This window comes from Pristis pectinata, chromosome 20, assembly GCF_009764475.1.
Source record: "Pristis pectinata isolate sPriPec2 chromosome 20, sPriPec2.1.pri, whole genome shotgun sequence".
Lineage (NCBI taxonomy): Eukaryota > Metazoa > Chordata > Chondrichthyes > Rhinopristiformes > Pristidae > Pristis > Pristis pectinata.
Genome location: NC_067424.1, coordinates 17,314,229 through 17,430,304, shown reverse-complemented (window position 1 = coordinate 17,430,304; position 116,076 = coordinate 17,314,229). Strand labels below are relative to the sequence as shown.

The 116,076-nt window shown below is 39.6% G+C and overlaps 2 protein-coding genes across 2 annotated transcripts; one reads left to right on the top strand and one right to left on the bottom strand.

Moving 5' to 3' along the window:
• Positions 1-2,404: 2,404 nt before the first annotated feature.
• elapor1 (endosome-lysosome associated apoptosis and autophagy regulator 1) lies at positions 2,405-91,935 on the bottom strand. Its single transcript, XM_052034974.1, is given in 23 exon segments — positions 2,405-7,007; positions 12,025-12,190; positions 13,940-14,118; positions 15,790-15,916; positions 18,878-18,979; positions 20,133-20,232; positions 21,365-21,542; positions 21,647-21,820; positions 23,832-24,095; positions 25,741-25,878; positions 27,765-27,870; positions 31,449-31,539; positions 32,843-32,971; positions 41,664-41,753; positions 41,756-41,843; positions 44,350-44,438; positions 45,144-45,293; positions 50,454-50,559; positions 57,598-57,681; positions 58,388-58,535; positions 67,348-67,534; positions 70,581-70,701; positions 91,659-91,935. Coding segments are annotated over 23 exon segments (2,994 nt in total). The 5' UTR covers positions 91,767-91,935; the 3' UTR covers positions 2,405-6,938.
• Positions 91,936-96,681: 4,746 nt separating this feature from the next.
• On the top strand, positions 96,682-114,933 carry cfap276 (cilia and flagella associated protein 276). Its single transcript, XM_052035094.1, has 6 exons — positions 96,682-96,816; positions 101,902-102,048; positions 107,423-107,539; positions 110,198-110,310; positions 110,935-111,137; positions 113,418-114,933. The coding sequence occupies exons 1-6, from the start codon at positions 96,682-96,684 to the stop codon at positions 113,486-113,488; spliced, it is 786 nt and encodes a 261-aa protein (XP_051891054.1). The 3' UTR covers positions 113,489-114,933.
• The last annotated feature ends 1,143 nt before the right edge of the window (positions 114,934-116,076 follow it).

Below are 116,076 nucleotides of genomic sequence, written 5' to 3'. Positions count from 1 at the left end.
CCAATGACTTGGAGTAGAACTTTCCCAATGAACTCATCCAGTTCAAATTCTTTTTACAGAACAAACCAGAATTATAGTTCTGCTGGAAAGTGGCCTTCAGTCAATGTTCTCCAGTGTATCCATTATTCTTAGACCTTTTCTAACCCTGTCAGTTGCAGACTGTGACGGAAAACATACATTCTTGACAATAGCGAGGTTAAAGAGTAAACTGATATCTAAAATGCCTCAGGTGTCTGAATGGCAGTTGAATCAGAACTGATGCAACAATTTGACCCTGATGATATTGTACAAGATTTTTTTTCCTTTCTCAATGTTAGGAAGAAGGTGATTAATTAAATTGCAGGATATAACTATGTTATGAGATTTACATTTTGTAATTTTTCACATTTTGGTTACCTGGTTATATGATGGTTGTATAAAAAGCACAGGTATAATGGGAGAGAGATTTCCTGAATAAGAAGTTCAGCACATATTTGATGTTTCAGGAATGTTTAAGTAAAACATTCAGATGTACTTTATAGGACAAATGCTTTAACTTAACTGCAGGAATGCTAATTTTAGACATACTCAAGGCTATTGGTAAGGCCCCTCTTTTTCTTGTAATCATCTACCATGGTGTAGGCATAACGTAAAATATGCATTTAAAGAAAAAGTCATGCATCTGAGTCATTTTCCTAAGGCAGTTGTTTTGTTCAAATTTGCGCAGCAAACTTGAGAAGCTAGTTTTGAAATTGCATGTTGTGCCTTCTTTATTTATGCTCAGTGTAAAAAAAATTAAATGCTTTATTTATCATTACTTTTTGGTAGCTTTATGTTTTTAATTATGTTTGGGAGGGGATCTACAATTTTCTTTTTGCCCAGGGCCCCAATAAATACTAATCTATCTCAGACATTGATGGGCAAAAGCATGCACTATCAGCAGTGAAACTGATGAAAGGCAGATTCATTGGAAGAACTCGAACAGCTTGAATCCATCATCTAACCTGTATCTTTTTAATTTCTAACTATAGGCAAAATTTACTGGCTCTTTCTAATTATCCTTTAACTTGTTTTAAAAAAATAATGTGCCTTTTATTTTTTAGAAGGGATAATTAACCCACCGTGCTGAATTTACAGAAATGCCCTCAATGATTAGTTACAGAATGGAAGACAAACAATTACTGACACAAAGTCACTGAGAAAGGATAGTAGTGATTATAGTAACTATTTTATATGCCATAGAGTCCTACAGCCTGGAAACACACTTTTTGACCCAACTCGTCCACGCCAACTAGGATGTCTACCTGAGTTACTCCCATTTGCCTATGTTTGTTTCGCATCCCTCTAGGCTTTTTGTATTCATCAACTTGTCCAAATTTCTTTTAAACATTGTAATTGTACCCATCTCTGGCAGCTCATTCCATATACCAACTACCCTCTGTGTGAAAAGATCCCCCTTGGGTCCCTTTTAAATCTTTTCCCTCTCTCCTTAAATCTATGCCCTCTCGTTTTAGACTCCCCTATTCTGTGGAAAAAATGTGACCATCCACTATATCTACACCGATCATGATTTTATGTACCTCTATAAGGTCACCTCTCAATCTCCTATGCTCCAGGGAAGAAAGTCCCAGCCTATCCAGCCTCTCCTTATAACTCAAGCCTTCTAATCCCCGTGACATTCTCATGAATCTTTCCTGCAGTTTAATGACATCCGTCCTATAGCTGTACATAATCTTCCAAGTGTGGTCACACCAAAGACTTGTACATCATAACATATATTCATGAAGAGCATTGGCCTGAATCTCCTGTGATGTTTGTTCATAATATAGTAAATAATGTAAAATAAGCTTTAAGATCATAGAACAAAACCAGAGTATCTCAATTGTTTTTGAGTGCAGTATTGAGCAGAGTCTGTCTAGAGCACCAAAGGTTACAGCTAGGAAAAGGGGCTGTGAGGTTATTATAATATTGAGGCATTAGAAATGTCACAAAAAGGGTAAAAACAAGTAATATACACAACATTAGGAGTGCTGCTAGCAATCTCCAGGAATTCCAAGAATAGCTTCGACTCTTTAAAAGAAGCAGCCAATGACATCATCAAGAGTTTATGGGGATGAAAAGGGCAAGCATTTTTACTGAGTGTGAACAAATGGAGCTTTTATTCAAAAGGTTGGGAGCCACTAGTCCACAAAGTAATCATTTAATGGAAGTCTAAACACCTTTCTAGTCAAATTAGGGAGAAAGCAAACTGAAAAGAGTATCAAAGCCACATGTTCATTTCCTGTGTCTTATATTCTTTAAATTGGAATTTGAATGATTAAGGAAGTAACTGTTGGTAAAAAGCAGTAAAGACACCAAACTTTAATATTTACACAAGATTAAATAACAGAAGATACATTACGTGTTACAACAAATTAAACAGACATGTATGCCAAAATTGAAAACTTTTGAAGAGGTCAGACTATCTTTCTACTTGAAAGAGCATAGTTTTTATGATCTGAATTGCTTCAGGTAAACCCTCAGGGTACGAGCAATTCCAGTTCCCCTCCCCTCTCTCTAATCCTTCAAAAGAGATACTAAATCACAATGTATTTCTTTTCTTGAAACAAACCCATGTTTGGATTACAAACGTTTGGTGACTTTTCCCCCACTGTACTCTGCATTGCCCAGGAAATAGTCCTTATGGGACTGTGAACAGCACAAAAGACCGAAGGCTGATTTAAAACAGGAGGGTACCGAAGACAAAGCCCTCTTTTTCTGTATTTGTAAGTTAGAAATGGAATGATAAAAATAAAGCACTTTAGTTAAAATGAAGCACTTTATTTAAAATGAAGCACGACAAAGTTTTCTTCATTATTAGTTCAATTTCACAATATAATATAGAATAAAATGTAGACAATAAGACCATTTCAGAATATAGAAAGTTGGAAATTCTCTCTACAATTTTAGCAGATGAATGCTTAATATATTCAAATGACACTGACTTGCCTACAATTTTAGTCATTGAGTCATGCAGCATGGAACAAGATCCTTTGATCCACCGCATCCGCACCATCCATCAAGCACCCACTTACACTCATCCTATTTTATTCTCCTCACATGTCTGTCAGCTCCCCCCAGATTCTACCACTCACCTACACACTAGGGGCAAATTACAGTGGCCAATTAGCCTACCAACATGTATGTCCTTGGTATGTGGGAATCTTAGAATGATTATCCTAAGCAGATTTATGCCTCCATCTACATAGTGGGAAACATGTCATCAACTGAGTGCTCCTTGCTTAAGATTATTTCCAACCTAATCATATCTCTAGTTGACTGCAGACCAGGCATGTTGACACTAGCACGTTGAAAATATGTTAAAAATCTTCTGCAAATATCTCCAAGACGAAATAATGAATATATATTATTATGCTGACACATTTTAAGTGATCCCATAATAAAATTATATAATTAAATATCCATGAAAGGTTACATTGTTGTTTAAAGATAAATTTTAGTTTCACCATTTTTACATAATACTACTTGCGATCCAGTCATAACATATTGATGGTTTGTCCCTTGAGGAAAGCAATTCAGTTGGAAAAGTTTCAGAAGTGTACTTGAGCTAGCCAGAAAATTCACTATCTGTCTTTTGTTTTCCCTTTGGCCAAGGCCATTTTGAGGTATTCAGCCACCTTAAAAAAAAAATTTGCCTCCACTGCCAAATGTACACCCAGATTACCCTGCCAACACAGTTCTAGACTCATCTGAAACAAGTGATCTTTCTAATTACAGAAAACTAATAGAGTTGCTGACTTAATAAAATATAAAATTTTAAAAGATAAAAAAACTATCCAAAGCACTGATTGGGAAAAAAACAGAATGCTAGCTTCCATATTTGTCTTCAAGCTCATCAGAGATTAAGTTCCTAATTTCAGTTATGTCGTTGTGGGGCAAATAGTGTTCCACAGGAGAGAAAGAAAGTCTGAAGATAAGTTACCTTTATTGAACATTTCCAAATCTAGGCAGATATCTGTCATAAGACTAACTTCCTGTCCTCTTGAGCGTGGTATGTTGTAAGAGGACAATAACTAGCGGAGGGAAAACTATCCAAATAAGAGAAAGGAGGTCAGAAATAAAACACACATTGAGAAGTTAAGCAAGTGCAATTTGAACACTCTTTTTTGATATCACAAACTCTGACCTGAGGAATAATTTGGTGTTTATGATAGTGATGGAGATTGGTCCTCTGATAATAAAGCACTGGTTTTGGATAGTGATGGATTAGTCCTGCGATCCTTTCAACAGCATCGAGGTAAAGAGTTTAAACAAAGGGAAGATTCTTTGTGTAGATCACATAATTATAAATCTGCTGATTATGTTGATATTTCAAACTCAAGCAAAAGGGTGGATGTTTTCATGATTTATTCACAGGGAGTGGTTACTTTTCTCCCAAGGAGAGGTAATATTTCATCATAAAAGGTACACTGAGCATGGCGTGACTTGCTAATCTTTAGCATTTCTGCTGAAATAATTCAAATTAAAATTGATAGTTTGCACACACTTATAATTTTACAATACCAAGATCTGATTCAATTACACATTTTGAACTGGTTAAGGATTAGAGTAAGTGTGAATACAGTGACCTTATTTAGTAGTCAAAAAGTTTCCCCAGTTGAAGTTAAATAGGGTCTTTCTGGAGATTATCAAATAGAAGGCTTTACTATGCAATAGAAGTAGAATTATGCAAGGACTGGTTTAAGTCAACTGTTAATAGCATGGACAGCTACACTAATGGATATCCTTTTGGCTAAGAACAGGTATTCATCCCAGCAGGTGAAGATAAATTGATGTTGCCTCTGCCCTTGCACAACCCCTTCAATTGCAACCCCCAACATCCAAAACAAAATTTAGGCCTCTTCCAATCAAGAATAAGACAATACATCTGGGGTACAATAAAGAACTGGAGTGCAATGAAGAACTTTTAAAAACTATTCTTTTAAAAACTTCTTTTTACATGTTGCAGTAATGCTAAGGGTAGATTGAATTGCATCCAACATGTAGTAATCAACACAACCTCACCCTGATTACCATAATTGCCTTCAGGAGCAGAACGCTAATGCTGACCTACTTCAAGTGGGCTCAAAACTGGAGGCCCAAAGCATTACATCAGGTGATGAGCAAACTAATAACTTATAAATTTCCTTCCAGCAATTTTAGAAACTGATTAAAAACTCCTGGATTTAGGATAAATTTTGCTTTATAATCAACTCTCATGTGCAAAGCATTTCCATACAGAAAAATAGCACATGTATAGAACCAAAAAAAACTCTTTGAGATAAATATGCCTTTAAGTGAATCACCATCAAAGTAGGATCATCATGACTGCAGTTTAAGGCTTTTATAACAATCTGTTTTGCGTGCATTGTGCTCAAAAACATGAGTTATAGAGTCAAATATTATTGGAATGTGAAAGGAAAATATGGAAAGGAAAAGGATGTAGTGCAATGTTAATGTCCTAAACAAAATTGTTTTAAATTGGGCAGCAAATCATGGACAATATCTCCCCAAATTTCATCTAAATACTTCTTGAGGGTGAGGCTAAAATTACTCCTTTCAGTGTACTAGAGCATGTTGAATGAAGCTGTTACATGGAACTATTGTTCAGTGCAGCCTTCATTCAGATAGTGCATCCTAATTGGGTTCCTTTATTTAAATAAAAGCAATTCATTTATTTGTATGCAAATAGTGGAATGGGGAGAACTGCACTGCTGAGTGGCAAGATTTTTGCTCTGTTATAAGTTGCAACCCTGCTTCCTGCAAGTACATCATAAAGCTACTTCAGATTTTGTTTTGGAAGGTTTCTGTTTGGTGGCTATGCTTTCAATCATCTCAGCCCTAAGCCCCAAATATTGCTGCTTCTCCTTTAAGGAGACACTCCTTAAAAATTACCTCATTGATAAAGCTTTTGGCCACATGTAGTTCAGTCAAATTTTGTCTGAATCACTCCTGTGAAGAACCTTGAGGCTATTTCATTATGCTAAAGGTGCTATATAAATTTGTAGCCATTATATTAATGTTGCTAAGATTTGCTCTGTACCACTGCATTCCTGCAGAATGTTTAGCAGTGATGCAGAGTATATGGAAAGAATTTAAATTGGCTTCCTTTATGAAATAGCACCATTTTCCTGACAGCAAGAAGATTGTCCGAGAACTAGAAGTCTTTTATCTTATGATTAAATATGAACTATTCAGCAGTAAACATTAACTTAATATTAGTTAAACAGCCAGTTGCTTCATCAAAATGATTACTGCTGATATTCATGTGAAATATATTAGGAGAAAAGCAACTAGTCTGCTTGGATATTGTTGGTTTTAAGTCAGAGTACAGCTTCCATGGTGATTTTCAGGCTTCGTTTCAAATGAAATGTGGTTTGGTAATTGACACAGAAGACATGCAATTTAGAAGCGATGCATTGGCTTATGTAGGTGGCTCTCTTAAGAAGATGGGCTAAGGACTAAGAAAGAGAAATAACTCCCAGCAACTACCCAATTGGTATTTGACCCATGTGTTGTTTCCATTTCAAAGCTGTATTTTTAACATGAGCTGGTGATGTCTTGAAGTATTTGACAAGTCTTTTAGTTTCATTATTTAACAACTTAATTCACAATTCTGGGGTATACAAAAATTGATAAGTTGTCCCAGAATGAGTAATTTTGATTGTCATTAATCTCCAGTCACTTTAAAGATTTGAACATAAATTAATCTTTTTAAAATTTTTGTAGTACATAAATGATACAGTAGTAAGGCCATCATGAATCAATGTTTATACCATTTATACAAAAGGATCTTCATTTATATTTAACTTTCTAATGATAACTTTTTTTTAAACAAAGTATTCTTAGTTCAAACGTATCTCAATGAAGGCCACTTTAGTGTGTATGTGTCAACAAAGCAGAGCATGTGAGAGCTCATGTTACATTTCCATGACTGCTGATCCTGAGGAAGATTTCAGTGGAACACAATCAAAACCATCTGGTGTTCTCTGAAATTACAAAAAGAGAAATGTAAAATTAGAAATCGAGACGAATGCCCTGGAATTTAGGATATCATACGAGATTTGATTATTACCCATCTGCGACGCCAATTCACAAAGGCAATGAACTTATAAAGCAAGTCTTTTTGCCATTTGTCTGTAAATAGTTACTGTATTTCAATTGATAAAAGTAAAACTCTATGGAACTACTAAGTAAAAAAATGTAGCTACATATAAACCACGTTTGGACTACATTATATACATGCTGTTATACGAGTTTCTTCTATCATGAACACAAATACAAATACTCACCTAATTCATTGGATGAGAAAACAAACCTCACAGGAACCTGACACACTTTTCAACAGATGTTTCCAGTGAGTGAGTTACTTAGTTGCGAAAGAGAGTTTAAATAATCTTAAAACCATCTTAACCAATGCAAACATTTTTTACTTAAAATTGGTTTTATATACGAATGTTTGGATTAAGATAATCAAGACATGTTTACTATGGAAGGAGGAAAGACCAGCTTGCTCAACTGAACATAATTAAAAATAACCTTTGAGAACATTCATAAAAATAGCCTAATACAAGTTGCTTCAGAGAACTTGTATTCATTGACATATTCCAAAATATGTCTGTTATTTTAATTATATCACTGAGTGCTTCAGTGTATTGAATCCTAATGCCAATGAAAAACACTATGATGCTGGAGGAACTCAGCAGGTCAGGCAGCATCCGTGGAGAAAAGCAGGCGTTCAACAAGTCCTAATGTCATTGTGTTAAATAAATAAAATTATTCACTATTTTGTACATCTTTTTCTGATTTTTAACTCATCTTCCCAGTTTTATGCTTCTCTTCTACTTCCCCTTTTAATGGGATTCTTCGCCTGTCACTTTGTATATTTCTACTTCCAGAGAAAAGAAAGGGGAAATGGAAAAAGGGAGGGAAAAATGATGTAAAATTAATAAAAAATAAAATAAAATCATACGAAGGAAAGGCAAAGGTTCCATAAACAGCACCAAGCTAAAGACCAGATATTTATTATTTCACAATGTTGCTTGAGGGAAAAGTACTGGCCATACCTCTGCTCTTCTCCAAATTGTGTAAATTAAGACAGATAGGGTCTTGGTTTAGCACCTCATTTGAAGAAGATGGAAAATGCAGCACTTCCTCAATAATATACCCAAATATCAGCACAGGTTACATACCTACGGCCACATTAAGTTATTTGGTCTTGCCCTATCAGAGATATTCTGCCTTTCTACCTGTCCCTTCCCTCACCTTCTCTGCTACTGAAAACTTACTTATTTTTCACTTTCCCAGTTTTGACAAAGAGTTAGATGTTAGTTAACTGTTTCTCTTTCCACAGATGCTGCCTTGCCTGAGTATTTTCAGCATTTTCTGTTTTTATTATTACATGCTTAGGACTCTGGAATGGCACTAGAAATCACTACCTTATAACTCAGATGCAAGGCCACTGCTACTGATCCAAGGCTGATATTAAATCTATATTATTTTTTAATGAAAGCTCTCTGTTATTACATTACTTCTCATTTAATAGCAAGGTTCAAGCAGACATTGTATGAGTGAACAATGCAAAAAAATGTTTACATGTTGCCTGCATTACTGGACAATTTTGAGTTTGCTTAGGTTGTATTCTTTCATCTATTAGTGATATCTGCCAGTGTTCAACATTATCTGCTGGTAATAAAAAAATTCCCATGCATGGTGGTGGGGTGGGGAGTAAAACAGAAGAAACTGTGTATGAATGAAAAGCAAGAGATAATCTACAAAAAGAAATAAAGCAAGAGCCAAAAGTGAACAAATAATTCAGACAGTGGAACTTTTCTAGTATGTCAGAACCAGGCAGAATGTAATCTTTTATTTTCAAGTTTAGGTGGTAGATACATTTATTTGAACAGGAACTGTGAAATTATTCAGAACAACTTAAGAAACAACAGTAGGAATGCTCATTATAACCTGTCGAGGCTGCTACACCATTCATTCCGAATGGTCATTTTAATTTTCAAACCTTAATTAGTCTGTTAAAGGTTGTTATTGACTTCACATCACCCAGTGGAGATAGCATAAAGTCTTGGTTCTTGTTGACAAAATTCCCCTGTGGACCATGTGCATGCTGATTTTTGTGAATCTCATCATCTCCTTGGTCCTCTGATTCTGGGATCCTGAGAATCTTGTTCTCCCACTTCGTCTTGGTGGTGAACACCTTCAGACACCATTACATTACTCTCTAGAAATCCTGCTCCAAAACCCCTTGACTCAGAACCTCATTCACTATCTTTAAAAACATGCCCGAATCATTTCAACAATACTGTTGTTATCCCTCTGACACACCAATAAACATTTTTACACAACTTCTGTACCTTACTTATTTCGGTCTTTTTGTGACTCGAGACCCTGTCTCTTAATTGTACTCTGTATTGGCCCAGCAAGGCATTCAGCTGCAACAGCTACAGAGGTTCAAGAAATTAACTCACCACACCGTCTCAGTTAGGATTCAGCAGTGAATGCTGGCCAAAAATTGTATGGAAAAAAGCTTCTCTCCTTGAGAAATTGCAACATTTGTCAAGGTGAAAACTATTCATGTAACTATGAATTTAAAACCAGCATACCCACGGGAGAGAAAACTAATAAAATAATATTTTTGTTCAAATTTATTATTGCTCTATGTATCATGATAATACATATACTGATGTAACCTAAGAAAATGTCTTGTTTTACCTTTCCCTGTTATTTGTGCATACAAACAATTTCCATAAATTATTAGCTAGGTTTTACTGTCTGATTTATTTTCTTATTTCTTCAATTATTGCTCACCATTTCTATCTAAGTGGAGGACACTGAGCTTCAGTCAAAGACTCTGTTTCCTAGGACAAAACATTCTTCTATGCCAGGATCAAGTGCATATGAAGGCTAAAAACAGAAGTGCAGACAGTCCAGATGTAAAAATGTGTATGTGTATCAACAATCTGCAATAGGAGCAGGCAAACTACTACCTGGCATCACATTATTAAGGGTTTGCAATATTGTTTCATTGTATGGTCCAAAGATAATTGTTTAGATATTTAACACAAGGGGAAGGTACCTATACATTATAAGGTACTTATATTTTATCTTATACCTTGTACCCAACTGTATCAATAAATGAACTTCTATGGTTCCACAGTGTTTTAAAATTCATTTAAAGCAAACCACATCATTAACAATGAGAAAAATGAAGGTCTTACCAATTGTTTCAATGCACCTTTAGGTCTTGCCTCTGAAAATTTACCAACTGTCTAGTAATTGTATGAGGATAAAGCCCCCATCGATTCAACTGCTGCTTGGTGCACATGTGAGCTGCACTTGTGAAAGGTTCTACATTCAGTTCCTGTTCACATTGAATTAACCGACCTCAGCTAGCAGAGTACCAGGGATATTACCAACCCCCCAGTACTCCTAAGCTAAGGAGGAAACAACATTGGGCAGTATGCCTGCTGATTGTTGCTGTACATGTGGGCAGCAAGTATGATTGACCTCAGCATGATCTTCATAATTAAGTGGCTTGCTGACATTCTATTTCCAGATCTCATGAGAAACAAACAACATGGCAACTTACTGGAAAAATAGTTAGTACCCAGGCAGCTGCATCCCAAGTGAGAAACAAAAATTGCAACATAACGAAAATGAAACACACTGTATATATTACGCGGCAGATACTTGCAGCTGCAGTGAGAACATTGACCCAGCTTCAGGGTTCTGACATCTGAACTTCTAAACTGAATTACTTTTGTTTATGTGTTGTCATTTGGGTTCTGAAAGCCCACTCTTTTCCCATGTCATAAATATATACAGGGATATTACTTTGATTCAGAACACCCTCAAATGTTGGCTTAGACCTATTCAATGAGAGGGAATTTCAATGAAACAAACAAACAAAGAACATATTAATCAAAGGATTAAGAGCTGTTTGCTTACATTGGCCAAGAAATTACAATGCATCTAGAAACAGGCAATAAAATGGTGATGTGTGAGGGCTTGGGCTGGTTATGTGTGTAAGAGCCTATGCTTTGGATATTCTATAATAACAAGCCCTAAGCTGCTGCAAGTAATATAGGCTTTGCATGACTAAACTTCCAAAGGATCTTTCCTCCATGATAATAACCAGACTGGAATTAGGGTGAAGTGGGTGGAGGTAGGGGAGGGGAGGTAGGTTGCAGGAGATGATCAGAAGGAAGGTGGTGGTTTTGGAAAGGTTGGAGTGAGGATTATTGGGGAAAGAGGGTGGAGGGAAAGGACCCAGCAGTAGAAATGATCTGGGTGTGTATTCAGCTGTAGAGATGGTTGGAGTGGAGGAGTTGGGGGTGGGGGTGAAGGAGTGGAGACCTGAAAGCATCAACAGGTTATGGTTGCTGGGGGCTATCACCAATAATGAAAGCTTAAAAATGACACCTATTAGGAAGACGACAGACTCCTCAGCAGAGACCAAGGAGTATTGCTGAAGCAGACCTCATCTCTTCGGTTAAGACCAACTTGGTGCACTACATCTGTGTAATACAACTTTATACAAGTGACATCAAAAAAGCATTACACTCTGCTTGATGTCACTGCACCTGACCAGCAGCCTCCATGCAGTGCACGTCACATACCTGCAGGAGCCAGATCCACATTCTGTAAATATCGGCATACAATGTACTCTGATGGATTTAGTGATTGAGCTTTGTCAAAAATTCCATCATCTAGCACACAGAACATTCCAGAATGTGAAAGATTTTTAAGCTAATTATCCTGCCACTTATTTTGCATTTAAGTTCAATAAATGAATAAAGTTTATGGCAACTAGTACAAGTAACCACATACTTTGTAGAATGATTATTGGTATTGGTTTATTATTGTCACTTGTACCGAGGTACAGTGAAAAACTTGTCTTGCATACTGATCGTACAGGTCAATTCATTACACAGTGCAGTTACATTGAGTTAGTACAGAGTGCATTGAGGTAGTACATGTACAGTAACATACCTTAACAGCAATTGACTTTATCTTCCCAAACAGAGATTTCTTGTTCATGAAAATCAGATCATCTTCCATGTCTTCACCTTCCATTATGGCACAGCTATCGACTGCTGGCAATTCACCATCCTTAGCGTTGGCATTCATCATCAGTTTGGAATATTTGTACTCTAACCTAAAAACAGTTCAATTATAAGCATGACTTTAACCAGCATTTAAAACTTGTACCACAATGAATGTCTGAAGGCATGTCATGTTGGAATTTGAAAAATTTCTTGAGTGCTTCCTGTAAAGTACTGTAAACAAATATTAATATAAATGCTACCTTTCTGGTATTCTTTCTTAGAATTTGTTCACTGTGTAATGTTTATTCATTGAAGTCTAAATCTACAATGCTAAAAAAGGTGTTTTCAGATATTAAATATACAAGAAAAGCTGACTCAAGATACTTTTAATTGTCCAAATCATTTAATATGGTGTATTTGACATCCACAGCCCATACATTGTTCAGTACTGTATATCATTTCAATGAATATTTATTCAATTAGCATTATTCACCTTTGGTTTATTTCAGTACCTCCTTGTAACTTTACTGTTCTACACATTACCCTTGCAAAAATCAGGGCAATTTCTAGTTATTAAAATTTAATATTTTATAATACCTTATGGCATTTGGGTTTTTGGTATCTTTACACTATGAATTAAGAACTAATTCAAGAAAACATTCCCAAGTGGAAGCGTACAAGGAGGGTCCTTGGGACATTGGATATGTATAGTTATTTGCCGGAGGAATCAAAAGCTAACTTGACATCATGCATTTCCCCCAGCCTTGTAAAATGCTTGCTTTAACTATTTATTGAATTTCCCTTTAAAAAAATGCCATGGCCTTTGCTGTAGCCATTCCCTGGGGAACATATTTTCTGCTTCAACAAACGACAGTATTAAGGAATTTCTCAGTGATATTTTATATAGTTGAACTTTTGACGCTTGTTCATCAGTGAGAGGAAATACTTTCCCTATTCACAATAAACCCTTAATAGTTTAAAAAACTTTCAATTACATGAACATTTATTTTCCATTGGATCATGTACCTCTTCTTATTCATAGTTCCTCATACCCTGCTATTATCCTTCTATGGTTTTGTATAATGGGGGAATCAAAACAGTACCAAATGCTGCTACCTAACCATAGCCTTGACATATACTCCATTATCTTATTGGTCTTTCACTTTTTGTACTCGTGTATAAACCACAAAATAATAGGGAACCATTTGTAGTTTTATCTGTTTGTCCTCACATTTTTGAAGTAGTACATATTTGCACTAATCATTCCTTTTATTCCTATGCATTTTTCACCATCTTTCAACGAGGCATTTAATCCTAACTTTTGTTGCTTTTTTGAAATTCCATACTTTAACCCTTGTTTATTTGTCCTTGAAGAAATAGAGCTATTTTTAAAATGTCATTCATTCCAGAGCCTACACTGTCAATATGTCATCTTGTTTAGAAGTGTTGGACCACCAATGCAATTAATTTGCTCCTTTTTTAATTTTAATATCTCTTTCCAGTCTTGCACCTTTAGAACAGACATTCCATTATCCATTTCTGAACCTAGTAATGCTGTAATCATCATCACTTCTCAATTGTTCCCTATATTTATATCTGTTATTTTCCCCACATTATGGCCTTTTTTTTTTACCATATTACCTTTGTTAAAGCCTACCTTGGGATAGTCAAAACAATCCAACTGTATTTCCCAGTTGTTCTCACATAGTGCTCTAAACTACATACGAATCTCCCTCACTCTCTCTTCATCCTGTTAACACATTGAGAAGCCCCCTTTCTATTCTCATTTCTTGACTCCAATCTTATTTATCTTAAATTCTTAACAGAAGATTCCTGTAAAGTGATAGTTATTTACTCACTTCCGATTTTTCTTGTAGAAATAACATGTTGTAGCAATTAATAAGCAAGCAGTAATTGTCCCTGTGATTATTCCAATTTTCAAGAAGAAGTCTAATGACTTGCATGTTGTCACTATTTGCTCTGGCAATACAACATCTCCTTTGCACAGTTTTGGCTTCCTCCACACATAATCAATTTTCTGTAAACCAATGTAATAAACTGAGTTTGAATCATCTTTGCAACCATGATAATTTACCAATTTGTTTTTTTTTCCGAACACCAAGCCCCATTACCCTGTCTGAACCCGAATATGCTACTGCACTTCCCATTTCACACATAATGGGTGGGGGGGGGGGTGCAGGGGAGGAGTTTATTGATGAAACTGGTGATTGTGTCTGTACTTTTGAAATCAGAATTTTTGCATCTGCCATCTGGAAGCTGGACTGAAGTTCCCAAGCTCTACTCACGTGATCTTTCTTCAACCTACGTGTTTTCATCAAACCAGTCAATACATGAATTGAACCCAAGTCCCAGAGACGAAACTGTACTGAATTTGGTTATCTGTCTACCCAGAGCCAGTGCAACATGTTCCACAAACTACTGAGAGGTAAGCACATACTTGCCTACAAGTACATTGTTCCTTGAAACTGGCATCACAGGTAGACAGGGTGGGAAAGAAGGCTCTTGGCACGCTGGCCTTCATCAGTCAGGGCATTGAGTATAGAAGTTGGCATGTTATGTTACAGTTGTACTAGATGTTGGCGAGGCCACATTGGAATATTGTGTTCCATTCTGGTCACCTTGCTATAGCCAGTAAGTTGGAAAGAGTGCAGAAAGATTTACGAGGATGTTGCCAGGATTCAAGGGAGTTATGGAGAGAGGTTGGGACTTTTTTCATTGAAGTATAGGAAAATGAGGGGTCATCTTGCAGAGGTGTATAAAATTATGAAGGACATAGATAGGGTGAATATGCACAGTCTTTTTCCCAAGGTTGGGGAATCAAGAGGCATAGGTTTAAGGTGAGAGGGGAGAGATTTAATAGGAACCTGAGGATCAACTTTTTCACCCAGAGAGTGGTCAGTATATGGAATGAGCTGCCAGAGGAAGTGGTTGAGGCAGGTACATTACCAACATTTGAAAGATACTTAAACAGGTACATGGATAAAAAAGGTTTAGAGGGATATGGGCCAAACACAGGCAATTGGCTTAGCTTGGAATCTTGGTCGGCATGGACCATTTGGGCAGAAGGGCCTGTTTCCATGCTGTATGATTCTACAAGTGTAAGTGAGAATGAACTGGCAGGTGGGTGCAGCCTGAATTGCCTCCTCCTCTTGTTCCTCTAGCGAGGAAATATTTCTTTTAGCAAATTCACTGTCCTGCTACTTTGGCTTCTTTAAAAATATGGGTGTGTCAAACATATAGTACTTCGGCATCTAAACCAACTAAACTGAACCAGGAAAAATAAGACAAAAATTCATTCAAAATATTTGGAAAATGCAGATCCAAATGTTACTCTAGTACACTTTAAATGCACCTTCATGAACTGTATTTTGCCCATTGTACATGGGAGACAGGATGTAGATAAATTAATCCTTAGTGCAGAGAAAATGTGGAGATGTCACTGGCCTCACTATGATGTTGTGAACTGCAAATGTGAAGATACTTTTTTTTAAGATCAATCCAAGTTCCCATGTAGCTTTAATGAAGGATTGGTAGAAGGAAACATAGTAAGATGGATCCCTGCCCAATTTTCCCTCTGGCTTACACCATTTAATTAAGCATATCTATTTACACAAGGAATTCACTTTTGACTGTTTAGTGTTTCACATTACAATTCATTCACATTCACAGAGTGGCTCCACATTGATACCTGAATTCCATTAATGCATGCTCCCACTATCTCGTGATAATCACTCTTTGAACAAAGAGGACAGGCCTCTGCTGTTTCCCACAGGAAGTGAAAGGTACAACCATCACACGTTCCTTCTTGGCACTTTCTGTCAACACAGCAAAAGGCAATAAGCTTTAGAAAAGTGAACTATGATCATTTTCACCCATGCCAAGCTAATATATTTGCTTTCTCCACCAGAGGTGATGATACTGAACCAGTTGGAAGAATGGAGCAGATATCTCCAAATTGCTGAGTGGATATGAACTGGAAAAGCAGACCACCCAGTTTCCATTTCAATTACAAATCTACCCATCTCACAATTTGTTTTAAAAATTCTACCTCATCCCAATAAAAATTAGGCTCCAAATATTATTGATGTATCTCATTTTTATTCATATGTTTCATTGGATGACAAGAGAGGTTGTAAATTTAGTCAAAAAGAAAAAGGAAGCCTATGTAAGATGTAGGAAGCTGAAATTGGACAGGGCTTTTTACAAATATATAGTAAGCCAGATGGAACTCAAGCAAGGAGTTAGGAGGGTCGAAAGGGGACACAAGATGTCCTTGGCAAGTAAGATTAAAGAGAATCCCAAGGCATTTTTTACGTACATTAAAAACAAAAGGGTATTTAGGGAGAGGGTAGAACTGCTCAAGGATAAAGGAGGAAATTTATGTTTGGAGTCAGAAGATGTCGGCAAGTACTAAACAAGTACTTTGCATCATTATTCACTAAGGATAAGGACATGGAGGATAATGAGATCAGTGTGGGGTATTCTAATATATTGAGATCAAGAAGGAGATGGTGTTGGGACTCTTGAAGAGCATTAAGGTGGAAAAATCCCCAGGGCCTCATGGGATCTATCCCAAGTTGTTAAGAGAGGCAAGCAAGGGCTTTGGTGAAGATTCTCTTTAGCTGTAGGTGAGGTCCTAGAGAAGTGAAGAGTAGCCAATGTTATTCCTTTGCTTAAGAGGGGAAATAGCGATAATCCAGGAAATTATAGGCCAGTGAGCCTCACGTCAGTGGCATGGAAGCTATTGGAGAGGATTCTTAAGGATTAGATTTACTCCCATTTGGAAAAACATGGGCTAATTAGGGACAGTCAGCATGGTTTTGTGCAGATTAGGTCATGTGTTACAAACTTGACTGAGTTTCTTCAGGAGGTGACCAAGGTGATTGATGAGGGTACAGCATGGACTTTAATAAGGTGTTTGACAAGGTCCCTCATGGTAAGTTGATCAGGAAGATTAAGATGCATGGGATCCACGGTGAGTTGATGGTTTGGTTACAGAATTGGCTTGCCCCCAGAAGGGTAGTGGTGAAAGAGTGTTATTTTGGCTGGAGGTCTATGACTAGTGGTATTCCGCAGGGATCAGTGCTGGGACCTCTGTTGTTTGTGAAACATATAAAGGACTTGGATGAAAATGTAATAGGGTTGGTTAGTAACTTTGCAGATGAAAAAAAAATTGCTGAAGTTGTGGACGATGAAGAAGGTCATCAAAGGATACAGCAGGATATCGATCAGTTACAGTTTTGGGCAGAGAAATGTTAGATGGAGTTTAATCCAGGCAACTGTGAAGTGTTGCACTTTGGGAGGTCCTCTTACAAGTGTACAGCTAATGGCAGGACCCTTAACAGCATTGATGTACAGTGGGATCTTGGGGTCCAAGTCCACACCTCTTTAAAAGTAGAGTTGTAAAGAAGGCATAATGCCATGCTTGCATTCATCGTTAGGGGCTTAGAGTATATAGTCAGGAAGTCATGTTGCAGTTGTATAGAACTTTACTTAGGCCACATTTGGAGTATGGTGTGAAGTTCTGGTTGCCCCATTTCAGGAAGGAAGTGGAGGCATTGGAGAGGGTTCAGATAAGGTTTGCCAGAATGCTGCCTGGATTAGAGGGTATTAGTTATAAGGAGAGGTTAGACAAACTTGATTGTTTTCTCTGAAGAGTCAGACACTGAGGGGAGACCTGATAGAAGTTTATAAAATTATGAGTGGCAAAGGCAGGGTAGACAGTCAGAATCTTTCTCCCAGAGTAGAAATGTTGAATACGAGAGGGCATAGCTTTAAGGTGAGAGGGAGAAAGTTAAAAGGGGGTGTGCGGGGCAAGTTTTACACAGAGCGCGGTAGGTGCCTGGGACGCACTGCCAAGGGTGGTAGTGAAAGCAGATACGATAGTGGCATTTCAAGAGGCTTTAAGATAGGCACATGAATATGCAGGGAATGGAGGGATGTGGATCATTTGCAGGCAGAAGGAATTAGCTTAATTTGGCATCATGTTTGGCACAGACATTGTGGGCTGAAGGACCCATTCCTGCGCTGTACTGTTCTAATGTTGCCTTGATGGTGGTAGGTTTGAATCAAAGAACCTGGATGGCTGGAACTTCAACCTGTAAAGACCGAACAGGAAATCTGCTAGGTCCTGTTGGGTTCTGAAATTGCCACTAGAGGTCACTTTGAGTTAAGCTTGCAACACAGGCTGCTGTTAGGTCTGCATTTTGAAGTTATATATTGGTAAATTATATTTTATTGCTATTAATTATCACTAGTATTGGTGATTCAAGCAGACGAGTAAAACATTAACTTTAAAATTAATGAAATAGATCTTTCACATTTCTTTGTATTTTTCCTGGTCCGTATTTAATGTACAACTCATCTTGTTAATCATTAAGGATTCAAAAGTAAGAGTGTGACGTGTCAGCTTTGCCTTTGATGAAACATTTCATCTGCACTGCACATTCACAGGTTTACCTTAAATGCTATTGGCTGACAGACCTATGACCATCACCTGGGTACAACCCCTATTTGAAATTAGCACCAGTTGCTATGATACCATGTTACAAATCATGCATTTTTTTACATTTGAATGTTTTTTCATGCACAGGATTCCCTTTTTACACATCAGTACCCATGCATCTCAGAGCTGCATCTGTTTATGTTTCTGAAATTTAAGTCTGATGTGATCAGAGAAGGAGATTTATAAATCTGCACCATATTGTAACAAACAACATGATCTACAAGGCAGGCAACACCCTTAATATTATTAGTTAAAGAATCTTAAGCATTACTTTGGCACAGAAATGGTTCCTGAACCGACACTTCCAGGGTTGCATCTCAGTCTTACTGTGGATGCTCTCCCATTTTTACAAGTCTGTGTTGATTCAGTAGATCTGTGAAATACAAAGAAAAAGTATCATTAATTAGACTCTTTACAAATGAATCCATCTTCTCTGTTAAGCAATCAAACATTATGACATACAGTTATCAGAGAATGACTATCTCAAAAGCACTCAGGTCACGATCTTTTGGTCTGACCCTGAGTCATGTCTTCAGCTCATGGACATCAATGACTGTTTCAGGCTGGCTTCAGGAGCTAGAATGAACTGAAGCAAGAGATAAGCTGTCTCCTTTGGAAGGAGGGGTAGCCCAATACTTGTTCCTTTCATCAACAAGTCCAACTATCTGAAAGTGCTGCATGTCTGGATCGTGGAGTGGGTGTGCCTCAGGACAAAAGCCAGGAGGAGGAGCTGGGTGGTGCAGTGGTGCATCTAGCAGAGATGCTGCCACACGGTGCCAGAGATGTGGGTTCAATCCTGACCTCAGGTGCTCTCCCTGTGGAGCTTAAATGTTCTCCCACTAAAAGCATGGATTTCCTCCTTGTGCTCCTGTTTCCTCCCACATCGCAAGGACACTGTTGGTTATATGACCACTGTAAATTGTCCCTAGTATGTAAATGACTGGTAGAATTCAAGGGGAGCTGATGAGAATGTGGGGAGATTATTAAATGGGATTTACAAAGGATGAGTTGAAATGGGTGGTTGATGGTCAGTATGGACTTGGTGGGCCGAATGGCCTGTTTCCATACTGCATGACTCCATGAGTCTAGAAGTCAAAAAGGTCAAGCAGATACTGATTCCATGATAATGTAACTTCTTTAAAAACTTACCTTTCTGGTGGTGGTCTCCAAAGGCCCCACAATAACAGTTAGCCAGGTTACACATAATTCAAATAAACCTGAATGCAACAAGAAAATGACTCCTGCATTCAGGTTTAGGTCAAAAAAAAAACAAACAGCCCAAGGCCCCTATTTAATATATTCAAGGGCCATGACTCCTATTTTAGTCAAGTGGCTGATTTTCCTCTGCTCTTCCTGAACCAATATGGCATTGAATTAAGATGTGGGGGATTGCCATCATTTCCCCATCCTAAATGGGCAATGTTAATGTATCTTCCATCTAGAAAGTAATTGCAAAGGGATCCAATTTTACCCTGGTTACTCTAGCATCAAGTCATGCTTTGAGCAAACAAATGCAAATCACTTACCTGTAAAAAAAGATAATATCAGGCAATGCTTCGTGTTTTTTCCTTGGAAAGAGATCAGCTGCAGCTGTAATATTATCAAACTCTGTTTGAGTAGTTACTCCTGAAAATATAAATTGAAGATTAGAAGATTAGGTGTAATTCACGTGTTACCAGTAGCTTCCATCAATGATGGAAGAAGATCATTGAATCTCACTGCACCAAATTGTCGCGCACTATGTGATGTCATTTCAATGAATAGAATAGTAAAGGAAAATTGTAAATTTACTGCAAGTACATGAAGTCTAGGAGCTTCCTTTTGGATTCTCTGTACGTCCTCAAAGTGTGTGCCCTTACTTGGTCCATTTCCAGTATTTGGAATGCACCAGCCACACACTTTGAAGAAGGATTTTACAACAATGGTAAGGCCTACTTCATCATTACCTGAAGGGAACCTGACTCAAGCAGATTTTCTTTAAGGAGAATACTTATTTATCAAATGCAGTCATTGTTGGGTCTTCCAATCCATCCACCGCCAGTGGTTTTGAACCCACACATCCCCTCCACTGATTGCCCAGATAATCTATGATCAGCGTTAGCTGGATAGATGACTGGTGGACGGAGGGTGGTGGTAACTGTGATTAGAAGTCACCAGGGAGACAAGTGATTGAGATCATGAGGCATCACGTGGCCAGATGATCAGGGGTGGTAGGGTTCAAGCAGTCAAGTGATCAGGGTCCCCACAGAGTACAACATGGTGATAGAGGAACAAAGAGATGGGAGTGAACATTAAGAAAATCATATAAAAGTGGATCCACATGGAAACTAAAAGAGTGAGGATTTCCTGGCAGTGTACCAAGTAACATGAGGCCCCTTTAGCACCAATGGCATCACAATGCTCCATGTTACAATGCATGCCTTTTAACACTTTAGTGCATGCCTGGCAGCGTCAGGTGTCTGGGCATCACACCCACAGAGAACAAAATAGTTTGTAGTTCTACCTGCTAAATAATGAGCCCTCTATTCAACTTAAAGAGAAACCCCAAGATTCCCATCTTTGTTCTTGCCTACATATGGCTGCTGCTTAGAACAGGAAAACATAAATATCTTGCGATTGCTATCTTTGGCTTACGCTACAGGGATTTTCTATACTGCTATGTCCTCTCTGAAAAGTTTTTTAAAACCTATTCACATATCCATTTGGGCAGAGCAATGTGCATTTACAGTGTAGATATAGCTTTTTATAAAACACTTACCTATCAAATGATCAGCCAGATTGATGGGATGGGATGACATAATGGTTCTAAGTCCCATCAGATCAGATGGAACAAGTGTAGACTGGCAGATATAAGATGTGACAGATTTGGCAATGCCTTCATCCTCAAAGATGTCATCGACTGTTACATTATCCACACAAGAGGCCAATTTCCTTCCCTTAAGTAAAACAGTGGAAGTATTTAACTAGTGTCATGAGGGTACATGTATAGAAAACATGAGAAAGCAGAGTCACTGATGGCATGGAAAGGTTTGCTCCTTACCTGATTCCCACACAAGCTAATATTGAAATGGTGAAAGAACCGTGCTCCTTTTGGAGTAAAGTGGGGTTCACTTGTAAAGCTGGTGGTGTGGCTGAGTTTGTTGAAGTCGTACTCCCAAGACTTACGCCCTTCTCGATACACAAATCTGCAGTCATTGTAACACAGAGTGTGGTTCTGAAAAAGGAAGATATACAAAACAACAGCATGGAGATATTACAATCAGGTCATTTTTAATTCAACATGTTAGACCACACTTCAAATAAATTGTCCCAGCTGACCAATGACTTGTAAAGTGGTTGCAAATATTCTCTGGCTATGTGTTATTGATTGGAAGGGAACCAGGTTAGAGTGGTCCTTTCCCATTGGAAGATGGTGGAGCGACGTTAGATTGTGGCTAAGTTACAGGTGAATTGAAGAAGACGAGAAGGCGGAGCTTCCTCCACTATAGTTACATACACTGCAGATGGGGACTTTCAGTGGTGCGGCAGGGGAGGAAATCTTTTTACAGAATGAAATAACACAAGAAAGATTTACGATTTATTTAGGTGGCATTTGCACCTTCAGAGACTTTGGAGAGGAAACAGAGGATGGAGATGGAGGTGAGGTGTGGAGGTACTCACAAAGTTAGAGGAGGCCAAGGTGGCTTTTTTATGACTAAGAGATAATGGCAGATTTGATGAGGAGGGGGGACAGGGCACCAGGAAGCACTAACAACTGTATCATCAAACAAGGTAGCACTTCAACAGCAATTCATTTACTAAGAAAAATTCAAAATAACTTTAGGCATGATTAAATGCAAATTTGTTATTTCCTCTGAGATATTTCCCCTTATTTTTCTTCAAAGCTTTGTCAAAATCGTACTGCTTTTCCTCCTGCCTATATCTGCATAGTGCTGTCATCTTGACTGCAGATGCCCATCTCAATGCTTCAAAACTACAGTTTATGTCATTTCTCTCAGTCTTTCCCTACCTCTTCAAATCTTCAAGCTTTTTAAAACCAAAGGTGATATTAACAGTATCTCCTAATTTACCCTATTTGTCCTTTCAGCCCCTATAACCTGCAGGTTTTTCCCTTTGGTTTAATTCTTCTGAACATATTGAATTTCTAAATTCCTGAAACAGCAATCCCAGTACAGCTGGACCATTTTTGCAAGTATTCCATAATATGACACACAAATTAAACCTCTTAACTGATATTAAATGTTGAATATTTAAAATTTTTAAGAACTGCCTGATTAGTAAAATGTTAGATGACAGTAGTAATCTATTATAGTTGCCATCCTGTATATTTATTTCTCTGCATCACTTTCAATTTTATATTCCCCTCAATCCACAAAAAGCCCTTATTCCCATTCTCCAACTGTGAAGGAGGGTATCTCTTGACAAAATATAAATGAACATTCAATTTTCTAATCTCCCTCAGGGAACATTTCCATTCACTCACTGACTCCCAAGGAGTTCCAGCCAACTGTGATAGGAATAAAGGTGGAGAATCCATATATTAAGATTCCATTTTACAGTAGTTCAGCACAAAAATGCATCTTAAGCTTACTGCACTCCATATACCACCCAGCAGGTGAAAGATTTTGATGTCTTCACTGACAAATCAAGAGCTTGACATAAAAATAAAGGTTGTGCATGAGAATGAATGATCAGCCAAGACTGATAATCGATTCCTTTAAATTTCTTTCTCATCAACTCAAAAATCGTAGCCGATTGTAGGTTGTTGCCTAAAGCATCACAACTGTGTAGAGGTTCTTCGTCAATGGACTTTCTGTGCTGTTTGGGTAAGCACTGGGTAAGGAGGTTGCATGTTAAACCTCAAGTCTCTACAGCTGATAATAAGGGGCACATACAACTAAAGCAGGGTGCCAAGTATCCACACTGAATGGTACACATTTTTAATGCTTTCTCCTTTCTACTTTCGATATGCTACACATATGCTTATTTAGAATGAACAACACAATTCCTAAAACAAAAGAACCTCAAGCATAAAATTGTCTTATTTTTCCTCTTATTTAAGGTTAGGCATATATATTAGAGATTCCAGAACAAATAATAAGATTTACTCTGCAGCTGTTTTTTGTCATTCTTGACCTGAAAAGCTTAATGCCAATGCTATGTATTATTTTGCTTATCAGCAAGGATATTAGGTTCATCTAAAAACATGAGTAGCAACTCTTTACCAAATTACTTTGAGTACCAGGTCCACATGGGATACAAGACTCCTTTCCAACGTAATGATGGGCTTTGAGGTGTGTGTTTGGTGGGCATGCCAGACATTTGTTGATTTCCTTGTCAATATACTGTCCTGAAGTGCACGTCACACATAAAGATCCTGAGGCGGTTGACTCAAGGGCGCATGGTCCACAGTATGATGCAACACCTCCAATTACATTGGTCACATTGATGGAGTAGATTTTGGCCACATCAGATGAATATTTTCGGCTCTGAAACATTAAACACTATAATAAATACCTCAAAAGGTATTTTTACAAACACGAAGCAAAAGAAATTTTAAAAAAGACTGAATTTATACAATTCCTTTCTCATCTCTTTTGAAACATTCAAATGACAGCAAATTAAATTACTGTTATAACACAGGGAAAACAGAGCAGCCATAAATTTTGGATAAAAATGTGAAAGCAAAGAGAAAGGCAATAAAACAAATTGCCATTGACAGAAAGGGAAGTAGTAAGAACTCCAATTTTCTGCTTGTTGAGGCTCAAAGGCACCTTCTGGTCTGACTACAGACACTCAATCTGTTCTCTGTTCATGTCTCTAGAAAACAAGCCTTTATAAAATTTTGAATATTCTACTCAATTAAATGGAGCTATGGAAACATGGCCGGTGACAATATGTGTGACCAAACCTCAAACTAGTTAAACTGAATTGTTTAGGACTTTGGTGCCCAGCTTTACTTGCATGAAGCAAGTAGTGCCAAGATCAAAGAATATGTCATCAATTCCAATTACATTTACCATAAATAAAGGGAAAACTCATTCACACTAAGGGGGAAAATAACTTATAATGGACTATATTAGATAATGAAGTTTAATCCAACACTGCTTGCCTCATAATCCAATTTTAACCTCAATCTCCACTTTCCTTTTGATTCTTTTCTCCAAGCTATCCTGACTTTTATCATTCGTAGTGTGTTTCGGATAGTACTGCCACTTAGAAGAGGACAGCTGTTGAAATCATCACAAATCCATTACAGAGCACTTTGTCTCAGTCTTCTAAAAATCCATCTGAAGTACTTTGATGTGACTAGCTATGATATAAACAACAATCTTAACTGTAAGAATGAAAGAAAATCACAAATTTATTATTGCAACTGGGTCTTCCTATCGAACAGCATTATTGGAGTACCTTTATCAGAAGCACTGCAGCAGTTCAAGAAAGCAGATCGCCACTGTCTTCTTAAGAGCAATTAGGGATGTACAATAAATGGCTTGCCAGCAATGCCCAGATCCCAAAAATGAATTTTAAAAACCTACTAATTCATTTTTTTTCTTTAAAATAATAGTTTATTTTGGTAAAGAGATAAAATTGATTACTGCTTACACTTGAAAGAAAATAACAAAGAACATGATGAGAATCCTGGAAACTTAACACAAATGGAAACTATGGGTAATAATCCCCTAATTATAACATACACTGAAATTTTCACAGGTTTCCAAACCAACCTTTGCAATGGAAATTCATACCAAGATTTCCTCAGAATTTCATTGACTTACTCCAAGTTGAATAACTGGTGTGAAATAATTGAAAACTGAAGCAAGACAATTGATGCCTGAATGAAACATATAACATTTTGTAAGTGCATCCTTTCATTAACCTTTATCTTGATGATGTGAAAATTGAAGCCGTCAAACTGGTCATTTATCCCAGCTGAATGTAGCTTACATATAAAAATGCAATTGTTCCTGTACCAGATTCTAAAGCAACAAAAAACATACAAAGTTAGCAAAAATAAACTATTGCCTCCAGTGCTGGACTAGTATCCAGAGGTCTGGATTTTTGGTCTGGAGATAAAAGTTTAAGTTCCATCATGGCACAACCTATGAACAAATAAAAAGTTTAAGAATATACCTCTTCAAATGAAGTAGTGCGTTGGAATGTCCAGACAAAAGCAAGCGGCATGCTTCTTTCAATAATATATGTGTAGGACTGTTTTTCTCTTGAGCCGTTCCAGATTTCCACTGACCTTGTACTTTCTGCTGTGGACCCCTGAAATATTCACACATTATTTTAAGATTTATAACGAAAAAGTCCAAACAATCTACTGTATTTTACTGAAAAGCACTTTGATCCCAAGAATAATATGTTTATAACCATGGTCAGTTGTCTTTTTTGGTCTTCCTTTATGCTTTACAACTACTTGTCATTATATATATTATAAAAGCATCAATAATTTCAGGAAGCTTCATTTATTTTGAAAAATTGTTCAAATAGATTCCATCCTGGCTCCATGAAGAGCTTAACAAGTATTACAATTGGGCATAACATGACAGTTAATACTGTGTGTGGAATGTCTCCCTTCATGGGGAATCAAGAACCAGGGGAATAGTTTCAAAATAAGGGGTTAACCATTTAAGAACATCGAACACTACAGAACAGCACAGGCCCTTTGGCCCACAATGTTGTGCCGACATTTTATCCTGCTCTAAGATCTATCTAACCCTTCCCTCCCATATAGCCCTCCATTTCTCTATCATTCATGTGTTTATCTAAGAGTCTCTTAAATGTCCCTAATGTACCTGCCCCACAACCTCTGCAGGCAGTGCATTCTACGCACCCACCATTCTCTGTGTTAAAGACTTACCCCTGACATCTCCCTTATACCTTCCTCCAATCACCTTAAAATTATGTCCCCTCGTGTTAGCCATTTTTGCTCTGGGAAAAAGTCTCTGACTGTCCACTCGGTCTATGCCTCTTATCATCTGTACACCTCTATCAAGTCACCTCTATCAAGTCACCTCTCATCCTCCTTCTCTCCAAAGAGAAAAGACCCAGCTCGCTGTAAGAGGAGGAATTCTTCTTTCAGAAAGTCATGAATCTGTGGAATTCTGTAACCTAGAGTGGAGTGGAAGCTTGAAGCACTGAACAAATTCTTCAAGGCTGAGTTGTGGTTATATTAGTGGTGCACTGGTTAAGTTACTAGACTAATACTCCAGGTGTCTGGACAGAAATTCTAGAGACCAAAGTTCAAATCCCAACAAGGCAGTGAGGAATTTAAACTCAGTTAATAATCTGGAATTTCAGTGGCATTACCATTGTCAAGTCCCCCACCGCATCCTGGATCTCACCATTTACTAGAAACTCAACTAGACCAGCACAAGAATAGAGTGGCTACAACAGCAAGTCAGAGGCTTGGTATTCTGCGGTGAGTAACTCATCTCCTGACACTGCAGAACCTTTCTACCATCCACAAGGCACAAGAAAGGAGTGTAATGGAATATCCTTCAGTTGCCTGAATGAGTGCAGCTCCTGCAACTTTCAGAAAGCTCAACGCCATCCAGGAGAAAGCAGCCCATCAACCACCCTGAACATTCATCCCACCACCAGTTTACAGTGGCTGCAGTGTGTACCATCCACAAAATGCACTGAAGTTACTCACCCAAGCTACTGACAGCACTTCTCAAACCTGGAATCTCTATCCCAAAGAAGGGCAAGTGCAGTAGGTGAAATGAGAACACCATCACCTGCAGGTTGCCTCCATGTCACACACTACCCTGACTTGGAAATATATCACTAGTCTTCCATTATCACCTTATTTCTAAATTCTGGAACTTCCTACCCAGCAGCTCTGAGGGAGTAGTCAACTTCCCCTAGTTCAAGCCCTGATCCAGTATTGTTAATGGCATCTGGTTAAAGAATAGTTAAAGATGGCAGACAAATGAAATGCTCCAAGTCCTGCAGAACGAAGCTGCCTCCATCCATTGTGGGACCATGTACTGATACCCACAATGTTGAGGGAGCTTCACTCTGTGTCTAACCCTGATATCTACCAACACACCAGCAGAGTACTGGATTAACCACGATCTTCATCCCTCACCACACATTACACGAGGCTCTACCCATATTAGCACAGAAATAAATGCAGCAAAGCTTACCACCAGGAAATGTAATTCGCAGTCTGCACTGCACACTGTCTCAAAGATGAATGTGATGCGAGCAACTTCTGGGTTGTCTTCATTCACTACGACTGACTGCAGTGGCCTGGGCAAACACAATACAAAGAAAAAGATAAAATGATGCATAATTTTTAAAAAAAATATCAAGTTAAATGCTGTCTTAATTTTAAAAGAGGTAATTATTTCAAAGTACAAAAGCAAAATACTATGGGTGGTGGAAACCTGAAATAAAATCAAAAATCCAAGAAAAGTCCTATAAGAGCAGGTAAGTCCTTCCGAACCTGTTCAAAACACTGATTAGCCATGCTGAGTGTTGCATCCAATCCTGGCCACAACTGAGTATTGCATCTAATGAAGGTTCCAGAGGCGCTGCAGAAAAGGTTTTCTGAAATGGTTCCAGGAAAGAGAGATTTCGGCTATAACATTAGCCTGCAGAAGCTGGAGTTATTCTCTACAGAGCAAAGGAGGTTGAGAGAAGTTTGGCTAGTGGTAAGCAAGATATATTTCTTTCAAAGGAAAGGAAGGAAGTTGTTTCCATTAGCTGATGATACAAGGACCTGAAAGCACAGAGAGCTCAGGGAGAAACATTTTTAAGAGCAGAGCTTAGTTACGACCTGGAACTCACTGCTTGAAGTCATAGAGATATCAAAATCATTAAAAGTTTTCGATGGGAATTGGATAGACAATTGAGAGAGAATAATCTGCACATCCTTGTGGAATGGGACTGACTGGATTGCTCTACCAGGAGCTGATGTAAAATTCATGGCTCAGTTGGCCTTCTTTGTTGTAACAGTTCTACAATTTCAGATACTGGATTTCACTGTTTTCTGGTGCACTTAACATGTGCTCCAAATAGTGCCAATGTCCAAACAGACTCCTGCAAAAATTAGCCAAGGATGTGGTAGAAATGGTGCCTTAGTGACTTGCAACCAGAACCATGAACTAAAACAAGTCTTGCATGGTTCCTGATAGGATCACACGTAACTTAGCATAGTGAGCTGCACCCTTATTACATAACCATAGCAAGCCATTTCAGTAACTCAGGGATTTGTTTTATGATCAGTGCCTCTGTACATTAGAGGTTGTTATATGTCTGGGCTCTTTCAACTGATTTCTGGTGAGCTGTGTCAGTGTTGAGTATGAAGAGGGCCACTTTGTTTGGATTTCACAGTCTTTATATGAAAAAAAACCCTATTAGGGAATCCCTAAGTGTCACTGCCTTCCTCCTCAGCTTTGCTGGGAGATGAGACTGGTAGTGTTTTGCTGGAACTTCCCCCAGTAGCTTTCCTCATCCTCCTGTTCTCCTCGATCCTGCTGTTCTTCAGCCTGCTCCTCATGAGCCTCAGACCCAGGTATGCATGCTGTTCTTTCTCTGGCATCAGCTGTGCCATCAGACAGTTAGATTGTTCAGTATGCAGCACATACAGTGATGAGGGCTCCACTCCTTCTGGCTGGCTGTAATGTAGAGCATACCCAACTGACGTAGGCCCTCGAATCTCACTTTTGGATCCAGGATCAAGGAGAGTTGCTTTTACACTGGATTAGTGGATTTTGAGGTGAAAGTCAAAGTGATGAGATAGTGTACTCCTTTCACCATTTACCCTGGACATCTTGTTAATCCTGAGACATGGACTCAAGGCCCCCCAAAGTCATCCTGAATCCTCATTCTCCACTTTGAACAGTCATGGGCCATGAATTTTCCCCATGCCTATGCATATTTTCAAGGAAGCTTTGGTAAATGGTAAATTATTGTCACATGTACTGAGATACAGTGAAAAGCTTTTGTTTGCACGTCATCCTGATAGATCATTCAGTGCATAAACACATCGAGGTAGTGCAGAAAGGGAAAAAAAAGAATGCAGAACATAGTGTTACACTTTCAGAGAAAGTGCATGCAGATGAACAAATAAAGTGCAAGGGCCATGACAAAATACATTGAGAGATCAAGACTTCATCTTAGCTGATAAGAGGTCCACTCAAGAGTCTTATAACAGCTGGATAGAAGCTGTCCTTGATCCTGGTGGTATGTGTTCTCAAGCTTTTGTATATTCTGCCTGATGGGAGGGAGGAGAAGAGAGAATGACTAGAGTTGGAAGGGTCCTTGATTATGTTGGCTGCTTTCCCAAGGCAGCAGGAAGCATAGCCAGAGTTAATAGAGGGGAGGCTGGTTTTCGTGATGGACTAGGCTGCATTCACAGCTCTGCAATTTCTTGTGGTCTTGGGCAGAGCAGTTGCCATACCAAGGTGCGTTGCCTCCGGATAGGATGCTTTCTATGGTGCATCTGTAAAAATTGGTGAGGGTCATCATCAGCAACATGAGAGTATCCTTGAATCTTTTCCTCTGTTCACAGTGATAATTGCCTTGGAAAACTGAAGCCTGTGAATACATTGCCAATTAGAGAGATTCAGGTAGGATGTGGGTCTCTGAAGCCTCATTGGGAATTGCCTCTTGCTTTGTGGTCCCTGTGTGGCCAGTCATTGCCCCAATAGCAGACTTTTGCCATTGGTGTTACCACTGAGCCACCCATTGAGTATTTCAGTTGCTAAGTGCTGTAAAAGGCAACACTCCCCACCCCGTTAGTTGAAGTTCACCCTGTTAACTTTGGAAAGAGTTCGGACAGCCTGCAATGAGCTGTGAAGCCCCCCTTTCAAGTTTCACCAAGGTACAAATGCAACAAAACACAGCGATGTACTCCTCCTTGTAACCCATCAAAGGTTATAGGTTGCAATCTAAAAGCTCCAACTTTTGCCAGCAAGGGAGAAAACTTGCAATGCAACATCAGTGATTTCATTAGGTGTGTGTCTGATACCAGATAAATGCACCAAAATGAATATTGCGCATATATGTGGTCTAATTTCTCAACAGGTGCAATTTCACCTGGAAATGACTGTGAGCACAATCTAACATGGGGAAAATTGCTTTTACGTCTATTGATCCAACTTCTAGGGTGACTGTATTCAAATTAATGCCTTCATTGCTACAGTAGTTCTTTAGCTAAGAATCCTGAGCCTGAACCTTGACCTGCTGTACCTACCACTAATGCTCTTTTATTAGACCTGAACAAGAAATCTGGTATGGAGTAGACACCAAGAGAGGATTCTTTGGGACAACATGAACACACCTTGTACATAAAGTAAGCAGCATGGCTTAGAGTCTGCTGGAAACATCTGCACCATATTTGGAAAATAGTATTTAATTAGAAATGCACATATCAGAAGGGGACACCATTGAATTGCACACATCTTTATAACATTAATTATGAGCTTTTATTAAAGGAATATTTCTTGTATTTTCATGACGTATAAGGAGGCCAATTGACCCATCAAGTCTATGGTGGCTTTCAGAGTGAGCTCATCTTTTGCATTCATTTCCTGGTCTAACATGCCCATCACTTCCACTTTGATTCCCTTACTAGGGGTAATTTATAGTAACCAATTAGCCTACCAACCAGGTCTTTGGGATGTAGGAGGAAACCAGAGCACCCTGGGAAACCTACACATCACAGGGAAAACGTGCAAACATCACATAGGCAATGCCGAATTTTAGGAACAAAAATAGGTCACTGGAGCTGTGAGACAGCAGTACTAACTGAAGCTGCTGCTTCATGGTCCATCTGCCATATATATATATATATATACATATGATAGAAAGATCTATCTTACCTAAATCCAAGAACAGTCATTGTCAGCACTAAGTAATTATTGTCAGCACCTGCCACTGTACTTTGTACATGGTCTCCAGCCACCTCCCATCCTGAAACAAAGGATATTTTTTTAAAGAACAAAACTGCAATTAATTCTCCCCAGAGCAAACAATCGACATACCAGTTTTTACATACCAATTTTTCTTCCATACCAGTGCCTTGCTGCATCATAATTTTGAGTTAACTCTCAAAAACGTATAATCATTATAGTATCACTGACGTCCCTCTCCTCAGTTTCAACGTGTAGAGCAAAGCAACAATGGCTCATTAAGTTCTATCAGTTTTTTTGTACACTGAGAGTGGTAGGTCCCTGGTACAGGCTGCCAGGGGTAGAGGTGGAAGCAGATACGATAATGGTGTTTAAGAGGCTGTTAGAGAGACACTTGAACATGCAGGGAATGGAGGGATATGGATCATACACAGGCAGAAGAGATTTAGCTTAATTCAGCATCATGTTCAGTGCAGACATCATTGGCTGAAGGGCCTGTTCCTGTGCTGCACTGTTCTCTGTTCTATGTTCTATTTATGCTAAGACCCTGCCCTTCCACTATTGTGAGCTGCTGAGAGATGGTGCAGTGTGACGGAGGGGGAATGGAACCACCTGAAACAGATGCAATCAAGAGGCAGCTGAGTAAATATAATGAAGGGTTCGTGGATGATGCCCCTGGATCAGAGTAAGATAACAAGGCCACAGGGGGCCAAGTGCTAAACTACCTTTCACTTGCTCGAATTGAATTTCAATCCTGGTAGAATATCTTGGAGGATAAATACATACTCTGTTGTATTTGCTAAATGCATGATGCAGTATGTATGCACATTGAACTTATGTTTTCAATCAAGCCTGTAGTCTACATGGAGAGAGAGCTGGGATAGAGGGGACAAAAACTGGGACAATGAACACTGGGGCATCATGTGCCAAGTGTGGCAGTGGAAGCAATAGTGAGGCATTGACAATGGGAGCCAGAGTTAAGCAGAAATTTTAAAAGGACACCTACGTGTAGGAGGATCCATGTATCTGACACTAAAGCCATGGACCTGGTCAGACAGTTCCCAGTTAAATTACAGAGAGGCAGATCTTAACTGTCACAGCCACTGTAGGCCAGATATGCAAGACCGGTTTGCACATAACATCAAAATGTGTTTTGCATGCCATGTGCTACCTTTGTGTTTGTCCAGTTAATACAGTGAATTAGTGCATCATGTGCAAGGAGAGCACAGAACATATGGGATCCATACAGTTAAGTACCAGATTGCTAAATACTACTAGGTTTTGGCTATATTCCTTCAAGCCCATTTGTTTATTGATTGTAAGTGCTAATTTATTATTTCATATACAATATTAATTATGCTTACCACTCATTCCTCCACAGTCTTGATCTATCCCACTGAAACAGGAACTGTTCATATTTTTTGGCAAAGAGTTCCACCACTTGTATTCAAAGCCCAGGACTGGTTCAGTTCCAACAGCACACTGAGTACACACTGAACAAAAACAAATGTAGGGACATTATCTAGACAGCCAAATATATCGGTTAGACTTTATTTCAGTTGTATCCTGCCAAGAGCTATTCAGTATACAATGACCTCTAATCATCTTCTTACCCTCCATTTCTGAGGAACAATCGGTTTATGTGGTTTCTAAGACTTGATACTAGCAATGACAGGAAAATTAACAGTATCATGAATGGAGTGTTCTGATGTCCATGCCCTGAAATTGAGTGGAATCTCCATGAATGTAGCCTTTCCTCACAATGTTACAAGTGCATAGGCATTTACAGTCTGCACTGAATGTGCCTTACCTATGTACATGCACAGATCTTTAAATGTGCTAGGTTTTGAAGGGCACACACATGAATCATTCATGTTATTGGATGAATATGCACACACATGTCAATAGCTCACCAGACTACTGTAAGGGTTGGGGGTTTCCCTTCTTGCCACCTCGCCTCGTGCACATCAGTAATGTGGGTAGGTAGGTGCTAACTCAAACCTTTGTCTATTAACAGTTGGTGTATCACAGGCCTCAACATCTGATTACATGGTGCCAGGAAGTACCCTTTAAATCCAAAGGAAGAGGTTGCTACTTGGAATTGCTGCCACGAAACCAAAAATTCTAGCTTGTTGTGCCATTTTCTGATCATTTGAAAATTACATAGACAAGTTACATCTTTCTTGAGCCTTCATTTCTTAATAGAATTTGGTAACATTTATTCAGAAGTGAATGTAGGTTAAGCAGAAATGAGCTCAGACTGGCATTTAAAAATTGCTAATACATTTTCATCAGCAACTATGTAAATCAGAGCCAGTCCAATCCTGTGGAGAAGCCAACCAAGCCCTTCAGCCCACTTCAAGACTCAACATCACTATCTGCTCTAACTTCTTATTTCCCCCCAGTAAAGATCTACTGACTGAACTTCCACAGGGTTAGGGACTTTCAAAATGAAAATCACAACCTTCTGAGTGAAACAATTCGCCCTCACCTTCGCCCTAGGTGGCCGATCACTTGCCATGACACTGTGCTCCCTAGTATCAGCTGCAATCGATTTTGTGGCCTGTGTCAGAACACGTGGGTTCAAATCATGCTCAAGACTTGGGTACATAAATCAAGGCTGGTACTTCAGGGTAGTCCGTAAGCAGTACTGGACTGTCAGAAAGGGCATATTTTGAATGAGATGTCAAGGTGAGATCCATCGAACCATAGAACCATACAGCACAAAACAGGCCCTTCGGCCCACCATGTTGTGCCGTCCATCAAACCACCCTCACACTACCTAACCCCTTCCTCCCGCATATCCCTCCATCTCACACTCCTCCATATGCCTATCCAACAAGCTCTTGAACCTGTCCAATGTATCTGCCTCCACCACCACCCCAGGCAGTGCATTCCATGCACCAACCACTCTCTGGGTGAAAAACCTCCCCCTGACATCTCCCCTGAACCTCCCACCCATAACCTTAAAGCCATGCCCTCTCATCTTGAGCATTGGTGCCCTGGGAAGGAGGCACTGACTGTCTACTCTATCTGTTCCTCTCAATATTTTATATACCTCTATCATGTCTCCTCTCATCCTCCTCCTTTCCAGTGAATAAAGCCCTAGCACCTTAAGCCTCTCCTCATATTCAATACTCTCTAATCCAGACAGCATCCTGGTAAATCTCCTCTGCACCCTCTCCAACGCCTCCACATCCTTTCTATAATGAGGCGACCAGAACTGAACACAGTACTCTAAGTGTGGCCTAACTAGAGTTTTGTAAAGCTGCATCATCACCTCGTGGCTCTTAAACTCAATCCCACGACTTATGAAAGCCAACATCCCATTGGCCTTCTTGACTGCTCTTTCCACCTGTGAGGCAACTTTCAATGAACTGTGAATATGAACCCCCAGATCCTTCTGCTCCTCCACACTGCCAAGTACCTTGCCATTTACCCTGTACTCTGCCCTGGAGTTTGTCCTTCCAAAGTGTACCACCTCACACTTCTCCGGATTGAACTCCATCTGCCACTTGTCAGACCCAGCTCTGCATCCTATCAATATCCCTCTGTAAGCTCCGACAGCCCTCCACACTATCCACAACACCGCCGATCTTAGTGTCATCCGCAAACTTACTAACCCAGCCCTCCACCCCCTCATCTAAGTCATCTATAAATATCACAAAAAGTAGATGTCCCAGAACCGATCCCTGCGGGACACCACTAGTCACTGCCCTCCAATCCGAGGGCACTCCTTCCACCACAGCCCTCTGCTTTCTACATGCAAGCCAATTCCTAATCCACACAGCCAAGCTTCCCTGGATCCCTTAGCCTCTGACCTTCTGAAGAAGCCTACCATGAGGAACCTTATCAAATGCCTTACTAAAATCCATGTAAACCACATCCACCGCACTGCCCTCATCAATCTTCCTGGTCACCTCCTCAAAGAACTCTATCAGGCTTGTGAGGCAAGATGTTCCCTTCACAAAGCCATGCTGGCTGTCCCTAATCAGTCCATGATTCTCTAGGTGTTCATAAATCCTATCCCTTAGAATCCTTTCTAACAGCTTACCCACCACAGACGTGAGACTCACTGGTCTATAATTCCCTGGCCTATCCCCATTACCTTTTTTGAACAAGGGGACAACATTCGCAACCCTCCAATCCTCTGGCACCATCCCCGTGGACAACGAGGACTCAAAGATCCTTACCAGCGGTTCAACAATCTCCTCCCTAGCCTCTCGAAGCAGCCTGGGGAAAATCCCGTCAGGCCCCAGAGATTTATCTGTCTTAATATTATTTAACAACTTCAACACATCCTCTCTCTTGATATCTACAACCTCGAGAACATTACCCCTACCAGAACTCCCTTCCGCGTCATCAAGACCCCTCTCCCTGGTGAATACCGAAGAGAAGTACTCATTGAAAACTTCTCCCACTTCCGCCGCCTCCAGGCAAATTCTCCCACCTTTGTCCTTAATCGGACCTACCTTTACCCTAGCCATCCTCCTACCCTTCACGTACTTGAAAAAGGCCTCGGGATTTTCTTTAACCCTACTAGCCAACGCCTTTTCATGTCCCCTTCTAGCTCTCCTCAGCCCTTTCTTAAGTTCCTTCCTCGCTACCCTATATTCCTCACGGGCCCTGTCTGAACCTTGCTGCTTATACCTCATGTACGCTACCTTCTTCTCCCTAGTACGCTACCTTCTTCTCCCTGCTTTCTCAAGTGAATGTAGAGGAACTGCAAGAGCAATTTCAAAGAAGGGCAAAGGTGTTTTTCTGGGTGTGCCGACTAATATTTATACATCAACCAACAGTTTATCTGGATGATCTGTGTCATGATGATTGCGTGTAAGTTAATTGCCACATTTCCCGCATTATAGTGTCTTCTAACCTTGAGGCAATAAAAGGCATTATATTAAATGCAAATCATTCCTTTTGTCATGAATTTTAGTTTTATTCATTATTTAGGATGGGTGTTGCTATCAAGGTCCAGCCCTAATTTTCTTTGATTATAGTTCTGATGAGCCACCTTATTCAACCACTGCAGTTTTACAGTTATTAATTCCATGTTCAATCATTCGGTTTCACAAGACCTCCACAGCAGCTGAGTGCAGGACTGGAAGTACCAGTTTTAAAGCTTGTTCCACACAAATAGATCTGCAAAGTAATTTGCATCTTAAAATGCTGCTCACAATGATATGCTTGAACAACCACCGTCTTATACTTCCATGCATCACTGAAAATTAAAACACCTACCACACTCCATCTAAATCCATTCCTAAGTTGTAATAAAATAGCTTATATTTTTCTCCTGTCACTGATCATGCAGGAAAAAAAAGTAAATTGTGTTTCTCATTATCTACACCCAATACTTACTAACTCCAAGGTGATTGACAAAATGCTACAACTAATGTAAGAAAAAAAATACTTTCAGGCGACTTTGCAGGGTAGTGGAAGCAAGACCAATCATTTAAAAAGTGAAATAGGTAAGTACTTGAAGGGAAAATACTGGAGAAAGAGACTAACAGAATTGGCCTATCAAAATACTAGCACAGGTTTGTCGCGTGTCGTAGCCTCCATCATGCTGTTGCGACGATAAGAAAGAAAATGCAGCCTCGGGTGGATACAGGATATGCAAATAGTTTCATCAATCAATCATGATTGCTCGCATAATTTTAGTATTGGTGTAATGCAAAAATAGTCAAATTTTGACAAGTGTTTTTGGCATCAAGGTATAATAAATGGCTGCCCACAGAAATTTGTTTTGACACGAGTTTATTTGCTCCATGATGACATGGAAGCCATGATATTAACCGATGGCCTAAAGCAGAAACATTCATTAGTGGTATCAAATAAGGCTGCATTGCTGCCCCAACACTTAATCTTTCTTGCTCCCAACAAACTTTAGAGTGCAGCTAATCTTCAGAACTCATTGGAAGCTCATCAACACAGTGAATGTTGACGAGCTTCCCATTCATTCCGAAAATTAGCTCCAGGATCAAGGTCACCCAAACCTCAGTAGTGCAGCTGCATTATGGAGACATCACTTGGACTTGTGCATGCTCAGAGGGTGAGCTCTAAGCCATCATCAATGCTTTCACTGAAGCATAGAAAAGGATGACCCTTCCACACAACATTCACAAGATGAAAGCCCTTGACCAACTTGTCCCTGCTGACCATACTACTTCCGATAATATAAGTTCACACTGAAATCCTGGAAAATGCAGATTACTTCCCTATCTTGAGAGCCATCTCTCAGCGAAGGCAGGTATCAATGATGAATTCACCATCACCTTCAATGCACCAGCATAGCCTTTGGTTGATTGAGGAAATGAGTGTTTGAAGGCCAAGTCTTTTGCCGGCATATTGGCTGCATGCACGACAAAAGACTCCATGACATATGCTTTAGTCAAAGCTCTGTCATGAGAAGAGATTACCAGGTGGAAAAGAGGAAAAGATACTCAAAGCCACCTTGAGGAAATGCAAAATCCCCACTCCGTATACTCCTGGGAATCTCAAAGTGGAGAAGGACCATTTGGCTGGTAATGAGGACCTTGTCCATGCATCAGGGGCACTCAGATCTAGTGCAAGCAGTGAAAGGAATGCACCGCCTCATAAACTACCCACCTATTTATCCTCACATTGGCATCTCCTCCTGCCTCATCTGTGGAAGAGTCTGCAGTTCCCACAATGGCCTTATTAGCCAGCTCAGAACCCACAGAATCAGAATAGAACCAAGTCATTGAGGAGGAGGAGGATGATGATGATGAGGGTGATGAGGATGAGAAGGTTCTTCTGGAAGTTTGCAGTGTAGAAACTGTCCAACACAGTTCTCACATTTTCACAATGATTACACCTCAAAATTACTTCACTGACTGTAAAACACTTAGACAGACCCTGAGGTGATGAAAGACGTGATTCATGTTTTTCTTTTATATCCGTTGATATCTTTACCCATCAAAAAGATTTGAATAGGAACTGCATCCACAATTCACAGTGCCCAGGTGATCCATTGAACCTTGTAGAAACTCCTTAAGTCTACTTTTGAGAGTGGTGGACTCTGCCCATTACATCACGGGCACATCCCTCCCCACCATTAATAGTATCTACAGGAGGCACTGTCTCAAGGAGGCAATATCCATCAAAGATCCCCACCATTCAGGCCATGCCATCTTCTCACAGCTACCATCAGGCAGGAGGTACAGAAGCCTCAAGTCTCACACCACCAGGTTCAAGAACAGCTACTTCCCTTCAACCATTCAGTTCTTGAACCAACCGGCACAACCCTGATCACTACAGTTTAGCAACACTGTGACCACTTTGATCACTTTGCACTATAATGGACTTTGTTTTTGTTCTAATTGTGTTCTTTCTTGTAAACATTGTGTATAATTTATGTTTATGTTTTCCTTGTGAATACTACTTACATGATGCTATGTGCCTGTGATGCTGCTGCAAAGTAAACTTTTTATTGCACCTGTGCATACATGTGCTCATGCATAAGACAATAAACTTTGACTTTTGACTCACTTTTAATTTGCAATGGAAGTGCTGCTTCCAATTGTTCTTTCTTTTTGGAAATGAGCTGCCTTAAGGAGAACCCTTATACATAGTCCCAAAAAAAGGGCACTGAGCTCAATGTGGGTGCAACCATAATTAACCAACTGCATGCAGGGTTGTATTATTACTATTGCATAAGTTCTTCCCTGGTAGAAAAATAGCAGAAGCTTCTGTCCAATCTTTCTGTTTCAGAATGATTTCCCCAGTGTGAAAACAAAAACTTCACAAATACCAATGGAAAATCCCAAACAATTTTGTCTCAGTTGAAGTTTTGAAGCATTGACTAAAAAAATATAATTGGCCTCAAATGAAATTTCCTTAACTATACCAGCATTGATATTTATGGCTTAAGAAAAACAGCCAAACTGCAATGCCAATCTAAAACAGTCCACAGGCTAAGGGATATTTGTTCCTTAATTAACTGCAGAAAATATAAGCTTGTAGCCTTTGTCACCAAATTGCTGTACTTTTGGAAAAGAGAGGAGGCACATTCCCACTATTTTAGACCTTCCCACAATGGAAGGATCTATTCCAAATGCTCTTTGTGTCATGTTGACCAATTCCTTTAACCTCCGCAAGGCTCTTCTATTGGTCATTAATATGCTGGCCATCTATGGAAGTGACTTCTGTTTGTAGATCTTCTTCCATACAGGATAAGCAACAGGGGCATTGGTGAAAAAAGCACAAATGCCACATTTCCATAGTGGGCAGGATCTCAACTCTGTCTCCTCTATCTGGTACAATCTTGCTCTTCACCAACTTCTATATTTAACATATCATCCCCTGCAGTTTCTGCCACTTTCAACAGGATTCCAATACCAGACATATATCATCCCCTCCCCCTTCCCTTCCAGTATTTTGAAGGGATCATTACCTCTGTAAATCCTTGGTTAGCTCTTCTATCTCAACTAAACACTCCCCTTTGCACGGCACTTTCCCATGTTTTAATGGGAGATATAACAGCTGTCCTTTTACCCTCCTCACTTCCTACCATCCTGGGACACAAAGAATGAAGCAGCAATTCACTTACAGTTCTTCCAATCTAGTGAACGACATTTGGTGTTCACAATATGGTCCCCTCTATGCTGAAGAAACCAAAGGGGGTGACTGGGTGATTGCTCGCAGCGCAATTCTGTCCAGTCCATGACCTTCCAGTCGCCCAACATTTTAATTCTCCAGACTACTCCCACTCTGACTTCTGCCTTCAGCCTGTGATATTGTTCCAATAATGCCCAACTTAAGCTTGAGGAACAGCATCTCATCTTCCATCTGGACCCCTGAAGCCTTAATATTGAATATGTTGAGTTCAAGTAACCAGCCTTTTTATCTCTCTGCAGATGTGGCTGTCCAATTGAGTTTCAATTTGTTCCTTTTGCTTTTTTTTCTCCTAACTCTACCTATTGGTATTTGATTGTTACCTTGACAAACTCTTGGCCTGCACCTTATCACAGACATTCTCTCTGTTCTCTCCATCCCACCTCCTCTGTATTAAAACACACTTGCTTCTCATTTTTTCAGTTCTAAGGATCCATGACCTGAAACTGCAACTCTGTTTCTGTTCCACAGACGCTGCTTGACTTTGCTGAGTGTTTCCAGCATTTTCTCCACTTGTTATAAATAAGAGAGCAGAATACATGGGTGTTGCAACATCTGATCAGTCAGCCTGGATGGCAGTACTTATGCAAGGAAGCAGTCGGCATTAGGTGGGTTGCAATGGCTTCAGCTGTTACTGCAACAGAAATTGCACAGCCATCCCTCCCTACAATCCAGCAAAGTGGAATATAGGAAGAGATCATGGATGAACTTGCAAGCTTAATCCATTTACCTGTATTTTCCTCTGATTCTCTTAGTGCTTTTGAATAATAAAAACTGACTTGTCTTCAACTTCCATTTGCTGTTCAGAATCTGCATTATCTTCTGCATGATGAAGTCATTCCTATCTCCAGTCCTGAATAGCCAGGATTGAATTTTTGGGTTCTGCTCCCTAGCCCACATACAAAAACCATGAATAACCATTTCAATCCATGAAACAAGTGGTTGCCAAGGGGAACCACTGACCCAAAACCACTGCACACTTACATGTAACAGTTTGGGGTATTAAAATACTCTGAAGGACTACTTCCATCTAAGTATACAGGAGGAACAAAAGCCTTTGCGTTTGTGTAGAATATCCTAAACTTGGGAGGAAAGATACAACTATAGTGGCATTGAAAGCCATAGGCAATAAAATTCCAATTCAAGAGGAACCTGAAGGAATTGCCAACAGTTTGGACACAGCGGTGAGTTTTGAGGAAGATCTTTATGGTGAGGGTCTAAGGGGGACAGGGATTCTTTTGAGATCTTCAGAGTCAGGCTGCTGGAGAGGCTGGAGGGTTTTTGAGAAAGAATTCTGCAGCAAGGAGCCCAGGCATAGACTCTCAAGGAGTATCAAATTCCCCTTCAGATATTAGTTATTAGTCATCATATGATATCTTACCCGGAACTCAGTTCAGGCCTTTATTTCAATCTAATAAAATGAAACCAGCTGCTTCACATTCTTAATAAGTTCCTGTAATGTCACAAATATCTTACACATGGTATCTTTCATGCAACCCTGGCTAATAAGCATTCTTAGAAAATAATGCACTGCAATAATTTTACCATCAGATCCATCCGAGTAAAAGCCAAATGGACAAGGCTGACAGCCAGTAGAATTAACTTGGACAAAACCCGGGTTACAAGGCTTGCATGGTTCTTGGCTCCCGAAGCAGGAAGTCTCACTGCTCCATTCATATTTTCACTGCACAGTTTGGGCTCAATCCATTTGTACATAATTTGAGTCTGGAAGATCAAGTAACAGAAGGAAGATTTAAAAAATGCCTTCAGATATCTCAGACAATAAAATATACAAATGAACCTTCTGGCTTTTGCCCCCAGATATTTGTTAATAAAGTTGTAAACTTTCAGTAATGTTGGATTTGAGAACAGAACATCATTTAACAGTGCACACTCTTGAACACTCCTAATCAATGTTTCCACATTCCAGATATAGAGCAAAGGTCCCTATATACCATCAGAGTGTAGTAATTGATCACCATTATCACTCCAGCTGTCCATCAAGCCCTCCTGACAGCAATGTTAATTTCTAGGTACTTTTATGCCGTGGGTTCCCCAGGCTTTTAGAAGATGAGGTAGAAATATCAGTGTTTCATTCATGCAAGATCTTTATATCAAGCACAGGAAAGAGATTCCATCCCATTTACTCTCTCTGAAATTGAATTTCTATTCAGAGTACACTAATTTCATCTCCATGGCAACCCTACCTTAAAGGAGAAATAAAGAGGGTGGGACTAATTTTGGAAAGACCCTGAAATCCAGAGGTTGATTTTCACCTGGCATTAACAGCCTCAAGATGGGGTCAGCAGGACTCCCTTCCATTGTCTCATGACACAGCCACCACTATTTTGCTTAGTGTCCAACCTTTTCCAATTGCAGAGCCCATACTGTGATGTAAAAACAGCTATGAATGGCACTTTAGGCTGGAATGGTCAATATACGTCTCATACGGTTGCTACAGTCAAAGAGAGCCAGCCTCCTCTGGGAGATCAAAAATTATTTGGCTTCTACCTCTATGATTGCTATCTCTTCGCTCCCACACTCACTAAATTTTTTTGATTATGGACAGGATGATCAAATATTGGTAGACCTTAGAACATTCTTATTTGGTCTCCTGTAGTTCATCAGCTTGATATAAACAAGGCTAGGGTCTCAGAATCACAACCAACACATCAGTTCAGGTACTGGTGAATGCTGGGATAATCTGTGGGCTAGTCATGTTATAGTCAAAATAAACCTCCTCTCTGGATAGCTTGAATGATAAACTTTGATTAATGCCCAAAAGAGGAGTCTACTTATTCCAGTGTTAAAAGGGCCTGCATGGTTTCTCCCTATCTTTGTCTCTTCCCATACCCACATTGAAGCAAGAGATAGACATTTTTTGTTCTGGTGAGGTTTGTTTCAGATTGGCCAAATTCTAGTGCATAACAATTGGTTTAATTTCTTAATCAGTTTGCACTGTCACCCTTCACCTTGTGTGGAGAGCTAGTCAAATGGAAGAGGTTGTGGGAGGTATCATGAAATTGTGGTGTCTGCCAAAGTTATAGGGATATGATCACTTAAAAGGAATGATAATGCACTGAGAGGCAAAACCTTTTAGCCTACTTTGAAAGTAAATAAGCAGAGAAAAAAAGTCAGATGAAAGTGAAGTAAGATGTGACCCTCATGGTGAATGGGGAAGGAACGTGAGGAGGGTTGATAAACAATATTAAAAATAGGAAATGTTACCAAACCATATGTCTGACTAAATTGATCTAATGGGGCACAAGGGGAAGGATCCCACTCTCAGTTATGGTACATAACTGCATACCTGGGAGGTTAAAGCCTTGTAGCCAGTTTTTCCATTAGTCTGGGAATGCTGGTAGTGAGGGGGATGACTACTGCTGGATGTAAAAGGTAAGTGCTTTTAAACATTGACTGTGTTGACAGGAGTGCTTTCCCCTGCTCCCTCCTCAAACTAACCTGATGGGAAATGCCTCCCTCCTTGTGATCAACAGGCCCCCACCCACCACTCCCAAACTCTGCTGACACCCTGCCCTCCCCTACCACTCCCAATGATCTGATGCCAGCATTCCACAAGTGGCCTGCCTTCTCACCATCTCTCTGCACTGCAGTGGTCTCTCCCTTTCTCCTCTCCAGTCCCTAGCAGCAAACACCACCCCCCACCTGCCCACACAGCCAGCAAACCTACAGTCTCCTTCCATGCCACATGGGAAACCAAGTAAAAAGGATTCAAATGGGAGACCCACTGTCAAATTTGACAGGACCTGCTTCTCCATTATTTCCACCAACAGTCACCCTTGCTCCCTCCCTGTAAACATCAGGGCCACTAAATCAGTTTCAGCTTGTGATTGCAGCCTTGGCTCTAATCCAGAAACTTAGAAGTTCAAGGACCAATCTAGGAATTGACGACGTAACCCAGATTTTCACTTCAGTTCAGGGCTAACCAATGCACTGTTATTAAGTCTACTTAGGGTTTGCAGACTGGAATGTCCATGCATTAGACATCAAGCTGGCTACATTGTTAAATAGAGAATCCCTGCTTCATACATATCAATAAACTGATATTATTACTTCATCAACGCAACACATCTCAAACAGTATCTTTTAATGCTTTTAAAGTTTAGAAGTTGAAGTATATGTGCAAGGATGCTTGATGTGTCCTGTTATGTAAACAGTCTGCAGGATCTATTTAAAATAAAATTAACACATTCCAACACAAGAGAATTACCTTTCCTTCAGCATCACATGGTGTATGTGTGAAACAATAGTCCTTCTCTGAGCACGGATGACGTTGCTTGCACGTTCCTGATCCAGGCTCTGATTCAAAAAGGCACAATAAGCAATCTAAGTTCTGTCCAAATTTGACAAGTTAGTCCAAACAGAACTCTTTGAGAAAGACAGAAAAGCTGACGCCGTCTCTTTATCAGCATTTGACAATCATTTAGATATTAAAGGGATAAACCTTGTCATATGTATGTAGTAACATCCTTCATTTCCATCGTTTTATCTCAAATTCCAAAGGAAACACCCTAAAAATAAGTTATATGCTATGTTTAACAAGTTTGCCTGAAATTGCCATTTTAGCAGAGGCATTAGCCAAGTCACGATGTGGTTCAACATTACTGTGTCTGCGATAAACATATGTGTTGTGACATTTTCCACTGTTGATGGTGGTGTAAGTGCAAACTGCCAAGGTGAATTAATGCATTTAATGTGTTTAGAATGTTTTTTTATTAAATATATTCAATCACAAGATGTGGGTGTTACTGGCAAGGCCCACTACTAATTACCATTGAAGGGCCTGCTAGACAGAATTTCAGAAGACATAAGACTCCACTGCATTGATGTAGATCTGTTCCTATATAAATCACTTCACAGATTTTCTTCCCCACACAGCATCAGCAAACTAATTGAGGTTTCACTAAATTCACATGGAAACTGTTTTTTTAAATCTAGATTATTTAAATAACCAAATTAAAATTCTTCAGCTACCATTCCTCTTAAAGCTGAGTGCCATGTTACCTGAATATTGATCTTCATGACAATTTAGGCATGAGGTTGCTCCCCTTGGAGAGTAAGTATTTCTTGGGCATGCGTTACAACGGGAGGATCCAACTTTTGCATTGAAGGTGCCGGGTTTACAAGGAAAACATTCCGAAGTATAGGCCACCCCTAAAAACAGGAAATAGGATCAGAGAATTATGAGAAAGGCAGCTAATGGGTTGATAGGTTTGATGTCAATCTTCACTGCAGCTCCTATTCTGTCTAATTTTTACTTCTGCAGAAACATACACCTGAACATTTATGGTACCCAATACACATTGGTGCAGAAATCCTCCAGCACATAGTTTCAGAATCAATTGATTACAGTGCATGAAATTCTACAGTGGATACGTCTTAGTATATGGTGTAGGCCTCAACCATAAGGCCAGATATTAACTGGGAGGGTTGAGGCTGGTTCCAGTGTTAGGCTCCAGACCGCGGTCGGTAAGTATGAGGCAGCCATCTAGCTTAAGCCAAGTTCCTGAGTTATCCATCTGGTCATCCACACACTGCTCTCCTCCCACCATAAGTCTTAATTCCATGGCTCTTCAAATCTCTCCCAAGCTCAATGCATAGATGAATTAAATTAATAAATATACCATATTGTTAAATACTAAATTATAAAGGTTGGAAATTTTCCAGCTTAATTCTCGGTCTCTGCTCTGTGGGCCATTCTCAGGCATTGATGTTGTTGGACAGCCACAATTTGTTTCAGTATCTGACGAAGAGCAATAGCTAGGCTTCCTGCTCCTTGTTGTTGGTCTTTGATTACATTCATAGTGGGAGAGTTAGGACAGGATCAGTTTCAGTTCTGATGGCACCGTTACTTAACAACCTGCCTACATATTCTACTTGCCCCTTGGGTGAAGAATGATTCTTCAGGTTATCTAGAATATGGGTGATAGTTGGCTTCTGGGACTTGACTACAAGGGCTTTTGTTCACCTGTAAAACAAGGAGGATTAACAACCAGCTTGTATCAATCAGGACACCATTATTTAAATGGGAAATGGGCTGAGTTATATACAGTGTTTTCTCTACAATTTTCTAGAGTTGGGCAGATGACCTAGAAAGAACAAGTTCTGGACTGGCCTCTTATCAAATGACACTAGAAGACTATTTGCCCTGAGTAACCCAACTGAAAAAAATAGCTCAAGATTTTGTGATGAACGCTGTCAGCTGATTCCTGACATCCAAGTTAATTTAAACTTAATTCTGAATTAGCCTTCACATGGAAAGTTTGGGAATGGGAGGGGGAGTTCGTCCTGGCTAGGCAAAACAAATGCTGCCCACAACAATACCCACCCACAACTTGTTCTTTATTTTTAAAAATACATTTGTCTAGAAATTCAATGGTTTCTCAGCATTATTCTGGAACTTAAACCAGGCATTTTTTGAGACTGAGACAATCATGTGGCTCAGTTGTGATTTCCACATCAGTTGTACACAGGATGATGTCATTCTTTGAGCTACATTCCATTTGGAGCATTGTGAAAGAACTAAGACTCAGTTGTGTTGGGAGTAATCATTGCTGATTTCCAGGACAAAAGTCCACACAACACAACTTTGACCCTGACCCATCTTTCACCTTTCTACCCACTCTTCCACAATCAATATTCCTCAGTCAGATCTTCACCTCTAGAGGCCCAGCCCTTAAGCCTCTAATTTTCAAAAAGTTTCAGGCCTCAAGGGTAAGTGAGATATACGATGGGGGGCCCCACAAGTGAAATGATGCCTGTCTAGTTTGGTGGACCAGGCCAATGTTGCAACTCTAATTATGGCACAGTTCAATGCCTTAAAGTTATTATGGCAAAAGGAGGGTTAATTATAAAAGGACACTGCAAGAAAATAAGGTAGTCAAAAAGCTTATGAAGCTATAGCTCTTTAAAACTCACTGATATGGTAACAATCAGGGCTGGACAACTCTCATGCGTAACTGAAAAATTATATATTTTTTTTTACTGATGCTGTGCAAAGGCCAATTTAAAGATTAGAGTAGATGGTAATGCTACAAAAAGCCTCCCAAGAACAGGAGGTAAATTCATCTTCCTTGCAATATTATTTTGTTTACTCTTTGTATATGTCCTACATTTAAAACCAGATGTGTGTAAAATATTTCAATAGTTCTCGATGAATAACTTTATTGTTCTACATGCTAAATAACTCTCATTTATCACTTTAAATTTACATTGCTTCATGAGTTCCAATCCTATCATGAATTAGAGTTGTAGACTTCATGTCATTCTGAATATTACAAGGTTGCATCAGAAAAAACTGTGCACAAAATAACCGGCACTTGATTGCTGGAAAATGCCACAGGCTGAAAATGCACAGCGCGACATCAATAACTTTCCCCCCATGATGGAATAGAAAGTGGCTATGCATATGCAGTACAATTTTCCAAATGTACAAAGATAGCCACCGGTAATAAAATGCTGGTTAAAAATAATACTCTGTGTTTCATTGTAATTTTACATGGCGAATGAGAAAGTTTAAAAGTTGCTGCAAGCAAACACCACATTTCAGTATTACAGCCTGAGATTTTAAAAAATCTTCTGTAAACAACATTTGAAACAAAACCCTGACAATTATCTAAAAGAGAGGAGTTTATGCCTCAAGAATATTTTCTATCATAGTCACTTAATTCTCTCCCATCATAGTTTCCAGGTCAGACACAAAACCTGTACATCCTGGTAACCTCTTATTCTACACAAGAACAGTGACCCAGTCACAGCAGAAATTATATTTACTAATGCCTTTCCTCTCGTCAAAAGATCTCATGTGTCCAGACACTTGGGATGCAGGTTTTTGCTGATGATTTAAGTCACACTCCCAATGATCATGTTGTTTATGGAATAAAATTTGGCACCATATTTGGACTTAAACACAATAATAAAAGCGACAAATGGAGATCAAAACATTCAATAAACCAATGCAGTATGACATGATCAGTACAAAATAATACCTTTTAAAAAAGACCATCAAGCAGATTATTAATTAGATAGTTAAACCTGCACACAGCACAGCTATTAGTTATCCTGTCGGTATTATCAATTAGACCTTGATTGCATTCACTAACAGAGCATTAGATGAACTCCAACAAGTATGAAATACATTGACCTCTCTGATCTGGAATCCAACCTAACATTTTTAACTTTTTATTCTTCTCCTTTTAAAATAAAATTATTATAGGATGTGGGAAATGTTAGTAAGGCCATGCTTATTTCCCCGAAAAGATAGAAGTGCCTGTTAAACTGGAAATGCTCATATAATGGAGATATTTACTTGTCTGCCTTAGAGCCAATAAAGAGGAACAATTGCTTGTCAGGCAAGTTGTACCAGATCAAGTAGTCCCTGTCCAATCAGTGAGTTCCTTTGTGGGCATGTACTGCAACCCACCCAAGTGTCTGATATTTGTTGTTACCAGATAATTCATCTAGTAATAATATTCCTTCTTTTGAATCAACTGCATGGGGCTTTTAAGAGGGGCTTGGATGGACACATGAATGAGAGGAAAGTAGGGGGATATGGGCATTCTGTAGGTAGGAGGGAATAATTATGTCGGCACAACATTGTGGGCCGAAGGGCCTGTTCTGTGCTGTACTGTTCTATGTTCTATGTATGGGAGGTCAAAGTCTGCTTCAAAGTGCGTGTAGAGCAGGCACTAACATCACCTTTGCACAAGCCACTTAATTTTCCTGTCAGTTTTAATTGACAGATAAATCAGACATGGTGTACCACTCATTCACACCCCTATCAATGCTAAATTTAACTCCTATAGTGTGTGATGGAAGATACATGAAAACAGACCAAGACAAAAGTGGCAAGTTCACTAATCTGAAGGATATTTGCGAGCCAGTCAGGTTTCAGAGTGATGTCCCCTCATATGGTCATTCTATTTTTCTGATGCCAAAAACAAATTACAAGATTGAGGGAATTCAATTCCAAATGCAAGGCAAGTATATTTCTAACCTGTTGTCATGGAGACTGCACTATCACATCCAGTTTTCATTAAATTATCAATAAACATCCAGGAGACAGAAAATCTGGAAAAAACAATCTAGGAGACCAAATATACTGCCTAGAGCTTTACTTCACAAAGCAGATGGATTGATCCACCACCACTCACATCTTCCCCTCCCCATCCCTTTCTGCAAGCACCTCTCTCTCTGTGATTCCCTGGTCGCTTATGCCTCACCACCCAACCCTCTCCCCCGACAGGCACTTTCTCCTGCAACCATATGAGGTATAACACCCGTCTCTGCACCTCCTCCCTCATCACCATCAGGGACCCAAGCACCCTTCCAGGTGAGGCAGAGATTTACATGCACCTCTTCCAACCTTGTCTATTGCGTTTGGTGCTCTCGATGTGGCCTCGGTGAGACCAAGTGCAAACTAGGTGACTACTTAACTAAGCACCTGCTGTCTGTCCACAATGGTCACCTGGAGCTCCTGGCTGCAAGATATTTTAATTCCCCCTTCCCATTCCCACACCGACCTGTCTGTCCTCAGCCTCCTCCACAGCCAGGGTGAGGTCACATGCAAACCAGAAGAACAGCACCTCATATTCCACCTTGGTAACCTACAACCCAATGGCATGAACGTTGAATTCTCCAATTTCAGGTAACCTGATCCCCCCGTCCTTTTCTCTCTCCTTCTAATCTACCCAGGTCCTCTCACACATACCCTTCCTTCCAAAACCACCACCACCCCCTATCACCCCGTTTCTTTCCTCCCCCACCTATTTCATGTGCCCATCACCCACACACTCTTCCCACTGGGTCCTCTCCCTCCTGGCTGTTCCCACCTAATAACCATATCTCCCTGATTTGGTTCCTCTTCACTTTCCTTTCTTATCAGATTCCGTAATCTGCAGCCCTTTGTTGCTTCAACGTATCACCTCCCTGCCTCTGCCGCTCTCTACCCTTCCCTCCCCCACTCGGCTCCATCTGCCAATCAACCCCCTCCTCGCCTGGATCCACCAATCGCTTGCCAGCTCTTGCATCACCCTTCCCCCTCACCTCTTTATACTGGCTATTTCCCCTCTACTCTTTCAGTCCAGACAAAGGGTCTTGATCTGAAATGTCAACTGTCCACTTCCCTCCATAGATGTTGCATGACCCACTGAGTTCCACCAGCAGCTTTTTTTTTGCTCTGGATTCCCCCTGCTCTGTTTCTAGCCATCTCTTCCAGTGACCATCATTTGGAAATAAGTTAGAGATCCACATAACAACCAAGCATTATCTGCTTCACTTATTTTAAAAATAGGCTCATTAATTGATTTGGTGTACCTGTGATAAGAATGTTTCTGATGAGAACTGGTTTTGGTACTTTCGTGCCCAGTGAAAACCTTGTTGTTTGCCAATAAAAGACATTATTACCACGATTCAAGTTTACCTTTTAAGAAAAAGACAGCACATTAACAAATATGAAATGAATAGCAGCACACAGCCCCGTAAATGTAAATGGTAAGATTGGCGCAAGTCCGATGATAATACCATTGATATTTTAACTGAGGAATACAGGGGAACGTTTTCAATGTGTTGCTAGCAAAATAGTGGGTTGATTTTCATCTCCACTGGTATCAGTTGATTGGCAAAGAAATTTCTGCACCCTAAGGCAAGTTGAAGATCTATGGCACAGAATCAGAAGAAGCAAATCCACTGCAAGTGTAGCACTGGGGTGAAGTGACTGCAAATTTTCAATGGAAGTCTAGTACTAAAGCCAACTTGATAGAGAGGCAAAGTGAAGCAGGGCTTCCTGTGGGAGGCTGTTATAGTGTCACGGGATCATGGAGTCATACAGCATGGCAACATGCCTTTTGGCTCACCGAATCCAGCCGAAACCATCAGGCACTGCTAATATTAATCCTACACTAATGTCATTTTATTCTCCCAACGTTCCCATCAACTCCTCACAGATTCTAATCACTTACCTACTCACCAGCACATTAGGGGCAATTTACAGTGGAGGAAACTGGAGAACCTGGAGGAAACCAATGCGGTCACAGGGAGAACATGCAAACTCCACACAGACAGCACCAGAGTTCGGGATTGAGACTGGGTCACTGGTGCTGTGAGGCAGTAGCTCGACTAACTGTGTCACTGTGCTGCTCCAGTTTCCTCAGAGCACTTCAGTGCTGTATTACATGGATTGCAAATCCAGAGATACTAAAGTTGGCTTCACAAAATACTTCGGTGGTCCTCTGACCTGTTTTTTTCTTGACTCACCTAAATTTTAGAGTAAATAGCTATGAAACAGAAATGCTTTCTTCCTCCTCTCATTCTCATGTCCTGCCCCGCACAAGGTTCTCTGAATAATTAAAGCTCAAGCCTCAGAGACTGCAACTTAGTTGATCACTATCTGGCCCACTGCATTTCTGGAAGCACCTGAACTGAAGTTACTTATCCAGACCCAAATCCCTTTCATTGTTTACAGTGCCAATTTTAATTTACCTAGCAATACATTTCAAGGTATTCACAAACAAAATTTGAAACCGAGCCACGTAAAGATTTTGGTCAAATTCCAAGAAGCATCTTAAAAGATATATAATTTGGAGGATCATAAGCGAGAATGCAGGGTAGGAGTGAGGCCACAGATTTGAAAGGATGGATGAGAATTCTAAAATTATGGTTTTACTTAACCGGAGTGGCCAGTGGCACAGCTCACAGATCTGCTGCCTCACATCACTGAAGATTAGGTTTAATCATGACCTTGGGTACTGTCTGTGTGGAGTTTGAATGTTCTCCCCGTGATTGCATGGGTTTCCTCCCACATACCAAGGACGTGCATGTTGGTAGGTTAATTAGCCACTGTAAAATTGTTCCTGGTGAATCGGCGAGTGGTAGAATCTGCATGGAGTTGATGAGAATGTGGGGAGAATAAAAAAGCGACTAACGTTGGATTAGCGTGGACTCAGTGGGCCGAAGGGCCTGTTTCTGCTCTGTATACCTCAATGACTATGGGAGGTGGTTATCACACTCTTGAATGGACCTCTCATATGCTAAAGATGAACTCTTGATCTCCCAATCAACCTTGCCGTGGCCCTTGCACTTTATTTGTTTACCTACACTGCACTTTTTCTGTCGCTGCTACACTATATTCTGCATTCTGTTTTAGTTTTACTACCTCGATGTACCTATGTATGGCATGATCTGCCTCGGTGGCACGCAAACAGAAGTTATTCACCATATCTCGATACACATGACATTACTAAACCGATACCAATAAGGTCAGTGAGGACAAAGTGAGAAGGAAAGATCAAGGTGAATAAAAGGTTAGAACATAGAACAATTACAGCATAATTCAGGCCCTTCGGCCCACAAAGCTGTGCCGAACATGTCCCTACCCTAGAAATTACTAGGCTTACCCATAGCCCTCTATTTCACTCAGCTCCATATACCTATCTAACAGTCTCTTGAAAGACCCTATCATATCAGCCTCCACCACCGTTTCCGGCAGCCCATTCCACGCACTCATCACTCTGAGTAAAAAAACTTACCCCTGACATCTCCTCTCTATCTATTCCCCAGCACCTTAAACCCATGTCCTCTTGTGGCCACCAATTCAGCCCTGGGGAAAAGCCTCTGACTATCTACCCTATCAATACCTCTCATCATCTTATACACCTCAATCATGTCCCCCCTCATCCTCAGTCTCTCCAAGGAGAAAAGGCCAAGTTTCCTCAACCTGCTTTCATAAGGCATGCTCCGCATTCCAGGCAACATCCTTGTAAATCTCCTCTGCACCCTCTCTATAGCTTCCACATCTTTCCTGTAGTGAGGCGACCAGAACTGAGCACAATACTCCAAGTGGGGTCTGACAAGGGACCTATGTAGCTGCAACAATACCTCACGGCTCCTAAATTCAATTCCCCGATTGATGAAGGACAATACACCATATGCCTTCTTAACCACAGAGTCAGCCTGCGCCGCCACTTTGAATGTTATCAAAGTCACTCATCTGCTAATTATACTGTTGAACAGAAGTTCCTTAACAATTACAGTCTTCAATATTAACACCAGCTATAAATAGTGCAATTGCTGGTGGATGTCAATCAGCATCTGTGGGGACAGATGTTGGGTGAAAATCCTTCTAATAAGGCTGTTCCCTTTATTTACATTTTTTCCTTCTGTCTCCAATTGTTAAAGTAATGGTTACCTTGCCAACTTTTATCTGCACACTATCACAAACATTCTCTTTGTTCTCCAACCCCCATCCTCCCGGCCTTCTGAATTATCCTTGTTTCCTCACTTTTCCGGTTCTGATGAACTCTCTGAACCTGTTGACACTGTTTCTTTTCCCACGGATGCTCACTAAGCGCATCTGGTATTTCCTGATTTTTATTACATATTTATTCCATTAATATTAAAAGTAATGGATTATCTCCCAGCCCCATTTCAGTTTCTGACTTGAGCCATGTCAGAATGTTTGCTGAGAAATGCCTGGTCTGTTCTCAGCCTCAGTCTTCATGAGTGGCTATTGAGGAGTACCAGTAATAGGCCAAACAGTCGGTTTCCAGTCTGTGCTCATGTGTTGCAAGATGGCCCATGAACTTTAAAAAATTGGAAAATGAAGAAAGAAATGGGGATAATGAAAATAATATGCCTTACATGATGACACTGATATGTTTTTTTATATTGCCAGCTTTGTCAAGAGTCATAAAAATATTTGCCTTTAGTAAAATTGACTGATGTTTAAGCTATGCTATTTAATACTCAATAAAGTTGATAGTTCCTCCTAATGGATATTAAACTTTCTCAGAGTAACTGAGTAGGGTAATAAAAAGTATTGGTAATAAGCTGTCAGTCAACATCAGCCTGATGGTTTAAAAAGTTAAAGAGCCACAGTGAGGAAGTAAAACAAATATGGGCAGAAGATGATGTTGTGAAGCTTTCTCATGTTTAAAACCTGTTTATCCGGACTGTTTTGGAGACATTGCCATTCATTTAAACTTCAAATCTTCCAACATGACAAGGAACTATTCAACGCTTGACAGTACCTTTTTGTGTCTGAGGCAGATAAGAGAAAGTGGCAACAATGCATATCAACATTGCTGTGCTGCACTTTCCCCACACAATTTAAAAAGCACTACACTTTCACAGCACAACACCCTGCTTCTTCATAAAATTACTACTAACAACAAACTTGCCTGCTAATAATGAAACACCTAAATCCTTTGAACCAACAGCATTAACTGAACATTTAAGGGGGAAATGTGGTAACAAGGGATGGACAGATGGTTTGGTTTTCATATGACTTGACAGCTGCATCCTTATACCAGTGAAGTTTATTTGCCGTGTTTTTACAGGATTATCAATGTTTCACTTATGTGGACTGCTCAGCAGAACAGGAAAGTGATGCTGCTCATATTTAAAGGGGAACTACAATTTAAAATTTGCAAAGCAGAAGATTGCTTGGTGGCCAATGCAGGGCAGGGACCATAGGATGTTGCATTTGATGATAATGCTGAAGGTGCAAAAGGAGGATTGCCATCTTATTTCTCTTCACATCCATCGAGGCCATTCCAGTTCTCAGAATAATCCCATCTACCCCACATTTTCCTGTAACCTATTCCTTCTCACCTTGCCATCAACTCCACCCACCTACTTGAGGGGTAAGTTACAGTAAGCAATTAATCTAAAAAACAGTGTTTCTTTGGGATGTGGGAGGAAACTGGAACAACCAGGGAAGCCTATGTGAACACAGGAAGAATGTGCAAACTCCACACAGACAGTACCCAAGGTCAGGATCGAACCCAGATCACTGGAGGTACGAGGCATTGGCACTACCTGTGGAACCACTGCGTTGCCCATGCTCAGTCCTCAAGGGGAGCTTCCTGAAAGGAGTGCTGAAAACCTCCCACGTACACAAGATAGACTCGTAAATAATAGACAGAATTTTTCCACACCTTAGCAAGTCTGACATGATAGGGTGAACCAGGATGTCTCTACGTAAATTAAATAGCCATAGCATGTGTGGCAGTAATGGGTGCCAGCTATATAAATCCAGTCTGCCAGCAAACAACCTCTCCCACAGCAACATTAATTAATTTTTTTTCTCTAATCGGGATGTTAATAGACTGTTGTGCCAGGATTGCTTAATTTAGCCCAATCACCAAAAACTCCATAGTGGAAGAAACACATCAAGAAGTTTCAGTTGTGTAGATAGAAGAGAGCTAACAACCTTATCTGTCGATTCCAGCCATGCATGCTTTCTTGGGAAATAATATCTACACAGAGGACAGCAAATCTCATAGTAACAGCTGGATCTGTAGAAGCTGCCAGCATGTGGAAGCCAGATGAGTGAGCACATTCTAGCATGGAGGCTGATCCTCTGCTCGTCGGGTTTGACTGCACATGTCCCTAGAACTGGCAGGCACAATATGGTGGCCTGTAGTTCATCAGTGCGGTTTTTCAAATCCGTACAGGTGCTTATTTCACAAGATATCACGATGGACGCCACTCCCACTGATTCTACCTTACCAATATGCACGTCAGAAGTTTTACTTTTGAACGTAAATACTTATCTGGGCCAGGAAGCAAGGTGGAACTTTGGAAAGCACAGAAATAGAGCATTGTGCCAGATGTACATTGGTGCCCTACTTAACTGAGGTTGTAGTGCTTAAACAACCGGAGCTGGAAATTTAACTGAGTTGAAAATCACGTGCTAGAACAGTGATGTTTCAAGGACCTGAGCCAATATGTCCTGATACTGCTCTGACTTGAAATTTATGCAGGCACATCTAGAAGTTATTGTTTTATTCAAATGACACCAATCACATTTCTTTTGTATTAGGCACAGTAACGTAATTTCAGAATGTCCCGCCCCACCTAAAATGAGAGACATTAATTGCTCATAACCATTGTTGAAAGTTATTCCAAAGTTGGAAGCATTCACAAATCAACTCTGGGGGTGGTGTACCAATTCTCCAATACAGCACTGGGCACATTTGTGCAAAAGCAGAGGGGTCCTGCACCCTCAGGAACACAGGAAAGCCAGGAGAGCGTAAGTAATGTACCAGTGGAAGAAGATTACCAAGGAGGCCAATACTAAGGGTGATGTCCCAAACTCAACGCAAGACCCACAGCTTGCACACACTTCGAGCTGTTCAGCCAGTGGGGTGGGCATGCCTTCAATCAGCCCAGATTTCTTTCAGATGGCTTGTAGGACTCCTGACTTTACTCACTGTCATTGTGCACAAATACAACAAATGGCACAACTGGCAGTTTATGCATGCATATTGTTGCGCTCACAAATTTCTCATTTTAATGCCACTGGCCAATTTTTGTGGTCAATTTTTTTCTCTCTCCTACATTCTAAAGCACTCTCATTAAACCCTTCGACATTATACCATTTCAAAGTTGTTGCACTACTTTCACTTAGCCTGCTACATTTTTTGTTTAATATCACATTTCAACAATTCAAGGTCAGAAAAGGTGGCCAAATATTAGATAAGTAGAATTTTAGCTGTCTTTTAAAGGAGGAAGTGGGAATACAAAAATTATTTGGGGAAGGATTTCCCCAAACTCAGAGCTAAGAAAGCTGAAGACAAAATATCAATGGTAGTGGAGAGAAAGAGGGGAATGCACAGAGGCTACGGTTGGACAAGCACATTTTCCCAAAAACAAAATGAATTTTTATTACAAGATTAATCATTAATTAATTAAGTCATGGGGACTGGCAAAGGGTGGGTGGAATATTATAAGCAGAAGTAGATGTATAGATCTCATTTACCTCAGGTAAAAATAACATCTCACACCCAAATTATTATTCAAATAGCATTGCCTGTGTTACTGCAAAACAGATAATCCAGTATGCTAAAAACATGTGGTCCAAAATTGGTAGATTTTCCAGACTATTGGATGTTATTCACATTGATTCCCTAATACACTTTCAATTCACGTTTTATAATATTATAATAAATTTCCCAGTGAACCCGTTAAGTTTAAAGGGAGTTCAGGAAGCAGGATCCTGCTCAATTTAAAGGGACCACAGGAACTAGGGCCATGGTGAATTGATTGGGAGCTTGGGAACCAGGGCCCAGGTAAGTCAGAAGGGTACACAGGAACTGGGACCCCGGAGAGTTGGAAGGGAGTGCAGGAACCAGGGGCCCAATGAGTAAGAAAGGAAGCATAGAAATGCAGCTGGTGAATGGACTGGGAATGCAGGAACCAGGGTCCCAGTGAGTCAAAAGTGAGCACAGGAAACAAGGGCCCTGGTGAGTTGAAAGGGAGCATGAGAAGCTGGGCCCCCAATAAATTGAAAGAGTGTGGCAAACATTACCTGGTGGGTCAGATGCCAAACTGTCAGGATTTACAAGTGGTTGGATAGTGGATTACCGTAATTTTATTGTACTAATAAATATTTCTGAGAATTAAAAAGCCACAGGGAAGAATGTAAAGACAGGTATTGAACTATATATAATACACATACTGTATGAAGATTCCACTGATTTCTTTCTGTTTTTCTCATCCATTTATCTTCATTGTCTGTTGGTTGACACTGATCATTCTGGACCTGTGGTAAACAAATTATTAAATTTATTTAGCAGCATTTAATAGAGAACCCGCACTGCTGTTCAAAGGAGTAAGATTGTGGAAGGAACTTCAGTGGAAGAACCAGAGGACATGATTGGCAGGAGAATCAAAAGTTGACCTGAGTCATTTGGATGATGGATACGCTACCAGGGTCTTTAGTGAAGGTAGATTCAATTGCAGCATTTAAAAGCAAAGTGGTTGAAAGAAAGAATTTGCAAAGGGAGAAAGTATAGAGCAAGACCAGCTGGGCTGCTCTTGCACAGAACCGGCATGGAGTTGATGGGCCAAATAGCCTCCTTCCATACTGTAAATTTTCTGTGAGTTTTCAAAACTTCAGCAATTCACAATTCTATTACTGCTCTTACAGAATTAATTTCACTACTGGGTTTTACAAGGACAACAGTGTCCTTTCCAATGGCACCAATTTCTTTTAAAATACAGAAAAAATTATAAATTAATTGCACTCTCTCTGTAATTTTATGGGATTCATATTTGCAAGCCAGGTTTGCTTCTTGCACTATTCTCTTACACCCCCTCTATTTTCATTTAATGAGCAATGAAAGTTGCTGCTGTGATCATTAACTGCATTTTCTGACCCAGAAGCAAGAGATTATCAGTGTTGCAAGCTGTGCATAGAAAATTACCATTATGTTGTTCAATAGTCACTTGTCACTTTAATTACTTACAAAGAATTCAAAGAATATTCCTGTGTCTGGGTACAGATATTCAAATGAAACCATGCCAGACTGCTTCAGGTTCACTGCGTACATCAGGACAGCTGTGCACTCATCATTGTTTGAAGCTATGAAGTCACCTTGAGGAGTCCACTTTGACCTACCAAAATTTCACAGAAAAGTAGATTTCAAATTTAACATAAATTTTAATGCTTTCAGTTGATCAAACTTGCCCAGTGTATTCCAACACCTCCCACAATCTTAACCACCGAGAAGGGCAGCAGGTGCATGGAAGCACATCATTGGCAGCTTCCCCTCCAAGTCACACACCATCCTAACTTGGAAATATAAAGCTGTTTCTTATCCTCACTGTGTCTAAATCCTGGAACCTACTTATGGGAGTTCCTTTACCAAAAGGACTGCAGAATAGCATCATCATCTTCTCAAAAGGCTAAAAGGCATGGACAATGAATGCTGGTCTTGCCAGCGACAGCCACGTCCCAGAAATGATAAAAAGAAACTGGACTTGACACTGTTAACATTGAAGTGATTGTCTTAAGTTGCAACCATAGTTAAGAGTAAATGAACAGGATCACTTACTCCTGAGGCCAATTACAACTTTATTCTCTATGTCTCTATGCACTGGCATGCAGGGCTCTTGTGCTGGATTTAATTTTGAATGCATGAACAAGCAATTTCTGTTGAAAATGTACTGATTCTTCTTACCTCACAAACTGTTTATCTTCCTTCCCAATCCAATGCCCCCTCATTATCACAACTACCTCCCACCCAGGTTTTCCTCCCACACCCCCCACCCCCGGCAGTGTTGACTACTTGTTTGGTTCTAATTGCAGTATTCATGGTCAATACCCAGTACCACTTTAATTGCAATAATTCACAGTATTCTGTAGCTTGATTCATCCAAATCTGATTGTTTCCTTGGTTAAAGCCCAAACACATGAATTCAGGCAGTTTTGAGCAGCCTAGATTACAATCCTCAGGATGATTTTCATTTTAGTAACCTGGGGCTTCCACTTGTAATGTCCACCACTGCTCTAGTTCAAGTAAACAGTGGGATTAAACATTTTTCTTATCTCTATGGCTCAGCCATTCATTGTTAGCTGTATACAGAATTGAGGACTGCCTGGTCAACAAAACATTCCCTGAAACTAAAGTATTCAGCACCCTTATAATGCCTTCTCATACAATGGAGTGAGATTAGTAACTCAGATATATGAGGGATGAGGCCCACCTCCTTCAATCAGTAACTCTTCTGATTTATCTTCTGCACCAACCCTACTCTTCAATGTTACTGCCCACTTGCATTGCGACAATTATTCAGTTGTATCATGCACAAAACCAATGCCTGTCCAAGAGCTAACCGCTTAGTCTTATTGAAAACTTTGGGGAAAAAAGCTGTAGATGCTGGACATCTGAAACAAAAACAGAAAATGCTGGAAACACTTGGTGGGTCTTTGAACGAAAAGGTTAACTTTGTTTCTCTTTCCACAGATGCTGCCTGACCTACTGAGTGTTTCCAGCAATTTTTGTGTTTATTTCATTCATGCTTACTCTCCTGTGATTTTCAGACTTTTGAAAATATTCTCTTTTCATATATTCAGCCACGACCATTTCAAAACCCATGTAGGTCCTGTATCCAGCAATACTCCTGGCAGGGCAGGTGTTAACAACATTCCGACTGGGCTCAATTTAATCTGATGTCTCCAACCTACAGGGTAACTTATATTAGAATAAATGAACATGCAGAATTAACCTGGAGCCATATGAAAAGCTTGCATTTCAGACATAAATTTGTAAATGGAAATGTGATAATTCTACCAGTTTCAGAATTTATGCTAATACATGGGTATGCACATGCTTGTGCAAAAAAAACTGGATCATTGTCAATAAATAATTTTGCATATGGTGAAAGTCAAGCTGTACAAGCTGGTGAAGAAATCCTTTGTGACATCCACTTAGCCATTTACTTGTCAAAGGAAACGTTGAAGACTCTTTCGGTTCTTTTCCTTAGGTTAGTAAATTATACCTTCTCCTATTATATTTTATGTCACCAGCTACATGGCCACCTCATCCCACATAATCTTCACACCCCTCCGATGAGAAGGATACACTGCTACCCCTACATTAGCTCCATCAGAACCCCCAAAGTTATATTTGTATGAGTCAGGCTCCCTCTGTTAGTTCACTTCAGCTGATTTCTCCTCGAAGAAATTTTGTTCATTAGATCAGGTAGACAACATTTCAGGTGCAATGCAGTAGAACAAGGTGTAAAACACTGTCAGCTTGATAGGTTGCAGCAGCCGGTTCCATACTGGATGGGAAATCAGAGGAAGGCGACAGTGAAACAAGCTCAGATGTAGTTTATGAGCATGGTGTGTTCAACTGGGGGTGAACATCCAAGTAGACGTGATAATCCTGTCATTAACAGCAGATTCATTGGTTCAATGTTCCCAAATCCAGTGACTGAACTAAATTGATTTCAACACATCACTCAAAGATGAGACTGAATAAACTCTGAAACACTACTTGCTCCTATATCCAGGTGAAAAACTAATACCAAAAATCTGGCTTTAACATTTGTTAACTTCACAGCTATTACTTAATCCTGAAATTATCCTCCATCTGTAATAATTTCGGACTCTGATACATGCTGGAACTGCTGATTTACACTGAATTATCTATGGTTCATTACGGCTGATTTACACTGAATTATCTATGGTTATTCATTCTGCTAAATTACACTGTCTGATTATAGTTTGGTATTTAGACCTGCACAATGAATCAATTCATAATTGAGTAGTGGCTTTAGAACTAATGAACAGATTTATGTGTTTACCTTTATGTCTGACACTTTATTTCATAATTCAGCAATTCATTCATTAAGGGATGAAATAAACTTAATTACAGGAGGTCCCTGACTTACGAACGCCCGACATATGAACGTCAGTACTTACGAACCGACCTCCATAAAACCTTTTTTTTTAAAAATTGAGTTACACACAATGTTTCATACTAACGAATGGGCGGACTACTTTGTGCGATGCTCAAAACACTGCGCGTTTTAAGTGGTTCATTGGCCCGTAATCATGGCTTCAAAGCGTAAATCTTGTGCAAGTGATGGTGATGCATCGAAGAAAAGGAAAACGACCACGATTGAAACGAAAGTAGAAATAATAAAGCGTTCAGAGAGAGGTGAAACGCCAACAAACGTTGAAAAAGCGTTAGGCTACAGTCGGTCAACGATGGGGACAATTATAAAAGACAAGGGGGGAGTATGTAAAAGGCTCTGTCCAAATAAAAGCAACAATAATCCTAAGCAACACAATCGTTTAATTATCAAAATGGAAAGGCTATTGGTAATTTGGTTAGAGGATCAAAATCAGCATAATATTCCTATTAGCCTTGGTTTAGTGCAAGAAAAGGCGCAAAGCCTTTTCAGTGATTAAAAGGCTGCACGTGCAGCAAGCGAAGGTGCTTGTGATGAAGGATATGTTGCGAGTAGGGGTTGGTTCAATCGTTTCAAAGAGAGGGTAAGTTTACACAATATCAAAGTGCAAGGTGAAGCAGTGAGTGCTGACGTAAGTGCTGCGAGAGAGTTTCCTGAAATGTTAAAAAAAATTATTGAGGAGGGAGGTTATGTGCCTGAGCAAATATTTAATGTAGACGAGAGTAGCGCTTTTTTTTGGAAAAAGATGCTTGAAAGGACATACATTTCAAAAGAGGAAAAAACTGCTCCAGGGCATAAGGCATCCAAGGATAGGCTAACGTTATTGCTTGGTGGTAACACATCTGGGGATTTCAAGCTTAAGCATATGCTTGTGTATCCCTCCCTAAATCCAAGGGCACTTGGACAAATCAAGGCATCTCTTCCCATTATTTGGAAGGCAAACACAAAGGTTTGGTTAACAAAAGCTCTCTTTGAAGATTGGTTCCTGAACTTTTTTCTTCCTGCTGCTGAATGTTATTGCTTGGCCAAGAAGATTCCTTTCAAAATTCTCCTTGTGCTTGACAACGCCCCCGGACATCCAAGCACTTTAGATGACCTTCACCCCAATGTAAAGGTCGTCTTTTTACCAGCCAACACCACATCACTACTTCGGCCAATGGATCAGGGAATCATAGCCTCCTTTAAGGCTTACTATTTACGCTGGATCTTCTCACAAGCAGTCAGGGCTACCTGAGATGATGCAATGACCTTAAAGGAGTTCTGGAGGAATTACAACATCTACAATGGCATCAAAAACATTGCAGATTCTTGGGAGGAAGTGAAGAAAACCAACATGAAAGGAGTCTGGAACAAATTGTGCCCCCAATTCGCAGACGGTTTTAAAGAGTTTACAGCTGAGGACATTGCCGAAGCCAGGCAAGCTGTGGTTGAAATTGGTAATAATCAACCGCAGTTAGTCATCAATGAAGATGATGTCTTAGATTTGCTTGAATCCCATGCCGAAGAACTGACCAATGAGGACCTTATGGAGCTGGAGCAGCAGATGATAGCATTTGAGGAAGAAGGCTGAGACCAAGAAACCCCAGAACCCAAGAAGTTTTCGACGAAGGAGTTAGCTGAAGCCTTTTGTCTCATTGAAGCAGGGATGGCAAAGTTAGAGGAGCAAGATCCTAATGCAGAGGTTCAACAAAGTTTACCGGATAGTTACCAATGGCCTCAGCTGCTACAAGGCCATTTATAATGAGAAAAAGAAAAGCTCTGTTCAAGCCACCCTTGATGTTTACTTTAAGAAATTGACTTCAGAAGTTAACTTTCACTCTACAGCAGCAGAATCAGGCCCTGACTCTCCAGTAGCAGTATCAATCCCTGACTCTCCAGCACCAGGTCCATCCTCTCCAGTACCAGGCCCATCATCCAATTAATAAAGTCATTTTAATTGTTAATTAAGCTCCTTCCGGTATGCAAGGCATCAATTGGAATGAGAGTAAGTGTTAACCTTTAATCATTATCTTTTCTTTTCTATCTAAACAGTTTAAGAAATATTTCTTTAATTTTTTACACCTATACACACACACATTCTCTCTCTCAATTATAAACATTTGACTAATTGACACTAGATGTGAACTGTACGTAACTGTTCCGATTTGCATACAAATTCAAATTACCAACAGACTCAAAAGCGGAACTCGTTCATAATCCGGGGACTTCCTGTAATCAGAATTGGTTGGTGGAAGGGCTATTTGGCAAACTGACCTTTGCACTACTTACTCCCAGACCTACACCACCAGGTCTTCTTCTTGGGTACCTGGGAGACTTCAGACCCAGCACAAAGCCTGTGGATGATTTGCTTCCATTGCAGCTTTGCAAGTTCTGAGGTGGCTGCTAAGACCAATGTGGGAACTGTAGATGAGGCAGGAGGTACCTCACAGGGTGAGTGAATGGGAGTTTGGGAGGTGGTGGGAAACTTCTGCCATTTATGCTGCACTTCTACATACTCCTGATACATAGACTCGAGATTTCAAATACCATTCCAAATGCTCCCTCTCCACTTGGTGCGGTTGTACGTCAGGGATTCTCATGAATCAGTGAGGATGTTGCAATTTTTTCAAGGAGACTTTGAATTATTTCCTCAATCTGCCTGGTAATTTCTAGCATTCAGAATAAAGTGTCTGTTTCAGGAGTCTGTGTTGGGTATGCAAATAACAAGGCCTCTCCAATGCAACTGATTGAGTGTAACCAGAGCCTCAGTGCTGGTGATGATGAACTGGGAGAGGACACTGATGTTGGTTTGCTTACCCTTCCAGTGAATTTGGAGGATTTTTTTTTTTAAAAACACAGCATCGGATGTATCTTTCCAGTGCCTTGTGGTGCCTATAGTAGGCTGCCCAGGTCTCAGATACTTATAGGGAGGGATTACTGCTGCCTCATAGGCCATGGGTTTTGTGCCAGGGTTTGAGCACAAAGAAACACAGTCTGACTTCATGTGATAGTTTTAGTTTTAAATGAAAAAAAAAACAAGATGCTAGAGAAACTCAGCAGGTCAGGCAGCATCCATGGAGAAAAGCAGACTGTCAACATTTCAGGTCAGGACCCCTCTTCAGGACTGTAGCTATAGTTTTTATACTGTTTCTATAGTTGTAGTTTTTCTCTTTTTTCATTTCTTCATATGTATTTGAGAATCACTATAATACCAGGATGAATTTTGCAGTGCTCTCCTGATGCCAATTGGAAGCACACAGAAGGCTGACAAAAAAAATGATGCAATGCCATTTTCTTCGGGGTTCTTCAGCTCCTCAGCTGCAGTCAGTGCCGATATGCAAGAACACTTCTACATTACGTTAACCAAATTTTATCCCTGTAGCCGATGTATATTGGTCAAGGTGTTTTGAATTCAGAGTGATTTGTAAAACAATATTTTTAGGGCCTAGAAAGGGAATCACACTTGTATTCCTGGGTCAGAGCATCATAGTGCTGTACAGCACAGAAACAGGCCCTTTGGACCAACTTGTCCATGCCAACCATGATGCCCATCTGCACTAATCCCATTTGCTCATAATAGGCCTATATCCCTCTACTCCTTTGCTATTCAAGTACCAGTCCAAATGCCTTTTAAATGCTGTAATTGCATCTGCCTCTACCACTTCCACTGGCAGCTCGTTCCAAATAAACACAACCCTCTGTGCAAGAAACTTGCCCCTCAGATCTCTTAAATTTCCCCACTTTCACCTTAAGCCCATGCTCTCTAATTTTAGACTCCTCCACTCTAGGAAAAAGACTGATTATATACCCAATCTATGTCCCACATAATTTTATAAACTTCTATAAAGTCACCCCTCGTGTTCCAGAGAGAATAAACCCAATCTATCCAATTTCTCCTCCTAATGCTTAAAGGAGATTTGTTGTCTGTGATAAATATAAATGATTTGTAAGAAAATGTAAGCCGGCTGATTTGTAAGTTTGCAGATGACATGAAAATTGGAGGAGATGTAGATAGTGAGGCAGTTGTCAGAGGATATTTCAGGATATAGATCATTTGGAAATATGGGTGGAGAAATTGCAAATGGAGTTTAATCTGGACAAGTGTCAGGCGTTGCACTTTGGAAGGTCAAATATTAGAGGAAAGTATACAGTAAATGCAGGACCTCGAGGAGTATTGATGGACAGAGGGATCTTGGAGTGCAAGTTCATAGCTCCCTGAAAGTGGCAACACAACTAGATATCCTGACTAGTTGCATCACAGTCTGGTACAGCAATTCTAATGCACAGAAATGCAAGAGGCTGCAGAGAGTTGTGGATACAGCCTGGTCTATCATGGGCACAGCCCTCCCCACCACAGATAGCATCTACGGAAGATATTGCCTAAAGAAGGTGGCATCTATCATCAAGGATCCCCACCATCTGGGTCATGCCCTCTTCTCGCTGCTACTGTCAGGCAGGAGGTACAGAAGCTTGAAGTCTCACACTGCCAGGTTCAGAAACAGCTACTTTCCTACAACTATCAGGTCCTTCAACCTACATGCACAACCCTAACCCGATCCCAGAAAAGGAACACTACAGACCACGTCTTGCACTACCATGGACTTGTCTTCCATTGTGTCCTTGGTTTTTTTTGCACTAAGGTCTTACTTTTACACAGTCTTTTGTTTCACTGTATGGTATAATATTATGTATAATTTATATTTGGTGTGTTGTCTGAACCTACATACCAGTGATGTTGCTGCAAGTAAGTTTTTCATTGGACTGCACCTTACAGTACTGTGCACACAGCAATAAGCTTGACTTGATGTGGTGGTAAGGATGATGTGAGGCATACTTGCCTTCATCAGCCAGGGCATTGAATAGAAACATTGGCAAGTAATGTTGCAGCTTTGTATAACTTTGGTTCGGCCACATTTGGAGTATTGTGTGCAGTTTTGGTCACCACATTACAGAAGGGATGTGACGGCTTTGGAGAGGGTACAGAAAAGTTTCACCGAGATGGTTCCTGGATTAGAGAGGATTAGCTACAAGCAGAGGTTGGACAAACTTGGATTGTTTTCTCTGGAGCGTCAGAGGCTGAGAGACAATTTGATTGAAGTACATGAAATTATGAGAGGCATAGATAGGGTAGATAGAGTCTTTTTCCCAGGGTGGAAATGTCAAATACTAGAGGAAATAGATTTAAGATGAGAGCAGTAACTTTAAAAGGAGATTTGCAAGGCAACTTTTATTTTTACTTAGAGAGTGGTAGGCGTCTAAAACGCACTACCAAGCAAGGTGGTAGAAGCAGAACTGGTAGCAACATTTAAGCAGCATTTAGACAGGCACATGAACAGGCAGAGGATGGAGGGATGCAGATCATGTGCAGACAGATGCAATTTGTTTAAATTGGCATCATGGTCGTCACAGACATTGTGAGCCAAAGGTCCAGTTTTATGCTGTACTATTCTACAATCTATGTTCCATAAGTAAAGCACACATTCCAGACAACATCCTAGTGAATCTCTTTTGCATTCTTTATAATGCTACCACATTCTTTCTGTGGTGTGGTGACCAGAACTATACACAATACACAAGTGCAGCCTGACCAATGTTTTGGGCAGCTGCAACATGGCATACCAACTTTTACACTCGATCTTGATGAAACTTTATCCATACTTATGAAATTTTTCCTTTTTCCCTGGCCTTTCCATATTTTCCTAAGATTAGACAAGTGTAAAAATACATCAAGAATTTAACTGATGAAAATAAATGAGGATATGTCTGTGATTCCTCATTGTGTCCCCAGTCACTGAAGCTTCAAAATGAGAGCACGCACTCAGGAAAATTTTCCTTTTAAATGTAGCAAGTGATTGAACATCAAGCTTTCTGAAACTTAAGCTAAATGATGGCATTACTTTATACCTCACATTTCAACACTTGCTATCATATGATAACATACACATTCTGTGACAATATCAGAATCTTATAACAAATTAATAATTTCAGACAGGAGGGAGATTGGTTAAAGTACAGGTATACCTACATAGTACAGTTGTCAGTTGAGTCTTCATCTGATGTGTCTTGAGCTACTCCTGAGTTAACAAATCCTTGTGGAACTGTACCCCATTCATTGAATTCAATGCCTGTGCCGAGGGAATAAGTGCCAGCAATGCAGTCTCTGCACAATTGCTCCTTCATGTCTAAGAACTGACCAGCTCCACAGGAGAAAGCTACAAAAATCAAATTAGGAACTTTGGGAAGACTGCCAGTTTAGTCAAAATTTATCAAATATATTACATACTTTTAACTACCATGGTTTTGTAAATAATAACTGCTTTTCAATTCACATAATTAAACACAAAGATTAAATGTTTTTACACATTCATTTATTAGGCCTTATCTGGAAACGTATCACAAAACAATGGCCATGATAACTAATGATGCCAATTTAAGACATTGAAATTTGCACATAAATAACTTACACTAGACACGTTTTCCTTCATCTTTTATCCTTTGCACTGATTCAGCAAAATACCCATCAAAATTCTGCTACTCATTAACACAACTATAACTTCACTCAAAAGGCCAAACTGTGCAGATTTCCTATTTTTACACATTTATTACTTGTCCTAACTGAGATCACTAGCTGAAGTAATCTATAGGATTAAACCATTTCCGACTATCTCTCACTACGTTTTTGGAATCTTCAAATGTATTTTATGGGATCAGAATGAGGTAGAATAAAATTGAAAAGCATATACCTTTCATACATTAAGAGAGGCTTATGGAAAGTATATAATTTTATGGTGCAAATCTCAGTTGTTTGAGTGATTTGTGCTTGTTTTAATGTTCAAGCATATGCCAGTGATAGAACATGTGTGGTTGAACAGAGAGACCTTGGAGTACAAGTACATGGTTCCCTGAAAATGGCATTGCAGGTTGACAGGGTGGTGAAGGCGGCTTTTGGCACGCTGGTCTTCATCAGTCAGGGCACTGAGTACAGAAGTTGGGACTTTATGTTGCAGTTGTACAAGACATTGGTGATGCCACATTTGGAATAATGTGTACAGTTTTGGTCACCTTGTTATGGGAAAGACATCATTAAAATGGAGAGAGTGCAGAGAAGATTTACGAGGATGCTGCCAGGACATGAGTTAAAGGGAGAGGTTGGACAGGGTATGACTTTGTTCTTTAGAGATTTAAGAGTGACATTACAAAGGTGTATAAAATCATGAGGGTGAATGCATATGGTTTTTTCCCCAGGGAAGCCTCTAAACCTTTCCTATACATGTACCTATCCAAGAGTCTTTTAAATATTGTCATTGTACCTGCTTAGACCACTTCCTCTGGCAGCTCATTCCATATACCCACCATTCTCTGCATGAAAAACTTGTCCCTCAGATCCCATTTAAATCTATCCCCTTTCACTTTAAGCCTAAGCCTTCTAGTTTTTACTTCCTTTTCCCTGGGAAAAAGATTGTGTGCATTTACCCTATCTATGCACCTCATGATTTTATTCATCTCTATAAGATCACCCCTCATTCTCCTACGCTCCAATGACTAAAGTCCTATCCTGTTCAACCTCTCTATAACTCAGTATCTCACATCTCGGCAACATCCTCTTAAATCTTTTCTGCACTCTTTCCAACTTAATGACATTTTTCCTTCTTCAAAGCAATCTTCAGAAATCAATCAATTAACCAGAACTTCAGGTATTTCTTAATTAATCTTGCTGTAAATACCCTGAAATTCTTTGTTGAATGAGATGCTAGTGATTTTTTCAAAGTAAATTAACACAACTCTCTGGCTCCAAAGTTTGGGTGTGCAGATTGTAATTATTCAGATAAATATTTCAAAAGTAATAGATTATTTATTTGTAAATGATCCCTTAATTATGCATCTATGCCCCAATTTTTATTTTGCACTCCATGTTATTAGTTTAAAGCGATGCTGTTTATTTCCTGGTTTCTGAATGAGAGAGTTCTTCAATGCATTTGCCTGCCCTGCCAGCTTGAGAACAGTACTGTTGTTGGCTGCAAGATCCTCTCAAACTCATTCTCAATAGCAACTGATCCACGATACAGAGATTACTAGATCCTTGGAGGAACTTTCTTCGAGGCCAACAGTAAACACTCTCCCTTCTCTGCTGACCAAAAAATAAATTTTCCTCCTCCAGTGTCATCAAGCTGAATGGCAAAATAGCAAATTCCAATCAATCAATAATGAAAAAGAAATTAAGATATTTCATTGTACCTCAAGCCATCAGCAAATACTTCATAAGACTACATTGTATTTAGATGTTTGATTTCTAATGAATGTTTTTATAAGTAATGCACAAAATTCTCTAAATGGGTTTAAAAATGAACTCCAGGATATACTGTATGTAGTTTTCTTTGCATAACCTATATAATTAAGCTCATAGAAACATTATACAAGTTGAGTGAAATCAAGCTCAATCCAGCAAATGCTATATTAGAATTTTACATTTTTGTAGTTTACTCCTTTCTTTCTACTAGTTACTCTGCACTTCCTGTGAAGGTGTTGACTTGCATCTTTGGAAGTTAAAACGACAGGACAGGCTGTCAAAAGGTGTTTCTTTCTCTCAGTCTTTTTCTAAAAATATATATTCAAAACTAAGGTTGGCATTTAATAGGACCAGATGGATGTCAAATAAATTAAGTCACACACAGCTCATTGGGAGATAATGCATTTGAATACCATGGTCAACTGTTGATTTTAAAATATTATCTAATATTATAAATATTATCTAAAAGAACAAAATTAAAACTTGATACATGTCCTTAGAATTATTGAAAATACAGGACACAGAAGGAGGCCACTCAGCCCATTGTGTTCATGCTGATTAAAAAAGAGTGCTTGCTCTTTCTGATGAATTATCTAAATGTGGCATGGATTTCATTTTATGACAATATTGGAGGTGGTCATTTAGCCATTGAGACTATGCCAACTTTACATTCCTCATCGATATTTGCCCTCAATATCCTCAAAGGTTCGATCTACTCACCCCTAAGCTTCTAAATTTCAGGAAATTCTCTCCTGTAATTTAACCATTGAACTTCAATTCTACTTGACTCAGATTAATGAACTTTCTTTATGCAACAAAGAACAAAATGTAAGATTATTGTGTTTTTTTTTAATATAAAATGCATAGCTCCAGATTAGAAACATTTCATGGCAGGTGCTCTGAATGTCTGTGAATACTTTTACAGAAAGAAATATGATCAAATATTAATTTGAATCTGACAAGTGGCTTACAGCAAGCTGTGCCGTTGACTGGGTCTGGCAGTCCTATGCAACTTCCTGGGACATGAGGCACAGCAACTCTCCACCTGGAGCCACGACTATCACACTCTGTGTATTTATAGTAGTAATCCGACTGCAAAAAATGAGAAATGTTCCATATTAAACACACAAGCGTATGCTAGTAAAGCATATTGCAAAAAATTCAAACAAATTAATGGATATTAAAACTTCAAAGATGTAATAATTTCATTTAATCCTTCAGTATCACTGAAAGCAAAATTTAATATAAGTTAGGCATGATGTTAGTAACCACATTGGAAAATTATAAAAAACTTATTAAAAACACTCACTGAAGTAACTCAGATGCAGCAGAAAGTAAACATTTGCCAATTTTGTGAAAAGCTATGAGCATAAGGCAATTACATGGGCCCAATTAACATTATCTACTAGGCTCCTTGATCTAGTGATCAACTGTTACCTCATCCAGTTTTCTTACTGAAGCGCCATTTAGCATTGAAAATCAGAAAAATTTGGCAATAGCAGCTGACAAAAATTTTCAAAGGAAATATTGCTTGTCATTATATGTTGCCAATTATTTATGGAAATCAGTACCTGATTTACAAGAGCTACTATGGAGGAAAAGTTCGATTCAATATATGGAGGTGAACGTCATAGAACATAACAGCACAGTACAGGCCTTTCGGCCCACAATGTTGTGATGTGCCTATCTAAGAGTTTCTTAAATTTCCTTTATGCATCTGCCTCCACCACCTCTGCCAGCAGTGCATTCCATGCACCCACCACTCTGTAAGAAAACTTACCTCTGACATCCCCCTTATACTTTTCTCCAATTACCTTAAAACTATGCCCCCTTGTGTTAGCCATTTTTACCCTGGGAAAAAGTCTCTGACTGTCCACTCGATCTCTGCCTTTTATTACCTTGTACACCTCTATCAAGTCACCTTTCATCTTCCTTCATTCGAAAGTGAAAAGCCCAAGCTCGTTCAACCTATCCTCATAAGACATGCTCTCCAATCCAGGCAACATCCTGGTAAACCTCCCCTGCACCCTCTCTAAAGCTTCCACATCCTTCCTATAATGAGGCAACCAGAAATGAACACAACACTCCAAGTGTGGTCTAACCAGAGTTTTATAGAGCTGCAACATTACCTCGCGGCTTTTGAACTCAATACCCCAATTAATGAAGGCCAACACACCATACGCCTTCTTAACAACCCCATCAACCTGCACAGTAACCTTGAGGGATCTATGAACATGGACCCCAAGATCCCTTTGTTCCTCTACACTGCTAAGAGTCCTGCCATTAACCTTGTATTCTGCCTTCAAATTCAATATTCCAAAGTGTATCACTTTACACTTTTCCAGGTTGAACGCCATCTGCCACTTCTCAGCCCAGCTCTGCATACTATCAATGTCCTGTTGTAACCTACAGCAACCTCCTACACTATCCACAACACCACCAACCTTCATGTCATCTGCAAACTTACTAACCCACCCTTTCTAGCACATGCTCTTTCTTCATGTCGACATGCTCTAGCGTATCAGCCTGTTGTACGCCATCCTCACAAATGTTAAGGTTTCTCTCATTGGTGAATACTGAAGTAAAGTATTCATTAAGAACCTCCCCTACCTCTTCCGACTCCAGGCACATTTCCTCTTTTATCCCTGATTGGTCCTACCCTCACTCTAGTCATACTCCTGTTCCTCATGTACATATACAATGCCTCGGGGTTTTCCTTAATCCTACTCACCAAGGCCTTCTCATGCCCCCTTCTAGCTCTCCTAGGTCCATTCTAAAGCTCTCTCCTGGCTACCTTGCAACGCTCCAGAGCCCTGTCCGATCCTTGCTTTCTAAACCTTGGTTAAGCTTCTTTCTTCCTCCTGACAAGATATTCTACGTCTCTTGTCAATCATGGTTCCTTCACTCTACCATCCTTACCCTGCCTCAATGGGACAAACCTATCCAGAACCCCATGCAAGTGATCGCGAAACAACCTCCACAATTCCACTGTGCATTTAATACTTTCCCATGTCATTTACTCCTGTCCCTTTCCAAGGCTATGGTAACATTCAAGCAGTTATGATCACTGTCTCCAAAATGCCCTCCCACGAGAGATCTGAAACCTGATCAGGCTCATTGCCTAGTACTAAGTCCAGAATGGCCTCTCCTCTAGTTGGCCTGTCCACATGCTGTGTCAGGAATCCCTCCTGGACACTCCTAACAAACTCTGCCCCATCTAACCCCTTTACACCAAGGAAGTGCCAATCAATATTAGGGAAGTTGAAATCACCCATGACAACAACCCTGTCATTTTTGCATCTTTCCAAAATCTGCCTCCTGATCTGCTCCTCGGTGTCTCTGCTGCTGTTGGGGGTCCACAGAATGCTCCCAATAGAGTGATCACTCCCTTCCTGTTTCTGACTTCCACCCATATTAACTTAGCAGACCTCTCCAGGATGTCCTCCCTTTCTACAGCTGTGATACTGTCCCTGATCAGCAAAGCCACTTCACCACCTCTTTTACCTCCTTGTCTCTTTTGAAACATCTAAACCCCAGAATATCCAGCAGCCATTCCTGTCCTCATGACAGCCAAGTCTGTAATGGCCACAACGTCGAAGTTCCATGTTCTAAGTTCATCACCATTGTTCTGATACTTCTCACATTAAAGTAGACACATCCAACTGACTGCAGTTTTGCCCTTTCAGCTGCCTATCCTTCCTCACAGTCTTTCTACATGCTGCATCTACTTGTTCACTAAATGCACCAACCTCTAACCTATCACCTGGGTTCCCATCCCCCTGCCAATCTAGTTTAAACCCTCCCCAACAACTCTAACAAATGTGCCCACAGTAATATTAGTCCCCCTCCAGTTCAGGTGTAACCCATCCCTTTTGTACAGGTCAAAACTTCCCCAGAAGAGATCCTATTGATCCACAAATCTGAAACCTTGCCCCAACTCCTCAGCCACACATTCATCTGCCAAATCAACCTATTCTTACCCTCACTGGCATGTGGCACAGGCAGCAATCCAGAGATTACTACCCTTGAGGTCCTGCTTTTCAGCTTCCTACCTAGCTCTCTATATTCCCTCTTCAGGACCTCATCTCTTTTCCTACCTATGTTATTGGTACCAATATGTACCACAACTTCTGGCTGTTCGCCCTCCCCCTTCAGGATGCTGTGGACCCGATCTGAGGCATCCCAGACCCTGGCACCCGGGAGGCAATATACCATCCAGGAGTCTCTTTCATGTCCACAAAATCTCCTGTCTGCCCCCCTTACTATTGAATCCCATATTACTACTGCTCTCCTCTTCTCCCCCCTCCCCTTCTGCACCACGCAACCAGGCTCAGTGCCAGAGACCTGGTCACTGCGGCTTTCCCCTGGGCGTCCCCCACAATAGTAGCCAAACGGTATACCTGTTATTCAGGAGAATGGCCACAGGGGCGCTCTGCGCTACCTGCCTATTCTCCTTTCTTCTGACAATCACCCAGCTACTCGCCTCCTGCAGCTTAGGAGTGACTGCCTCCCTGTAGCTCCTATCTATGAACTTCTCGTTCTCTCATAGGAGCCAAAGGTCATCCAGCTGCAGCTCCAGTTCCCTAGTATGGTCTGTAAGGAGCTGCAGCTGGATGCACCTCGTGCAGATGTAGTTATCAGGGAGACTGGAGGTCTCCCAGAACTTCTGTATCTCACAAGGTAAACACACCACTGGCCCTGGAGCCATTCTAACTACTCTAGCCTGGCACTAAAGGAAAAATCAAAGAAAGAAAGAAACTTACCAGAGACTTCCCTTATCCTCCACCTCCTCTTGAGCTAAAGCCTCAGTCCCCCACTCTTACACTACTCCACTCCAACAATGGCCACTCCGCTTGACCCTACCTTCTTTTTAATTGACTGCTTTTAATTAGCCAATCAACTATTAACAATTTGCTAATGTGCCTCTTTTAGACTCCTGCAAGGTGAACCTCACAAGCATAGAGACCCACCACTTTTCAAAGGTCCTGCTCCAAATCTCACACCAACTCCTGATTCTGCAAGGCAAAACTCACAAGTGCAAGTACAGAGACTCACCTCTTTTCAAAGCTCCTGCTCCAAATCTCACTCCAACTCCTGAACATATACTTGAGTTCAAATACTAGTTTTGGACAATCCGAAATGACTCTTGTGATGGCATTGAGGAGTGCCACATAGTGAAAAGTGCTGTCATTTCATGTGCCAGTTCCTATGGATTTAAAAGTTTCCTTCCAAAATCTGAAGAATTCATAATCATTACAAAATATAGATTATTTTTTCAGTCACTTCATTTATCTTCTTGTTCATATTTTTGTTGGATTTTCCTGCATACAAATTAATTGATGCACTTGCTTCAGTGTACTTCAACACCAATCCATTAAATGCTTCATAATATGGTAAAAATGAGTGGATGCTTGTATGACTTCAATTATTATTTGCCTTAATTCAGTCAGATAAATCTATGTATTTTACAAGTGGAAGAACTAATACACACAATATAATTTCTAGCAAACTACCTGAAGTAATTATAAGACTTGTATGTGGAGTACTGAGTTGGCAATTGCTCTGCGAATTTACAGCAATTTTATTTTAACAATAATACTTCACAGTATAAATATTCTAGTTTTCAACACAGTCAAAGCTGGATTTCAGCAAAGTGCCGAGTAAAGCTCAAACTACTATGCCTTCAAAGGCTGCTGTTTTACATATTTACTTTTGAACCCACATTGACCTGTATCTAATTCCCTTCTATCGTGTGGAACAGCTGCTGAAGGGTTTCAAATCTATCTTTAGTAGTAGCACATAAACAAGAAAGGTGCTCAGTAATTTTAATTATTAAGTATTTTCTGTTGCCATTAATTCTGGACATGGTAATCCATGTACTTCATCTTCATTTGTTGCTTGGTCAATGTAGTCACTAAGTCACTTACTACGAGACAATTAAGTCCCCTACTCAGAGTACATTTACTATCCTTGCGTTTCTTCCAAGAGGTGTTCAACATGGAGAAATAATTGTTCATGAGCTTGAGAAAGGCAGTAGGTGGTAGACAGCAGAACATTTCTTTGCCTATCTTCTGATGGCATGGGAGATGGGGTCTAGAGTCAAATTTCAGGACTCCCAGAGTCATTCCCTCTAATCATATACCACTGTAATGCCACATCCAGAGAATCTGTCCTACCTGTGGCACAGACATACCTCGGGATGGTGACAGAGCAGTCTAAGGGTTGGTTGAAAGCTTTGATTCTATGAGGCTGTTGCTTAACTGGACTGTGGGACAGTGCTCCAGATCTTGGTACGAGTCCCATGACTTTGTTAACTTTGGTGGCAAGATTGATGTCAAGTAATTCATCCAGTTTTATTCTTGCTGTACTGTGGAGAAGCAGTTTCACGTAATCAAAACCTCGGTATGCTATTCCAGAGAGAAATCACTTGCTATGGGTCTGGAATCACACATCAACAGACTAGACAAGGATGGCAAATTCCCCTTTTTAAAGGATATTAATGAACCATAAGTACAGCCATAAATTATTGATAACAACCATTTGATGCTTTTACAGTCAGAGTCACTGAAACAAGCTTTTTATTCTAACTAAATGGAGAATTATAGTTTTCCAGAGAGGCTGTCTAGACTGGGATTGTCTTTTTTGAAACAAAGGAGACTGAGAGGAGATTTGATTGAGGTGTATTACATAATGAAAGGCCTTGGCAGGATGAACAGGAATAACATCTTTTTCTTTGTATGGAGGACAATAACCAGGAGGCATAGCTTTACAGTAACTGGTCGGATTATGTAATATTTCAATATTTTTCCACATGACACAGGAGACCATTTGGCCCACTGAGTCCATGCCAGCTCATGAGCAATCCCATCAATTCCATTCCCCCACTTATTTTCCTGTAGCCTATTTTTTCCTCACATGCACATCAACTGCCCTTGATTCGCCTGCCACCCACCTACTGTAGGACAATTTACAGTGGCCAATTAACCTACTAACACAATTTTGGAATGTGGGAGGAAACCAGAGTATCTGGGGAAAACCCACATGGTCACAGTGAAAATATGCAAACCCCAATAGGGGGTACCCGAGATCAAGAGTTTAGAAAAAAAACTACTTGGCCAGAGGCGGGGATCTAAAAATCACTGTCCAAAAGGATGGTGAAGGCAGTAACATTACCTTTGATGTCAATTTTTCCCCCCGGTAAAACACCAGAGGTTATAGAGAAGTCTCAACTGCATTTCTAATATGCATTCTTTAGTCAACTGGATCTAGATTTCCATGTTAGTAAATATTAATTGAAGCCCAGCAGGAGACAGATCCAAAAGTAGGGGCTATTTCAGAAAACCCAGCAGCAAGAATATTGCCTCAGAAAAGAGCACATGCCTCTCCACCATGTGCATGGAGATTGTTCATTGATTCAATGACAGTGCTGACTTCCAGTTGGGATGAGCTGAAGATGCTACTTAAGCACGTTTGAATAAATTGTTTACTCCCTCTTGAAAAATACCTGAGGGCCATTGAAAAGTCATAACCTGCAAGACCATACGTCAAGATCAGGGGGATAGAATTGATTATAAATTCTATTTTTGGCTTGCATAGACACAAAGAACCTCCATCTGTGCTGTAAATTTCTATGATTATGTGAATTACTGAATGTAAATTCCTCAGCATCTTGGGTGAGATCTGAAGGAAAATCTCCAGATCATTGGTTGAGACCTGCAGCATAACCACTAAGCACTATACTTTAACAGTACAACCTGCTATATGGATGGGGTAAAGTAAGAGCAGACATGACATTTATATTAGTGAGGCTGAACTACAACATGTTTCAAACAGGCTCAATTAACGGAAAATTACCATGGACACTATTTTGACCTGGAGCTGCAGTTCATTTTGCAGGTGTTTTGTGTGATGTTTTTAAAAGCAGCCAAAAAGATCATGGAATGCTTGTGCTGGATGTAAATTGCACTTAAAATTCTGTGATCTTTTGTGCTGGTTGGAAAATTTTTAGGTGTATGACACCCTAGTTAACCTATATCTAATACCTTTTATATTTACTTGCAATTTGAAACATAATACATTTTTTATGGGCCAACCATCATTTCTATTGCATACTGCGACTTAATCAAGTAACCTTACTCCAAAGCAATCCTGGGAAAGAGTCTGTAGCATAGCATATGTATCAACATTAGCTCCGTAAAACGCTTTATTTCTTTTTATGTTCACTGCACTTTGAATAAACATATAGCATTATTATTGTTCACTAGCTTGGAACAGCAATTTCAATTATGTGCTTCTGATAAATTACCTGGGTTACAATACAATTATTTCTTAAATTTCAATCAAAAGGGAGAAATTTAACAGAAAAAATTGTAATTATATTGACACAAATTATAGATTCTACTAGTTATTTTTAAATTTAAACATGAACTTTTGGTTTTATAGCCTATGCATTAACTTCTTTCCCCAGGCACGAAGAAATGCCTCAGCTTACGTGCCAGGGCAGTCTAAATGAGCATTAATAGAGTACTGGTTTCTCCGTAGCCATTATTAATTTTAAATTCTTCTTAATCCTTAATGTTCTAGAAGCATGAATGTATCAGGTTTAATTGTGTAAACTTGTAAAAAAAAAATCAACAGATGAACAAACTTGTTCACAAAAATATCAGAATGCAAAATTATGTCCTCTTTTTAACAGACAAGAGCATACATTTTATAAAAATCTATGTTAAAATTATAGAATGATTGCTCAAAAGGAGTCTATTTGGCCCTTTGAATCAATGCCAGCATCTTGTAGATCGATCTATTCAGTCACATTTTGCTGCATATTTGCTTTATCATATGAATACAATTTTTATATTTTCTAAATCTAGAAAGTGGTAGTAGAACATAGAACATTACAGCATAGTACAGGTCCTTCGGCCCACGATGTTGTGCCAACATTTTATCCTGCTCTAAGATCTATCTAACCATTCCTTCCCACATAGCCCTCCATTTTTCTATCATTCATGTGTCTGTCTAAGTGTCTTAAATGTCCCTAAAGTATCTGCCCCCACAACCTCTGCAGGCAGTGCGTTCCACACACCCACCACTCTGTGTAAAAAAAACTTACCTTCCTCCAATCACTTTAAGATTATGCCCCCTCGTGTTAGCCATTTTTCGCCCTGGGAAAAAGTCTGACTGTCCACTCGATCCATGCCTCTTGTCATCTTGTACACCTCTCATCCTCCTTCTATCCAAAGAGAAAAGCCCTAGCTCACTCAACCTATCCTCATAAGACATGCTCTCCAAACCAGGCAGCATCCTAGTAAATCTCCTCTGCACTCTCTCTAAAGCTTCCGCATCCTTTCTATAATGAGGCGACCAGAACTGAACACAATACTCCAAGTGTGGTCTAACCAGATTATTATAGAGCTGCAACATTACCTCGCGGCTCTTGAACTCAATATCCCGACTAATGAAGGCCAACACGCTATATGCCTTCTTAATAACCCTATCAACCTGCACGGAAACCTTGAGGGATCTATGGACATGGACCCCAAGATGTTTCTGTTCCTCCACACTACTAAGATTCCTGCCATTAACCTTGTATTCTGCTTTCAAATTCGATCTTCCAAAGTATATCATTTCACACTTTTCTGGGATGAACTCCATCTGCCACTTCTCAGCCCAGGTCTGCATCCTATCAATGTCCTGTTGTAACCTAGAGCAACCTTCTACAATATCCACAACACCACAGCTGCCAGTCATCAAGGTAGAAGTATTTTGTTAAAGGTACACTCTTTAAGTGAGTTTCCTCCTCTAGAATTTTATCATATCTTCCTGTACACATTGCAAAAAAAAAAATTCAGGAAGCCTCCCCTACTTATCCTTCAAAAACTTTTTTTAATTTGATGCAATCATTGAACTTGGAGCTGAGACCTGAACAACCGGTTTCTACAGGAATCTTACTTTATATGTACCAACTGGAGAAGTGGGAATACTAAGAGGCTAAATTGGTAAATTGGTTTATTATTGTCACATGTACCAAGGTACAGTGAAAAACTTGTCTTGCATACCGTTCGTACAGATCAACTAATTACAACAGTGCATTGAGGTAGTACAAGGTAAAACATTAACAGAGTGCAGAATAAAATGTTACAGTTACAGAGCAAGTGCAGTGCAGGTAGACAACATGGTGCAAGGTCATAATGAGGTAGATTGTTAGGTCAAGAGTCTATCTTATCATACTAGGGAACCATTCAATAGTCGTATAACAGCAAGATGGAAGTTGTCCTTGAGCTTGGCAATACGTGCTTTCAGGCTTTTGTATCTTCTGCCCGATGGGTGGGGGAAGAAGAGAGAATGTCTGGGGTGGGTGGGGTCTTTGATTATGTTGGCTGCTCCATTGAGGCAGTGAGAAGTGTAGATAGAGTACATGAAGGGAAGGCTGGTTTCCGTGACACGCTGAGCTGTGTCCACAACTCTCTGCAGTTTTTTTGCGGTCACAGGCAGAGCAGTTGCCATACCAAGTTGCAAGGAAAGCCAGATCAACTAGATAGGATCAGGAAGTCCTAACACCCCTGCCCTACTCACCAAAGGGCACAATCTGAGACTCATCCAAACAGCTCAAGAGACTGTCTTCCAATATTAAAACTTTGGTGGAGCTCTGTCCATTGTAACAGCCTTGTCTGAGATGACTAACATCCACAGCATTCACTGCTCCAGCTGTGCCACTGCAAGTGGCTACAGCTCTCAGTTTTTGTGCCACAGGCTCTTTCCAGGAGTGACAGTAGACCTTTACCAATTCAGCTAGTCTGCCATGCACTCATCTGGAAGAAGTCGCCAATGCTTGCTTTGCCAGGGCAACTCAGCTTATACATTCTGACAGTGCTGCCACATAGATCACCAAGAGGGCCATCAACTTTGCTTTAGAATGGCCAGAGTCCAACGAGTTGCTGTGGTGATAAATGGCACCCATGTAACAATGACTGCCCTGAATATGAACTCTCATGTTCCCTGCAGTTTATCTACAGGCATCATCTCATCATTTCTGATCATACACTCTGCACTTTACAGAGATATCACAGAGGGTGTCAGACAGTTAAATAATGACACAGCTTCTGCTGAAGACTTAGCCCAAGAACTACAGGAAACAGGTGCAGCCAATGCTTAACAGCTGAAAGGCAGGCTTATTTCAAATACCTTCCCGGATGAATATAGTACTAACATTTCGAGGCTTCACCTAATCAAAGTTCTGGTTTCTCTTGCCATTCACTCAATGGTTTCAGTACATGCCTCCTCACAAAGAATTCCCAGCTTCTGTAAGGGGAGTTGACCCACTCTGACACAAATGAATGAAGAATGTTACAACTGTAACCTGATTTCATGAACACAAGCCAGTGTTGTACTTGTTTTTCTGTTGTTACAGTGGGTCTCTCATGGGCTTAGAAGAGGGCAAATCTCAAGACTGGATATCTCTTCTTCATCTTGTAAGGGCTGAAGCAGACAAAACAATAAGAGTATCTTAGAAATTAAACTAATCTCCTACTTGAGTTACAACAGGAAACAAATTCAATTTCAATCCAAAATTATTTTTCTTTGTATGTTAAAACATTTTCTGTCCCAGTAGCCATAAATAAGCTATGCAATGGACAAAAATATTTTGAAGAGTTTTTTTGTACCTATCATTCTGACTTAACCACCCAAAACTTAATTGAGAAATATAACAATAAAAGAAACCTAAATGCAACCAATCTAACTACATGAGAAATGTGAATTAACTTGCAGATACCATTGACCATTACTACTGCTTGCCTTTTCCTGAGGGAAGCATTATTCACATTTAAAAAAAAGTAAATTCTTACAGCCATCAACATGGCTACCTTGCCCAAAGGTTATGATCTTCTATTGTATTATAATGACTACTGTGTCTGTATGAATTAAAACCCCTCCCTATCATAATGGAAGTCATTACTTAACTATTTAATCCCATGGAGTGGATAACATTCTAATTCTACTTTATTTAGTTAATTAGCCTAAAAGAGATCAATTATCCTTAACTAAAGCTGATGATAACTGGGTGTGAAACTTGTGGATATTGAAATATAATCTGGTGCTCTGTCCAGTTTGCAGTTAAAACTATTGAGGTGCACTCAGCCTTGATTCAACCAGGTATGCCAATGAACCACAAGTATGTGATGCTTTCCCATCAGAGCTGACCCCAGCTCAGATGGAATTTCTCTTGGTGTGAAGATGTGAAAAGCCTCTACGGGTGCCAATGTCCCATTACTTAAGCTGTCTCTCACTCTGTATGGAGGGACTTGCTGAAAATTCTGTGCTTACTACATACATTGACCTAATCTTCCATCTAGGCATTCCCAGCATTCCATCCTGCCTCCAGTGAAAACAGGCATTACCTGTGGAGGGAACTCTAAGTGGCAGTGCTTTCCTGTTCCATTGGTGAAATGCCCGCACTGTGCATAGAAATATATAGACAGACTCGTCTCTCCCAGGTGTTGAAGGACTCCATGTACATAATTTGAATTCTTAGCCTTTGTTAATATTATGTTGTTTATGCACTACTTCTTTGCAATTATTATTAAGTTCTAATTTATTTAAGGTACAATATATTCTTGTATGCAGGCAGTGTGAGGGATTCTCTTCCAAGATCTCTAGGGCTGCTGCTCAACTTCAGGCAGTACTTTAACCCATTACTCCTATTCATTGGTTACCTGGGGTGGAGGAGGGCAGACAAGTCAGAAGAGCTCCTTGTGGGACTGGTCATACTGGCTATTCACAGGCCAAGGCAGCAGAGACCCAGTCAAGGGAACGGCACAGCCCGACTGCTTGAGTCTATGTAACCACTATGCCCATTCCCACGTGTCTCTGCTTGTACAACTGGCGGTCACTGGAGGGAAAGTAATTACTATTATATATCGTAAGAATAAAAATTGAACCATTTTGTTGCATGTAATACACATTACGGGGGGGGGGGGTGCATGCATTCCTAGAAAGCAGTACATATCGCGATTTTCTGTAACACAAAGCCACGTCCTCTGCATGCATCAAGAAACGCGAGTTGAAAAAAAGTTAGTGTTTATTTATTTACTGTTTATTTATTGTTTTTATTCTGTATCTCAAATTTTTGGGTAGTGATTTGAGAACTCTGTAAGGGTGAATTTTCATTACCTGAATAGCCATAATGTGGGGGTCACCTGTATTGTTCTACATGTCTTGTACCACTTTGTTTGCTGGTGCGTCATGTAAGGTGGACAGCACATTGCATCTTTCACCAGTGCACGTGGCATGAGACTGGATCAAGAAACAAACTCAACCTAGATCTTAATCTAGAAGTCTGACAAACAAACACAAGAATCACCCAGGACATTATTACAATTTAACTAGATAAGCTTTCTTTTATTAATAGAGTTTATTTGTTAAGCTTTTTTGACATTGGAGACTGTTGTTACTTTGATTTAGACTGTTATTTTAATTGGCTTTTTACAACAGTCAGAAAAAAATACATCAGTTGCCTTTCCTCCAGGAGATCAAAGTTGGGATGTTCGCTAATGATTATGTAATATTCAATTCAATTCACAACACCTCAGACAATGATGCCATTCATGCCTGTATGCTGCAAAATCTAGACAATGTTCTGGCTTAGACTGATGCAGAGCAATCAGCATATGTGCCAAATAAATGCCAGCTGATAACCATCTCCAACAAAAAATCTAGCTACCTATCACTGACATTCAATAGGATTGTCGACAACATTATGGTGTTCACCAATGGCCAAAAACTTAACTGGGCAGTCAAATATGGCAATAACTGCAAGCCAGAGGCAAAGTATTCTGTAGTGAATGACTCATCTTCTACCTACCCGAACTTTTACTTCAATCTACTAGAAGTCATTCATGTGATGGAATACCCTTCACTCCTCTGTATGACTATAGCCTCAACGACAATCAAGAAGCTTGACACCATCCAGGACAAAGCACTCTACTTGATTTCACTGTCATTCACTGCCTCCACAAACAACAAACCATGGCTCCATTGTCAACCATCTAAAAATGCACCTCAATTACTTGCCACTGTTTCAGATCACCTCAAAACCTGAAATCGCGACAACTTGGAAGGACATTTAGCACACATGGCAGCACCATGGTAACACTGCAGTTTCCGTCAAAGCCACAGACTCCTCCTTTGGATATAGACCCAGGAATGAATGAACTCCCAACCTAACAAACTGTGGGTACATACCTTCACCACAAAGACTGCAATGGTTCAACAAGATAACTCAACACCACCTTCAAGGGTAATTAAGTTTGAGCAATGAATACTTGGCATTGCAATGAAACCTACATCCTATGTATAAATAAATGAACAATTATCTAAAGAAAAATTGGAAATATCTTTGTGAGAGTTTCATATCCCTTTCTCAAGTGTGGTACACCCAAGGGCACAGGTGAAAACTATGGAAAACAGCTTAAGTGCAGGTGTTCAATGTAAGGGGGACTAATTGAAAGTTTAGGTGGGTCAGAATCTCAAATTGTTTAGTTTCCATGGGCCCAAAATACCTATGCACATGGAATGCAATTATCCTCAGCAAATTACATTTCTCTTACTTTATCAATTGATTCTTTGAGCCTTGAGCAGTTAAATTACTTAACAAAAGCAAAAGAGCATTCACCCAAAATTCTTCTTACATTTTTGCTCAATTCTTTCGCATGTATATTCTGAGGTTTGAAAATGCCATTATTTCAATCAAAAAATGTGTACAATTGTCATGAATAGTAGCACAGAATGTTTTGCCAGATGGTAAAACTTCAGACAATCTGCTAAATGGAATGATTTGACTCCATCAACATGTCACAACTAGTTACAAACTATTTTTCTTGATCTAATAAATTGCGCAATACACTGATTTTAGAATGATTAGTCTCATCCATCTAACCACCCGTGCAAAAAAAAGAGAACTAATTGATACACCTGAAATGCTGCTTCATTTGAGAACATACAAGCTGCCCAACTCATGGATACCCCTATATGCAAACAAGCTTATTATTAATTTAATATTATCTTTAACAGTCCGACCTACAAACATACTTTTGTTACTACGAATGGCAGAACTAATTTCCTCTCTCTCTGTTTTAGTAATCATTCTTTCTTATTAGTCTTATGTGCTTTTGATGCCAAGCATTATAATACTGTAGTATTAGTCTTATGTGCTTTTGATGCCAAGCATTATAATACTGTAGAAGTATGGTTACCAGATCTAGTGATTTTTGTGGCAACAAGCAAAGTGCAGGAGGAACTCAGTGGGTCAGGCAGCATATGTGGAGGGAAATGGACAGTCAACGTTTAAGGTCAAGACCCTTCATCTGGACTGAAAGATAGAGGGGAGATAGCCAGTATAAAAAGGTGAATGGAAGAGGTGGAGCAAGAGCCAGTAAGCAGTAGGTGGATCCAGGTGAGGAGGGGTGGTAGGCAGATGGGGGAGAGGAAAGTGGAAATAGTGACAGAAGCCTCCAAGTGATTTCTTGTGTACTTTCTGACTTACAAAATCGACTTATGGATGCCTGTAAAAGTGGAGCCCATTCATTAACTCGGGATGGCCTGTACTGACAAATCATGGGAACCAGCTTGCAATAGATACTGGAAGGTGGGGACCCACAATTCCTTAACTTATGATAAGGTGGAAGAAATAAGCACTTAGTTTTTTTTGTGTGTCCATTGCTTCTCTAATAATCACTGACAATTCAAAAAAAATATTACCAAATATTAGTGGATAGGGTGGAATCTACTTGTTCAAGAGAACCTTCTGCAAAATTTAACTGCTAAACATGTGCACTTATAGCCCAGTCACATCCAGCCTCAACTAAACAAATGGAAGGTTTGGAAAGACCAACCGAAACAGGAAACTCATATGGGTTAAAGAGAAATGGAGGATGATATTTCATAGAATCATAGAACAGTATAGCACAATACAAGCCCTTCAGCCCACAATGTTGTGCCGACCTTTAAACCTTGCCTAAGGCTATCTAACTTCTTCCTCCCACATGTCCCTCTATTTTAAATTCCTCCATATATTTCACCCGAGTAGAAACGCTAGGGCAGTAACTAAAAAAAAAGTGCTAAAATATGAAGATTAAGCAGGTTGCCAAGCTGATGCAGTTTCTTCAATTTAAAAAAAAATCTGGTCACCAATTGTAGACTTAACATTTCCATAAGGAGATATACCCATTGAAAGCATAGAATTTATTCACTTTAATGGGAAGGCTAGGGGAAAATCCTCTAAAAATCTAATTATGGGCTCTGGTATATTTGCAGTGCATACAGAGGAAAAGGTCAGTACATTTTCTCACAAGGTATTTGTTGTCCAACATCACAGTTCCAAAAAGTGAAGTTACACACTTGTAAAAATAATAAAATCCACAAACTCCATAAATGAAACATTTATAAAATTATTTTGGGATAGACTTCAATTAAAATGTTATGTAATTATTCAGTAACATTTATTAATCTAACCTCTGAGCTACTTCTTCCATCTCCTGTAGGCCTGATTTTAACTACTGGAAGTGAGGTATGTTCAGGTCATTCATTTCCTAAAAGGTAAATATTTGATTTGCTCATTCTTCCCAGCCTTCTTCAAAATATTCCCTTTTTCCAGTTACTCATACAAATTTAAAAGTTTTTTCTTCTGCTTATCTCTTCCAGTGGGTTTGCTCTGACTGTTATCACCAGCAAGGCTGTCTCCCACTCTACAGTCTTCACTGGCCAATACCTGGAACAAGTGGAAATTTGCCATCTTCCAGGCTTGAGCAGTTGAGTGATTCCAGCCACAAAGTCTGGGCTCAAATTCAAAACAAATTCAATTTCAGGAGAGTTTTCAGGGCACCTGCACCATTGGCAATGCCACAGATGAGTTACTAGTTTTTACTATGCTGTATAATCCATACAAGTTGTCCATTACCATTGTTGTCATTGCTTCCAACAATATCTAACAGCAGCACAGTGAGCTGACCAGATGTTAACAAAGGCACGAGTAAAGAAGAAGATAAGTACATGACATGATTTGGCAATATAGTGAAATTTACAGAAATGCATTGAGCCTCCAAGCTCCTATTCTGCGACATTGCAAAGATCACTTTAACCCAGCTAGGACAATGGAAAAAGAGCAGGCCTGTATCAGCCACTGATTCCAGCCGTTAACTTTAGCACAGTACCAAACTGTGCAGTGTACAATGGTTATGGTACTATGTTCACTCTGAATTGGGGTTAACACTGCATGTGTCCCGTGCACAGTTCGACTCTGCTTTCACTATTACTTTCTGAATTCACATGAATTTCAGAAATAACAACTGACTACTGTTGATTATTTGGAACTTATAGTTTATTGTACATTGCAATACTTTTCAGATATTTTACAATTTACTTTTACATTGTTCAATAGGAAATCATGTTTTGAAATCCTTCAGTTCTTTTCTCAAATCTTTCTGTAGTTTGAATGATGAAAAACTATTTGTTCTAAGTATTGTAAACATACACTAATACTCACCTTTGATCTGCTTATATAAGACGAAGTTATTCCAATAGCTGAAGTGTAGATTTTACACACAAAAATGACCTCTGTCTTAAGACACTAAGGAATTGAATTACAGATGCCCAAGAAAATAATTGCTATTCATACACTTCAACTGCAATGACAATTTTCACAGCAAAACATGGACTAATTTCATTGTGCTCTTGGCATTATAGATAAACTACTGGAGAAGGCTGAGAAGTAGCATTGGTCTGGGTAGACATTGCCTGCTTACACTCTTCAGGTGGTCTAAGAAAATAGAATCAGTTATGCAATGAAGCATGAAGGAGAGATGTCTGAGCTTTGTTTTATTGGCTGTTTAGTGTGCAGTGCAGGGGACAATAAGCAAAACTGAAATGCATGTTCCCATTCATTTGTCTGTACTTGAGGTTTGCAGATGCCTCATGAATGTAGAATCCTCATGAATGATTTAGGCATTATTAAGTCTAAAGTACACAAAAAAGGACAAACTATCAGTAACAACAATAAGCACAAATATTACCAGGAAGCCTGATCAGAAGCCTTGCACACTCCCCTTCAATGTCTCAGGTCAAAGAGTGGGAGGACAGTGTTGAATATTCACTCCCAGAAACACTGAATAAAAATAATATGCAAACAACATTCTGCAGTTCTACAAGTGTTTAGAATCAGCTGAGATCTATTCCCAGGCACCCACAATACTTTCATGATCAACACATCATCATCCATCAATTTATCTCTCTTGTCATCTGTTAGAATCTTATTTCCATTTCTTTCACTGATGTCTGAAAATCAAAGCTCACTTGGGCTATTGCTTATTGCCGGTATGACTCAATCAGGGTAGGTGTAGCTGACAAAACTACTGGACATCAGCTACAATGCCCAATGGTGTGAATGCCTATTGTTGGAGATGACACCATTTGTTGTTACATGGCAGTTTCCAGATTTATGCCAGAAGAGTACTTGAGATAATGCCTTGCCCAAGTAATTTTGATCTCCAGGGTCATTAGGTTATCCCTTTTAAAAATGAAGCAATTTCAGATGATAGTATGAAAGTTCATTTTATATTTTGCAAGTGATTTTATTTAATGAATAGAATCAGTGCAGATGTTTTGAACAAAACCCAAACTACAACTATTCCCTTCCACTGTGAATTCTTTGGCAATAATACCTGAAAAATTGATCAGTGGATGGGGGCTGGGGTGAGCACCTTGTCCGCAGCACCTTCCCTTCTTCTTCCTGTACAGTTTACGCTGCAAATGTAGCATAATGATTAACACTTTGAATCACCATGAGCATAGTGATATCTACTTATCAATATGCAAAGCACAATAACTGTAGATTTATAGTCATGCAATTCTGAGACAGGATTCTCCAGAATTTGCAAGGAAGATCAGTGTGTAAGGATAACAGAGAAGATGTAGTCAGAGGCAAAAAAAAAGTCATTCTTGGGAAATTTTGAACACAATCTGTCCATGTAATAATTCATACCAAATCCCACACTTGCAAACATGCTTGCAAACATATAATTGATTCTTGTTATAGAATCATAGAGCCATGAAATAGAAAAGCATGGAAGCAGGCCATTCAGCCCACCACATCCAAGCTGACCAGTGGGCACCCATCCATATTAATTCTATCTTCCAGCACTTCACCCACAACCTTCTGTGTCTAAGCCATTCAAGTGCTCATCTAGACACATCTAAAATGCTGTCAGTGACTCTGCTTCCACCACTCTCTCAGCCAGTCCACTCCAAGTACTTACAACTCTTTGGTGAAGAAGATTCTCCTCATATCCCATCTAAATCTCCTACACCTTACCCTAAATCTACGTCCTCTAGTTTTATCTACCTTGATATAGGGGAAAGTTTCCTGGGGTCTACCCTATCTTAATTTTATACACCGCAGTCATGTCCCCTCTTAACCTCCTCCACTCCAGGGAAAACAAACCCAGCCTCTCCAGCAACATCTCAATTTTACAATTATATTCAAATCCCTCTCTCTGTGACCTCCTGCAGTCCTACAAGCACCACACAATTTCTGTGCTGCTCTAACTCTAGCCAGCAGCACATTCCCAATTTCCTACACTCTACCTTTCACAGCCATACCTTTGGTTGTGTTGGCTTTAGGCTCTGAAATTCCACCCTTCCTCCTCCCACAAACCTTACTGCTTCCATATCACTCCACAACCCTTCCTACCAAGAAAGACAAGGCAACATGAACACTATGAACTACAGATTCTCCTCCAAATCACACACTATCCTGTCATGGAAATATATCCCTTAATTGTCACAGGATCTAAATCCTGAAAATCCTTCCCTAACAACTCAATAGCAGTATCTGCACCAGATGGACTGCAGCAGTTGAAGGGTGGAGCTCACCACCTCCTTCTTAAGGTCATTTAAGCATGGGCAATAAATACTTGCTTTGCTAATAACTCCTGCCTCATAACACAGTAGAGGCGTCCTTAACATTGTCATATGCATTTCCATTGATAGCTTCCCCATACCACATAAAGTATCAGGAGAGTAGAAATTACCAAAAATTTGATACTGGTGGCTTTTTTTTGTAAATGAATGTCACTGTTACTGGGAGTTAAACATTCACATGCCGTTGTTGTCCATTTTAAACATGCAATGGGCTTCCCAGAAACTAAGAGCAACAGAGAATGATGATAAATAGATTTAACAATTGCTGCCTCAACTGAGGAATAAACTAATGCACCTGTTGCTTAAAGTGCAAAGCAAGCTGGAAGCCTGCCAAAGACTTTAAAACTTTTTCTATACTTATGATTAGTTGCAAAGCTTGTGATATTTTGTATGGCATTTTACTCTTTTTTGGATTAAAGACACATTTTGAATTTCCATGGAAATTGAGGAAATATATTCCTATTGCATATATTTTAAATTTCAGCATCATAATAGTAGAGGAAATACTTATACCAACAATATCAATGCCTGATTATAAACACCTTTAATGCAAAGTATCTCAAGATGCATGACATTAGCATCATTAAACAAAAAGTAGTGTCAAGCAAATTAAGGAGATATAATGCAGATGACTAAAAGCTTGGTCAAAGGGATGGGCTTTGATGACCGTCTTAAAAAAAGGAAAGAGAGATAGATGTGGAGAGGTTTAGGATAGGAATTCCAGAGCTTAAGGTATTGGCGGCTACCAGTGGTGAGTTGCTGAGATACAAGGATTCTCAAACTGATAATATTACAGGAGTGTAGCCACCTTGGAGACTGGAAGTTATAGAGTACGATCTAATTAGAATTATGAAACTGAAGTGTTGCTTAACTGAGGGCCAATTGTGGATCAGCAAACACAGGAGACGTGGATGAACAGGACTTGGTGCAGGACAAGGGCGTTTTGGATGACTTCAAGTTTACACAAGAGGGTTGTCCGCCAGAAGTATGCTGGTTGGGATATAAATGTAGAGAGAACAAAACTATGGATGAGAATTTCAACAACAACTAAGCAGTGTCCTGGGTGGAAATGAAAAGCAATGTGCATTGAAATATTTCACATGAATAATTTGCATCCATCTAGATTGGGTCAGAAATTAATATTCTATGTGATGGTCCTTAAGGGAAAGTTGTTATTTGTTAGTCGTTCAAATATCGCTCTTCATAATTTTACATTGTTTTACTGATCTGTGCTTTATCAAATATGAACAATAACTTCTGAAGCATTACGTTTATACAATTCAATCCTTCCTCATGCTGAAACGCCTACAATCTGTCGGTAATACTACGTACACCATCTGGTGGTTTACAACAACCAAGTGCTGCGCCCGAACTTTATGACATTGACACGAGCTTCAACGTGTTCCAACAGGAACCTTTACTTAACTCTTAAGTGGGAAACGACAATCTGCACTCTGGTAGCAGATTTTTCATAAATTGTAGTTTGCAGCGAACACTTTCAAATCACACTTAATAAACTGGCAAGTAACGCAAAGGAATCTAAAGACGCAACTTTGCTTTGTACTTTGGAAAGCTGTGACTTTCAGCTAAGGAAGAGGATTGGCAAACAACCACGTATTGATGAGATACAGCCTCGCACTATCAAGATGTGCGAGGGGGAAAAATAAAATCTGCACCATGCACCGAAAACGCCGCAATAATTATTACAGGTCTTTAATGATTCAAATAATAGCTGATAAATCAAAATCAGACTTGCCATATGGACAAATATCTGCGACCTGTTTAATCTATGGCCCAAGGTAAGTAAAATATCTAACCATCTTTTCTGCACAGCAAACTCAAATCAATTGTAACATTTCATGAAAAATGCAACCATAATCAACGTGTGACTAGCATAGTACCGGAAATGTACAACATTATAGTTCACTAATCTTTATAAATTGATACTTACATATACTCACTTGCAGAGTAAGAAATGATTCATCCTAGGAAGCAATGCTACAGTGTATTTTATTTTCAGGCAGAGATGCAACATTTACGAAGCTGTAGAATACTAGTATACAGTATTGAAAACACTTTACCTCTCTGCAAATTGGAATACTTTTTTCATCTGTCATGCTGAATCGAAAATCTGTTGCGAAAAGCAGCACAGGAAAGAACAAGTGAGAAGGCGCGATATTTCTATTCATGACGAGTCAGATTGAGAAGTATATGCTGGGGCAATGGTGTCACATGCAGAGAAACTGGGGAAAGGCTCTCTCTCTCTCTCTCTGTTCCTTCTCGTTATCACTCCGTCCTTTCAGCTTTGACAAAGTGCGAATACAATGAACTGCTGTTGCGGGCTCGCCTCTTTCCGCCAGTTTGCGGAAACTCACGAAAGTGCCCGAAACCTGGGACGGTGGATCGACCAGATCCGCAAGTGACAGGTGCGCCACCTTATACCGAGCGAGAGAAATTCTTGATCAGACAGGCTGTCTTTCCCGGGGGGGATCTACACCATGCAAAACGTGCAGCAAATTTGTGTTTCATTTTTGAAATAAGCTTGCAACGCCTTCCTCCGGCGTGAAATATTGTTGCATTACATCAATCATTCCATTTCATGCTACAGGTGCGTACAAGGAAGAAATAACAATTGAATGTTTTGAATCTTAAGAATTCAACATTCTGTACTTTAAATAATTCACATTCTAGGCAACGAATCTAAACTGGCCACTAGTGAAATTCTATTTCAATTCCAAACGAAACAAGCAGAAAACTAAACAACCGCCGGTGCTATAGTTTACAGAACCTTGCGGCATGGGGAGCGAGAATTAAACTGGAGCTGAACTATAAATTCTACCAGAACAAGTCAAACTGAGTCGAATACATCACATTTTTTTGTGTTCACAAGATTACTGGCCGGACCAGCGTTATTGTCCATCCCTATTTGCCCCTGAACCTAAACAGCTTATTAAGGGGGTGATTAAGAGTCAACCTCATTCCTGTGAAATGAGGGTCTGACGTGGGTCAACGGATTTCCTTCTCGAGGTTTTATTTTCCATTCATTCGCTGGATGTCAATATTACAAGGCTAGCATTTATTGCCCATCACCGACTGAACTTGAACTGTAGTTATTTCAGTTGATAGTTAGTCACATTGGTGGACCAAGATTCACGTAGGTGTTTTAATGGCAATGTAGTAGCCATACCAGCATTTTATTCCAGAATTTACATTCCCCTCCTGCACTGGTTGGTCCCCTGGATTACTCATCCTACAGTAAGAACCACCATGTCATTGCACCCTGTATCTAAGATAAGATATCCTTATTAGTCACATGTACATCAAAACACACAGTGAAATGCATCTTTTGCACAGAGTGTTCTGGGGGCAGCCTGCAAGTGTCGCCATGCTTCTGGCACCAACATAGCATGCCCTGGTATCTGGTAAACCTGAAGGTTTTCTAACCATAGCTTCATGACCATTATTAGCTTTTCTTTTCAATTTTGGATTTATTAAATAACTTGAATTTGAATTCCACTGGCATTTGAACTCCAGCACAATACTCCATGCCTTTGAGCACTACTCCAGTAACTGAGCCAGCAAGCTAATGTATCTCAATTCAGCTCCCATTTCCATGGTCAAAAATGTTGTTCTGATGAATATTTTAAGCACTTGTCCTCACCTTTACAAATCTGAATCTTTATAATAAATCTTCTTTCAAATTAATTATATTTTCCAAGCGTTTTCACTGTAATGGAAGGTAAGAGAGAAAAAAAGTTTAAAAAAAGCTGGATGCAATGCTGTCTAAATGCTAAATTAAACTACCAAGTTACCAACAATAATGGAATCAGATAGATATAGACTTCAATGTAATACTGGTATACAGAGGTTACCAGAAGCTGGGCCAAGAAGTTGGTGTTTAAGGAGATTCTTACAAGAGAAGAAGGAATTAAGTGTTTCTAGGGCCAAGATGACTAAAGGCATGCCCACCAATAGATTGAAGAATCTGGAATTCACAGGAGGCTGGAATTGGAGGAAGCTTCTATCGTAGGGATTACAGCTGGAGGAAGTTACAGGGAATAGATGGGGCAAACCCCTGAAGTGTTTGAATATGAGGATGATTCTGTTAGATTAGGTGGGTATGTTGGCACTGTGATTATGTCATAGACTGGTAAGTCAGAGACCATATCAATGATCATAAAGTCATAAAATCATAGAGAGATACAGCACAGAAATAGGCCCTTCTGCCCACCATGTCTATGGTGACCATCAAGTACCTATCTTCACCAATTCCATTTACCTTGATCCATAAGCCTACCATGCCTTGCCAATTCAAGTACTCACCTAGATGCTTCTTAAATGTTGCGAGAGCAGCTGCCTCACCACCTTCCCAGGCAATGCAATCCAGATTGACACCATCCTCTGGGTGAATAACTTCTTCCTCGAACTCCCGTTACTCCTCACCTTAAACCTCTACCCTCTGATCTTAGACACCTCTGCAACAGGGAAAAGTTTCTTACTATCTACCTTATCTATGCCTTTAATAATTTTGCATACCTCTATCAGGTCCCCTCTCAGCATCCTCCTATATTCCAGTATTTCCTCAGAACTGAAACATACCATCCTAGGCAACATCCTGGCAAATCTCCTCTTGTGGTTTGGGGTGAAGAGTTCAAAGCAGGCACCACATATTTAAATATAGTTAGTTCAATAAATCTCATATTAAAGGCTAATATTAGTAAAGGTGAGCAGTGACCACTGGATTTATGTTTAAAAATCCATCTGATTCACAGACGCCTTTAGGAAGGAAATCTGTCTCCTTACTTGGTCTGGTCTATTTGTAACTCAGATCCATAGCAATGTGGTTGATGTTTAGTTGCACTCTTCAATGGGTTGGCAAGTTGCTCTGTTCTACCTTCAGGTCATGACTGCAGAGATTCAAAGAGATGACTTGTCAACACCTCAATAGGCAGCTCGAGATGGACAATTGATAGTGATGCCCACACCTCTGAAGGACTAAATAAAAATAGCAAACCAAGTGTTAATGCAGGTCAATGAACAAAGGATTAATCCATATGTGAAAATTTGTTTGCTCTATGAGACACATCTTGATGTTTATGGGTTGTTGGTTGTTGTGGTGGGAGGCCAAACAGAGGACATCATTGAAATAGACAACCCTGGAGCTGACAAAGCCATGGATCAATAGATCAATCGTTTGTTATTACACTGAAGCTGCAAGCATTCTGTTCATGCTAGAACTAGGATACCACATTCAATTCTCATCACAGAGAGGCAATTAGATTGCTTGACCCTGGCAGCATCACTCTAATGGCCAACATGAATGATCCTTAAGTCATAGGATTAAATTATGGGGAAAGGTTTAAGAAAAATCCTGTTAAGTCTTAAAGATTACAGCAGAGGAACAGATGTCATGGGATATAATAGGTAAAATACAGGGGGTTAATGTAAATCACTATCTTTGACTGCAGGATTACGGAATGTAAATTTTAACTGGTAAACTAAAGACTAAAATCAGGAAGCACTTTTTTACATAAAGATCATTAATACCCTGGAGTATTTTTCCAAGTAGGTTTGTGGTGCACAGTCTCTGAGGTCAGGCAAGTGACAGTTACATATTACTGTCAGAAGACTGTAGATTTCATGAAAGGACTATTTCTCTCATCTGAAGTAGATGAACTTGCCATTATCTTATTTGTTTGCACAATTGATGCTGCATTTCCTGAAATTACGTAAGGATAGAAATTTACTATCAGTTGCCTTGTAGTAAATATGCATTAGATTCAGAACGTCATAGAGTCATACAGCACAGAAACAGGCCCTTTAGCCCACACTTCTATGGTAACCATTTTGCCCATTCCTTGTAGTTGCTGCACATTTTTCTCCACTTCTGAAATTTGGTTCCATTGAAATCAAAACCATAGTCTAAACCAGGAAGTATGATATAGAATACTCTATTCGTTGTAAAATTATGTAAAGAGACTGACACATAGAGAAGCAATGAAAGATGGAAGTAGAGGGGTAAAAGAGAAAAAAGATAAATCTAAAACAAATCATTTTTAATTTTATTGAAAATATCTAACAATAATTACACTCTAAGGGAATGATCCCTAACTTTTTCTTCCACATTTAGTGGTTATCTAGAAGTAGGTACTGAAGTTTTGCTCCCAACATGGACTCCAATGCTGTGTCTCTTAGCAAGTTTCCGGTATTGTCAACTCTCCCTTGTTCTCGTGAAATAAATGTTATTTATAAGTGAACTGGGACATTCAGCAAACTGTTTAATAATGGGATACACATTTAGGTCAGAACTTACCTTTACATGACATCACATGCATACAAGCTTTCACTGGAGAAGTTATCTGTCAATCTGGATCAAGGGTTGAGGCCAAATTACCATGTGTTCACCTGAGGTAACCCGATCAGCCATGAATAAAACTTAGAACATCGTGTTAGTTTAATAACAGAGAAGATAGGGCCTCTGTGTGCTCAGGGGGCATCATAAGATACGCTGAAAATAAATGTTAGGATTTATGTATAGCTAGATTATCAAAACTAAACTGAAGGAATAACGTTTTAGATCTAAAACTGTCATTAATCCACCAAATTCCATGGCTTTGAGTTAGCAGTTTAGATCTGATCAAAAGCTTGTATATTTTTCTTACTCACCACTTCCATGAGTAACCTTTTGCTATAATAGATGAATAGCTGATTGCACAGTCACTGGGCATAATTGTATTAGAAGTGACAATAGAAAGCAAACTATTATTTTTACTTCCTTAATTAAGGAAGTTTAAAAAGAAAAAGCAATGTTATGAACTCTACTAATTCCACTGGTCCCTAACCTGGGTGCATGAGCCCCTTAGGAGGGGCAATAAAGCTACAGGGGGTTGTGTCACTTTAATAATATTGGGTATTTTAGTTTTAAAAAAAATCATAAAAACAGTAAAAATCAATATATACGACCTGTTAGGCTCAACTGGCCATAGGGAATCCTTAGTATGGTCCCTGCTTCTAAGAAGAAGCAGACCATGATATCATCAGGTTTTTATGAAGGGACAGTACAAGTATTTTACCAAATGTTAGCAGGTGGGTATTTCATTCAAAATGATTGGGAACCAATGTGCTAGACAGTCTAATATGATGGAGGATAATGGTCCAGAATATGACATCAGTGATGAAGAAATAGTAGACTCCATTGGCGTTGAAGAAAGCATTCAAGGAAATCCTCTGATCTCTATGGTGAGAACTACTCTTTTTTCAGGTCTGCTGTTATCAGATGCCAGTTCTAGAGGGTCCCTGAGAAACAAAGCTCATTAAATAATTAACACAAAACAACATATCAGGAAGCAAAACAAAAGAAAATTTTCAATTGTTTTTAATTGTTATAAAGAGTGCTAGATGAAGCTTGGGACATGTACATGGGATTAAGATAGAAGCTGAAGAATGATAAGCAAAATTTTTAAAATGTAAAAATAAACTTAAAATTGTTTATACTTTGATTCATTCATATGAGGAAATAACAATCCACAATCCAAATCAGCTTTCAGGGCTAAATAGATTGGTAAGTAGTAATTATGGTTCTGTATGCAAATAAAAAAAGTCACTTGGGCCTCAAACCACAAAACTTAGTATTTTCAGGTATTTCTACATTGACCTTAGTCTATAAGCAGCTTAATTTCATGTCAGGTTATTTATTTCTCTTGATTGCCATGGAGAAGGTTGGCAAAGAGTGCAGCCGATTAGAGGAGGGCTGCATCTTCTATGTTAAACAACATATGCACAGAAACCCTCACGTGGCTGTCGATTTGCCAGAGGAATTGTTGGTAGTTTTAGAGTCTTAATCATACAGCACAGATAGAAGGCCCTCAGCACCCCTGTCCATGCTGACCAACAAGTACCCATCTCTTCTCATGCCATTTAACAGCACTTGGTCCCTAGCCTTCTATGTCCTGGCGATTCAAATGCTTGTCTAGATATTTCCTAAATATTGTGTAAGTCTCCCCATTCTGAGTGCATTCCAAACTCAACTACAATCTGGGTGAAAAGATTCTTCCTCATATCCTCTCTAAATCCCTTACTCCTTTCCTTAAACCTCTGCTAAAAGTAAAAGTTTACAACTATGCAATTGCATACATGTACTGCATATCAGGACCCATTCAGCCTTCTCTGCTCCAAGGAAAACAAATCCAGCCTATCCAGTGTTTCCTCACAAGTGAAATACTTTATCCCAGGCAACACCCTGGTGAGTCTCCTCTGCACCATCTCCAATGTGCAATTGCATCCTTTCTCCACTGTGGTGACTAAAACTGCACAAAATTTCCAGATTTGGCCTCACCAAATTTTATAAAGCTGTACCATAACTTCCTGCTGTTATATTCATTCCTTCTACCTGTGCTGCCACCTTCAGGGATCTTTGGATTTATATGCTGGAGTCCCTCTGTCCTGAATACTCCCAAGGGCCCTACCATTAAAATTCTATCAGTCATTACTCTGTCCAATTTACCAGCTGATATATAGCTTTCCCATAGCCTAAGACTGTCCTCCTCACTATCCACAACCCATTAATGTTGGTTGTCATCTGCAGACTTATTGATCATACCCCTGACATTAATCATATTTCCTACAGGAATCTATCCCTGTGGAACGCCAACTAGTCACAGCCTTCCAATTATAAAAGCAGTCTTCCACCATCGCCCCATGTCTCCTACTACCAAGCTAGTTTTGGATCCAATTTGCCAATTTGCCTTGGATCCCATGGGATCCAACCTATTGGACCACCCTTCCACATTGGCCCCTTGCCAAATGCCTGAATAAAATCATTTTTGCAGTCACTTGAATCATAAAATCGTATTAGTTCTGCAAAATGCAAGCCACACCAACAAAATACTTCTTTATGTAATCTATTGTAAATACACAAAAACTAGCAACTTGTTAATATGAACTATACAAGAACCAGACTTTTATATTCTCTTGTATTATTATACTCGTAAACCAGTAGCCATACATACGATAGCCACTAATAAACCCAATAAGCAGACAGGAAAATACAGGAGAAAACCCTGTATCTCGAGAGAAAATAATATAGAACTGACTACAAGCTGGAGTATCTGTAGTTAATAGCATGCAGGCCTTAGGGGAAGACACATGAGGAAAAAGGAATATATGCAGATCAAGCTAGATAAATAAAGTGGAAGAATGCTTGTTGGGAGCATAAAGACTGGCACAGACCAGTTGGATTGAATGGCCTGTTCTTGTTTTGTAAACTCTATGTAATTGCAGTTAATACAGCTTAACCATGGGTTCCTTTTAGTTAATTAATTAAATTGGAATTCAAAGCATTTTTATCCACCTTCAATATTTTAGTTCTTTTTGACTTATGAATATGTATACTGCATATCAGTTAAGCAGGTGAATTATCTGCAATTCTATTTTCTAAAACGTTGCCCTTATCTACAATTTTATTTATGGATATTATGATGTGGGTCATGCAGACGTAACAACAGGATGTTCCCATTTTTCATTGATTCACTTAGATATTTACACATACAACTTAACATAATGCAGTCACAAGACAGTGGTTCTTATTAGCTGGATTGTATTGGCACAAACAGAGTCTGTTAGTGTTAACCCATTAAGAACTATTGTTAACTCTCAAATACACTGAAACTACGACAGAAATATTAAAATTTACGTTCTGTAGCTATGAATTGATGGAACATGTAATAATTACCTGACTAAGAGGACCCTGTGCAAAATGGCATATTTTAGAACCCTTTATTGTAAATATGAATCCCAGATTTAGCCTCCTGAGGACTGTTAGATTTTATTTCATTTACATAAATGTAAATGACATGTTCAGGAGAGAAGTATAGAAATGCATAACAAGTAATTAAGACACCAGTTTCAAAGGTACATCAGCTTCAGAGTCACAGAAATCTGATCGCATGTAACCCTTGGGTCCCACCACAGATTTTGGAGTGTTCTCAAACCCTCAGCTTCTGTTTATATATTAAACTGGATAGTGCTCTATCTGTGGCTTCAGATTTCAGCTGCAGTAGTTGTAAATGGAGTATTTTGTAATTCCCGGGGAGCAGCACACAAAAAGTCATCTCTCTCTGGCGCCATCTTTATGACCTTTACAATTTGGTATGTCACCAAAAACTCTTGCAAATTTCTACAGATGTACGGTGGAGAGAATTCTGACTGGTTGCATCACTGCCTGGTATGGAGGCTCCAATGAGCAGGACTGAAAGAGGCTGCAGAGGGTTGTACACTCAGCCAGCTCCATCCTGGACACAACCTCCCCCACCATCAAGGTACATCTTCAAGAGGCAGTGCCTTTAAAAAGCAGCATCCATCATTAAGGACCTTCACCACCCAGGATATGCTCTCTTCATGTTACTCCATTGGAGAAGATGGTACAGGAGCCTGAAGACCAACACTCAACATTTCAGAAACAGCTTCTTCCCCTCTGCCATCAGATTTCTGAATGGTCCATGAACCAGGAATACTACCTTGTTGTTCCTCTTTTTGCACTATTTATTTATTTTTGTAACTTATTAGTAATTTTAATGTCTTTATGTCTTGCACTGTACTGCTGCCACAAAACAACAATTTCACGACATATGTCAGTGATAATAAGCCTGATTCTGATTCTGCTGTCCCAGGCATGTTGCCCAGACTTGCCACCCATGGTGCCCAATAGACATCCCTTTTCCAATTTGTGGTAAGCTATTCAACCTGACCCTCCACACTCAAAAGTGTCCCAACAAGGAGGGGCAGGCTCTGAGCAATGACTGCATCTCAGGCACTGTACTGCTCAGTCCATGACCCCAGAACACCTGACAGTCTCAGACTGCTCAATGTTGCCAAAAGTTTTGGAACTACTTTTATATGTCCTGATAGAGATATTTAAAAGCTATTCAAATAGATTTAACTAATTTAATCTTTTTACTGGAAATTTTAAACTAATTCATTTAATTAAAAAATATCTTAAATAATTAAAAATATAAGGCAGAGTAAAGAGCACACTATAGATGCAAAGTATATCTGACCCCCCTCTTTTGCCCATCAATGCTCCATCATTCGACACAGTGGACAACATTAATCCATGTGCCAACCAGTTACTGCAGCCACTTTTCTTCTATTCAGTTATAAAGTGGCCAGACTGAGGAGGCACTCGAACCTTACTGAGCTGGTTGCACACTGTCCTTCACTACTTGTTGGCAATGACAAATGGTCAGGCTAGAAGTGGAGCCAGACATCATTGACCTGAAATATTAAATCTCTACAGATGCTGCCTGACCTACTGAATATTTAGAGCATTTTCCATTTTTTACTTCAGATTTCCAGTATCCTCATATTTTATTTTTGAATCATTCATTTATATTTAAGCTGCAAACGCAAAGTTATATCAAAGGGCACACATTTCACAAACAAAAAACAGAAAATGCTGGAAACACTCTGCAGGTCAGGTGGCATCTGTGGAAAGAAAAACAGGGTTAAAACTCTGTTCTAATGAAGAGTACTCACCTAAAATGCTAACGCTGTTTCTCTCTGCAAAGATATTAGCTGACCACTGAATGTTTCCAGCATTTCAGTTTTTGTTTCAGATTTCCAGCATCAGTAGTTTTTTTTCACTCAGCAAACACGTTTCACATCCTTAGAATGATCCAACTGAATGCTTTTGAATTCTAGTCAATTTTTGCAATGCTGGTAAACATGACAGCCAATTTACACACATGATCTCATAAACAACAATGAGAATAAATCACAATATAATCTGTTTTATGCGACGTTGCTTAAGGAGCACGTTGGCAGCCAACTGTACTGGGAAGAAAACTTGATCTCATGCAAGATGCATAAGGACTCTTTGTATCTAAAAGTTCGTTCCCGACTAGTATTCATTCAATTATGCACTCAGTAAGAGCACATTTTCTATTCTGCTATGAAAATTCGATTCAATTGAAGCGGATATTAAAAGTCCACAGCCCGCTATCATGTAGTGTATTTAGCATCACCGACCAGGTTGTGAATTTATAATTAGGAGTTCTGCTGAGAGGACAGTAGATTTAAAGGTGTCCATCTGAAAGATAGTGCAGGCATTCTCTCAGCACTGCACGGCGTCAGCCGCGATAAAGTGGTTATTATGGTTTTACAGCAATTCTTTACTGCTCTTATATTTTCCTTTGGAACATAAAACTGGGCAGAAAATCCTCGCGGTGTTCACCAGAAGGCGGTAGAGAGAGCACTACGGTGGAAAGTTTACAGGTTCCAAAACGTCGTAACCCAGCAACGGATTGTGACTCTGCAAACAAATGTCAGAGCAACTACAGCACATCAGGGAGATTTCTTTTCGGAACTCTGCAGCAGCGGCGGACCGTGCTGAAGGAATGCAGATACGAGGAACCATACCCCTTCCCAAAATATGAAAACGATGATGATTTTAGAGGCCGGCGAAAGGAAAATCAGGTATTCCAATAACTTTGAAACGTAGATCCCTGAACTTTGTAAAATTGCTGTGCATTTTATTTGGAAATAATTTTTAAAGTAATACGTTTGTTTATAACTGTACTGCAAACTGTATTAAAATGAATTAGGTTTTTATAATTTTTAGAAGTATCTATTTAGCACCAAATGCGCCCAGTGACCATGCGGGTAAGTATGCAAGGACTTAATAGAATCATTAAACACAAACACTCAATAAAAGCATGATATCAAACATAAAATATAAACTAGGGTTTTAACATTTAAATCGCTAAAAAGAGTCCAAAATAGAAAGGTTCCAAGACGGAAAAATGAGGTGCTGAAGACTGAATTCTCCCACTTTAGGTAATACCCCTCACCACACCCGCCCCCCCCCCCCCCCAAACCAGGCCTTTTCTTCCCTTTCCTAGCCTATCTCTTTTTTTCTGCCCTTTTTTCCTCCTTACCTTTGACCCATCCCCCGGTGGATCTGCTCTCCCCTCCTCCCCTGCACCTGCTTATCACTATCTCTTACCTGCATCTACCCATCAGCACCTTGTGCCCACCCCACCTCCCCTCTTTTGTCCACCTATCACTGCCCCGCTTTTCCCTCCTATATATTGGGCTTCCCCTTTTCCTATCTTCAGTCCTGAAAGAAGGGTCCTGACCCAAAACATTGACTGCTTGCTTTTCTCCAGAGATGCTGCCTGGCCTGCTGAGTTCCTCCAGAATCATAGTGTTTTTCATCCAGATATTCCAGCATCTGCAGTCCTTTGTTTCTCTAGTATCTGATCAGATCGCCTCTTATACTGATTAAGGGTTTAGTACCAGCTGGAACATGAGAGAGAGTTCCTTGCTCTTTAAAGGGAGTTAAAAACAATCTTCCCTATCCTCCAGTTTGTTACTTCCTTGACCTCAAACTGTATATTTCATTAGTCCCTTAGCCTTTCATTAGTCCCCTAGTCCTTCCTTTTGTCCATAATTTGTTTCCCCTTTTGTGACATCTTTCTATTCAACATTTTTCTTTTTCAACCTTTGACCTGTTCCAATGGTAACAGTATTTATGTGGATGGTCTAGTTAAGCATCTGGTAACGATGACCCAACAATGTTGATATAGGTGATTTGGGGGATGGGAATACCATGAAATTCAAGGGATAGTGGTTAGACTATGTCTTGTTGAAGATAGTCATTGCCTGGCACTTGTATGACATGAATTATTTACCACCTATCGGCCCATGTCTGAATATTGCAATAGTTTTGTTTCATGCAGACTTGTCCTTCTTCAGTAACTGAGGATATGTGAATTGAATAGAAAATTCCACAATCAGTGTGCATCATTGATGAAGCAGCTTAAAATGTTTGGGCTTAGGACTCCCTGATGAACTTCTTCAGTAGTTGAGGTAATTTACCAACCTATTTTTCTTTCCATTAGGTATGACTCCACCATGTAGGGCAATGATCTTCATTATTTTTCAAGCAGAGCCACTTTGCAAAAAAAACCTTCAATTGAGAGCCATATTAAATAATGAATTAAAATATTGCTGTTATTTTTTTATTAGCTTGCTCTTTCTCTCTTTCTCTTTTCCTTTTCTACTCCTCAATTTCACACTCTTTGTGACCTTACCTGATTTTGCACATGCCCCTCTTTTAAAATATTGCACTCTCTCTCTCGCTCTCTATCCTTCTCTCAGTCCTTCCACATTTTTGTGCTCATTTCTTTTCCCTCCCTTTATCATCTCATGTCCCCTCTCTTTCTCTGCTTCTCTGTTTACTCTTTTGCCCACTGCTCTCTCAGTTTATGTCTTGCCCAGTCACACTGAATGTATTTCTCATATCTTGCTCCCACAGTGGTCTTTGTATTTCTGCCTTTCTATCACTCTCTCCCTCTATTCCCATGTAATTATTGATATTTCTGCCCCCTTTGATTTGTTGTCTTCATCACACCATCTCTCCCTAATGCCTCTCATCCCACTCACCATAAATTTCTCTCACAGTTTTTTGATGTCTTTTTCTGTCTCTCTTTCCTTTTTTTGTACCACTTCCTCTGTCTCAATTTTGCATTTACTCTCTCTTCCCTCTTTATTTCTCTTTGTTACATTTGTTTCTCTTTTTTTACATTTTCCCCTTCTCTCACTTTCCTTTCTCTTGCATTCTCTCTCGTCATTTCCTTTCTCTCTATTTCTCTCTCCCTCTTTGATTCTCTTATTCCCTGAAAGATGAAAAAAATTGTAAAAGCTTCTGGAGATATGAAGAATTTAGAGATTAGTAACAATAAATGTGGTTTCATTGCAAGCACAGATAGGAAAATTCCAAGGGGGAGAAGAAAATACTCAGAAAATTAAATAACTATTTAGAATCTGTCATCTTAGAAGACACAAAAACACTTTTAGAAAGAGTGGGGAACCAAATATATAACCAGAGTGAGGAGCTTTAAGAAATTAGGGTTCATGTGGTATTAAGACACTGGGATTAAATCTTGAAACCCCTACTCAACTTTACAGCCTAGATCCTGAGAATTGGTTTTAGCCTTTCTTAGATTATAATAAGGACCTCATAGATTGAAAGATAACATAAGTAGAGAGAGAGGTAAAGGAAACTGTGCACAAGTTAGCCTGACATTTATGTGAGGGAAAATGCTACAATCTACTTTCACAGAACTGAGCACTTAGAAAATCAAAATATTGGAAAGAATCAAAACCGATTTAAGGAAGGGAAATTGTGCTTGACAAATCTGATGGAGTATTTTGAGACTGCAATAGGTAAAATTGGACCAGTGAATTTACCAAAGGGGTTCCATAAGCTGTCATCCTTATTCTTATTCAAGCACCTCCCTCTCTGGACACACCTGCCCACATCTCCAGCTTCTGATCCCAGCCATGACCAGGCCCTTGGCTCCTAGCCACAAACCTGATTCCTCGTCGTTCTTTGTCTATAAACTTGGCTCCATTGCTGTTTCCATTCCAACCACACATCTGCTCCATTCACACCCATGCTGTGTCCATAGACTTGGTTCTGTTCCCAGCTACAATCTTGACACCAGCTCCACTTGCCTGGATGAGAACAGCTACAACTCTGAAGAAGCATGAAAGCACCCAGGACAACACAGGATGTGTGACTGGCATCCCATGCAACACCGTGAAATTCATTTCCTCCACCACTAGTGCATAATGGCTGCAGTACATGCCATCTACAAAATGGACTGCAGCTGTTTGTCCAGGCTACTCCAACAGCACCTCTGAAACCTGCAGCCTCTGTCACCAAGAAGGACAAGGGAACCAAGTGCATGTAGCGTCACTATCTGCAGGATCCCCTCAAGTCACACATAGTCCTGACTTGGACATGTATTACAAGTCCTTCATTGTCACCTGGGTCTAAGTCCTGGAACTCCCATGGGCAGTCTATGAGTACCTTCACCAGAAGGATGGTAGCAATTCAAGAGGGCAGCACACCGCCACATTCTCCAGGGCAATTAGAGATGGGCAATAAATGGCTGGAAATCGAATAAATAAAAAACTGCCGGTTCTTCCTCCCTTCTTCACCCATATTTCAGTGTGCATCATTATGCTTCGTTTTCACCCAACTCTTAGGTTTAGAAAAATTTTGATAAGCAATAAACTGGAATGATAATGGCAACAAATGCTTTAATGATATATTTCAACTTCCATGATCTGTTCTATTGTTGTTTAAAACTATGTATATGTCTTTATGTGAAGTTTTTTTCTCTTCACCTTGAGTTTTAACTTTAGTGATAGTTTTCATTTGATACTAATTCCTAATTTAATCAATTAGTCCTTGGGAGTAACCTTAAAGTTGTAATATAAATATGAAGGCAGTGCCCCACCTAATTCTCCTGGCATTGTTTGAGGAGAGCATAATCTTAAACTTACTGAGTTTGACAATAAATAGAAGGGAATGAAGCGGAATATTTAACCACACCCAAAGTGTCTTGAGAATTCTTTCAACCTCCAGAAAATATTTAAAATCTATTTGAAATTGATTTAAATATCAGATAGCTTGAATACAGTTGTTTCTACCAACTGAAGATCTAAGTCTTGATTGCTAAGGAAGCTGAGAAAGTTTGTTTATGTCGATACCATCATAAACAGGCAGCATGCTCATTGTGAAAGGATAGTTTCCTGCAGCTAGTGAATGAAGGATCAATGAAACATAAAAAAAAACTACAGATGCTGGAAATCTGAAATAACAATGAAAAATACTAGAGATGAAAGGTATAAGAGAAGGGTACAGGTTGGAAACTGCAACTGATCATGTGTAAATGCACAGTCAGATGGATTAGATTATGGTCTGATTTGCATTTGAAATGATAGCAAGACTATTGCCATTCACCATCATTACACCATTAAAATACCAACAACTTTGGGATTTCTCCATGTGCATGGTTTAGCGCAGAAATCCCACACTTACTGTCAGTGAGACAACTCTCCCCTATAGGCAACATTATTTTGCAACCTTATCCATCAGAATCAAGGGAAATCTTTTCATTTGGCAAGAGCTTAACTTAGTTATGAATTCTTCTTTGGATCCTCTGGATGGAGGATTACTTCGTTCCACTCCTATTCTGTGGTCTTTGAGGTAGCTGATAAGTCCTATGTGGGATCTATTACTGCAGTAAAATTTCCTGAAAATATTCTGACATGAGCTTGAAGAGTGACGTTAAGGCATAATTCCTGCCAAACAAACTTTTTGGTCCAAAAAAAATTAATTTTATGTATGTGGGCCATAGTCCCCAAGATACATATTTTAATGGATTTTTAAATAAAAACAAACTGCTTATTCAAACTATTTCAGTATCAACAATATAAGCATTAATGTTCCAATCTTCATTTTATGCTATTTAAATGTTTAAAATATTTGCCAAAGTTGTACTTTATTCTTACTGGTTTGTCGCTTTTGAAATTGTGTTGTTGTAATTGGCTACATAGCCAGCCAGCTCTATATCTAATAATTGCTGGGGATCCCCTTGAACTAATGCCTGACAACAAATGATATTGAGTGGGGAGGAAGTCCACACCATAGAAACTACTGGATCTTTGTGGACAACAGTCTTTGAGATCTGCAGTGCAAATTTCAAGTCAGTATCAGTTTTCCCCCTGATTTTAATTAATTAAAAGATGACTGGTTGTGGATAGGATGCCAAAAGTAATTTTACATAAAGTGTCTCAACATTATGGTTCAGAGGCTGAAGGTACTTGATCCAATTAGGCTAAGCCGGTTTCAAACCTGAATTTTAGTTCTGAAAGATGAATACTGTTAACACCCAACTCCCTATGAGTTTTAAGAATAACAGTACTAAATATTTATCAGTAAATATGTTAAAGGATGACATTGCAACCTCGGTAATGTTGTGCATTCTTTCAGAGTTTTCAATATCAACAGCCAACCCATTTCGCACAACAAGAGGACCCATGGAACCGACTACATGCAACAGCAACTGTGGCAACTGCCAGCAAAGGAATTTACCTCCATAATCCTAAGGTAGAAGAATTACAGAACACATGAAACATCAAACTAATACAATATAGACTATGTGATGACCTTCTATCTGCCAAATCAACAAAGTTGCTGCCATCGACAAAGTGAAGAATCTCTTCTGGGATTTGCTTAATAACATAGTTACAGATAAGGAAGATCATTCAGTGACAATGATTAGCATCCTTTGATTATCTGAGATTTCTTGATGAAATTCGTCATGTCTTTTGAATGTTTTCCTTACATCTTTGTAATCAAAATTAGATATAATATTTAAAAATACTGATTCTCATTTACAAGCATAGGTTTAAAGATTTACCTGTAGTGAATCAAATAAACCATTTAGGTCAACTATTGGGTGTTGGATCCAATTAAGTTTAGCTACCCTGAATCTTCTGGATGGATGTGATGAGCCTACATGGCTGTAGCTTTTGGCTTTGTGAGATAGGCTGAAGCAAATATTAAATATTGGCAGCTTGGTTTGCATCTTTTCCAATTTTGATCTTGACTTCAAATGAAAATAAAAAGCTGAAAGGATGTAAAACAGTCTGCTCTTGTCACCCATTATAACTCATCATACAGAGTTTATTTCAGGAATATGAATTAGTTACCTAGAAGACAATATGCAGGGTGATGCAAAGATGTGCATGGGAGCTATGGGAGGAAAGAGACAGATGTTTTTGTCCTAAAAATTAGGAGCTCTACAAAACTGAGGATGCCACATATTTTTGGCCCCAAATTTTAAAAACTTGGAAACATCTTTGAGATTTTATTTCTATCCAAACATTTTATAATTTTGATGAAAAAATATAGCTTTGCTATACTTTCAGTCACAGCCTGCCTGAATGGGCTTTCATGGCCCCAAGTAGAAGATCAGTCTCTGTGCTATAATCCTTTCTTGGCAGTGGAGCACATTTTTGTTTGTTGGGAGGGCCAGATTGAAACAAGTGGGCCGTAAAACCTGGCAGTAGGTGGACAAGAAGATGGAATCTTTCATGATTGATGATCCAAAAATTGAGATTATGGAAATAACAGAAAATAGCTTTGTCCTGCCCGTTGTCGAAGAAGAAGTTCATTGTGACAAACATGGGCATAGCCGACAATCCACCAGAGTCTCAGTACTGACTATGCGTAACAATTTAAGGTGTTATTACCTTAGATGATATGGGTATGATAAGGCCTTTAAATGTATGCTGCATATTGAGATATAGAAAAGCGGTTATGTGGTAATGGACATATAACCCTCTGTAGTCATTTTATAAAGTGTGTCAACCTCTTATCCATTTGCGCTCAGGTTCTGCAGTCCATTTGTGTCAAGCACTACTGCAACACTACCCTCTGAAGTTCAAAACAGAATAAATCTCGCAGCCAACCCAACCATCCCTATGCAATTTCTAATCCATTGTTGCAGCTATCAGATGTCACATCATTCTGTCACTTGCCCACACAATCAATTCTGTATATCTCTTTTCATTTTGGCACTTCTTTTGCCATCAAAGAAAAACAATATTGTTATCCTCTCCACAACACTCCATCTTATCCAGTCAATTTCTCTTTAAATGTACATGCCACTTTAAATTAAACCTACTGGAGAAGTTTAACACCCTCACCAATTGGCTAACGCTCAGCAGAAGGCCAATTTATCCTGGTATAAGTAACTGTATAAATGAGATGACCTTGAAATTACATGCATAGGTGTTAAGATAGCTTGTACAGGAGAAACATGCAGCAGCTATCTGGCCCCCAAAGCTGTGCAGGAGACATTGGGGTGGGATGCTGAAACATATAATAGACTGGCTATGGCTTGTGAACCATATGTTGCATGCCATTGGTCTACATTATTTTCTGTTAACATACTTTTTATCACAGTAGAGTGACAATTTTCTTTCCACCATGCACCTTCAAAAAGAAAAGATTTGGAAAATAAAACATTTAAATCAATCCTAGTCTCCCAGAAGGTTTGCCAACTAATCCAAGCACAATGGCATGTGTTTTCTGGGGGTCCCTGTAATGGCATTAATAGAGATGATGTAGTATTGCGTCTATATGATGTCCATTATAGCACAATGCTTGTACCTGTTGTTAGTGTGACCATGCATCCCCATTGCAGGAAGTACTTAATGTCACAAGGAAATCCTGGTGTAACAAATTGTCCCTAGGGTCAGAAAGGAAGATAATCAGCTCTGCTATGTCTGAAACATCTTAGCTGTCATATTTCTATTGAAGATCATCACAGAAAACACAAAGGTGTATAAAATGATCTTTCAAATTGCCCTAAAGAAGATATCTTTATTTGTCACATGTACATCGAAACACACTGTGAAATGCATCTTTGTTGCGTAGAGTGTTCTGGGGGCAGCGCACAAGTGTTGCCACGCTTCCGGCGCCAACATAGCATGCCCACAACTTCCTAACCCGTACGTCTGGAATGTGGGAGGAAACCGGAGCACCCGGAGGAAACCCACGCAGACACTGGGAGAATGTACAAACCCCTTACAGACAGTGGCCGGAATTGAACCCGGGTCGCTGGTGCTGTAAAGTGTTGTGCCAGCTGCTACATTACCGTGCCTAAATACAACTGAAGAAACACTTATTTCAATTTACAGTTTACGAGAGAAGTTACTTTTTTCATATAGTTTTGATAGCTGTGCATTGTTCTAATAGGCACCAAAAGACAGTCTGGACATCCATCTTAGTGCTATTTACGATCATTCAAACGAGTTTTTGAAGCAGAAAAATGAGGTGCTCCTTCAAAAATCAACTTGTGATCCTCAGAGGTGAGTGCTTTGTGAGAAGAGTGCATTTGTGTTAAATTTATGATCACATACTGCAAACATGAACATTAAAAGAATGAATCAGTATTAAAGCAATAAAAATAGAGTGACTGCCACACAGACTTTCACAATCAGGTTAACATGATAGTTATGAATTTATGGCCATAATTTCCAAGAATTAATTTGAGAAAATGACATTTGCAACAATTTATGAAAGCTCCCTTGGCAAAAAAAACTTCAGCATATTAAAGAATAGTGTTCATCATGAAAATATGTAAAAATTTATAGAACTAAGTTGTAATTTTGCTGTAATATTGTAGAACAACAGATGGACAGAAATTAACCTAACTAAAATGCAAAAATGCAAGACAAATTGCAAAAAGCAATTTAATAATAACATTAAACAAACATTTCATATTTAGTTTCTCATTAGAATACTCAGCCTCTGAAATATATTGCCAGATGATGAAATGTGTGTTGACTCTTTGCAACATCAAAAATGATGCAGCTAAGCAAAAGCATTGAAGGTTCATAAGACCATAAGATAAAGGAGCAGAAGGTCCTGGTAAATACTTTCTGAAAACTTACTTCTTTAGTTGCTTACTACCCTCTCTGAATTATTTACAGTGGCTGTTGGTTAAGTTCCAATGAACAAGTACCTGAAGAAGTGTTTCATCGGAAAATAGCTAAGGACAGAGTGCAGAAAGACATTTGTGGCTGTGCACCCGAACACACAGAAACCAGTGCTGTTTACTTACAAGCAAGATCTCCCCCAAGACTTTGGATCTCACCAACAAAATCATCGATTCATAGCATTGATGGAGCAATAAGTGAGATACTAATTTTGTGTTGGATGATCTGAATTAAATTAGAGTCATTTTGTATGTACTTATTACTGCAGCATGTTCCACCTGACTTTTGTTTCTTGACACATATCTTCCTTGGCTTTGCCATTCCATATATACCCTATTCTTCAACCATTAGCCTTAAAAATAAAATAGAAATGGGCCTTTATGCAGAATTGCAGTGCACAATGGTTGTTTCATTTTGATTGTGAGTACAAAGAATCTTAACTCCTTTCACAAATTAGTCCTGACATTTAGAATCAAACTGTTGTTCAATTCTAAGTGTACATATCTCCATTTCGTGCTTCATTATATTAGAACATTCATAGAAAGCTTTACATTGGTGGTTGAAAACAGTACTTCTAAATATTTATCATTTTGGAGAAATTACAAGAACAAACCTTAACATTTAATTCTGCTATCAAGTGGCAGAGTGCTTGAGGTTTTTAAGTCCATCCCACATCAATTTATGTCAATATTATTGTTTAATTGGTAGCCTTTAATATTTCAAAGCATGAAAATATAATCATGATATATATAAAGAATGCTTTTAACTGAATCTGCCCATGAACAGAGTTGAAGTCACTGGGGAGACATTGCCGACTAACATCCCTCTTCCTTTCAGAATCTTCCATCTTATCTTGATTTTCTGAGAAAGTAGATCCAACATTGGAATTGCAATTAGTTTATTATTGCCACTTGTACCGAGGTACAGTGAAAAACTTGTCTTGCATACCGTTCATACAGATCAATTCATTACACAGTGCAGTGAGGTAGTACAAGGTAAAATACAGAATGCAGAATAAAGTGTAACAGTTACAGAGAAAGTGCAGTGCAGGTAGGCAATAAGGTGCAAGGTCATAACAAGGTAGATCATGAGGTCAAGAGTCCATCTTATCATACTAGGGAACCCTTCAGTAGTCTTTTAACAGGGGGATAGAAACTATCCTTAAGCCCGGTGGTACATGCTTTCATGCTTTTGTATCTTCTGCCCGATGGGAGAAGGGAGAAGAGAGAATGTCCGGGGTGGGTGGGGTCTTTGATTATGCTGGCTGCTTTACCGAAGCAGCAAGAAGTGTAGATAGAGTCCATGAAGGGAGGTTGGTTTCTGTGATGTGCTGAGCTGTGTCCACAACTCTCTGCAGTTTCTTATGGTCACGGGCAGAGCAGTTGCCGTACCAAGCCAGATGCTTTCTATGGTGCATTGCTAAAAACTGGTGAGGGTCAAAGGGGGCATGCCAAATTTCTTTAGCCTCCTGAGGAAGTAGAGGCACTGGTGAGCTTTCTTGGCCATGGTGTCAACATGTTTGGACCAGCACAGGCTATTGGTGATGTTCACTCCAAGGAACTTGAAGCTCTCAACCCTCTCGACATCCACAGGAATTCAGTAGATCCATTGATTAAGTATGTCGAGTGGATGCCAATGACTTCTGTCATATATTTAAGGCGTTCGCCATCCTAATATCTAAACTGTAATTGAGAGATCCGACTGCTTTTCTTTTTCTGAGACATACATCAGTCTGAAGATTTTTACCTGTGACCCACCAGCAGATCCCTGTGCCTCAATCTTCCGCTCCCATCCAATAGATAGTTGTCACTTTTTGCAAGTTTCAGGAAGACAGCTAATCCAGAAGATGATGCCCTGTTGACAAAATTCCCAAGCCTTGGTATCCACATCAGGTTTGGGACCAGCCTCTGCTGTGCCCAGAATTAAAATTGCAATTGCCATTTTCACCCTCTCTTGCTAAACATAGTGGTCCTGAATTTCCTTGAACTCAATATTGCTGTACCACTTTAAGTTGACCTAACAATCCATTGCAGTCTTTGTGAAGTTATAGCAAAGTAGCAGCAGAAGGACCAGGGAATATTGAGGCTCTTATGTTACATTACTGAAGCAGATATAGCCAAGAAGTTCCTATGTTTGAACCCTGCCCCTTATGATGGAAGGCACTGCATTTGGGATGTTTATTCTTGCAGGAGGGAAAAAAGAATATCAACTCACATTCTTATCTCCGATCTCCGTTCTTCTAGAAAGTGCTTCAAGATGGGCATGCAGTGAAAATAGCTTCAAGTTTGGATGGAATACATCAAATATAATTTTAATAATTCCTGTTGAGACACACAGGTGTTATTTACCAGGACTGGGTGTTTCCAGGGTTTGACAATCACATTGTTCTGAAGGAAGGAGCTTTTTTTAAAATGTGTTTCGGAAGGAATTATGTGCTTTAGACTTAATTTTTCATGTCTCTTTTACTTTTTTCACAGCAAGTCAACATACTGCTGCCACCAATGGAGGATATTCCAGGAAAATAGATGGCGGTTTCTTTACCATCTGAAATGGAAAATGTTTCTGTACAACACTGTACTAAGATTTTGTTGAGCCTTTGTTCATTATCGTTAACAACTCTTTGCAATATAAGGAGGAAGCTGTAGCAATACTGTGAAGTAGCATCTGAAAGTAAGGTCTTTTTTCCCATGTAATAAGAGAATTAAATCACTGAAAAAAGAGCAAACACAGAATGTTGTCTAACAAAATTATTACCTTAAGGCTTTCTGGGGTGAATTTCTAAGCATATTCTGGTACATAATTGGGACAAATGACTGTGTGAAAATAACATTGAGCATAACTGTTTCCATGGCATTTCTACCACAAGATCATTTGCTTGAGTTTCTTCTTTTTGACACTTGCTGCAATCCATCTGCCAAATGACGGCCAGCACTGAAAGGTTTTGAATGTTCATGATTTTGCATCCACAGTGTGCTGAAGGTAACTTCAAGAATTAAAGGGGTAATTGCAGTAGTGTGGCACTTTTGATCCCAAAGGGTATAGGAAAATTCCTTTGCAATTTCTGTTGTCGGGTAGCACTTTTTGCAGCATTCTTTTATTTTACTGTTCTGTCCTATAGCCTTGGACTATTTTCCTGTTGCTCCTCTCAGGGTCTAATCACCAGAGGAGGAGGAAAAAATTGAGCTAAGGATAGCAATTCAGCTTCTAAGAACAGTGCTGCCTGAAAGATATAACCTTCCCCCTCAAATTTCCTCCTCCTCTCCAACACACATCAAAGATATGATATTACTAAGAGGTGTGAAAATATCAACACTTCATCCAAAAAGCAACAGATCAACTGGGTACCAGTGCAAGGGGACCTGATTATTTGCTTGCATTGCACTCCACCAGCTGTAAATAAAATCAGTATCTTTAGCTTTTATGGAAAAGGGAGGCAGCTGTGGGTGATCTCTGTAATATTAACCAGCCTACAGTACAGCCACATACATTCAGCATCTGATGAACTTAACAAGTTAGCAGGATAATTCATTACTTTTGGCATGAGAGCAAGGGAAGCATCAAGATTGGGGTAATCAGTTTCATTAAGTTACAATAGCTATATTTCCTGTAACATCACTGTTATATCTGGTGTTCCTCAAGGATCCATTTCTCCCATTTCTCATCTACTTGCTGGGCTTCCATAAAATCACTGAAAATAAGGTAATAGAATCTGCATGTATGCTCAACACTGTATGTCCATAATATATATATATATATATATATATACGCACTGTTATGGACTCAGTGAAAGTCCCTTTAAGATAGAGAGTGTGTGTGTATGTGTGTGTGGGGCGTGCTTACGTCAATAGAAGATAAAGGACGTAATGACGTTGTTGAAGAAGGCAGAAGAAGAAGAAAGAGAGAGAGAGAAGGGAGAGAGACACCAGCCTGCTTGTTTTCTCTATCGATGGATGAGAAACAATAACTGTGTTTGCCACTGAAATCCATGTATGGAAGTTGGAAGTAATCCGGTGGAGTTCACTTTGTTGCTGACCTGTAGAAGGAAACAAGTATTTGTATGTGGACGACCACGGTTCGGATGCTTTTCGGGGTGAGGAAGTCACTACCGAGTAAACACTGAAGTGTCGTTTGGGTTCCATCGTGGAACATTTGGATTTCGTATGTACTCTCTCTACGTTTTTTCTACATCTACATCTTATCTTCAGACAACGGTGGTTGTTGAAGAAGCCCTTGCTCATGTTTCACCTTATGGCTTGCGGAACTGAACTTTAAGAACCATTCCGGAACTGGGAGTTTTGGACTTTGCCACACCCACACACACACAAAGAGTTTAGTTTTAGGGTTAACGTTCGAGGTTTAACATTTTTGAATTCTAACATACTAACATTTTTACTTTTATTTTACGTATTATCATAAGTAGTGATTAATAAAATAGTTTTTAACACTAAATCATGCTCAGTGTGTTTCTTTTGTTGCTGGTTCGTGACAGCACACAAGTTGTTGTTACTAAATTACTAGGCGACTATAAGGATAATAAAGGCACACTTTCACCTCTATGAAGTAGTCAGTTCCAGATAATGACACAAGTACTTGTAATTTATTAGGGTTCTTCAAATTCGGTAACAAAAAGGGCTGGGCTACAATGAAACTCCACTGGTATCAGTCAAGATACTCCTTGGTAATTTGTGCAAGTGAGAAAGAATCACTAAAGTGCTCTATTCTGAGTAAAATCCTGTGGTGGTTGAGTCTCACCTTCTCCCTATTGTCAAATAAATTCCCTTAACTCCAGCCCTGCTTCATGACATCAATCATTTGTTCCCCTGTAATCCTGCCAATGATAATTACCTGAGTGACTCATAGGAGTATCAAATAAACACACCTTTTATTGTATTATTCTAAGTCTCAGGGCTAGAATGGCACCTTGCTGATGTGCATTCTGCTGCATACATTTACATCAAAGCTAATGCAAAACTAATTGCTTTTTCACAATGCATGCTTTCTCTGGGAATATATTTCCTCTTCTCTTCCAGTGGTTCTCTTAAATGCAACCCACACCCAGTACTGTGGGTAATCTCCTGTTACACAACGTAAGGAGCATGCACATTGCCCCTGACAAAGATCAACTGCTGGCTGCAT

What these genes read in the sequence shown, in the direction of transcription:
- cfap276 (XM_052035094.1), top strand. Translation starts at nt 96,682, where the DNA reads ATGATTGGGAACCAATGTGCTAGACAGTCTAATATGATGGAGGATAAT. An exon ending in GAAATCCTCTGATCTCTATG is followed by an intron (nt 96,817 to 101,901) that starts GTGAGAACTACT and finishes AACAAATGTCAG; the next exon opens with AGCAACTACAGCACATCAGG. An exon ending in TAGCATTGATGGAGCAATAA is followed by an intron (nt 111,138 to 113,417) that starts GTGAGATACTAA and finishes CTTTTTTCACAG; the next exon opens with CAAGTCAACATACTGCTGCC.